We start from the raw sequence: 144,179 nt of genomic DNA on the forward strand, positions 1-144,179 counted from the left end.
ACTATTATGATAGGCTACCAGTGAAAAAAAAAAAAGATAAGTGGTGGAGCAAGCTCGTACGTGTGATCAATTATGGTGTTGGTATTTGAACTTGTGACAGATTTTTGTTAAGGATGTAAGGAAAATGGCTTTCTCACCGAGAAAATCGGACATCTTGAATAAATAATAAATGATAATAATACACAGAAGTACATTTTTCGAGAGAATATCGTGTTGGAATTTGAATTTGGTGCAATTTTCTAGTGGAGGTAGACCTATAATAATAAATGATAATGAATGATATTAAATGATAATGAATGATAATAAATGATATCAAATGATAATAAATGACAATGAATGACAGTGAATGTTAATAATTGATAATGAATTATAACAAACAAAAGTTAGGTTTTGCAGCCATTATCGTGTTGGAATTTGAATTTGGAGGGAATTTCTAGTGGAGGCAGGTCAATAATAATAAATAATAATCAATGATAATAATAAATGATGATAAATAATAATGAATGATAATAAATGACAATGAATGATAATCAATAATAATAATAAAGACAAGTAAGGTCTTTGCATGCATTATCCTGTTGGAATTCAAACTTCCCGCCATTTTTTTTCTTCTGGAGGCTTAGGTTAGTTGACGTAGCACAATTGGACTATTTTCCCGCCAAAATTCAAACTTACCCCCATTTTTTCTTGAGTATAGGTTAGTGGACGTAGCATAATTGGACTATTCTCCCACCAAAATCCGCCATCTTGAATGACGTCATGCGCTGTTGCCAAGTCTACATGCCGCCATATTGGTTGACGTCATCGCCGCAATCTTGAATAAATTTGGCAACAATGGAGAGTGGGATGACACCCCCCCTTGTCCCTCTACTTGTGGCGCTACAGACTCGATGAGAAGTTCTTATCTTTGATGTACTATGATCGATAGTTAAATATTATCCTTGACAAGGTTCATCTCTGCTATCACGTGAAATTCAGACGACGCCCACTTTCCACGGTATTTAGGCCGTTCTTCGACGTCCGACTCGTTAGTCGTAAGACTCAGCACAACCTGGATCACTTCCGAGGATGTCCAACGTGGCTTTGGACGAAACGTCAGGGACAGAAGAGTTCCATTGACCATGGCCATACAACTCGGAAGAATTCTCGGCAGCTGAAACATCCGGTCGTGAAATCCTTCATTGTATGATGGAAATGCGATCTTTAAACGGGCACGTTACGCTACCCAGTCCCCACACTTACGCCCCACTGGTAATGATTTTTAGCATGTTGTTCATTACACGTCCTCCTACCACTGTACAAAAAAACCGTACAAATATTAGCGACTATCTATTTTCTTACACTACTCGACCATTTTTACCCTTCATTGATTGGGGTATTTTTCACAACAAGTGCAGATCGTGGACACGTGAATAAGAATATGAAATTATGCTTTCAGAATCACAAATAGTTAAAAATTCTGATTTTATACGTGTCTCCGTCCTCCACCTGTACCAACAAGATATCGTACTGGAAGAAACAGTTACGTTAGCTGTTCCACACTTTGCAAATACTCAGTCAATAGTTCTAGATGAATACGCAAATATAATATCGTATTTTACGTTGGTGTGTGCTGAACATGTAGTCCATGTACCACTCGTTCCGGTTACAGATGGCACAGATGGACACTGTCCTTGTATTGACATATAGCCTCATATGTCACTGGGAAGTAACATGCATGCCACTCAGTGTTTGCAAAGGCCGATTTCTGATTACCGGATAGCAGATCTCTAACCTAGCCGCCAGAGGTCAACAGCAAAGCGGTGCGTTCCTGCGCTGCATTCAGACGGTGAACGCTTGGGGTTTGGAACCGCGGCCTCCTGCGGTCTGCACCGCTCCGCGTACCATTAGCGGCTCACGCTAAGACGATTAGTAGCCGCAGGGAGCGCGCTGCGACCCCCAGATTATCGACAGAATTTTGGATGTCAGCTTAACTCACGACCGACTGACAGCCGGTGAAGCGTGACGTTTCTGGTATGTCTCTCTGTTAACAGTGAGCGTGATCCAGCATAATGCCGCATGGGAAGGCACGCCAAGGATCAGATATGCTACCTGAGTTTAGAAGAAGCGTCTAAGGTGTGATATAAATACATTGGAAAAATATCAAATACGCAGTGGTCGCTTTGGAGCGCGATACGTAATGTACGACTCAGCCCCGCAACCCGACAGAAGAACTGTGTGTGTTGAAGAAAACGGTGTCGAGGGCTACGCCTTGACATTGACTGCAGTCTTTCAATGAAGCTCAGGTACCACAGGTTTATGAGCGAATACTACGAAGGGATCTGCGTGGGAAGGACATTTGGAGTCGCATTACCCGGCAAAAAGCCGTTGCAGTCGGCGTACTTAAAACTTCAGTGACCCAAAGTACACAGAAACTGGACGGTAATAAACGGGAGGCTTGTAGTCTGGACCGCTAAGCCACTATTTTTGCACTTTTCAAACGACGGAAGGCGTCGAGAGCACTGTGGGACTAATGACGCCTTTAACCAGTATACTGTGGAGTTTCTAGTTCACTTCGTACGTCTTTCTGCGACATTTTTGGTTTGTTTCCCGTTGGGGTTACTGTGCTCATGACCTAGGATCTCTGACACGTTCGTATCGATAGTTTGGTGAGGTAGAGGTAGTGCTTTGATTTCTCGCGTGTGGAGTTCCTTTGGCACGTCACGAGAGGATGTGGCTTCCGCAGCCCCAATATCAAGACCATTTGCAAGCACGGTACGAACAGAGAGACTTCAGCTGTCCATTGGACAGGCAGTCAGCTGGCTGCGAAGCACGTCAACATTGCCCAGGACAGTGACGTATGTCATTTAGGTAAATCAGCAGGTTCTCTCGTTTGGAGGTGGCAACGGGATAGGGAGTCACACTTAAAGTCGTCGGTTAATACATGGCATTATCAGAGCTGGTTTGGAGCATTGCATGCCTTATTGGGTGACGCTTTTCCTATGGTATACAACTATTTCTCTTCAGTCACCGGTTCTATCAGTTCCTGTAGGAGGTCGTCAGTAATTGTGGCATGCTCCAACCGAGGGGCAGCAACGACGATCTCTGGATCAGATCTCTTCTCTGCGTATAGGTGAGAATAGTGGGTAAAGTATGCAAGTTGGGTAGCTACCTACGTGCTGGAACAGTCTTCACTGTTGCCAAATTTATCAAAGGTGGGGACTCTTCTTGGATGGTCCTCCCACCTCCTCTCCCTGAGATGTAGATGTGGCAACGTCGCGATTATATTGATAGGCAAATTAATTAAATTAATTACTCAAATTAAATAAACTCCAAATAGCGGGAAATGAAAGAATCGTAGGAATTGCAAAAAGTGTTGGGAAATTCGAGAACGACGGGAATTTTAAATTTTGGAGCCCTAGTTCTTAAAACCATCACCATTGGACACCCTCTCTCCGTTACCCCACTTCTAAGACGTCGGCCTTTCCCCTGGAAATAGCTCAGCCTGTACCGAGCTGCAAGAGAGAGAGATTAGGTTAATTTACTTTATTTAGTTTGGATATAAAACTGAGATAAGTATCAGCCATAATTACTTAATTAATCATAAACATAGATCCTAATTTTGCGATTAATCATAAATATCGGCACTAATTACACATCTATACGCATAGCACCACACAAAGAGCACCTAATACTCCAATACAGCTCAAAAATCGAAAATGTCATATAACTGTTGTTATACGATGGAAAAAAATTCACTATACCACCCAAAATAAATAGTAACTCTTCACTGGACAATCCCTTATCATCCAAGTCAAAATAAATACCTCTGCTCTACTTGTGAATTGCCCACTAAAAGGCTGGAGCAGAAGGTATTGCCTTTCTTTTTGGCGGAAAATGTGTTCAGCTAACGAGATGTTAGGAATGGACAGAGAGGAGTTAAAAAAGCGTATTACCTGTTGGCATACAGCTGAGAATTGTGCCTGTAGCTTCCTACACGAGGAATGGAAGGAGGTGATAATGGACGAGCGTAAGAGGAATACTTTTCAGCGCCGTCCTGAGTGGCCGAGATGTTCTAGGCGACCGCTACGGTCGCGGTTCGAATCCTGCCTCGGGCATGGATGTGTGTGATGTCCTTAGGTTGGTTAGGTTTAAGTAGTTCTAAGTTCTAGGGAACTGATGACCTCAGACGTTAAGTCCCATAGTGCTCAGAGCCGAATACTTTTCAGCAAATAATACTGATGTAGCGGGATGGACTGAAAATGCGTTTCACAGCTCATAGAGTTTATTGCCTCTGCTGGAGCTGCTCATGTTTCTGAAATGTCCAGTCAATCCACAGTGCAAGAGACGACTTTACGCGTCCACCTGCACCCCTTTACATCGAGACCGCGTGTGTATCGCTGTTTGACGATGGAGCTGGCTGCAGATATCTCCCACTGCATTGTGAATACCCTACTAGATAAACACCCTGCAGCCCTGGTCCTAGAAATTCACATAAACGGAGCTCTCTTTATATCTCGACAGCTTTGTCATATTCCACTGACACTGAGAGGCCACCTTCGAATAGCTGCTGAGCAATTTGTACGCTGATATATGGTAAGAAGGGATAGGGCAACAAACTATTACTGGAGTGTAGGTAAGCCCACGCACACTACCGCAACTAATTGAAGATGCCTCACCGTTCTAATTACACACCGAAATTGTCGTGAAATAACCAGCACTCGCAAACAATGGGTCATAATGCTACACATGTACTGGCAATTGAAAAAAAATCATAGTAATAACACAACCACTGCAAAAACCGGGCCCAAAGGTTCTCACCTGGACAGAGTTGCAGCAGCTGCTCCTTGATATGCAGTCAGGGACGAACGAGCTTAGAACCTCCTAACCCGCCCCCACAACCTGTCCCCATCAGCCCCCTCTCCTCACCATAGAATAGGCCTGTTCTATCCCGTCGCTGTTGGTTCACTAAGATATCCTTTTGCTGGCAGTGATATACTGCCTCCGGTTTGCAGAAATCAGTCACAAATGGACAAAAGACTCAACAACCGAACGCTTCCTGGAGGCCAGTTAAGTATATCTCAATGGGAATAGCCCCCCTGGAACATTAGCGAAATATCTATCTGTCACAGATGAAGAACTGAACAGTCCACAGCGGTGTGCTTTCAAACATTCTGGATGTACCAGCCTTCGGGTAAACAACAACAGGATAATGTAGGAAAAACACTGAAATAATACATCTAGCATAAATGAGATACATCTACATCTACATCTACATGGATACTCTGCAAGTCACATTTAAATGTCTGGCAGAGGGTTCATTGAACCACCTTCACTATTCTCTATTATTCCAATCTCGTATAACGCGCGGAAAGAAAGAACACGGATGCTTATACTAGTCATCTTACTGTACACAGATCCACGCACTTTCCCTCAAGAAATTTGGAAAACTGTGCCTGTCACTGTATTTTGTTATAGCCCATCATCGCTCGCGTTTATTCCGCCTTTTCATGTAAACCGTCCGAGAGCTGTCTGGCAGGGGTTTCAGACGCTCCACTGTGCCGAATAAAATTTTCTTGTATGCGTCTGAGTATTTTTGTGTAGTGTGGAAAGGTGTAATATTCAGATCGTCTCATAGAATGTCTCCTTGTGGAACAGACACTTACGTGAAATGCTTGTTGACAACTCTCTAGGTATATCCAGGGATTTGTGTGTGTGAGTTCCTAAGGGACCAAACTGCTGAGGTCATCAGTCCCTAGACTTACACACTACTTAAGATAACTTATGGTAAGAACAACATACACACCCGTGCCCAAGGGAGACTCAAACCTCCGGCGACAGGGGCCGCGCAACTCATGACATAGCGCCTCCTACCACGCGGCCACTCCACGCGGCTGTGTACAGGGTGAGACAGCTAAGTCATAACACCCCTTGTATCTCCACAACCGCAATAGATAAAAATATGCCGTCTGGACAGTGAATTGCAGGGACAGGGGCTACTTTAATACATCATATTTCATGTTTGTGCAATTTTTTATTACAGAGATATGAGGCCATTTTGCCGGCCGCGATGGCCGTGCGGTTCTAGGCGCTCCAGTCCGGAGCCGCGCTGCTGCTACGGTCGCAGGTTCGAATCCTGCCTCGGGCATGAGTGTGTGTGATGTCCTTAGGTTAGTTAGGTTTAAGTAGTTCTAAGTTCTAAGGGACTGATGACCACAGCAGTTGAGTCCCATAGTGCTCAGAGCCATTTGAACCATTTTGAAGCCATCTTTGGTTTTCTTAAATGGAACCCTATGTTAAATTTTAGCGTAACATGATGGACTGAAAAGACGGTTTCAAATATGTGTATATCATAATATTTAGGCGAATAGTTTTTGAGATAGAGATATGATCTGGTATTTTATTTGTCCTTTGAAGCGGTGTTGTCCAATTCGACCTTTACTGTTGACCACTGAGGAAATTAACAGGGAAGGCGTTGTTTTCCCCTCTTCTCGATAACGCCGCTAGGTGACGCACGAGGCAGCTGGAGAGAAGGGTATAAATGTGCTGCTGGGGTAATGAGACATCGCATTTCCGTCGCAGTTTCTTGGAGCAGATACGTACACCAACGAAGAAACGTTATATATGTTTCTAGAGTATGGTGAAAGCAGAAAAAATGCTGTTAGAGCAATAAAGCGATATGGAGAACTGTGTCCTGATCGTCAGCGACCTACGGGCCAGCTTCTTGCACGTATTTGCAAGAAACTACTTGAATCGGGATCATGGAACGCCATACAGAGGACAAGGCAGGAAACTGCACCTGGCGAGGTACATGAAGAGGGCGTTCTAACGTTGGCGCATAATGACCTTACAGTTTCGTCTCGACGTGTCTCCTCGGAATGTGGTATAAGTCAGAGAAGTGTTCTACGCATAATGCGCCGGAATACATTTCACCCGTTTCACCTCTCATTACATCAAGCAGTTTCCGGTGTGAATTTCGAACGGCGCCAGGAATTTTGCCGGTTTGCTCTGCAGCGCCTACAAGGTGATCCAACGTTTTTTCAACTGGTGCTTTATACTGATGAAGCGATTTTCACCAACCACGGTAATGTGAATTTGCATAATATGCATTCCCGGTCAATAGAGAACCCTCACTGGCTTCGGCAAGTACAGCTTCAGCAACCGTGGAATGTTAACGTGTGGTGCGGAATCGCGTCGGAAATGTCATTGTGGGGCCGTACGTCAATCCTGGTATACTAAATGGCAGTAACTATGCACAATTCCTGGGAAACTTTCTGGCCATTTTGCTGGAGGAGGTACCACTAACTACGCGTCAGTGCATGTGGCTCCAACATGACGGCTGTCCTACTCACCCTCCCCGTGTGGCTACAGAGCTCTTAAATGAAGAGTTCCCAGATTGTTCGATAGGTCGACGTGCTGAAGTGAAGTGGCCAGCCCGGTCTCCTGGTTTGACCCCTCTTAATTTTTTTCTGTGAGGAGTAATCAAATATAAAGCGTATGCGCAAATACCAGCTACGACAGACGATATGAAGCAACATATCACCTAAGCGTGCGCTGACATCTCACGTGACACACTCGCAGCCATTCACAAATTATTCGAACGGCGATTGCAGATGTGCATTGCAGCAAATTCGAAGCATTTTGAACAGATGCTTCAGTAAAGTTTTGTATCATGTACAGTATGTATTTTGCACCTTTGTGTGTATTTGCTTCGTATTGTGATTAAAATATAAATATTTCCAAATAAAAATCGAATAAGAACGAAATAATTGTGACCAATAAGGGCGTCCTCATTTAAATTTGTATTTCTGTTATTGAAAACGTATTAACATCTTGTAGTATTTAATTTCTGCGCACAATATCGCAGTATGTATTACTACTGTTGGGTAAATGGGTGTGTTTGTGTAAGAACGGACGCGTGACGTTTACCATGTACTCTACACAACAGGATAGGTCGCACTGGACAACGGCCCTTCGAAGGAAGAACACGATACGAGGACATATCTGTGCCTGAAAAACTGTTCTCCTAAATATTATGATATACACATGTTTGAAACCGCCTTTTTAAGCACATCATGTTACGCTGAAGTTTAACATAGGATTCCACTGAAAAAACCAAAGATGGCCTCATATCTCTGTAATAAAAAATATCACAAACATGTAATGCAATGTATTCAAGTAGCCCCTGTCCCTGCAATTCACTGTCCAAACGGCCTATTTGTATCTTTTATGGTTGGGGAGATACAAGGGGTGATATGAGTTAGCTGCCTCGCCCTGTATACAGGTATGGTTGAAACATCCTCTGGAAAGAATACGTACACAAAACTATGGGGGATGTTTGTTTTGAAAGAGCAGCATTGACAGTGGATGAATAGATGGTGGAGAAATTTTGCACAAATCAGTTGCTCTTTGTGGGGGAACACACTGCATCTGTACCTGAAGTGTTGCCGTTCTTAAGAGCTCAGCTGCTGTAATGACAGCTCGTGAATAAACACGAACACCCACTTGCTGCATTAAGTATTACCATCGCGTATCCTCCAGGTGTGATTGTTGTGACTGCTACAACGAATATTGTACCGACAGACCTCTCCTGAGGCCGTGTAAAAGGTGAAGTCTTAAGATTTTAAATCGAATACAGTGCGAACAGCGGATATAGTACTAAAATCAAGGAAATCTCCGGCTAAATAAGTATAAGCTCACTATAGTTGTGTGAAATAATGTTTGCTGCAATGAATACTGAACCGAGACCATTGACTCTTGCGTTGAATAGACTAAGAAATAAGCTCTTAACACCATCAAACAAACCAATAAACACACATTCAGTTAGCAAGTGCCACATACTGTGGTGAGTAGAAAACGTCCCGAGTAAAGTAATGCTGGTAAGAGTAAACATTAACACGATAACCGAGACTGAATGAACACTATCGGATGGATCTGAGAAAAGTTGTAAGTCCGACTGAAGCAAAGAGCAACAAACTCTTCTGGGAAAATTTCCAGAATTTCATGTATTTTCGTGTGATTTGTCGCAGTGTCATACGATTTACAAGACTGTTCTCGATGTAAACCACATAACTGTATGCTGCTAATCGCCTGCACAGTATAATTCAGAAGGTAAAGAGCGGAAATTATATCTCAAGAGAGCCGGAACCTTAGTGATGTCGTTACGTATGATGTGCTGTAAACCACTGAACAATTAGAAACCTTTCTCATCTGCAAAGATCCTCATTTGAAACCTCGAAAACAGAGGTAACTGGAAATTCCGTTCGTATTTTTTAACGAATACCGATGTCAATGATACAACGGATTCAGGATTACCTTTACACTTTACAAAGACTAATAAGTTTTTAATACTCACAATCGTATGCGATTCTCATGTCTAGAGAACCAGCAAATGTCTCTTCCACTTGTGTCTCATCATCTCGATGCCAACAGCACTTCACAACAGATGTTCTCTTAACCAGATTAAGGCATGAAATGTGTAGACCGGCAGTACACCTCACAGTCCCCTGGAACTCTCAGAACTGGCATATCGAAGCCACAAAGAGAGAGAGAGAGAGAGAGAGAGAGAGAGAGAGAGAGACTTTTTCACGTCCAACTCTCTCGCGGATTGTAAAATTGTTGCTCTTTGGTTTATTTATTCTCTTTGTAACAACACATTTACGAAAAGAGTTACGTGAAATACTTTTAGCTATGCTGTGCTTTGCTTTTCTTTATCGTCATTACCTTTTAGCGGAATAAAATGTATATATGGAAGCCTTATTGTTCTGTATCTGGCCTACAATTTAAGGAATTACTTTGTTATGAACACTGATGTTACAGTTCGTGTGATCGTTCAAAAACACAAGTTCGCAGTGGATTTTATTTCTCGTTAAAATGCTATTTCATACCACGACTAGCCCAAGAACATGAGACTCTCATTAAAAAATACGTTGTCAATATAAAGTTTGCCAGATCAGAACGGAGCACAGCAAGATTCCTATCAGATTCTGAAGGTACATTAAATTATTTGCACTGTAAATTATATCCTATCGGCAGCCCGCGTCAATCTGCAACACATCATAAAATCTGCTGATCTTCACTGCCAGTCTGGGAGCTAAAAGAAATAATATTATTTTTACTATTATTTTCCCGCTTCCTTGCGGTATGCTCGACTATATTGTAAGTCGTTTAAATACGCCGCGGCAGCGGCTCTTCGTTCTCCACGCAGCTCAACACCACAGATAATATTTATATAACTGAAAAATGTCTCAACAGGATGGGATAATATGCAAGCAAGCTTAACAATAAATAATACAAGTTTTCATTTAAACACCTCTATTAAAACCTTTAAATATCTCAGTGATTACAGACCTTTGTGAATTCACACGTAATGGCGTACATTGCTTAGTCTCGACAAAAGAATGCTACATTGGCGTTCTCTACGACAACAACAGAAGATCTTACTCGCACAACTTCCAAATTAAGACGACAAAGACATTCATATTCAACACGTATTATATACTAGTTCCTTTTTTAATCTCTGTTTAACATTTATCTTCTGTGTCGGTTTTATTACTCGCCGACGCAGACGTTTTCAGAAATAAATAATAAAAAAATACATAATTTTATACAATGACACAATATGATACATCTAATTCTCTAATTACTACATAATATATTGTTTTTGTTTCTCTAGACGTTACAATGCCCCCTGGCAGCAATTGACTAACGTTGGAAATGTTCGGCAATATGCTGCCACTAACGTCTGTTTGGTTATTGTCTGTTACCTTGGTTGGATCATTCACTTTACACTTTTTAGTTCTTTTACACTGTAGGTTTAATTACACTTTTTATACTGTTCTTTCACTTTGCGAGGTGACCGTCAACCTAGTCCCAGGGTCATTACATTTATTTGGCTCCCCCATTCGGGCTACGTGCGATCAGAAAACCTGGGAAAACTGCGCCGGAGCCATGGTCATCTCGTCTGGTTTGTTTTAATACCCAGTTTGATCACAAAAAGTTCAGATTCTATCCAATGTTCACATATAACAAAGGCTATTTGTGAGAGCACGTTAAACCTTTAGTCTCTTTGTTACCCATATAATATTTGTGTTTTGGATTGTAATGAAAGTCACTTGTTACACATTTTTACAGTAGTATCATGAATCGTCCTTGCATTTACTCGCGACAATTGGTTTAAAATGTCCAGCATTCATGCGAGTATACTTCATTAACATGACGAAAACATATTATATCTATATATCACTGAACCAATGAATACTTTGAGTCCGTATTGAATAACTCAAGAAAAAACAAATGTTTGTCACCTCATTTCGTGTCCACTAAACCCTATTCATGTTAGTGCATTAAACACATCTTTGTAGTTCATTTGAATGACAACAATGTTGTACGGAGCTGGCGGCGCGAAGCAATTGTTGAGTAGCGTCGTCTGGAACGCCGCGTGCCGACGGCCGCTGGGTTCGACGACCGGCTCTCAGTAACAGCGACGTCGTGCTGACGTGGCGCCCAAGCAGTCGCGCACCGCGGCGAACCATTCGCCGATGTCGGCGAGTGGCAGTGGTTTACCGCGACCGGCTGGCTGGCGGCACGGCACTCGTCTCGGCTTCTCCACATGGCTCCCCGTTGTAGCGCATGAAACAAACATTCCACAACGGTGGACTGCCTTTAAGGACACAGATTACTAGCTGTGGAAGAAGATGCAACTTGTTAAAAGCGTTTATTGTTCAGTAAGCCGTCGCTTCACTGGTATGCACAGGATGGTTTGGCGTGATAACAGGTTTCTTGTGGCATTGTGACACTGGTATTCAAGGTTCGTCACACGCACATTGTACTACACATTTTCACTCACTCCACGGTTGGTACACTGCCAGAGCGTCTTTCAACACGTGAAAATGTTTCGTAACACACATACTAAATGTCCCCGTCGATCGATGTTCGTTTAACTCGACTCCGAACGAATCAATAACTACTGTTTTTATACACTGTCTATTGTTCGTTGAGCACTGCACTAGGACAGTCTGTCACTCAACACTAGACTTATCGACGTATATATTGGTGCAGATACAACAGTCATTTTCTGTCCCTGCTACACACAATATTCCGTCCTTTCCTCCATTGTTTATGCACACAGTTTACTTTTTAATACCTCTTAACTGTTCTTCTCATACTCACTCTCATCTACATGGCGTCTATTTGTTTTTACCTTATCACAACACACTTTTCATATTGTTACTAGGCGTATACAGCCCTTTTGTAAAAAATTTTTAATTTTCTTATCAGTGTAGCTTGCCTGGTTATCACCCATCTATCAAACAGATTTTACCATGTGCATGACAGCTTGACTTGGGCATATTGATCAATAAATACTTCATTTGGCACTAGCATTATTTTTAATAATTTTTCCTATATGACCACAGTGTAGGTTCCACATTGGTTGACTTAATTCGCGTATCGCGTAATGAATATTCAAGGGCGTGTACCAAGTACACAGGCTTCAATTGAAGCATTGTTATATACAAAGCGGATTTTCCACGGAACGGGCTTGTTTTTTGATTAGCTTATGCTCCAGTGTCGTTCTCATATCACTACTGGCAGCAAACATCACATAATTGTTGCATATTACAGAGTCCATGTTTGGCTAGTCAAGACTCTCTCTCTCAGGGTTCCTTATCCTAATACAATTGCAACAGTTACCTTACTATATTAGATTGCATCATTAATTGCACTTACATACTACACATAGAAAATGGTTCAAGAAATTAATCCTTTGTATAATGATTCGAGAAATTAATCCTCACTTTATCAACAAGAAGATTGTTCGTTGCTTAATGACCCTATAATTTTTAAATGGCTCTAATTGTCTGTAAACAAAATCTTTCCCGTGTAAGTTATTGCCTACTTTCTGAATCCACTTCCTCCAAGTTTCATTACACACAAATTTCTTTCTTAATACTAACATACTTATATTCTAAAACACAATTAAAATCTTCTTACAACTATTACTCTTTATATGTGATATGTCACTGAATAAATAACTTCACATCTTTACGTGGATACAATCGTTTGATCTTCCCCGTATGGGGATGTGCTAACAAATAGCTACATTCGTGTGGCACGCTTATTACTTCAAAAGGCCCTGAATATAGCAATTGCCACTTACTATTCTGTTTTAAGGTGGCTGAGGATTTAGCGTGGTTACGAATAAGTACTAGATCCCCTACATTATATTTCTGTTCGTTAGTTACACCTCGGTCGTACTTCCTTTTCCTCTTTGCCGCACAGCTGGTTAGTCTGTTCCATATCTTTTTCATCTTTTCCTCCCTTGTTTCTGCCTTGACTGGTAGTCTCGGCAATGGCATGAGCCATTCATTCGGTGTCTCACTAAATCCCTTCAATATCTCTACCGGTGGATAGCCTGTACTTGAATGGGGCGTTAAATTGTGTATTTCTACAAATTTCGGTATTAGCCCTGGCCATTTTGTATGTTGCTTCCCTATGTAGATTCTAAGGAACTTATTCAATTCTCTGAATATTCTTTCAACTAGACTGGCTTCGGGATGGAACCGGGATACCAGAATATGCTGTATATTTTGTTCCCGTAGGTAATTTTTCCAAGTTCGACCCGTGAAATAAGAAGCATTATCAGTCGTTATGGCTTCGGGTTTTCCCACTTGAGGCAAGTATTCTTGACTGATCCGCCTGACCATGGTTTTGGCAGTAGCTGATTTTATGCAATAAATTGCCAAGTATTTGGAAAAAATATCGTACATGGCCAGTATATATTTCATACCTCCTCTGGCCATGGGATAAGGACCGGCTACATCCACAGATACTATTTGAAGCGGCCTGAGTGGAACTATGGGATGTAGCTCAAACTTAGTGGATCTATTATAATGTTTTGCTTTTTGACATATCACGCAAGTTCTAACTGTTGCCTGAATCTGGTGTTTCATACGGGGAAAGTAGCAGTATCTCGCCAGGATCTCTGCACACTTTCCAATCCCTGCATGGCCCCATGCCAAGTGCGTGTGCCATATCATAACTTTTACCGACTGGTTAGGTATACATACTGCCCAGCAGTCTTCTTTCGTACTAAGTTTATGATACAAAATATGGTTCACTATTTTAAAACCTTGCTCACCTCTATTGTTAACACTATCTTCAATATTATTAATGATTTTTTTCCACATCGGATCTGCCCTTTGTAATTCGCACATGTTTTTACATATATATAAAGAATCCTTCATGTAAGTATTGTCACGCACTAACAGCACTTTATACTCCGCGGATTGCTCTAACATTTCTGCTAAATCCGGTAATCCTACCGGCAGTCGCGACAGAGCATCCGCTATTACGTTATCTTGGCCTTTTATGTACATAATCTTTATCCGGTATTCTTGTAAGACAAGCATCCATCTCCTCAGTCTGGTATGGAATAGTTTGCATGACATCAAAAAACTTAACGCCTGGTGGTCACTATACACTTTAATCTCCTTCCCTTGTAAATAATAATTAAACTTTTTCACAGCCCAGACTACTGCAAGTGCTTCCAGTTCGGTTGCCGAGTAGGCTCTCTCGCAGCTAGTTAAAGTCCTACTGGCGAAGCCGATAATCTTTATTGTTGTCGGGTCGTTTCCTTCCTCCCACTGAAATAAGCACGCTCCCAGGCCATAGGAACATGAATCCGTCGCAAGACAAAAATCTTTTGACAGATCTGGGTGCTGCAAAATATTTGCATTCAGTAGGGCGGTTTTAATCGCTTCAAAAGCTTGTTGACATTTGTCAGTCCAAACCCACTGCACAATTTTTCGTAGCAGATTTAGTAGCGACGCGTCATTTAACAACTGATTGGGCACGAACCTTCTGAAAAAAGACGTGAGCCCAAGAAACGCTTTCAATTGCCTCTTAGTGCGGGGGCTTGGAAATTCTCGGATCGCCTCTAGTTTTTTGTTGTCTGGGCGTATACCAAGTGGTGTAATAAGATGGCCTAAAAATTTAATTTTATTTCGTCCAAATTTTGACTTTTCTAGGTTTGCTGTCACACCTGCTTGCTTAAATCTCTCTAGTACTCTACGCAACAATTCCATATGTTCGTCCCAAGTAGCAGTAGCGATTACCAGATCATCAACATATACAGTGATTTTTTCTAATAAGTCTGGACCCAGTACCGTATCTAGTGCAGTAATAAACACTCCAGCACTCACATTCAATCCGAAGGTAAGTACCTTGAATTGGTAACTCCGCCCTCCGAATATGAAAGCTGTGTACTTCCTGGATTCCGGTGTAAGGGGAATTTGCCAATATGAACTTTTCAGATCGACCGATGTCAAGTACTGTGCTCCATGAAATCGTTGTATCTGCTCATCTAAATTCTCATGGCGAGTCCGGACAGGTATGATAATTTTGTTAATGTCCCTCGCATCTAACACTAGCCTGATTTTTCCATTGGCTTTCGCCACTGCTACAAGAGGACTACTGTATGGAGAGAAGGAGGGCTCAATGATATCCCACTCTAACATCTTCCGAATCTCTTTAGCTACTAATTCCCTCCTCGACCAAGGGATGGAGTAAGTTGCGCGACAGTATGTTTTGTGGGGCATCACCTCTATGTGATAGTGGTACCCTTTGACTATTCCTGGTCGGTCGGTAAATACCATAGTGTATTCCGATAGCAGCTGCGTCAACTGTTGCTTTTGTTTACCGCTTAAACCTTCAGATTCCTGCACTTTGGTTTGAAATGCCTCAACATTTGTTTCAAAATTTCGATCCTCTAAATTCGGGTAATAGAGGTCTGCTGCATGTGACAAATCATCAAGGTGTAGTACCCAAGGGTTCCAACCCTTGATATTGATTCGATTACAACACGGCACAAGTACCTCCTTCGATTTCATCATAGATAACTCAATCCTCCTACCCCTATTAACTATGCTTAATTTCCCCAAGGAGAGGTCGATCAATGCGTCCCTCTCACGGAGAAAATCTACTCCCAGAATGCAGGCCACCTTCAATCCTTTAACAACGAGGAACGAGCTCACTATGGCTTCGCCCTCCTTACAAATCTCTACCTGCACCTGGTATTTAACTAATTGGCTCTGTGCACTTATGGCTCCAGACACCTTACAATTATTAACCGGGAAAGTCGGAACGCTATGTCCTTTTCCCAGTGCCTTAAATAACTCCATACTCATTACACTTACTGAGGCACCTGTGTCGATGATTATATTCACTGCAACATCATTGATTTTCGCTTCGATAATAGCTTGCACATTTTCGTTATTATCTTTCTTACATTCGTGTGGTTCGTTCAGTAGATCTTTATCCATACTGACACCATCGTTGTATCGCAGCATACGTATCCCAGGTATATTATTATCACTCGTGTTGCTCTCACTCCATCCCTCGGCCATCGATGGAGAGCATATCGAGGCCGATTCTAGTTTGTTGGATTAGTTGCTTGCGAAGTACTTGGAAGGCTATTGTCCGCGACCTCCACTATATGTACACTCTGATTTGTCGGCCGCCACGGCTGCGCAATAGGCGCGTTTTGCGGCGGTGGTCTATTGTTGTCATACCGGTCATTACCCTGTCGCTCTGGGCTTCTTCGCTGATTTTGCTGCCAATTTCGATTACTATCACTATAATTGCTCTGCCATTGACCTCGCGCATTTTTCCAGCGGTTGGTCCCTGACATTCCAGATTCGTACCGGTCGTCAAATCGACGCCTTTTGTTATAAGTTGTTTGTCCATACCCGTTCTGGCCTCTACCATTACTACCATTTTGCGAATGTTCTTGCCGCTTGTTACCACCCCCACCATTTCCATGGTTGTGGTTTTGTGCACTACTATTTCTGTCATGTTTCCATCCTGACCCATTATTCCGCGAGTGATCATACGCTGATTTTGCGTCTTCCTGTATCAAGTCTATAGAATCTAGAACAGACAGGAAGTTTTCCATATCGCTTTCTGGTACGTGTATTAATTTCTCTTTGATATGAATGGGTAAATGTGATTTTAGTAGTCTTATTATGTCTCTTGGTGATATAGGCTCGTCCCAGTAGCGTGTTTTGTTTATATATTTTTCAAAATACCGTCTCAAATTCCCCAGACGAGGTGAGTACGGTTCGGGATTATATACTTCTTTTCTTAGCCGCTCTTGTATACAAGGCGACCAATATTTCGATAGAAATGCCGTTTCGAACTGTTCATATGTCATGCAGCTGTCTGCTACTTCTGTAGCCCACAACGCTGCGTCACCTTGAATGTACGACATTACGTATTGAATTTTCTGTGTTTCGTTCCACACACTGGGCAAGATATTTTTAAAGCTTTTTATGAATACTACTGGGTGTACTGATTTCCGTTCAGTAGTAAACGTTTGAAATTGTCTATTTTTGATTAAACTTTCTTCCACTAATATTTTTGAACTACATGGTTTTGCTCCTTGGACATATGCTGTGTGCTCCGAACCGAAGCTACAGCTCTTCGCATTATCGACTACGGATTCCCCATTGTTGTATCGCGTATAAGTTTGTGCGTTGCCAAAACCATGGGCTGTTGGCGACAGAGGTTCCTGTTCCAAATGTTTTCTGCTTTGTGCTAAACCCTTCTCCAGGTCGGATATCCGTTTGTTCATATTCACTTGCCACTGCGGAATATCCTCACTGAGTATTTGTTTGATGGTTTGCACGTCGTTCTGTACCTGACTATACACTGCGGTACTGAACGATTCGGAGCCTCTATTTGCTATGGCTGCTTGTACTTTGGAATTAATGTTCTTGTCAATCTCACACTCCTTCACTTCTAGCCATGAGTTGAATTCTGTTTCAATTTTAGTTGCTTGTTCGTTCCACTTCTGCTCTACAAGCTGCGTGGAATCTATTCCTAGCTTTTCTACTCGATTGGCTAATACACCTATTTCGTCTACCCTGTTAGTGTTTGCTACTTGCAGGTTGTTGACCTGTTCAGTCAGCTCCTGCACGGCCTTAGGTATCGACTCATAATTCTGTTTCATATCTGCAATCTCTTTTTTTCATGTTTTCTAACGATTGCACAAGTTGCTGGTCCCGCTCAGCGCCGGCGATCTCGCTCAGCTTGCTGGCGGTCTCGCTCGACTTGCTGTTGCGCAAATTCTGCCTGGTAATTCAGCACGCGCTCTAATATAGCCTGAAGCGAATACCCACCAGGCAGATTACCACTCTCTGGTTCCTGCTTTTCTGGTGGTGGTACAACTTCTTTCTCTACATCCCCTTGAGGACTAGTGGGCGGTGGCACCACTTCCTGTGCCCCTGCCCCCACATTCTCACATGTTATATCCTCAAAGAGAGTACTAGTACTACTTGAGGTACCCGGTTCCACATTTCCTGCACTAACTAATTGTTGTTCCTCAGTATCCATATTGCTCGGACGTTGACTACGCAACTTAACCATATTCATAAATTGCTTACTAAACCACAAAGTCTGACAGTTTTGCCCCTTGCACACAAAATACGTTAATTTATCTACACTAACTGCACACTAAAATTTACTATCTACCATCAACTTTGTCCTGTCACAAACACTAACATCAAACTACGCACAATATGCACACCACTAGCGAAATGAGATCACTTCACTTGAGCTCGACTTCTACAAACAAGACAACTACACTGTAGTCTTACCTTTAGTTTATCTTATCTCGGGGTTCGGCTGACCCCGGATTACGTAGTCGTTACAGCTTCTCAGTACTATCAGGGTCGTCTTCTCAGACTCGTTTGCAGTAGTACGGTTTGTCATGAAAGAGTATTTACACATTCATTAAAACACAGCATTGATCATGATATACATACATACATTTATCACTAAATACATATATATCTACACATACATAACAATCAACACTGAAAGAAAAATACATAAAATTTTATATTTGTGCCCACTGCAAATTCGGGCCCCGCGTTTTTGGGCGACAGTTTCACGTTTTTTATTATCGCATCTACGAAAAGAGTTACGAAATATCTGTTAATAATGCTGTGCTTTGCTTTTCTTTATCATCATTACCTTTTGCGGAATAAAATGTATATATGGAAGCCTTATTGTTCTGTATCTGGCCTACAATATAAGGAACGATTTTTCATAACTGCAACTCATGCTAAGAATCAATATATCTTCCCTACTTCATAGTGATTAAAAGTAGAAATTACTTTGTTATGAACACTGATGTTACAGTTCGTGTGATCGTTCAAAAACACAAGTTCGCAGTGGATTTTATTTCTCGTTAAAATGCTATTTCGTACCACGACTAGCCCAAGAACATGAGACTCTCATTAAAAAATACGTTGTCAATATAAAGTTTGCCAGATCAGAACGGAGCACAGCAAGATTCCTATCAGATTCTGAAGGTACATTAAATTATTTGCAGTGTAAATTATATCCTATCAGCAGCCCGCGTCAATCTGCAACACATCATAAAATCTGCTGATCTTCACTGCCAGTCTGGGAGCTAAAAGAAATAATATTATTTTTACTATTATTTTCCCGCTTCCTTGCGGTATGCTCGACTATATTGTAAGTCGTTTAAATACGCCGCGGCAGCGGCTCTTCGTTCTCCACGCAGCTCAGCACCACAGATAATATTTCTATAACTGAAAAATGTCTCAACAGGATGGGATAATATGCAAGCAAGCTTAACAATAAATAATACAAGTTTTCATTTAAACACCTCTATTAAAACCTTTAAATATCTCAGTGATTACAGACCTTTGTGAATTCACACGTAATGGCGTACATTGCTTAGTCTCGACAAAAGAATGCTACATTGGCGTTCTCTACGACAACAACAGGAGATCTTACTCGCACAACTTCCAAATTAAGACGACAAAGACATTCATATTCAACACGTATTATATACTAGTTCCTTTTTTAATCTCTGTTTAACATTTATCTTCTGTGTCGGTTTTATTACTCGCCGACGCAGACGTTTTCAGAAATAAATAATAAAAAAAAATACATAATTTTATACAATGACACAATATGATACATCTAATTCTCTAATTACTACATAATATATTGTTTTTGTTTCCCTAGACGTTACAACTTGTAACGATGTATCTGAAATAGGTACGAAGGTGGGTAGTCAAAAGGAAGACAACCCTCATTCCGAACCTATGTGATATTCGAAAGTGAGCATGTATCGAGATATCTCTTCATCACCACTGTATGTCTTGAAATATCAGTTTCGTACGTAAATCTATATGTTCCTTATGACTGCACATAATTTTCCGCGTAGTATCGTTCGTACCCCCAAGGGTGGACGTGTATCGAAATCTCTTCCTTCCTTACAACCACACATAGTCTGATCGCTTCTCACTGACATCAATTTCTTCAAGCGTCGGAACACCGACCACAGTATCTTTACACCTCAACACATACGCATTTCCGACAAGTTGCGTCTAAGGTCTAAGGCGCTGCAGTCATGGACTATGCGGCTGGTCCTGGCGGAGATTCGATTCCTTCCTCGGGCATGGGTGTCTGTGTTTGTCCTTAGGCTAATTTAGGTTAAGTAGTGTGTAAACTTAGGGATTGATGACCTTAGCAGTTAAGTCCCATAAGATTTCACACCCATTTGAACATTTGACAAGTTGCGTGATTATCATTTATAGGTGTTCAGCGTTGGAAATGCTATGGTCTGTAGACACTCACACCATCTGTGCGTCGTTTCGTGCAGTCTACCATAGCTTCCAGTATCAAAACCCTCCTGCCACATTGTCATTATCAATAGTTGTCGAGGAATGAAGGGCGTAATTACAATTAAAAAGTCATCTCGCCTTTTTTTATGTACGTTCTTGCCAAGGCGGGAAGAACGGACTCGCTTAATGCAGAAAGAGTAAATTAAAAGAGTCAAGCCAACTTCCATTAAAGCATCACCTCAGCCCCACAGACGTCTCACCCACACTAAATGTCTCCATTTCGCCGCTTCCACGAAATGTTTTAACATCTAGGTCTTTCAGCGAATCAGAATCGAGTACAGACAGCAGGTATTCTGCTTTTGGGATGCCGTAAACAGATGGACCGGTCTCCATATTTCACGATGACTATTGCGTCATCAGACATCGAAGCGAAAGATAGTGGCTATTCTCATATATTCTGTTCTTGCGACATCGCTGGAATGATCATCGGTTCAATGGATTGTGCATATGTTGGTGTCCAGTACTGATCTGCACCATGCTGTTGGAAACCTTCGGTGCACTTCCGCTACTCAGAGCGTCTACAACAGAGAGAGGAATGGAATGGAATGATTTTCACATAAGCAAACGAACATGTGGCTTTCTCCCTCATCCAGATTTTCATCGTATTTTTGTCCCTTTCTGCCTCATCCAGATTTTCATCGTATTTTTGTCACTTTTACGTATTTTCCATCACGTTTCCCTATTTTACTGTATTTACCTCAATTTTAGTTATTTTCCATCAATTTTCGACATTTTAACAGGTTTTTCCGTAATTTCAGAGCATTTTACCTAATTACAAGAGTTCACAACCACTGTTATAGACGAGTTCTCGTGTCAACAAAACGTCTCATCACTCCGATGTTATATTCCTTTCTCCTCATATGTAATTAATACGCATGGCATAAGAAGATAAGGAGACGTGGCTGCGTGGCATCCCTCCGGCATTGTCCGAGCGCCACCCCCCTCCCGACCCCCCAACATCGGTGGGCGGTAACCCGCAGCAGGCCCCTTCGACCGGCACCCGTGTCACATGAGGAGCGTGCTGAGAGATCACACCAAAGTGTACAAGGCCCTTTACCATTAATGGAAGTTAGCTACCAACTGTCATGAGGTACCCCTCCTCAGTTCTTATATCCCTCCAAGCGCTCTGAAATATACATCGGTATGTAGCGAAAATATCAACACATTGTGAAAATACGGTTTTCTTTTCGAACATTACGACACGGTCCTTCATTGGTTATACCAATACACTATAGTAAACGAAAATGTGCTCGGAAAATATGTTTAATTTCGAAACTTCCAGTGGGGTAAAAGGTTGGGAATGCGGCTAAAACTTTAACATTCTCAACGGTAGCGTGTAATTGGTTACCAAGTCCCGTCAAATGGCATAGTATTCATGTACACGAAATATATGCTGGTATTTAGCATATATAAAAGCACGCCCACACACACACACACATACATACACATGCACACACACACACACACACACACACACACACACACACACACTCACACACACACACACACACACATACATACACATGCACGAATGATGAAAATACTGTCTTTCCTGACCACTGAACCGTGTATAAAAGTGCGCTATAGTAAACGAAATTATGTGTCGGGAAGCACTGCGCTTCTCTATCTGTGCTATTTCATAACATCCAGCTGTGTGAAAGGTTGGAATGCCGGCTAACTTTATACTCCAAAACAATTGCGATTACTAACTACCCATAGCCCCCCCCCCCCCAGTACATCGTTAAATTCCTTGTTTGAATACACCGTTGAAATATCTACAACATCGTGTCATATGAAACGCTTCACACTGCTGTAAACTAATAAAGTTTCCACATTTTTTTTATTAGCAAACATCGTCTTTTCTGCTACTCCTCACACTCGATCTTACACCATGCGACGTCGAGCTTTCTGCGCACATTTCTAGGGAATGTGTCCTGTTGTCAGTAGGAAACGCAATCTTCCGGTATTCTGTGAACATGCATACCGATCCTTGTGCAAAAAAATATCTTCGATTTCCATTGTGAGAGCAACACTTTAGCAATCTACAAACAAAAAGTCCTGTCCTAAACACACGACGTCATCCAGAATAATTTCACAGCGCAAAGATATGCAGCGGTAATTGATCATAACACGTATTCCCCACTCTCCCTACACTAACTGCTACTGCTTCTGAATCACTCACCACAGTGAAGCGGAGAAAATGGCTTTTGTCGCGGATGCGTTATTTAATCACAGTGAAACGATTCTGGTGGGAGACTAGCGATCACTCTATTTCAGTTTCTTAATGTGGTGTAGGTAGCATCAGTCTTCTCGGAGACATCTATACTACGACAGCAGAAGTTGCTCCGAACCACCAAATGATTGTAAACAGCCAAATGATATGTCCTCCAAGACTGAAAAATGAGGAGCCCATCTCCGTAGGAAATGATTCAGACTCATCGGGTTCCCGTCTTAAATATTTTTTCAGTAAGAAACACCGCCTCTGTTTCGTCATATGAGATCAGTTGATCTTGTGACGTGTGGCTTTCCGTAATAATGTCCGTTTATAGGCTACATCGGTGTCTAAATAGAGAATGTATGGTGGTGTAAAACATATATATATATAATGGCCGTGCAGGTCTCAAATAGCGTTAGTTTTGCTGAATATATTTATAAAGCAATAGGGGATAGGAATTCTTTTTTTTTTTGTAAATAAGGCAATAGGGGATAGGGATTTTTTTTAAATAACAGCAACAACAACAAAGAGGTATGGTGACTAATACTTTTCTTGGTTTATTCAGTTCACACCAATACAATATAGTTCTTGAAGTACAGTATACCGTTTGAGGTACAATGCAGTTTTTGAGGTACAGTATAGTATTCCTGCGGTATTAAACGACTCTGCTATTCCAGTGCAGAAATACTTTTAACATACACGCTAGAACAGTAACACTGGTAGGAATTTTATTTTATAAATCTATGTTAAAAACTAATGTGGAAATACTTTCCTTACTACAACTAAATTCCACAACGCCAGTAGCATAACTTTTACAATAATTCTGATGGACTGTGCACACTTAGAATCTAATTTCAACAGTCCACAATAGCAAAGCATTTTACAATGACAATTCTGATGGACTGTTAGCTATATACACTTAAAAATATTCTGACTTGGATGGCTTAAGAGCTATTCTGTTTACAAGACGCACATGGTATATATATATATATATTAAGGTATATATATATATATATATATATATATATATATATATATATATATATATATATATATATAGGTTACACATAAGTTGCGTATGAAAGTATAAATCAGTATATAAATATTTTTTATGGTTATGCTTTTTTATATTTTTTATTTTGCTTATGTTTTATCTTTCTTTCACACTCTTGGTGTGTACATATAAGTACAAATTTTGTTCTTTTTCTTTTTTTATTCTTTATTTTCCACACATTCTCTCTATGTATGTATAAATGCGTGTATATAGTACACAAAAATGTTTACATCACACACACACACACACACACAAAATTACTTACACTATGATAAAAGGATCATACTACTACTCTGCAGACTCTCTCTCATTCTCTCTATCTCTCTCTCTCTCTCTCTCTCTCTCTCTCTCTCATTCACTCAAAGTCCCCAACCTCTTCTCTCGCTACAAGTGAGTAGTATGAGTAGGGGAGAATTTCAATCCCATCATCACAAATGACCCTTTTATTTTCATTAGGCGACAGACCGATTTTAGACTGCAGCACAGTGTACACCTCGTGTCCTCTCGATCGAATACTGGTCAGCCGTACCATATGCAGCGGTTGCGGTGCAGCACTGCGAACACCACTGCAAAGGCACCACAAATAGTTTTCGATAGATAGGACTCTTGATGTAATATGACGCACACCCTTGACCCACCTCTCGGTGCCACATTGCGATGTGCGATACGCCTATATTTTTGAGTGTAGACCTACAAACTCCACAATCGGCAATCCTTTTGCCTCGCCCTTCATAAGACCAATAACCTTCTTGTTCTGTGGAATAATGCCATAAGGATTATCAGCCGTGTATGAGGACGTGTCGAATTCATTACCATGGCACCTAATTTCTTCATATACACTCCTGGAAATGGAAAAAAGAGCACATTGACACCGGTGTGTCACACCCACCATACTTGCTCCGGACGCTGCGAGAGGGCTGTACAAGCAATGATCACACGCACGGCACAGCGGACACACCAGGAACCGCGGTGTTGGCCGTCGAATGGCGCTAGCTGCGCAGCATTTGTGTACCGCCGCCGTCAGTGTCAGCCAGTTTGCCGTGGCATACGGAGCTCCACCGCAGTCTTTTACACTGGTAGCATGCCGCGACAGCGTGGACGTGAACCGTATGTGCAGCTGACGGACTTTGAGCGAGGGCGTATAGTGGGCATGCGGGAGGCCGGGTGGACGTACCGCCGAATTGCTCAACACGTGGGGCGTGAGGTCTCCACAGTACATCGATGTTGTCGCCAGTGGTCGGCGGAAGGTGCACGTGCCCGTCGACCTGGGACCGGACCGCAGCGACGCACGGATGCACGCTAAGACCGTAGGATCCTACGCAGTGCCGTAGGGGACCGCACCGCCACTTCCCAGCAAATTAGGGACACTGTTGCTCCTGGGGTATCGGCGAGGACCATTCGCAACCGTCTCCATGAAGCTGGGCTACGGTCCCGCACACCGTTAGGCCGTCTTCCGCTCACGCCCCAACATCGTGCAGCCCGCCTCCAGTGGTGTCGCGACAGGCGTGAATGGAGGGACGAATGGAGACGTGTCGTCTTCAGCGATTAGAGTCGCTTCTGCCTTGGTGCAATGATGGTCGTATGCGTGTTTGGCGCCGTGCAGGTGAGTGCCACAATCAGGACTGCATACGACCGAGGCACACAGGGCCAACACCCGGCATCATGGTGTGGGGAGCGATCTCCTACACTGGCCGTACACCACTGGTGATCGTCGTGGGGACACTGAATAGTGCACGGTACATCCAAACCGTCATCGAACCCATCGTTCTACCATTCCTAGACCGGCAAGGGAACTTGCTGTTCCAACAGGACAACGCACGTCCGCATGTATCCCGTGCCACCCAACGTGCTCTAGAAGGTGTACGTCAACTACCCTGGCCAGCAAGATCTCCGGATCTGTCCCCCATTGAGCATGTTTGGGACTGGATGAAGCGTCGTCTCACGCGGCCTGCACGTCCAGCACGAACGCTGGTCCAACTGAGGCGCCAGGTGGAAATGGCATGGCAAGCCGTTCCACAGGACTACATCCAGCATCTCTACGATCGTCTCCATGGGAGAATAGCAGCCTGCATTGCTGCGAAATGTGGATATACACTGTACTAGTGCCGACATTGTGCACGCTCTGTAGCCTGTGTCTATGTGCCTGTGGTTCTGTCAGTGTGATCATGTGATGTATCTGACCCCAGGAATGTGTCAATAAAGTTTCCCCTTCCTGGGACAATGAATTCACGGTGTTCTTATTTCAATTTCCAGGAGTGTAGATCGCAGTTCTCCACCCAATCGGTGAAGCTATCTGCATCCATATAAAACAATTTAAGATCTGCAAAATGAGATTTCGCAAACTTGTAATGAAAGTGGTACATATGGAGTTTGGACAAGTCTAACATGCACATCCCCACATAAATAGGTTTCGTAAATTCTACCGCAGTCTTCAGCATCCCCACAGCAACAACGTTCTTATTGAATATGGTGACAACTTAAAATTCGGTCTGGCAATGCATTTTCTTACGGCATAAAGCCCATCCCATTCAGTTGTAATCAAAATTTCACGTCACTCCCTCAAATTCTCAATTTTAACCGAAAATTGAATTATTCATTAATTTATAAGAATCTTTCTCAATGTCACGTCACAGAAGCTCTCTGTCTCGAATTTAAATCAATATAGTCCCTCAGCAAGGGGGACTGCTTAAAGGACTTAGCCCGGGTGATTGTAACCAGCTCCATACCCAAGTTGAGACACTGCTGGAGATTACGATAATGGATTATGTATCTCCGCTTTTCCCCCAACGTTGTCATCAGTTTTGGCGGGGAGGCTCTTCACAGAACTAGTTTCTCTGGACACAGAGGCAAATCGGGGTGCACATCATGAAAACTAACAGAGTATGTGAGTTCTGCCTCCACCACAAACCCTACATCAGAATCAGCTGCCATACCCCCAATGATTTTTCCACCTAATCCCCAGCATTCGTCTTCGGGCACACATAGAAACTCACCAACTGGCATTGATGGCTGCATGGCGTGCCCGTATAAGTTATTTACGTCCAGGTACATTATGTAACTCAAATCAAGGGATGTGCTGAACCTGTCACCCATCTGCGGGTTATTTGTCTTCGTGTGCCTATGGACACATTGGCCAAGTCCCCCGTGGATCGCTCGCTCGAAGAAAAGAAGCACGTCAGCATTGGTCAATAAATCAATGCAGATCTTCGTTTTCTTCAGAATTGCGTCCCAAGACAACCCAGCTGCCAGGAAATAAAAGGCGGGATCCAGAGAATATGTGGTCATGCATAGGAAATTCTCGAAAACATCCGCAAGAAACTTATGTCTGTGTCCATGTAAGCCCATGTGTACATTAACGGCATGCTCATACTCTGTATCTGTTACATCTTCGCCTGTAAGGTTGTTGGAAACGCCATTATGTTGGGTAGCCTGGTTTTGTTGCGTTTCACCATGTTATACACATACTCATACGGGAAAACCTACTTTCTAGTCACAAGCTGAAACTTTTCCTCATCAGGAAATGCCGATCGAGAGATACGCATATCTCCTAAGGTAGAGTTTCAACGAGTTTCTGCAGAAAACGTAGTGTATCAAGGAAGCAGAGCGTAATTTTCGGAATCATTCGTTTGGAGAATGAAACGTATTTCTCGATGCTCTCAGCTAGGACATTGACCTGATCTTTCTTAAAACTGAAACCAGCCAAGTGCTCAACTATAAAGTGAGCGCCATACCCACTTAAATTGTGGAAGGAAACAGATATGTGTCTAGGTAGCTGGTACTTCAAATTGCACGCATTGTTAGTTACCCCACGGAACTTCCCCATAAGATTACAGTGATCCCTACGAGGAGTTTCCGGTTTGCTACCTAATGGCAGCCCACAAACATGACAATCAACCGCTTTCACATTATTAAACATATCTTGATTCACCTTTGATTTGGTCATGCGCATGTTGTTGCTGTAAAGCTTATCAACCTCCCATGAAAATTTTTCGATCTCAGTGAGCAGCCACATAGCAGGATTATCCCCTAGAAAAGATTTGTAGCGGTTAAGACTGGAATCATATGACGATACAATTTGGTACACTGCCACATATTATACGTGTTTTTCTGTAAAGGTGGTATGTGGGCTGTAGGGTCACCTTCATAACGTGTCACAGGAGCGAGGAGGCATTCAAAGTCGGCGTACACTACAAACAGGCATCGCTCCTAGTGGTGAGCATTCATAAACTTTATGAGTTTGTTTTCCTCAGTAGGTGTAACAACACGTACCGTGTCCTTGGAAGCACAGTCTACTAGATGCGACGCTAGTAAAGTGCCTGAGGAGAAATAATTGAGGAACCTTAAGCAAATATGTTTTGCACGACGATCAGATGATAGTTGTTTGGAAAGGAATCGGGACATGGCTTTCATTCAAACACAGTGATAATTATCACCTTCACAGAAGAACAGAATGTTTACATGCAGCTGACACTCACTGGGAAATTTTAAGAAATGGAGGGGGCGGACGACAATATTCTTGTCTTGCTCATCTGACTTGCATTTCTTTTCCATGCTATAAATATGAACTGATATGCTGGTATTCTGTGCCTCAAATTTAGGTATGTCCTGGATCTTGACGGGGAACTCTGTATCATCAAAGTTATAACACTTATGAATGTCAAATTATCTGCTGTTCTGAGTTGTGTGTTGTGGATGTTTTGTGTTATTTCTCTTGCAAGCCAGGATTGACCATGCAAAACAATCCTGATCCTTTTATTTTCGACATTAATGCATGCCTGCTTATTAGCTACATCTTTAGGGAGCTTGATATAGCTAGACCCTCCATATACCGGATCATAGACGGGTGTATGGATGTCCAGGTGTAATATACGGCGGAGTGCCTTAGCTGACCCTCTAACCTCCACCTCAGATAACCGGAGGAGTACAGCACTCATGGTGGATTTTCGAAACCACCCAGCGATTGACGTGCTCCACGTTATCACGTAATTCCCCTCCCTCCCCCCAAAGATAATGAAGAGTTGTCTCTTCAACAGCAGACTCAACTTTGGGTGGGTGCGATAATTCAAAGCAAGGCACCGCACGGCATTTAATAGCAGGATACGACGGATCACTGCCTACCTTGAGGAACTCCGTTTCCACGACAAGACGGCATCGCCATAGAAAACGAACAGGGTCGCAGTTCCCTCCTGGCGGGTTCCCGATCCTCATAAAAGAGATTCGCTCCTCAAAGGCATCTGCAATCACCAAGTACTCTAATTGTGATATGGTGTCACTGACCTGACGTCCTTTACTAAAAGGATGGTTGAGGGAACTGACACTAGCCATAGGATCTTCTCTATTACTAATACTATAACTATAACTAGTCGATGGAGTTGGTGAGTTAGACAGGGGTATGAGCTGTACGTCACGAAAATGTCGAGAATGTGATGGAGGAGGAGAAGGAGGAGGAGGAGGAGACGCTGGGAAATCGGGCCTCTGCGAACAGCCTGGTTGCTGCAGCCCTGACCTGGTAGCCTGAGGGAGAGAGGCCCATGGACACCAGAGCGGTGCTGTGGCGGAAGCGGAGGGGGCGGCGGCGATGGTGGCAGCGGGGGCGGCGGCGGCGGCCACTTTGCGCGCCGCGATAAACGGCGCTCTGCCAGCGAAGCACGCCGCACAGGACCTCGTTTGGATTTTATAGTCTTCGCCGCCCCCGGTACCCGAGCCACGGCATATTGTGGGAATTTTTCCCCTGACTCGACCGCTGTAGAATAATGAAAAAGAATTAATTGCAACGTTCTAGACATCGCCAGCTGTCGCTACTGCTGCAAGGAAAGAAAGGATACTGATTATTTGTAAGCGGAGTGAGTATATATTTTATCTGTTTCGCTCTGGCTCCGTGACATCTCCCTCATCTCCTCACGACACCGAAGATCTCTTTCCATCTCCTCCACCCCCTGTGGCATTTCACCTTCACCAGAATTGGGGAGGGCCCATCAACTCATTCTATCACCTACAAGATAATGATCTAATAATAACAAAACATACACACACAGAAACTATGGGGAAACAACATATACATAATATATACTTACAAGACATCCGCGATGGTTCCTGGATGTCTCCAGCATGTAACCCTTGGTGTCCCATTTCCTCGTGTCAGGAAAACATATACAATCACAAAGAATATGCACCATCTTACGTATACGATGCAGTTTAATTATGTATTCACAGTATTGTACGAGATTCCTAGTGAAGAGAGAAGAAGCACGTTTTATAGTTTTTGATCCTCGAAATAATCTGCAACAACACCAGCGACAACATATTATGTAAACGAAGAATTGTTTTAGAAAGAAACTACCTTTAAACGACATATGCTGCACGAATACGGAATAATTAGTGAGAAAGTAACATTAACGGGTTTGGTCTCTCTAAATCATCTACAACAACATCAGTCTCATTGGTTGCAACACATTGTGTATACAATGAAAGACATGTAAACTGCTTACGATGATAAAGCTGCTGCTGCTGCTGATGGCACGCTGTTGCTACTGCTGCAGTTGATGCCACTGCTGCTGCAGTCACTGTTGTTGCTGTTGCAGCTCAAACCACTGTTGTTGCTGTCACTGCAGTTCTTGTTGCCTCTCGGCTTCTTCAGTTTCCCACTGGATGTATGCTGAAACAATAAGACATGTATTCAATACGAAATTCTTAGTAAAATGAAAAGTTATCTTTTCTGATTTTGATCCCTCAAAATCATCTACAGACTTGCTGGTCATACCAATACTACAAATATGGCATATATACTTACAATGCTGCCGATGCTGTTGCTGTTCATATGATCCACGCTTTGGTGTTGGTGGATAAGCGCTGAAACAATAAGAAGGACAAATGTGTTCAACACTATGAAATTCTTAGTGGAAGAGAAAAGTTACAGTCACCCACTTGAGCCTATACATACCACATAATTCTACCAGGTAATTCTACGTCCTGCTCTAACCGTTTCTACCGTTTGCCGCCACTGGTACTACCGGCAGTTGCTGATGCTGCTACTGAACGCTTCATTTTTTTCACCAAAATCGGTAACAAGCACGCAAATCGACGCACACGAGCGAGAGCAAGACAGTCGACCTCCCACTACTGTGGATGACGACAGAATGAGGGCGATTGGGGTTGGAGTGGTCTTTATATACCTTCTGGCCCCGTCCACCTTTCCCTCCCCTCAGGGAGTCAATAGGAACGCAGCATTCCACCCCACCAGCAGGTGAACGCAGGTCTGGCACGATGGACGGGTCGGTGCCGGCCTGACCACGCTGGACATGTTTGTACCGGTTTTTGAGTATTTCCTGTATCCTACTGGTTGTGGAACTTTTGGTATTCGACAAAACCGAACGTAAGATTGAATGTAGGTAATGCTCACCACCCATCAGCTTCCTATGTATCTAGAAAGCCGCAATTGCTGGCTGGCAAACCGGAATATTTCTCTGAAACTGAAAATCGGGGGAAAGCAGGATACTTCTCTTAAGGTTAAAATGATTGGAAGAAATACTGCCTTTTGTTTGACAGCTTCGGGCGCCTAGAATTATTTCACAACTGATGTAGATTTTGTTACGTCTAACTTCACTCTTTTATGTGGCTTTGTAAATTGATAACAGTATTGTTCAGTGTCCGCTAGCACATGATGATGTTTAATGGTATGACATCACGTTGCTAATTTCGCTGCTGTCACTAATTTCCCCTGTTTGAATCTGAAACAGAGTAACTGTCCAATTATTTAAGTGCATTCAGAGTGAATGTTGATTTGTGCTTATGGCAGCTAAATGATCCTTAATATCTGCTATTCCCCCATCCGCATTCGGCTTCATAGTCACGCCTACCTCGTTTTATAAAGAAACATTGGTGTGAATGTTTTTTCTTGGAAGGAAAATTTCCTTTTACGCACTTTGAGTTCACTTGAAGCACAGAAACACGTTATTCACAAATTCACCGCTACACGACTCAGAAAAAAGAGAATCACTTTGCTGTAAAGCTTAGACTAAAGTGACATAACGGACACCGATGGCGACTCATCAGTGTGGCATCACGCATTCAAATCATTGTGCTTAAAGTGTGGCTCATACTTTCACATACTTCAACTGGCAAATAAAATATATAAAACGTAATAATGGCACAAGTTGAGTAGGGAACATGTAACAATCAAAACCGTTCACGTGGCGACGACTCTTTAACAGTTTCATATAAACATCCAAGAGCACATTACACGCATTTCTTTATTTTACCAACTCAAACACGCTGTAAGCAGTAACATTTTCTTTTGCCTTGAATTAGTAGTTCTCAAGGTTAATTGTCGTAACATATTAAGGAAGTAAGAGCTATGGAATATTTTTTCTACTGTGTGGCTACAGTTCTGTTGTTGAACAAGCAGAGTCGTGCAGTCACTATCCCCCTTTAATTGTAATAACTTAAGTATGACCATACTTTGCACACTACACTCACTACCGCTCCTCAAAACTACGACATTATTTTATTCATAGACATCCAGGACACACTTGATCTTGAATAAATGAATGACGATGGAATCATAGTGATTATTCAGTTCAAATGGCTCTGAGCACTATGGGACTTAACAGCTATGGTCATCAGTCCCCTAGAACTTAGAACTACTTAAACATAACTCACGTAAGGACATCACACAACACCCAGTCATCACCAGGCAAAGAAAATTCCTTACCCCGGCGGGAACGCTACCCCACGACCACGAGCTGCGGACGATTATTCAGTTACATAAAGCTAGTGCGCGGAAAGGGGCAAGCAAAAGTCTACTGCACGCTTGTAATAAAGCATTCTTTGCATTAAGGTCTATAGGAGGTATCTACATAACATGATATTCCTTTCTGAAAATTCAACTCCCACACACACGTTATAGGATGTAAACAGAGCTGTATCATTAAGTCGCCGATTCTAGCACATATAACAAACAAAATATCTATATGGCGCCCTAACACGCTCCTAACAAAAGCAACAGATCCGTCTCGCGATGATCCTCCTCGTGTTCCAAAGTTTTAAACAGGTACGGTGCTTAGCAACATGAACTTAAAATGCGCTCAGACTACAGCAGTTTTTCAGTTTCTCCACCCACATGTTCCGCCCGTCAAATTCAACTCCAAATGAATGTACTCTAGTATATTTAGCACTCACAATGATTTCTTAATCAGGAGAAAATTGTATGATCTGGGTGGTAGGAGCTATGCGTGGAACGCACTGACACAAACCCCGACTTGGCTGACCGAATATCTAGAAAACGCCACTGTGTGTTGGCTGGATTTACAAGTATCGAAAATAGCAAAAGGTTTCGTGGAAGTGGTGAAATCAATAAAACGAAGAGACGCTACAGCTTCTTAAAATTGTAATTTCATCCTTTATTCATCGAAATTTTGTAAAAGCGGGTGCCTCTTTTGCATTGCGAAAATGACACCCAGCTGATGAAAGTGTGGACGTATCATAATTTTTCTATACACCGATAACTGATAGTCAGAAATGTTATGCTGCTACTTGAACGTGAGGTACCATGGCTTATGTTCCGACATACGTTTGTGGGAAGTAATCAAACTACTAATCACGGAAAAACAAGAAGGAATGTTATGTCTAGTCATAATGGCAGGCTAGATTGGACATGATGAACTGTGATTTCAATGCACTGAAGAGTATATCCAAACATAACTGGTGATAGATTTATTCACAACATAGCAATGCAAGTGTTCAGCTGGACCTGCTCTAGAGTAGAAACAGGACGGGTAGTATGGCTATAACAATATGTCCCCTGATCGGACCCCTAAGCGTACCCTCGCATTTTCCTTGTTGTTCTGTCGATAGTGATGTTGATTCAGTACAACACCCCGCGTCAGATATGCCTTCCCAAGCGTTACGTCCGCGGGTGCGATATTCATTATCACACATGGTGCCGGACACCTGTCCTTCATAACAATTGTCTGAGAGGATCTTGGCAGGATGCAGCATCTTCCAGAAGCGCTGATTCCCAGACATGGTTTCCAAGGACTGAGGAGAATCGAGATATATAGCCGGTGTGAATGTAGGCATACCATAATTTTTTCGAGCGCTGTACAGATATAAAAGATAACTGCACTGTTTATGTAAAATGTGTATATATTGCAGTGTAACGTTACTATAGCTTATGTTGCGGCATGACCAGAGAGGGTGCGTATGTGTACTATCTTGAGGGAGGTATAGATTCAGCATATCGATAACCTTGCCTGTATGAGAGAGATTTTTATGGGAAAAATCATGTGCGCTATAGGTATTGAGATTAGTTTCGGAACCAAAGTCGTTAGAGGAGACATTACTTGTACATCGATCGGTGTCAGACTGCAGCTGCGATCGTAATGTTTAATTGAAGTTACACTTGTGAATATGTTCCTAGCTCCCAATATTCTTGTGAGTCTTGTAAGTATTTGATGATCAGTAGACAACTTTCTGTCTTGGCACTGGAGCCGCACTGCAGCTATGCGACACTGAATCAGCAACGGTGCCTACATGAACACGTATTTTGACAGGCATTTCTCAGGTGTTAAGTATGAAAGATATGCCGCCGCCTCATCCTAGAGGGACCTGAACTGACACCGGTCGCTTGTCAGCTGACGAATGTGTCATTACTTCACGGGGACCGCTGGTGCATCCCAACTCCTGGGGACATGTGCAGAGTTTGGTTTTATGCTGGTAGGTGGGGTCCCTTCAGAGGCATGAAGGTAACTTTGTTTTCTAAAATGGGATGCTATAATTTGATAGTCATTATCTGATAGCGGCTGTCGAGACAAATACAATGATGTCTAACAGTAAGGTCTTTGAAGGTCAGCAAGGTTACAAACGTGGCATGAACTTTCATTTACAGAAGGTGTTCAAAGTGATGACCATTGGTATCAAAGCTGTGCTGCCGTCTTCTTATCATGGATTGGGTGGTATTCCTTATCACTTTGGCACTTATCGAAGCACATGCTCTGACATTTCTGTAACGCATATCTTCAGGTGTTGTTGGAATGTCTTTATAAACAATGTCTTTTACGAATCCACTCAAGAAACAATGTAGAGGCATCAAGTTTGCTGAACGAGCTAGCCACAAAACATCTGCTCCATGTCCAATATGTCGATCTGGGAGTTGTCTCTGCAACTCATTTCCAGCCATCAGCGAAAAATTTGCCGGACACCAATTGTGCTGATACTACATTTGTTCCTTGTTCTGAAAGGTATTTCTTCCAGTAACAGACGTAACGTTTCTTGCAGGAATACGGTGTACTTCCTACCATTAAGATTTCCTACGATGAAATAGGGGCCTGTAATTCGGTCCTTCAGAATCCCACACCAATCATTCACCGACCATGGTTTTTGGTGTGCAACTTGCCACAGCCAACATGGATTTTCAGTTGCCCAATAATGCATGTTATGCAGATTGACATTTCCATGGTTCGTGAATGTAGCCTCATCAGTAAATAAAATCTAATTAATAAATGTGTCATCTCTCTGAATCTGAAGTTGAACCCATCGACAAAATTGAATGCGATGCGTTCAATCCGTACCAGTTAATTCTTGGTGGGGACTGATATGGCAAGGACAATATTTATGGAGATGCAGAACACGAACAACACTACTCTAGCTCATGCCAGATTCCCATGAGATCTGACATGAACTAGCAGAAGGATCGCGAACGACAGTGGCAAGAGTAAAAGTTTCAGTTTCCTCTTTAGTAACTTTCCTTTGCCGGATATGTTTCCGATGCGTTAAACATACAGTTGTTCTCAATTTATCATACACATATTTAAAGGTACGACGTGTAGGGTGAGTATAATGAGGATATCTTTCAGCTTATAAGTCTCTAGCTCTCACTGAATGTCGTTGGCATTCTCTGTAAATGAGAAGCATATCAACTTGTTCTTCGAAGGAATACATCATTAACATTAGCTTGATTCGACGATATTAGTCTTACGGTTCCTATTAGCGCTGTATTGCGAAACCGTCGAATGGTGTTTACATGTCAATGGCACGTTAGATGGATACGATGTATTCGGCGAATATTTACTTTTTGAACGATATACTCATACAAGAGAGAATTGCCAGAGCAGGTGCTTCGATAAGTGCCGAAGTGATAAGGAAGACCACTCAATCCATGATAAGAAGATATCAGCACTGCATTGATACCAATGGTCATCAATTCGAACATCTTCTGTAAACAGACGTTCATGCTATCTTTCTGAAAAATGGTTCAAATGGCTCTGGGCACTATGGGACTTAACTTCTGAGGACATCAGTCCCCCAGAACTTAGAACTACTTAAACCTAACTAACCTAAGGACATCACACACATCCATGCCCGAGGCAGGATTCAAACCTGCGACCGTAGCGGTCGCGCGGTTCCAGACTGTAGCGCCGAGAACCGTTCGGCCATCCCGGCCGGCACCTTTCTGAACATCGTTGACACATTATTGGATTCTTCTTGACAGCCGCTATCAGAAAATATATACCAAACAACAGCATCCCATTTAAAAAAACAAAGTTGACCTTCATATTACTAGCGCGACCCCACCTAACAACCAAAAGCCAACGTCTTATTGTGGCCCTCATTGTCCCACGCAACATGTGTCCACAAACGTTAGAGCTACTGTCATACATTCCGAGTTATTCTAGGTGGCAATAGTTAGTGGCTCACTATATAGACATGAAAAACGTTAAATTCATATTAGGAAATTAAACCTTTTAATTGGGAAGTAGGTCCGCCACTTAAAGTCTATTTAGAGTAAGGCTAAGTTCTAAAAAGAATTCTCTTCAAATTGAAGACACAAGCAGGGCTATTAACTTTTCATTAGCTTCAGTTCTAAATTCAGCAAATAACTTTAGTTTTTTACGTTGCCGATTAAAGCGTACTATGTCACTTTCATCATTTGGAACAGTTGTTGAATCATAGTAATCAGCATCCCCTCAGTCTGGCATTGTGGATACTGCATTGGTGCGGGTACTCTAGTCTTCAGTCCGAAGACCGATTTGATGCAGCTCTCCACAGTATCGTACCCTGAGGGGGTCTCTTTATCTCTTCATAACTAACCCAACCTACATCCACTTGAACCTTCTTAATGTAGTCAAGCTTTGGTCTCTCTCTACTATTTATACATCCCATAATTCCATCTGTTACCAAATTAACGATCCTCAAATACCTCAGGATACATCCTGTCAACCGATCCCTCCTTTTAGTCTATTTGTGCCATAAATTTTCATTTTGTCCACTTCGATCAAGCAACTCCTCTTTTATTATTCGACCTAATGTTCTGCATTCTTCTGTAACACGTAAGTACCACTGCTGTACAAGGTTACAATCCACTCAAACAGTTTCAGGAAATTCTTTCTTGCACTGAAATTTATATTCGATGTTATCAAATATTTCTCCATTTCATAATTGCTTTTGTTGCAAACTGTCGGTCTGAATGTTACATTCTCTTTAGTAGGACCTTCGTCAATTATTTTTCAAATCCAGTTGCAATACAGCGACTACTTTTAGGGTCTCATTTTCAAATGTAATTCCTTCAATACACCTGATTTAATTCGACTTCATTCCACTACTCTTGTTTTACTTTAGTCAAGTGTTATCAGGAGAAAGAAAATTGGCATTCTACGGATCGGAGCGTGGAATATCAGATCCCTTAATCGGGCAGGTAGGTTAGAAAATTTAAAAAGGGAAATGGATAGGTTAAAGTTAGATACAGTGGGAATTAGTGAAGTTCGGTGGCAGGAGTAACAAGACTTTTGGTTAGGTGATTACAGGGTTATAAATACAAAATCAAATAGGGGTAATGCAGGAGTAGGTTTAATAATGAATAAAAAAATAGGAGTGCGGGTTAGCTACTACAAACAGCATAGTGAACGAATTATTGTGGCCAAGATAGACACAAAGCCCATGCCTACTACAGTAGTACAAGTTTATATGCCAACTAGCTCTTCAGATGATGAAGAAATTGATGAAATGTATAACGAGATAAAAGAAATTATTCAGGTAGTTAAGGGAGACGAAAATTTAATATTCATGGGTGACTGAAATTCGTCAGTAGAAAAAGTGAGAGAAGGAAACATAGTAGGTGAATATGGATTGGGGGGAAGAAATGAAACAGGAAGCCGCCTTGTAGAATTTTGCACAGAGCATAACTTAATCATAGCTAACACTTGGTTCAAGAATCATAAAAGAAGGTTGTATACCTGGAAGAATCCTGGAGATATTAAAAGGTATCAGATAGCTTATATAATAATAAGACAGAGATTTAGGAACCAGGTTTTAAATTGTAAGACATTTCCAGGGGCAGATGTGGACTCTGACCACAAGCTATTGGTGATGAACTGCAGATTGAAACTGAAGAAACTGCAAAGAGGTGGGAATTTAATGAGATGGGACCTGGATAAACTGAAAGAACCAGAGGTGGTAGAGACTTTCAGGGAGAGCATAAGGGAGCAATTGACAGGAATGGGGGAAAGAAATACAGTAGAAGAAGAGGGATGAAATAGTGAAGGCAGCAGAGGATCAAGTAGGTAAAAAGACGAGGGCTAATAGAAATCCTTGGGTAACAGAAGAAATATTGAATTTAATTGATGAAAGGAGAAATTATAAAAATGCAGTAAATGAAGCAGGCAAAAAGGAATATAGACGTCTCAAAAATGAGATCGACAGGAAGTGCAAAATGCCTAAGCAGGGATGGCTAGAGGACAAATGTAAGGATGTAGAGGCTTGTCTCACTAGGGGTAAGATAGATACTGCCTACAGGAAAATTAAAGAGACCTTTGGAGAGAAGAGATCCACTTGTATGAATATCAAGAGCTCAGATGGCAACCCAGTTCTAAGCAAAGAAGGGAAGGCAGAAAGGTGGATATATAGAGGGTTTATATAAGGGCGATGTACTTGAGGACAATATTATGGAAATGGAAGAGGATGTAGATGAAGATGATATGGGAGATAAGATACTGCGTAAAGAGATTGACAGAGCACTGAAAGACCTGAGTCGTAACAAGGCCCCGGGAGTAGACAACATTCCATTAGAACTACTGATGGCCTTGGGAGAGCCCGTCATGAAAAAACTCTACCATCTGGTGAGCAAGATGTATGAGACAGGCGAAATACCCACAGACTTCAAGAAGAATATAATAATTCCCATCCCAAAGGAAGCAGGTGTTGACAGATGTGAAAATTACCGAACTATCAGTTTAATAAGTCACAGCTGCAAAATACTAACGCGAATTCTTTACAGACGAATGGAAAAACTGGTAGAAGCGGACCTCGGGGAAGATCAGTTTGGATTCCGTAGAAATGTTGGAACACGTGAGGCAATACTAACCTTACGACTTATCTTAGAAGAAAGATTAAGAAAAGGCAAACCTACGTTTCTAGCATTTGTAGACTTAGAGAAAGCTTTTGACAACGTTAACTGAAATACTCTCTTTCAAATTCTGAAGGTGGCAGGGGTAAAATACAGGGAGCGAAAGGCTATTTACGATTTGTACAGAAACCAGATGGCAGTTATAAGAGTCGAGGGGCATGAAAGGGAAGCAGTGGTTGGGAAAGGAGTGAGACAGCGTTGTAGCCTCTCCCCGATGTTATTCAATCTGTATATTGAGCAAGCAGTAAAGGAATCAAAAGAAAAATTCGGAGTAGGTATTAAAATTCATGGAGAAGAAGTAAAAACTTTGAGGTTCGCGGATGACATTGTAATTCTGTCAGAGACATCAAAGGACTTGGAAGAGCAGTTGAACGGAATGGACAGTGTCTTGAAAGGAGGATATAAGATGAACATCAACAAAAGCAAAACGAGGATAATGGAATGTAGTCAAATTAAATCGGGTGATGCTGAGGGGTTTAGATTAGGAAATGAGACACTTAAAGTAGTAAAGGAGTTTTGCTATTTAGGGAGCAAAATAACTGATGATGGTCGAAGTAGAGAGGATATAAAATGTAGACAGGCAATGGCAAAGAAATCGATTCTGAAGAAGAGAAATTTGTTAACATCGAGTATAGATTTAAGTGTCAGGAAGTCGTTTATGAAAGTATTTGTATGGAGTGTAGCCATGTATGGAAGTGAAGCATGGACGATAACCAGTTTGGACAAGAAGAGAATAGAAGCTTTCGAAATGTGGTGCTACAGAAGAATGCTGAAGATAAGGTGGGTAGATCACGTAACTAATGTGGAGGTATTGAATAGGATTGGGGAGAAGAGAAGTTTGTGGCACAACTTGAATAGAAGAAGGGATCGGTTGGTAGGACATGTTTTGAGGCATCAAGGGATCACAAATTTAGCATTGGAGGGCAGCGTGGAGGGTAAAAATCGTAAAGGGAGACCAAGAGATCAATACACTAAGCAGATTCAGAAGGATGTAGGTTGCAGTGGGTAGGGAGATGAAGAAGCTTGCACAGGATAGAGTTGCATGGAGAGCTGCATCAAACCAGTCTCAGGACTGAAGACCACAACAACAACAAAAAGATTTGTCTTATATTGCATATTCTCTTTCCCAAGACACTATCAATTCCATTCAAGTAATCTTCTAAGTTTTTTGTCGACTCTAGCGATATTATAATGTCTTCGGTAATCCTGAAACTTTTTACTTATTCTCCCTGGACTTAAAATTTCCATTCTAAGTTTAACCTTGTTTCCTTTATTATTTGCTCAGTATACCAACTGCTGGATAAAATCGGGAAGAGGCTGTGACCACTTCCCTCTCCCTTCTCAAATAATGCTTGCCTTTTAAGCCCTTCGATTTTTATAATTGCTATCTGTAGCTGTACAAGCTGCAGCTAACTTTTCGCTCTCTGTATTTCTCGTTTACAGAATTGCCGCTCTGGGTGTCACTGTGTTTGTCCATTGTGTTTCCAAGGGTGCCAAACATAACGGCCACGAGCTTACAGTAACGTAAACGTAAGCGAAATTAATGGAGTGTCTCTGTAATGACTAATTATGAAGGGTCATTAGCAGTATTGTTCTTCAAAATAATTTGCTCAGAACCATTCAGATTTCAGTCCCACAGCAAGGGCATCGCTGTTCCTTCTTAATTACAGTGTTTTCCCGTAAGAGCGCGCAACAATTTAACTCGGTATAGAAGATTCACCAATCAACAATTTGAGGTAGGGAACCTCTGGTCGGAGAAACCACTTAAGGAGAAAATAGGAATGAAATCACATTACTGTGTATTTATTTATTTGTATTCCTTACAATTAACTGCAAATACGGTTTACTGACGGTATGAACGTACCATCTGTACCGTATCTTACAAAATGTGCTAAACCTGACGGCCATCAACCTCAATGCAAGCATGACTTAGGCGAAAATAAATTCTGTCGCACTCTGACAAATATCTCCGGTGTGTCTTGAATCACATTACAGGCAGCTACAATTTTGGCCACTAATTCCATCTTCGTATTCTTTGGGGTCTCACACGCAAGTGGCGTTAGGTGCGGACATAGGAAATAATCAAGGAGGCTCAGATGACCTCATAGGCCATGGAATTATACCTCCTTTTCCAGTCTAGCAATCCGGAAATACAGCATTGAAATGTTTTTTGACATCGATACCTAAGTGAGGCGGTGCACCATCTAGTTGTATCCATATATTCCCACGAAAAGCCAAGGGAACGTTCTCCAACTCAGGTAGAACACCTTGAATTGGTAGAACTCCTTGCACGGACCTCAGGTACTGGCGGCCATTCAGACGGCCAGGTATAAGAAATGGCCCAGGGAGATTGTCGCCTACAATGCCGGGTCACATATTCACAGAAAAATGCACTTGATGGTGCGACTCTACTACAGCGTGAGGGCTTTAATCGCCTCACATATGGCTATTCCTACTGTTTGAAATACTTCCACTATCAAATGAGGCCTCGTTAGTAAACACAACGAGTTGGAGGAAATCTGATGGATCAATCCTTCGGTGAAGCAACCAATGACAAAATGCGGCCCTTGGTGCAAAGTCAGTCACAAGCATTGCATGCACTCGTTGTGGGTGCTATGGGTGTAACTGTTGTTCGTGGAGCACTCGTTACGTGCTGGTATGTGCAGCGTCCATTTCACACGCAATACGACGAGTTCTTGTCGTGGGGTCTGCCGCATGTCGTTCCAACATCTCCTCTCCAATATTGGGAGTGCGAGTTTTCCTCATGTTGCTAGGTAACTCGTCTCTTCATTGCAATGAACCTGTTCTCCGCATTCGTCTATCGAGAAAAACAAACATTCGTCGTGACAGATGATGCCGGTTAGGGAATCGTTCCCTGCAGAGCGTTTCAGCAGCGATAGCATTGTCACGACCACACACAAGGAGCATATCAATGAGTTCTGCGAAACTATACTGTTACTGCTCCATCGCTTTGAACTGTACGACTCTGAAAACCACTGAGTATATAATGGGTCTGTCATTGATTCATATACCACGTTCTATCATGGGGCAATGTAAAAACAATACAACAGAGCCACTTTGTGGACGAGTAAAGTAAAAACCTGCGTCATAACTTCCTAGTAATGATGCTTGTCCTCCCCGTTTCCTTGTAGGGAATAAAGAATGTACATGTAAATAAACAGCACAGTAAATAAGTAAGCAAAAAAATGGTTCAAATGCCTCTGAGCACTATGGGACTTAACGTCTATGGTCATCAGTCCCCTAGAACTTAGAACTACTTAAACCTAACTAACCTAAGGACATCACACAACACCCAGTCATCACGAGGCAGAGAAAATCCCTAAATATGTACGCATGTTAGTTGTAAATAAGCTGGAAAACGGTAATGCTAGAGAAAGCGGTAGACAAGGTTAATTCCGTATATCCTTAAGACGGTTTCTCCGACGCCAGGATGCCTATCTCAAACTGTTAAGTGGAGCATTCTCTATGTCCTGTTACATTTTTGCACGCTGTTACGGAAACATCCTGTAGATCGGCTGAAAACATTTGAGCCATTATTACAGCTAATCTGCGACTACCATCTGAGCGAGAATCCTTGCTTTTTTATTCCTTAAGAACGAACAGGTGACACCGTTTATACGATGACGATCAAGAGGTGCATGAATCAGGTATTACATAGTTATCACAACAGCCCTGGCGTGACAATTTTTTCGTCATACGAAGAAATGTGTGATGGATAAACTTGTAGTAGCACCTTGTGCAAATCCGGCCGCGGTGGTCTCGCGGTTCTAGGCGAGCAGTCCGGAACCACGCGACTGCTACGGTCGCAGGTTCGAATCCTGCCTCGGGCATGGATGTGTGTGATGTCCTTGGGTTAGTTAGGTTTAAGTAGTTCTACGTTCTAGGGGACTGATGACCACAGCTGTTATGTCCAATAGTGCTCAGAGCCATTTGAACCATTTGAACCTTGTCCAAACAAGCACTGTGTTTATGGTGCAAGCTGTAAGCTTGCATAAACTGTGAGTCGAGTAGATCGTGGTAAATTGTGGACACTGACGTCGGAATCCTTAGGAAGGAGAACAAAAGTTTCGGGGACAGACAAGTAGAATAGTGCTGCCATCCAATGAAACGTGGAAGCAGAAGCACTGTAAGCGGTTGATTAGATTTTGTGTTTGGATTTTCAGTGCTTCTCCAGATAAATAAAATTTCTTTCAACTGATCTCCACATTCTCGGCTCGTCCTATGAACGACCTGGTTGATACCACTAACATCTGATGTTAAATAATAATGAAAATGGTAACTACCGAAGAGCTGGAAGTGGAAAGGTGGCAGGACACAAGAAAATCATGTGACCCAGAAAAGTAAAACTGACTTTTTTAACAAGCTGCTCAAACTGTTGTAACGAACTTTTTTAACGTGTGAAATGTGAAAAACACTAATTAATGTAGTTATTTTTAACAGTCCCAGAGAACCATATATAAAGATTTAGCATTTTATACACTCCTGGAAATTGAAATAAGAACACCGTGAATTCATTGTCCCAGGAAGGGGAAACTTTATTGACACATTCCTGGGGTCAGATACATCACATGATCACACTGACAGAACCACAGGCACATAGACACAGGCAACAGAGCATGCACAATGTCGGCACTAGTACAGTGTATATCCACCTTTCGCAGCAATGCAGGCTGCTATTCTCCCATGGAGACGATCGTAGAGATACTGGATGTAGTCCTGTGAAACGGCTTGCCATGCCATTTCCACCTGGCGCCTCAGTTGGACCAGCGTTCGTGCTGGACGTGCAGACCGCGTGAGACGACGCTTCATCCAGTCCCAAACATGCTCAATGGGGGACAGATCCGGAGATCTTGCTGGCCAGGGTAGTTGACTTACACCTTCTAGAGCACGTTGGGTGGCACGGGATACATGCGGACGTGCATTGTCCTGTTGGAACAGAAAGTTCCCTTGCCGGTCTAGGAATGGTAGAACGATGGGTTCGATGACGGTTTGGATGTACCGTGCACTATTCAGTGTCCCCTCGACGATCACCAGTGGTGTACGGCCAGTGTAGGAGATCGCTCCCCACACCATGATGCTGGGTGTTGGCCCTGTGTGCCTCGGTCGTATGCAGTCCTGATTGTGGCGCTCACCTGCACGGCGCAAACACGCATACGACCATCATTGGCACCAAGGCAGAAGCGACTCTCATCGCTGAAGACGACACGTCTCCATTCGTCCCTCCATTCACGGCTGTCGCGACACCACTGGAGGCGGGCTGCACGATGTTGAGGCGTGAGCGGAAGACGGCCTAACGGTGTGCGGGACCGTAGCCCAGCTTCATGGAGACGGTTGCGAATGGTCCTCGCCGATACCCCAGGAGCCACAGTGTCCCTAATTTGCTGGGAAGTGGCGGTGCGGTCCCCTACGGCACTGCGTAGGATCCTACGGTCTTCGCGTGCATCCGTGCGTCGCTGCGGTCCGGTCCCAGGTCGACGGGCACGTGCACCTTCCGCCGACCACTGGCGACAACATCGATGTACTGTGGAGACCTCACTCCCCACGTGTTGAGCAATTCGGCGGTACGTCCACCCGGCCTCCCGCATGCCCACTATACGCCCTCGCTCAAAGTCCGTCAACTGCACATACGGTTCACGTCCACGCTGTCGCGGCATGATACCAGTGTTAAAGACTGCGATGGAGCTCCGTATGCCACGGCAAACTGGCTGACACTGACGGCGGCGGTGCACAAATGCTGCGCAGCTAGCGCCATTCGACGGCCAACACCGCGGTTCCTGGTGTGTCCGCTGTGCCGTGCGTGTGATCATTGCTTGTACAGCCCTCTCGCAGTGTCCGGAGCAAGTATGGTGGGTCTGACACACCGGTGTCAATGTGTTCTTTTTTCCATTTCCAGGAGTGTATTTGGTCAGTATTCGTCTGGGATTTACAATCGTGACATTGCATATACTTTGAGATCACTCAGGTGGTTCTGTCTCCAAATAAACTCAATAATGCATAGTATGAATTCGGATATGCAAATATGTCTAAAAAGCGCCAGTAACTACAGGTCACTAATTTCACTCTGTCCGCGAATTCCGTAGACACAAGTAGCAGACAAAGTCCAAGGCGTTTTCCACCGAATCCAAGCTATGTACTTTTCGGGCATTTAAGATGGTAGAACCGAAAATCACACAACCGCTTAAAGTCGTAGTCACCTTCGATAACTGCTCATAGCAACCATTTTCACACTGCTGACAGCAAGTGTCCTTGGGTGGCCTGCCTGCAGTTATCAGTGGAGAACGTCTGAGTGACAGCTCAGCGATAAAACACTATTAAGTCGGTATGCTGGAGAGTGTGCATTCCACCTGTCGTCATATGAAGGCAGGCACACTCCTGAGTGCTGATCCTGCTCCTGCTGCTGCTCCAAATTCCTGAAAAGTACAGCTCCACTACAGTGAAGATCATCGCATGATATCAGCAGACTTCTGATCCTCACAGCTATACATGTAAGTGCATCTCCAAGGTTGTTGTCACAACCCTTTATTTGCTTTACGGCTAACTGGAATGCTCAGATTCGAAACGCCGAGCATGCTTTCCTACCCGTCTTACAGAACCTAGTCGTTGACGCACTTAGAGCCTAACAATATGTTTCAAATTAGAAATGTCTATGCCGCTAAAAGAACTCAAATATTTTCACGCCCAAGAAAACAGTCAATGTTGCCAGATCATGTAGACCGTATTTAACTCTGCCAACAACAGAGTCTTTGATGAATACTCAACGGACCGACGACTTCTGTCGGTTTTTGTAACGGGACGTCAGTAACACCGGAATTTGAGTCATCAGACTAGAGAATAAATTGCCGCAGAAAACTGGGAGTGGCTAGCGTGGCTAGCATGGCTTCAGCAAATCAAATGTGACTGCTAGGTATGTTACCACAAAAGTTGCTCTCCCTTACAACCCCCATATTTGGTAATACTGCTGTCAGGGAATATAGTCTTTCTCATTGCTTTTTGGACGAGCTTCATGAATAACGACAACATCTTGCCAGTGTTACTGTCTGTCAACACTCTGTGAACACGATTCAACACGCTGTTGTTCTAACTTTTGTCAGAGAGGCGCGCAGAAATGATTTGATTGAGTGCATGTAACAGTTGTTACTAAGTTGTCTAGTGTTCTAATTTCTTTATACGGTTTACGTGAGAGAACTTGGAAAAAGTAACTGTATCTACAATCAATTTATAGAAAAATGTCCGCCATTCGTAACATGAGGGGTTATTTGTGGTTTATAAAGTAATCAGAAGGACAGACAAAAGGCAAAACGGACTCGTTGCTTTAGAACAACATAGTCAGTAAAAGTTGTCGAAAAATAACTACACGGCTAATAGACACTTTTGTTCGCAGTTAAAACGAAGACCAATAAAGTGAGTTTTTCTGGAGAAAGGATGTGTAAAGCCACTATCTTTCCTCCTGTGGACTCTTTGATTTCTGATTGGGACAGTTCATGTTTGGAACTAGGCATTCTGGCAGATAATACTGGTAAGGATCCGGATTACCAGCCTCAGGTTTCATTAGATAATTAGCTGACACTCATAGCAGAAATTGATTCTTAAGACGATGACGTAATAACGGACGAAGTAGTACAGTATCAACAATGTGACATAACTGGGGCATCAGGACCATCCACCAAGAATACAGCTGCCCCAGCAAATAAGTTTAAATGGGCGAAGCAAAAGCTTATGGCAGTAGATTCAGGTCTGTTTCATGAATTAAATGAATCGTGTAGTGAAATTCCTATACAGTATTCCAGAAACTAGTTGCTTCTCAGATAAAGAAACTGATTGTTGGTCAAACTTATATTCTGTGCAGCAGACATCGTCATCCTTCAATACAAATGTAACTGAAGTAGAGCATTTGATTGACACGCTAATTTACATAGGTATAATAAATTTGCCTGCATGCACAGATCACTAGGCTCAATCTACTAATATAGAAAAGGTCTCTTGTGTTATGAGTGAAAAGATTTCAGAAACTCCGCAAATACCTTCACTTCTAGAATTATGCCAGTTCTAGGGACCGGATAGTGAAAATTAGGCCTGTTGTGGATGCTCTACTAACCAAGTGTCGAAACCTTAATACAGCAAATGAATGTTCAATTGACGAAATTATGGATTCTTATAAAGGTATCAGATCTTCTAATCTACGTCAGTATATTCAGAACCGACTCCACACATAGGGCTTCAAGATTTTTGTACGAACAGGAGTGTTTGGAACTGTCTACGATTATATTCCATACATCGGTAAAGGTATGATTACAGACTTATGAGCAGATGAAAAGAAATTCTTAATTTGTGATCAATGTGTAATGCTGCTATGCAAGACAATATCTCAGCCGCTCAACTCAAGACATCATTTTGACACTGGAACTTTATTTTACTGAAGGATGAAATGAACATAGATTCTCTAATAACAGCACATTAGACTCGTATGAAAGGACGTTACTGAAGCGAGGTCGAGAAAGCTTGTGATTATAGGTTGGACGAAAATTTCTGGAGTCATCGTGGTTAGATGGGCTGGTAGCAAGGTAGTGAGTTTAGCAAGATCAATTGATTGAATAGAACCAGTGAAATTGTGAAACATTTCAATACTGTTCAAGAAGGAAAGCCATTTGCCATATCTAAATGCTGTCAATTCAAGCAATACACATATGATTGTTGTAGACTTCGCTGGAAGGCTTATCAAACTATACAGAGTATAACGCAAATCAAACAGCTTGTACTTGAGAATTTTGGCTGGGTGTTGGACCTGTGTGTCGTCGATGATTGGTTACTTTTTCGCCGTGAAATTTTTGACAAGAAAATTTCGTTGAAATCATTGCAAGCAGGCACTGTTAATGCTTTGATGGGTGCAAACAAAAAGGTACCAAGAACACCTACTGAAGAATCGCCACCTCCCAATATGAGAGCGAAGATTCCAGTACCTGTACAAGACATGATGGTCGATAGCCTTGCCCACTGGTCTGTTCATGAACCAAAGGGACGATGTCGTTATTGCCCAAGAGATCACTCAATTGTTACATTTTGTAAGTGCAATATGGTCCTGTCTTGTACTCCTGAAATAAATTGTTTCAAAGTTTTCCATACAAAATGTAAATGATATGAGAAATTATCCGTCACTGGTAATGTTCATTTTGAGTTGTTATGTATCTCAGGAGACTGATATTCTCATACCTGAGATTAAAAAGTTGGCTGTGGACAAATTTATCAAAAATGAATTGAAGTGAAACGCAAAGTAGATTACCTTCAAACTCCGCTATATCAATGTCATTATTCTGGCAATGTTGCTCCCATTTGAAATTAAAACTTTTACTGTCATTATTCTAAGTTTATATAACAAAGACAAACAAGATAATTTTTTTCTGTTCAACTTTTATGTGTGTCAAATAAAGCGTTCAGGAGGTGGCTATTTAGGTGAAGTTTGGAATGATCTTCGCAAAAAATTAACCGTTCTGATAAACCGCACAACTTCTTTACTATCATTGAGGAGGCGAAAATTTATACATGGTCGAGGTGCACTCGTTATTAGTTTTGACAAAATTGGCTGGAACTAGATGATCCTAAAAAACTAGTGGCATTGCGCCAAACTAACCTTGGTAGGTGCCATTGTTAATCCCACCTGCCTAAATGTGACACCTGCCTATAACGTTAAAGATTCTTGCCAAAAAATTTCGGTATAATAAAAGTATAACGGTGAGGTTATTATAAACTTCAGTACATCAAAATGCAATCTAGCAGACATGATAGGGCTGCTGCAGCTGTTGAGTGCCTGATAGACCATGTCGAGCCTGTAACCTTCGTCACTGCCTTGGGAAGCAAAAACACTGGTAACATATGTGGAGGGTTAGAAGGCCTAACGACCACTCTGCGAGCAATTTATCATTCATCTGCCTTAAGATGCGGTTTTTGGTAGCGATGATAGACAAGGCGAGTGATGCCCCAGAACCTGATTGGGTGAGCTACACCTAACATTTGTCTTTGTTGATTACACGCTAGTGTTGGGTCAAAACATACGGAAATCCTCTTAATAAACTGGGTAAATTTTGATCTTCACTTTCACCCTACTGTCAAACATCAAACTGGAAATCATTTCAATCAGTAGTAGTAACAAAAAGGAAATTGACCATGACTACATAACTGATACACTTGTTTAGATCAAATTGAAAGGCATACTTGTTTCTCGAGTAGTCTAAGACACAACCGATATTGTCTGTGAAGATGTTCTCCTATTCCCAGTACTAAGTCAGCAGACAATTGTCTTTTAACAAAGATACACTACTGGCCAATAAAATTGCTACACCACGAAAATGACGTGCTACAGGCGCGAAATTTAACCGACAGGAAGAAGATGCTGTGATACGCAAATGATTAGCTTTTCAAAGCATTCACACAAGGTTGGCGCCGGTGGCGACACCTCCAACGTGCTGAAATGAGGAAAGTTTCCCACCGATTTCTCATACACAAACAGCAGTTGCCGGCGTTTCCTTGTGAAACGTTGTTGTGATGCCTCGTGTAAGGAGGAGAAATGCGTACCATCATGTTTCCGACTTTGATAAAGGTCGGATTGTATCCCATCGCGATTGCGGTTTATCGTACCGCGACATTGCTGCTCGCGTTGGTCGAGATCCAATGACTGTTAGCAGAATATGGAATCGGTGGGTTCAGGAGGGTAATATGGAACACCGTGCTGGATCCCAACCGTATCCTATCAATAGCAGTCTAGATGACAGGCATCTTATCCGCATGGCTGTAAGGGATAGTGCAGCCTCGTGTCGATCCCTGAGTCAACAGAGGGGACGTTTGCAAGACAATAACCATCTGCACGAACAGTTTGACGACGTTTCCAGCAGCATGGCCTATCAGCTCAGAGACCATGGCTGCGGTTACCCTTGAAGCTGTATCACAGACAGGAGCGCCTGCGATGGTGTACTCAACGATGAAGCTGGGTGCACGAATGGCAAAACGTTATTTTTTCGGATGAATCCAGGTTCCGTTTACAGTATCATGATGGTCTAATCCGTGTTTGGCGACATCCCGGTGAGCGCACAATGGAAGTGTGTGGCGTATCACCCGGCGTGATGGTATGGGGTGCCATTGGTTACACGTCTCGGTCACCTCTTGTTCGCATTGACGGCAATTTGAACAGTGGACGCTACATTTCAGAGGTGTTACGACCCGTGGCTCTACCCTTCATTCGATCCCTGCGAAACCCTATATTTCAGCATGATAATGCACGACCGCATGTTGCAGGTCCTGTACGGGCCCTTCTGGATACAGAAAATCTTCGACTGCTGCCCCGGCCAGCACATTCTCGAGATCTCTCACCAACTGAAAACGTCTGGTCAATGGTGGCCGAGACACTGGCTCGTCACAATACGCCAGTCACTAGTCTTGATGAACTGTGGTACCGTGTTGAAGCTGCATGGGCAGCTGTACCTGTACACGCCATCCAGGCTCTGTTTCACTCAATACCCAGGCGTATCAAGGCTATTACTACGGCCAGAGGTGGTTGTTCTGGGTACTGATTTCTCAGGATCTATGCACCCAAATTGGGTGAAAATGTATTCACACGTCAGTTCTAGTATAATATATTTGTCCAATGAATACCCGTTTATCATCTGCATTTCGTCCTGGTGTAGAAATTTTAATCGTCAGTAGTGTAGTTATAGGTCATGAGAAATTTAAATTTTTAAATTATCTCGGATCTCCTGACTATGGAAAGCAAAAAATTTGTGGAAAATTTTCTTTTCTTACTATTCATGAGGAACCACACACAACGAAGCGAAGAAATATTGCTGCCGCAATCCAACAGTCCATTGACTGATGCATTGTAAAGGGCGACACAGGTAAAAGGTGGGGAGGACTCACTGATTCCACTTAACTGGTTACACATCTTGGGTGGCCACATGGTGCACAGAGTGGCCACTCTGATCGCATTCCCCAAGCCAGTTTTCTAAAACGACATATGTCATTCCTTTTTTCGTGTCAAACCTGACGATCACTTTTATTAGATCTAAACCGATTTCCGTGACCTTCCCCACGTTGCCCACTCTAATGATACTGAAGGTTCTCACCTATCCTCCTTCTCTGATCAGCAAAACTAATTGTCTACAGGGTCCACCAAATGTGGTGCACGCACAGATCGCCACCTCCCTGCAGGTTCGTCAGTCTGGAAGGACACAAGATCACTCAAATACTCAAAAACGGCTGGAATGTTGTGTGATGTGGTTCGTGTCTATGAGGATACTTGTTTTGGTACAATCGTGCTGCCTATCTACCATTCTCATCTGCTTGACCTTGCACAAACACTAACTCGGCTTGATACCGACATGAAAACCGGCCATTTTGTTCCTTACAGTACGCTGCGTCTGTCACACCTTCAACACACAAGGAACATACTACACGTTGTCAGACGAACAGTTATTATTCATCACCATCTACTATGCAAACGATCCGTTTCCGGACACATGAACATAGGACAAAGCCTCCATTTCCCATCAAGAATCCGTCCCTGCAGGTTGTCGGTTTTATTAATGTTCATTCTATATATATATCACAGGTTGCGACGTTGTCGCGAAAAAACAGTGCCCTGTATATGTAATAAGTTTCCCTTAATTTACGTCTATGGACATAAAATTTTATTTTTAACAAAAAATTTGTTACCATAGACGTAAATTAAAGGAAACTTATTACTGTATATATATTGCTATCATCTAAATTGGGAGGGGTGAAGTAGGCCTGATACTGGAAGACGAATACAATGACACTCTACAGCAATGAAAATGTAAGTCGAATGAAAATAGCCAATTCCTATCAAAAATGACTCTGAGCACTATGCGACTTAACTTCTGAGGTCATCAGTCGCCTAGAACATAGAACTAAGTAAACCGAACTAACCTAAGGACATCACACATATCCATGCCCGAGGCAGGATTCGAACCTGCGACCGTAGCGGTCGCTCCGCTCCAGACTGTAGCGCCTAGAACCACACAGCCACTCCGGCCAGCCAATTCCTATCAGTTGTAATGTAGTATCACAAACGGAATTCAAAATTAGGTCTACTTTTCATTTTACACTGCTTTATTACGGTGAGATAATTATATACGGATTTTATGTTAAGTTTAAAATCAAACAATATAATGGTTTGTCAAAGTCATAATAACTAGCAAAGGTGGATTATATTGTTGTTCCTCGTCTTACTTGTGCACAGTAATTTGGATATAAAGATTTTGCAATTTTAGTGATCTTTTTGTCTCCCTCCTCTTCAACTTCAGTGGCTTTATTAAAGCATGTAATAATTTTTGCACATTTGTTTCGAGATTAACTACCAGTTCTTCAGATTGACTGCTATTGAATTGAACAAAAATGCCGCGAGTTTGTGTTAAAAGTGCTGACACATTTTGTTGTGTGTGTGATGAAGTGACATTTGCTTCACAAAAACAACAAATAACTCCATTGACTAAAAAGCTTACAGTTCTTATTTTGGGTGCAAAGTAGGTGATCAGGATAAACTCTGGGCTCCACATGTGATCTGCAACACTTGTGCCAGCAACCTCAGAAATTGGATGCATGGGAAAGACCGTTCAGTGCCCTTTGCAGTGCCCATGATCTGGCCTGAGCCAACTAACGATGTCTGTGACTGCTACTTTTGTATGGTTCCTCCTTTCAGGAAGGGAATATCTAAGAAGAAGAAGCGGACAGTCATCTATCCAAACATTCCATCTGCCATATGTCCAGTTCTACATGGGGAAGGGCTGCTAATAGCTGTACCACCGATAGAGTAGAGATTACCTCTGATGGGGACTCTGAATGTCCTGAACCATGTACATCGCAAGATAAAGTGTTTCCTCCAAGTACATCATCAAATGACGATCCACAAGAATTGTCTCAAAATGAGTTAAGCGATCTCATTAGAGATTTTTAGCTCTCTAAAGCTGAGGCTGAGATTTTAGCAACAAGATTGCAGTAGCACAATTTTCAGGAGAGCAACGTAAATGTTTCACTCTACCGCAGAAGAGATCAACAATTCACTCCATTTTTTAACATGTAAGATAGTTTTGTGGCATGTGTAGACATAAATGGTCTAATGAAGGCCCTCAGAAATAATTACAGCCCTGATGAGTGGAGGCTCTTTCTTCATTCTTCAAAGTTGAGCTTAAAAGCAGTGATTTTACATATTGATAATGGGTTTCGTTACACTATTTGGGCATAGTGTGCATATGAAAGAGTCATACCGAAACACGGAAATATTTCTAGAAGCCATCTAGTATAATGACTCTCAATGGCACATTTGTGGTGAATTGAAAGTGGTTAGACTGCTATTAGGTGTGCAGTTAGGGTATACTAAATATTTCTGCTTTCTCTGTGAATTGAATAGCCGATCTCGTGCATTTCATTACAGTAAACATGAATGACCCACCAGAAAATTTAGTCAACAAAGTATAAAGAATGTTAAGTGTGAACCTCTAGTAGACAATAAGAAGATTCTGCTCCCACCCTTTCACATCAAGTTTGGTCTAATGAAAAACTTTGTAAAGGGAATGAACAAAGATGGTGACTCATTTAAGCACTTAAGGTAAAAATTCCCTTGCTTCAGTGACGCCAAAGTAAAGGAGGGCATCTTTGTAGGCCCACAGATTCGAGAGTTTCTTGGAGACCATACATTCAACGAAATCATGCACAGTTATGAGAAGCATGCATGGGAATGTTTTAGGACAGTCTGTTTACAGTTCTTAGCTAATAAAGGAGCAATAAATTACAAGGAGATTGTAGGCAATATGTTGTCATCTTATGAGAAACGCGGAAGCAGCATGTCATTGAAAATGCATTTCATACTTAGTCATCTTGAATTCTTCCCCAAAGATTTTGTTGCAGTAGGTAATGAACGTGGGGAGCGATTTCATCAAGATATTGCCACATTTGAGAAGAGGTATGCCGGAAAGTGCAGCCCTACTATTTTAGTAGATTACTGCTGGAGTGTCATAAGGGATGTTCGAGAGTATGAGTGTAAACGTCAGTACATGTGGACATTTAACATTTGTAATCCTTTATATTCATTTGTGACCATTTAATGTATATATTTTCTTTTGTGCTTTACGTATTTCTGGTACAAAGTAGACTTACAAAGTATTTTCATTAATGTAGTGTTATCTTCATTTCTTCTTAGGATTTTACTTTTGCACTTCCCGAATGGCACTGAAACTTATCAATGCATAACACATAACATAACTCAAGTAGTTATTCATTTAAAATTTGTTATGCTGAATCTAGGAATATGAATGTATATTTAGTTAGTGAGTTATTTATACAAAAATGTAGATTACTTTTTTTAAAACAACTCGAGCTAAATATTTATGGATATGATGATTTTGTATCATTTTATATTGAAATAAACATAACTAACTCAAAATCATCCAATTTGCACACTTTCGCTTCAAATTTGTTGTTCGGTGTAATTGAAGTATCGATATTGTTAAACAGTTAAGAGATGAGGAATTAGAATATATAGCCAGCAGAAGAGAAACGAGTGGTTCAGATATAATCAGATTATATAATACCTGTCATTGGCAAATGACAAAGTAGTTTATACAGATTGCAATACGAAAAAAAGTATTACTCTGTTATGAGGCCACAAAACAGTATATTACTCTCGTGCTTGTGGGCCAAGGAGAGAATGGATGAGGCAGGACAAATTGAAGAACTTCATCTCTAATAAGCTAGAACACAAGGTTCGTATATCCACATCTACATATACTCCACAAAACACTGTATGGAGTGTGGCATGGGGGTAGCTTGTACGACCACTACTGGTCATTTCCTTTCCTGTTCCATTCACAGATAGAGGGAGGGAAAAGCGACTGTTTGTATGGTGTCGTATGACCCACAATATCTTCTTTGTGTTACTTACACAAAAGTATGTTGGTGACAGTGGAAATTAAGCCGTCAGATTCAAATGCCTGTTTCCTAAGCTTCCTCTATAGATCGGGAAAACAATTGCATGGATGGTCATATTGAAAGGGTGCCGGTTGGCGAGGCGAAAATGTTTTGGAAAGACTTGACTCCATTATCAAGTTCTTAAATATAATACATCTGCTATAATGTTAAAGAAATCGTGTCTTTCCGAAACAAGTTGTGTTTTAAACTAAATACAGCACACATCTAGACAACAGCTGCGTCATATTCTCCATATCGATGGAGTTCTTTCGTTAAAGTGTTCTTTAGAGGCGAGAAACTTCTTCCGGATACTTCGCCTTTCCCTTAATATGAATGTCTCCTTGTTCCTTTGCTTCATAAAAATCTTTTGCCCTCATTAATCTCATAATAAGGTAAGAGAATTATAGAAAATTAACTGATGAAAGGTCCATATTTAATTATAGATTACCTAAGGGAAGGTGGTATACGTAAATTTCTTTCGGTATATTAGTGCTGTAGGTCCGAGTGTTTGTTCATAAGAAACCACACGGCGCATTTCTCTTTACTTCTATATCTTACTTCGCATGGTTCAAATGGCTCTAAACACTATGGGACTTAACATCTGAGGTCATCAGTCCCGTAGACTTAGAACTACTTAAACCTAAGTAACCTAAGGACAGCATACACATCCATGCCTGAGGCAGGATTCGAACCTGCAACTCTACCAGCCGCGTGGTATCTTATTTCCCTTCCACAAATTTCTTGAGGTAGTTTCGATTACTGTACCTGCCTCTGACATTTTACTCGCAGTCATTTCTCACTCTAATTTCTGCATTCATGTTGCTCTATTCAGTACTGCTGTCGTAAATACATATTCCATAAGTCCAACAGAATGAATATTGAACTCAGGATCACTTCCTACCCACCTTGGTACCGAGAAAATCGCGAAACGAGAGAAGAAAGTCTCGTAAATTGTCATTGAGCGCAGACTTGTAGCGTTCAAAGATGCAGCATCCCACATTCGTCTGTCAACGATGTGGAATGCCAGACGACGCGGATGCGTCGCGTAGGTTGATAGGCGCTGCCCATTTAGAATGTGTGTGTTCAGCCTGAAATTTCCAGCTGGGTCAAGCTGCGTGTCACGCTAAGTCAGCATCTGTCTGAACAGCATCGCTTGGAGGGCATGCCACCGCGGTGGTTTCATATTTTGTTTAAGTGGCTCCTGTTCCGAGCAGCACGGTAGCTCCCTTCATTTCATACCTCCCCGTTTATGAGAAGAATCCCAGCGAAATGAAAAGAATACAAATGCTTGCATTACTTTTAACTTATCGTCATTAAGAAAGAATTAAAAGACAATGAATTCACCAATTTTGTGATGGTTGTGTAAGAGGATGTTGTTTTGCATACGTTTATGCCATTATACACGTATTCCTGGAAAAGCATGACGCCTAGACCAGAATACAAAATGTCTGTCATCATGCCGAAATATTCTGAAAATTAGAATTGGAGAGAATCAGTTTTTCGTGTAGCGCCGATTTCAATGACTGAAATTCCCTTTCCGCAATGTCATCTCAGACCCATGGAGTTTTGTTTCTGATAAGGTGGTTGAGCCGAGGACTGCTCTGTGTAATGATGTGGAGAAATCAGTTACAGAAATTACCGCGTCCAAGAAACCCTTTTTCAGTGAGCCTGTTTGGATGAGGGCTGCTCTGTGTGAGTGATCACAGTCTTGTAGAACTTTTTGAAAGAAATTTCCGCCCTCTGAATATAAACTACTGTTCATTTATTTCACACAATCATGAATTCGATTTTTGTAGCGATTCTCAAGTGCGTTTTCAAATGTCGTAATATATTTGAGTAGTCTACATGTCATCGTAGAAAAAACATATTTCAGCTCTTAACAGACGATATATTGCAGCATTTCAATATGCACTTAAGAATAGCGACAAAAGCCGTTATTATGATTATGTGAAATAAATGAACAACAATTTAGAGCCAGATGTCGGTAATATCTTTAAAAAAATATAGCGTCCAATTGTCACAGACCAGCTCACCTTGTCAGAGCTCCACCCATAATAGCATGTTCGCGTATTTACAGAGCGTTCGCTGTGGGTGGAACTACTTCTTCCTTGACGAATGTGACATTACTGGGTAGGAATTTACTCTCTTATGCCGAGTAATTGGAACCTCCTTCGTTCTCACTAGACAATGAAATTCAGCTTCATGAAAATCATATTATAGTGTGAAGGAATTCGCACACCTCGATCTTCCGCAACTGTTTCTGTTAATTATCACTGTCTTGCGCACACACCCCTCCCATTAAATGCGTGGTAGTTGAACAAGAAGCAATATTAGTGGTTTCTCATTACGTAAGAACACAGCTAGGAATTTATCAGGACTCTTTCAACGGACGTTGGCTATCAGATGTCGTTCAGGAGGCCCGTCCGTAGACTGTCTGTTTTGACTCATCAGGCGGTAACTGTACTGAGTTTATAGGTGAACAGTTTTTGCAACTTTCATTCTCGCGTATAACCATGCTCCACAGAAGAGTACGCTCATCTGTTAAATAGCTGCAGGCACTTAAATGGGGTCGCATAGTAGACCAGTGGGAAGCTAGATAGATGCATCGACAGATTACTGTACCTGTCGGTCACAATGTGTCAGTGGTTTGCGCTGCTTTCAATAGACAATGTAAAATTTCTATACCTGTAAACCAGGATCTGGTTGTCCGCATAGTAACGTGCATGTCAAGATCGACAAAGTGTTCGAGCAGCGGTAGGCGACCATACATCATGCTGCAGTGTCATCAGGGACCAGTGGGAACCGTCTGCTTAAAACAGGGTTAAATTTACTTGCGCCTCTGGCGAGACTACCACTGACACGACGATACTGCCTAGCAGGGCTACACTGGTATGGTGAAAGAGTTGACACGATATTAGAATGCCTCTCTGTTGTCTTCAGAGATATGAATGAGTTCTGCCTGTATGAAAATGATGGACAGACATACGTATAGCGTGGATCTGGTGAGCTGCCTATTCCAGAGCACATTCGCTCACGACGCACATGTCCCAATGTCCAATCTCAGGCTTCATGGTATGGCACCCATCACATACAGCTCGGGATCAGATTTGGTGCTTCTGCAGTGTAAAGGAACCTGTGACCGCTACGTTACACAGGCACTAGCTGTTACCCCCAGCTACTGCGTTTCTTCGACAGGACGGTGGTTTGCTTATTGAGCGGGGCAGCGCAAGTTCGTATACATGATGAGACGTATCTTAGTGGTGTAGAGCCACTGCCATGGCCAGCAATATCTTCAGATCCCTCGTCAATTGTACATGTATGGGACATGAAGTAGGAACATACTCGTTCTCCAGGGCCTGTAAGAACCACTGTCGGAGTTCAAGAAAAAGCACAAGATGCTTGGGACATTTTATTGCAGGACGCTAATGGGTACTTTCATGTTATTTTGCATACATTAATACATTCCCGCGTTGCTGCCAGAACAGGGTTGTGTGGGTCGGCCGGAGGGGGGGGGAGGGGAGTTTACACTGTGTATTGATGCGACAGTCTCAAAACAATTTCTCCTTGAAAGTGTTGTCTCAGTTTGTGTCTACCATCTACCGAATCTCCTAGCAGTAATAAACAGTGCATGATGTGACCCTCGCCAGTTTTAAAGCGAAAATTCTCTAGGCACACACACTGTGCCGATATTCCTGTTTTACAAAGCAATTTTCAGTGCCTGACCCACCACACAGGGATAAGAGACAATGCATGGTTAGTGAGATTAATGGTAGGAAACTGTTAACCTGTAGTCATCGTAGACACGGTATTCTACATCATAGAATAAAACTGTTCCCTGTCCACCTCAGTGAATGTCATGTTCACATTCTCTATATCTTGGTGCTCTCTATTTCTATTACAACTGGAAATTTCCTGTCAGGTGATAGGCAAACACGCGTTCAAGCCACTCGCGGTTAGGTTATTCAAAGTAGCGGTGGCAGTTCCTCGTGTGGTGCAACAGAGGAGTGAACCCCCAAAGAAATATTCGCATCCGAGAGAATTTTACGGTGCATAATGGTTTTAAATTTAAAATCATCCGTTTTTCTGCCTTTATGTAAGTAAATGTTTGGTAAAATGTATGAACCTCTTCGTCAACGTGTAAGCTGATGCTTGAAGCAGGCAACCTGAACTCATGTTCAGGGTTTGTGGCGTAAGCAAAATCCGGCTATGCTGTCACGAGGATCGCGTTCCAGCGGTTGAGCTCGAAGGCGAGAGGTAGAGCAAAGATCGGGTGGCAGGACCTTTCTCCTATCCTAGACATTGGAGCAACGCTCCGCCGTGAATTCACCTACTTTCTAGCTGCTGAACATCGCCGAAGCGCGGTTCCTCTTCCTCCCCAGTCCTTCCGCATTGGGATACATACATAACAGATTCTGATTGTAATTGGTATCTACGCCATTCTATGACTTGTGATATCTGTTGTCTCGTTGTTGATACACGCGAGTAATCATATTTCTGAAACTGAAATATCAATAGGCGTCTAGTCAACAACGACAGGCACGAGTTTTCTCTTGTTTCTTGAAATTAAGTCACGAGCAATGTGACCAGCTTTTACTGTTTGTTCACAAGGGAAGGTTCGCTGTACAGCTGTGAGTTTGAAAGTGTCTGTACTCATATTTTCATTGTTTACAATAAAGCTTCTGTTGTCATTCGCAACTTAGGCTATTTTTCTTACTGAAAATCTACAATAAGAAGTCGGTATGTGTGGTATACCAATGCAGCAGTTTGCAAGCTTCCAACTTTCAACTACAGTCAAGACCTTTAATGAAAATGGAAATGGTAATGTGAACCAAAACACTAGGACGAGTTGTGTTCTAAATAACAATAGATTTATTCATTCTTAAGAACACAAGACAACACAAAAATGGCTAAAAGAACGTCACACAAATATTTTTATCTGGACAAACGTCTCCAATAATATCCGGTCTATGGTGAACAAAGCTGGGTACCAGCACACGACACTAACCACAACATTAATCGCTGTACCTGACTTCATACATGTGAATCCGTGGTAGCGTCCATAAAGTAAGCTACAGTCTAGCATCTATACTCTACTATTCCATATTGAAAAATGTGGTTCCAAAGAACAGGGTGCTGAGAAGCTTACATTAGAGCCCCTCGCCGCAGCAGCAAATACTTAAATACTTTACACTTCTGCAGGTCAGGGCAGCACACCACGATGATGAGCGGGATTAGCGGAGTGATGTAAGGAGCTGCAGTCATGGACTGTGCGGCTGGTTCCGGCGGAGGTTCGAGCCCCCCTCGGGCATGGGTGTGTGTGTTTGTCCTTAGAATGATTTAGGTTAAGTAGTGTGTAAGCTTAGGGACTGATGACCTTAGCAATTAAGTCCCATAAAATTTCACACACATTTTATATAAAACAAGAAACAAAACAAAAAACACCATGATGCGCTCGGTGACTGGAGTCATGGACGGCAGAAATCTATTATTAATCGTGCGCACCCGAATAACCGCAATTACTAGGTCTCGCTTTCGGCTATTTCGGAACGCAGGTACTTCCCTATGAGCCTCTGAAACCCTGGTGGATTCCAGTGTACAGGTGGACCCGTTTGATGGTCTGCAAACCAATTTTACTCCGTGCCAAGACTATGCATGATGGAATATGCCAAATATTTAGGCAGCCAACTCAATACAAGTAATTACACCCACGCATCACTCATTGTGTGCTTGATGCTAGAAGCAGCGCCTCTGACGTTTCAGATGGTGACCGGCACAGGCTCTAACTAGCACTCTGGCCAAGGACACAAGTCTCACAGTTTAGGTAAAGACCTGCAGTTCTTTAGTAGCGAAGCGCCAGTACTAAAGTGTGTTCTTCTCTTTCTCTCAGGTTTCCTCACCAGCTCGGTAGCATAGCACATTTACATCTTAGGCGAGTTCCACTTTAGCAAACGCCAGTCACGAGCTGGAGCGCAGCATTCGAATCAGGGAGACCACTCCTTGCTCTGCATACACAGATTCGACCAACCAACAACATAAAAAATTTTAATCGGCACCCTCTTCCTTTGAACACAGGTATAGCTTAGGGCTATTCCTTCACTAGAGCACACAAGCAAGAGCGTTTTCTACTGCCAATCATTTTAGCATATGAATGAAGTCAGATCGTATCCAGTATATCAAACAAGTAATTAACATCATCTTCCCTAAGAATTTTACTCTTCATAACACCGTATCAGAAGTGAGAGTGCCCTGCCCTCTTTCAAGTTTAAGGAAAGTGATTTGTTTGCACTGTCTCTTGAAGACAAGATCCGTATCAAGTAATTAAGGAGACTGAAGCAAGTTAGTCAAGAAATCGAAAGATTAAAAGTGAAGAAAGTAACAGGATTTTAAGTCCAGACATTTATGAGAAAGTGTGTGATACGTGAGAGGCTATCGCAAAAAAATTGTACTGGTTTCTGAGTTTTTAGTTTGCAAAAGGAAATGAAGTGTACGAAACGGTTTAGATGCGGAAAGGCGTAACGATCTCGAACATTTATCACAGGAGACAGGGGTACGTTAATGGTTCAAACCATGTACTACTGCTCAGCTACAGCACAATGGGATACTCGACAACAACTGGATAGTGCTTATATTCAGTCAGTTGAAAGATACAATGATCAGACTGGCAAGTATCGTTACATACTCTCTATAACTGTGTCCTGTAGTAAAGTTTCTGGTATTTCTTAGCTATCGCTTCATGCACATAACTAATATAGTTACTTATTATCCTACACTACCCCCTCAAATTACATGTTTATCCGTGAATGTAATGTAAAAAATGTGTGAAATAAAATAGCCCTGCCATTAACAACCGGCATCAGGGAGTTACGTGTGAGTTAATTCCCTGAGTTGTGAGAATGCTCAGTTGCAACTTAGTCATGATTTGTACTTGAAGTGTAATCCTGGGAAAAGTAGAACAACTGGGTATGAGTACAAGAAAAACCAGCCAAAGTTTCTAATTTCACTTTTTTTATTTACTCGCTGACTGGTTTCTTACTGGAACTTATTTTCAAATCATCGTAACAGACAAATAAAAATTTTATTTCCGAAAACGCAAAAACCAAGTCAAAAACGTATACTTATTATGAAGTGGAAATGAACCGTCACAGCGCACAACATATTTATTATAAAAACAACGCTCACTAAAAATATGCAGCTTTACAGGTACAGTCATTAGAAGTTAACTCCTACTCATTAAGGTGAATTTGACATTGGTAAAATGCGAACGACTTGACTCGAAATTGCGCCCTCGTTCATACGACGAGAACACGAGATGGATGATACTGATTGGCATCTAAGATCAGAAAGCCAGTTTATTTGACTGGCACTGACAGTAAAGGGCTTTGAGATGAAACAAATGGAATTTAAGACATTTACTGACAAAGATTCCCTGTCTGCCAAACTGAGTAATGAAAACCTCGTAACTCCATTTTGTTAAATGTTGCGGGTGCAGAAAGAATGGTTCCTTAAAAAATAATACAAAACGATACAGAAAATTTCTACATGTGTAACTGTATATTGGAAGCCTATTTATTCACAGATTAGAGATATCCATGCACTTTCCAGTGTTTCTTTGATTATGGAGTTACTGGTCACAGGTGTTACAGGTTTTCACAGGCAGATGGTGATACGAGGTTTTCATCGCCTACCATTGATTATATCACCGAATTCAGTGGTGTGAAGTGCAAATCTGCAGCAGCGGTCTGTTCACTGCTGTTGACAATCGCGCAGACGACATCCGTTGCGTAGCAGAAAATTCTGAGAACGCGGAGGAATTCCGCAAACTTCATTTCCCCAAACTCCTAAGGTTGGAGCTACCTCGGTACAACACCGGACATGTATCAAGAATTCTGTTTCCTCATAAGCCAGAAACAAAGACTTGACTCAAGTGTGCGGACTTAAACAAGCTCTTCGTAATGCTTCAGTCTCCACAAAAATGCGCAGGTTCGTTTCTCTGTGCCTAGTGATGAAATCAGTAGTTTATAATAGCCAAGTGCCTATCGACATTTCGCCATTTCACCTATGAAACGCAATCTACCGCTGTGTGTCGGTCGACACCCCACCACAGTCTTTCACGTCCCACTGCCGAATTTATAGCAAATCTCGTCTCGTTAGGTTGAACTCTTCTTGTAGCCAACCACGTTGCTCGTTACAAATGGAATGCATCCCACTCTCCGACTCACGAAGCCTTCAGCTCATACACCGTCCGGTAGAAACTTCTAGAACAACACGTGCAGATACCTTTTAGTAACATTTGGCAGCAATACGCAGGCAATTCTACCATGAGAGCTTCTGCGACCATTAGCCTCCATCTCTGACAGGCGTCCTCCAGTGCATTCCACCATGCAAAAAGGCTGGCGGTGGTGTTTGTAAGACTGTATTTTAAATATGTTTCACCATCGTCTCGTCCCTGTGTCCTCAGCGATGGCAGGTCCGTAGTAAAATGCCCCCTTCCCAGTGGCCTCATCACGGGGCACCGCTCCTAGGCTATAAAAGCACAAAGTGCTTCTTTCAGGGTCATAAAACTGCCCCGTCTTGAGCTCTCGTCCTTTGTGGATCATAGAGGGCCTAAGTTTGTCCTGCTCTCAGAGCCAGCGCGAAATTATACTAAAAGCATGCACCTCTGCCGAAATGTTTGTACATGCCTACACAGTATCGACCAATAAATGGTTTTTATACCTTTTCCAGTCATCAGACATTTGATTGATTTGATTCAGATCGTGAGGAGTTCCTGTCTTTGTCTACCTGCTCACCTCAGGATAAAATTTGCGACCAACATTCCCAATTATTTGCTGGATGTATTTTCATATCCAGACACGAGTGCCTAAGTGCTCAGCTCGGCTGGCACATTTTCCCCACAATCTCAGTGTGAGGAGGGGAAGAGGGGAAATCTCTGAATGCGCCGCATTTAAATGGCATGGCAGTCGCACCGCATACGACTTTGTTTTATATTTAACATATCCTAAAAACATAGCTCACAAAAAGACAAATTTTCAAAATTATTTTATGTGCTCAAGAAATAATACAGTTTTTATTTGGTACAAACTGTACTCATACCGACAGACAGAAAATATCACAGAGTTTTGTACTCAAGTTGACATTTAATCTTGACTTACTAAGTATCATGATCGAAAAAAGGTCTTTCACACATATGTCGATCGAAATATTGTAGCACTTTTGCAACCCCATTATGGAGACTAAGAAAAGCAGTATAGACATTCCTGAACAGTTTTAACGTAGAAACATTTGTCATTAAGTCTAGAATTACCCTGCAGGTCAGTCAGTTACATTTCGACGCGCACAGGTGCACTTGCAAACGGTCTCGGAAACAGTTTGGAAACAGAGACGCCCGGGATGGCCGAGCGGTTCTAGGCGCTTCGGTCTGGAACGGGGCGACCGCTACGGTCGCAAGTTCGAATCCTGTCTCGGGCGTGGATGTTTGTGATGTCCTTAGGTTAGTTAGGTTTAAGTAGCTCTAAGTTCTAGTGGACTGATGACCTCAGATGTTAAGTGCCGTAGTGCTCAGAGCCATTAGAACCATTTTTTGAAAACAAAACCTTTATGAAACCTACCTTGTAATTTCTTCAAGGCCACAATGAATTCTTCAAATATCTTTTTTTCTTTAACGCTAATGAGGTTAGGGTAATTGACTATCTTTGTCAGAATGTGTGTCGCCAGTACAAAGCGATTTTCTTTTTAAATTCCTCCCCATCAAATCAGAAGTAAGTTACCTTGCAGGGTCTTACTGTGGGCACAGTGCACTCAAGTCCACTTAAAGTGCAATGTCAGCAATCGATTCTGAATGTTCTAGTTTTGGTTCGTGCACTCATTTTTCCTTCGCAAATTCAGCAACAGCGAGTTTTCAATCGAAAAATCGTTCCAGCTTGTTCCTTGACCTAATCAACGTACTTCACAGTAATATAAGTAGACTCCACACTCTTCGTGCGGTTCCATCGAAGACAAATGGCAATTAATAATGTGTGCGACTTCAGAGTCTACTATTCTTACCACCAGTTTCTTCACATGCTCCATGGCTGCAAATTTGGCACAAAGGTCCCCTCTGTAGATGGACGTAATTTGTTACTCTTTCATTGTCAATTAAATCTTTAAATTCTATCAGCATGGTATTGCAATATCGTTTCGTACCATGTATGCGATACTAGAGAAATGAGAAATCTCATCCCTCTTTTCTGTCATTCCCGTTCATTTTACAGGAATGTGACGGGAGATCACTGGACTGCCTCTTTTTGCTCAAAAAGCCACTGGACCTGCGAACGTTCTAAATTCCAGGACCAAATAGCACAGGGTAAACCGGTTGTAACCTCTCCGCACGAAATATTGTTAAATAAAAATGCAAAATGGAACCATGCGTAAACTCCCCACACAAAAATTAAGGGATGAAAATTGACCATAAACCCACAATAATATTAATTAAATAATGAACCATGAACCAAATGTAACCTCTCAACAGAAATAATAATATCTGGTAAATTTTATAAGGACAGCAGCGCTGACCTTCGGCCCTGTATTCTGAATAAAAAAAAAAGCAAAAATTCTTACCTCAATTAAAACTGCAATTATATCTGCTCTTAATTATACATTCTTCGACACAGCTTCGTGCAATGCTGGCCTATATATTGTGTTTGGATTCTTGGAAGCAATGATAATGCATTGAAAAAATTCTTTAAACTGAAATGAACACTTTTCTTTAAAAGAGCTGGCCTATATATATATATATATATATATATATATATATATATATATATATATATATATATATATATATATATATATATATTTTTTTTTTTTTTTTTTTTTGATTCTTGAAAGGAGTGACGATCCACTGGAAATGTTCTTTAAATTGAAATGAATGTTTTTCTTTAAAAGAGTTACTTTATAAAAAAATTATTATTGGGGCAATTTTTTTTGAACAAATGAATTACAATTAACATACATTATTAAATATGCACAATGCTGCTTCTTTACCTTCTACAACAATACTCATCGTCCAGAGCCCTGACCAGAGTCGCGAGCAGAGCACACAGCCGACGCATGCCGACTCCCGCTCACTACATCCGTCCACTCGCTACTAAAGCCGACCGACTACTACTGCAGACTGACTACAACTGTTGACTCGCGCAGACTAGCGACAAGCAACAACTAACAATAAACTACTCTCTGGTCAGAGATTCTGTCATGCTTCGCCCATCGCCAGCGAAGCATACTCCTTACACGGTGACACCACGCTTCTGCCAAACTCAGTTTTGCCGCCCGAAACAAGGCGCACCGCAAAGGTAAATGAAATGTCGCGCTGTTCCCGGTACTTCCGAATAGTACCGAACAATGCCGACTGACAGGCTTAGGCCTGCGCATGCTGCAAGCATGAAATGTGGCTCGCCATGGCCTACCTTGCTATAATACGATGGCTGTTATTCTGTGATTTCTTAACAATGGGCCTACAATTCTGTCGCTTCTTCTTGCTGGTGTTTTCCTTCCACTGAGGATTCTGCGGAGAGCATTCTCAGTGCATACTTTATCAGTCCATCTAATTTTCAAAATTAATCTGTAGCGTCACATCTAAAATACATAGATGTTCTTCTGTTCCCGTTTTCCCACAGTCCATGTGTCATTTGAATACAATGCTGTGCTCCAGATGTACATTCTCAGAAATCTCTTCCTCACGGGTCTTTTTTTAATATCAGAAGACTTCTCTTGGCCAGGAATGTTCTCTGTGCCAGTGCTAGTCTGCTTGTTATTTCCTTCTTGCTCTGTCCGTCACGGGTTATCTTGCTGCCCCATTAACAGAATTCCTTAATCTCATCTGCTTCGTGATCACTAATTATGATATTCAGTTCTTTCGATTTGCTCTCAGTTCATACACTGTACTCAGTTGACTGTTCTTTCCGTTCAGCAGGTCCTGCAATGCTTCTTCACGTTATCAGCCAATCTAGCTATTGACATTCTTTCACCCTGAATTTTAATTACACTTGGAGCATTCCTTTTATTTGCGGTATTCATTCATCAATGTATAGATTGAACAGTAGGGGGAAAGACTACATCCCTGTCTAACACCCTTTTTAATCCTAGAACCTCTTTCTTGGTCTTCCACTCTCCATGTCCACTCTTAACTCTTGTCCAAATTGTATATTACCCATCATTCCCTAAGCATACCCTATTTTTCTCAGAATTTCGAACGTCTTGCTCCCTTTTACATTTTTGAATGCTTTATTTGGGTCGAAAAATACTACGAACTCTGGTGAGAGTAGTCACGACTCCATAGAGTACCGCACCACAATGGATAAGTCGCGCTCGAAGCACTCGTAGCGAAGCAGCTGTATGCGTTGTCAGTACGAACTATACCGAGTTCCGCCAAGGGCCGCAGCAGATACCCATGGGTATCACGTGGGTGGACAGCGATTGCTCAATGTCTCGTTAAATACCGGAGCACTGACTATGGCGGAAAGCTCTTCTCTCTGTGCCGAGTAGTGTACAGTCTCTAGCTACTGTCGAGTTTACAAGCTGCAGCGTTCGCCCGTCGTCTCCAGAATTAGGCTCCATAAGCACCGTAGGCCAGCTCTGGACTCTACTCAGAGGCGCAGGCAGAACTGACATATGACAGAGGACTTGGAATAATTTCAAACATCTAATTATGCCGGACATTTCACAAGAAGAAGCATAATTCACGTTAAGTATTTCTTTACATTTAATAAGTATAATTTTATTGCTAATTGTTCGGTTCCTTTCTGGTCGAAGATAGCCTATGCCGCTCTCCCATCAAGTGGCCCAGTCGGCAATATCTGTTTGATACACCGTTTCCTCTACAGTGACAAGCACATAGCGGACAAATATGTAATGCTTGTGAGTAATAATTTACTATGCATGTGGAAAATATTCTGTTTGCGAAGGGCAGACAGCAGAACTTAATTTAACAGTATTTATTATTTATCACATTTGTTTGTGTGGTTCAGTATTTACCACGATACCTAACGGGAACGTCAATTGACATGAATTACTTTTCTCTTAGTTATAACAGATAACGCAGTTCACAGCTACTCTTCAAACATTGCTCCTTAGTTAACAGAGACAAAGCAATAAAATTATTGTGCCACCTTTTAGTAGCTATGAAGACAAGTCAGAGGAATGGATAATCTACCTTCAGCAACTACACCGGCCGGCATGGAGCGGTTCTAGGCGCTACAGTCTGGAACAGCGCGACCGCTACGGGCGCAGGTTCGAATCCTTCCTCGGGCATGGATTGTGTGATGTCCTTAGGTTAGTTAGGTTTAAGTAGTTCTAAGTTCTAGGGGACTGATGACCTCAGATGTTAAGTCCCTTAGTGCTCAGAGCCATTCGAACCATTCAGCAACTACAGTAGCACTTTGCAGTCTACATTATCAAAGGTGAGGATCGTCGATCATCCTTGTTAAGCTGGGTTGGCAACGACACATTCAGTCTTCTTGTCTGAACCTATCAAGTGCACTCATGAGCAGATTATTACATCTCTGAAGGACTACTATGACAGAAAAATTCACGTTGCTGTCGCTCGATTGAGATTATTTCGATGTACTACCATACCTACAAGGAACGGCTTACTGACCTACCAGCTTTTAGTATAAATTTCAAGTGTGACTGTTCATGTGGAAAGTCATTTGTTCATGAAATGCTCCTTGACCTAATTTCTCAGGATGCTCCTGATGAAAGAATCCTTTCTAAAATATTGCAGCACCGGAATACAACCCTGTCAGATGATGTGCAAATTCTCGAATCAGAGTTGTGGTTGCCGCGCGGGATTAGCCTAGTGGTCCCAGGCGCTGCAGTCATGGACTGTCAGGCTGGTCCCGGCTGAGGTTCGAGTCCTCGCTCGGGCATGGCTGCGTGTGTTTGTCCTTAGGATAATTTAGGTTAAGTAGTGGGTAAGCTTAGGGTCTGATGACCTTAGCAGTTAAGTCCCATAAGATTTCACACACATTCGAACATTTTTTGAGGGTTGTGGTTCAGCAAACACTGACATGCCACGTTCTGTAAACGTTGCTGTAGAGAAAGTGCAGCGGCAAACAGCTGGCAGCAAGCGTGGCCAGTCACGCTCCTGCGGTCAGACACAGGCACAGCGTTCTCGTAAACAAGAGACGCACTCACACAACCACAAACAGTCTTTACGTGCATCTGCCGGGAATGTATTAAAATGATTCCCACAATGCTTTGTCCGCCACAAACGTAAACTTTATCCTCAAAAAAAAAAAAAAAAGACGTTGTATGTTGTTTTCTGTAACAAACCTAGTCAAGAAAAGCAAGTCAGCTTGTAAAAGTTACGTTCGCAAAAGCCAAAGCGCATAGACAGCAAGCAGAAAGCGTGGATATAAATGTTATTAATGCCATCAAATTGTCAAGTCGAAGCAGACGACGTAAATCTACACCTGCATTTGCTATTGATAATACAGCAAAACCTGTCCAGAGCCGACCAACGATTATCAGAAGTTCAAATAAATGATTCATTTCTCTGTAGATTGGTCAGCACGATGTGAAGTGTCAACTGGACACAGTTGCAGCTCTTACATTACTTGATCAAAATACTTACAAACTGCTTGGCGGCTCGCCATTGCTCCCTTCAAATACATGTCTGATGACTTGCGATGGTGCTAAACTTCACACTTTGGGAATATGTGTCTTAAATGCTACTTATAAGAACAGCACAAAATCAATGCCATTTACTGTTCTTCATGCAGCTTCGAGTCGAAACATGTTTGGTTTGGATGCTTTTGACCTCTCTCCCCTGAAAATACAGGAAAATATGTTGCACCTGGGTTCTCATATATCTTTTACTGATGTTAATATCTTACTTGATGAATTCTGAATTTTATATGATGGATCTCAGGGGTGCGCAAAAGATTATGCTGCGCATAATACTCTTCGCCCCGACTGGCGTGTTGTAGCCTATTACGGCAAGTCAGTGGCGTCACCTCTCGCCGTAATAACCAAACCTGATGCAGACATTAGAATTTTTGACGATATCAAATCTACTGTAAACGCCCAGACCATAGTTTACATTTTTCCTCCGCCTTGCCTTGAAGATCTCATTGGTGAACTTCAATCTGGCACGTAAGTCTCCAGAACTGGTCTAAATGATGCCCATCTCCAGATATCACTGGATAAAGAGGCCCAACAGTTCATCGTAATCAGTATCCCACTGGCCTCTCTTGTTTTCAACGATTACTGTTCGGCGCACTTCTGCTCCTGCATCATTTCAAAAGTACTTAGAAAAACTACTGTGTAATGTTCCACGTTGTACCATGTATCTGGATAATATTTTAGTTTGGGGAACATCGCCTTAGTAACACTTGAACAATCTCAGAAATGATTTTACTGTTTTAGCTTTAGCTGGTGATAAATGTAGTCGTGACAAGTGTGTATCGTTTGCTCCTGAGTTGTAATATTCGGTCCATGTGATTGACAAAGCAGGGATTCATCCAGCGCTAAAGCATTTGGACTCTATTCGACGGATACCGACGCCAAATGGTGTGTCTTATCTACAGAATGTTTTGGGAAAGTTGTCTAATTATATTAAATTCATCCCCAACGGTGCTCAAATCGCCGTTTCGCTTTATCTTCTTCAGCGGAAGCATGTGTCTTTTCAATGGACAAGAGAATGATAATCTGCTTTTCAAAAACTTACGGTTGCACTTCTCAGTGACCCTTGCCTCACACCTTCCGATCCGGTGAAGCCACTTCTCCTGGCAACGGTACGCTTTTAATGTCGTCACAGCGGTGTTGTCACACAGACTAGGCTCCTCGAAGCAACTCGTGACGTTCGCATCCTAGTTGTTTACTGTGTCCCAACTTAATGACATTCAGATAGAGAAAGAAGCTCTGGCAATCATCTTTGGCGTCTCTAAATTCCACCAGTACATCTATGAGAGACGGTTTACTTTAATGACTGACCACGTACCACTGACTTCCTTGTTTCACATATACCATATCGAACAGCTCATAAATTTCAACTCTGGGCACTGAGTTTTTTCCAATTTTAATCATGATATTTTCAACAGGTCTAGCAACAGGCATGCTAACGCCGACACACTTACACATCTGCTAGTGAGTGAAGACCCAGTTTCTGATTCATTGGAAGATTCTTGTTTTCAACTGGATCAGTCCGAACTTGTAACACTGCTATCATTCCCGATCAATTCGCGGATTATTGATTCAGCCACCGCACGCAATCCGCAATTGAAACGGCTTTCCCAATTTATTAAATACTTATGGTCGACAAACACACTGGAGATCACGAATCCTGTAGTTCGTAGTTTGTTTCCGCAACGTCAGGCATTGTAAGTACAGCAATGTGTTATTCTGGTTCACTCACGAAACGTACATACTTAGGTCCTATTTCCTCGTGAGTGTCAAGCTTATGTTTTAGGCCAACTCCGCATGGGACATGGGTGCATGGTTAAGACCAAACAGCTGGCTCGTCGACATTGTACTTGTTTTGGTCATGATAAGCAGATTGAACGCATCATTGCGCACTGTCACGTTTGTTCTGAGAATTCTGCTGAATCTTGGCTACAGTATTTCAGTTGGACTCGTCCCACTGTTAATGGGAACGTATTCACACTGACTTTTTTAGGACATTCTGGAATACGAGATGGGTGATTAAAGAGGACGCATACAGCAGATTTCCATTCTGCGTAGCCAGGCAATCGAAAACATCCACGAGCAGCAGTAGTGCATTGGAAACTGTTTTCTGTTTAGAGAGATTACAAAAAGTGATTGCTTCCGACAGTTGAACTCAATTTGTTTCTGAAGTATTTAGGCAGTTTTTTCTTTCCTCAGTGGAATCAAGCACTTAACTACGGCGCCTTTTTCACCGCAAAACAATTGGGAAACCTAATGCTTCGTAAGAACGTTTAACACACAGGTGACGAAGCTCCGCCGAGAACATTGCAGAGATAATGCTCTTCCCTTGTTCCTCAGCTCTTATCGCTTTCTGCCTTCTAACGGCAAGTGTCCAGCAGAGCTTCTACTTTCCTCATGGTAGTACTTTGAGCTTATTGCATCTCCGAAGTGCACCACCTCCTCAGCAGTTTCCCACAAAGTTCACAGTGTCTGATTAGCTACACTTCCGCGTATGCAATCAGTGACATGCCTGGAATCAGGAACCTGTGGCCGCCGTTCATGATCGGGCTCAAAATGCAGTCACGTCGGTTTCTGGTAACATATGTCGTCAGCACCAGAACCGATTGAGAGCCCGCTGTAATAATGATTACGGTGATTCTGCTACGAGATTTCCTTCCGCAGATTGCAGCAGATCGTCACTCCGGGCTTCAACAGACGGCTCAGTCTGCCTCCGGGCCGCAGGGCCTCCGTCTGGCTTCATGGCGTCTCTTCCGGCCTGCACCATCCCCAGGTTGCAGCGGTCTCCGCACACCTTCGAGCAGCCTTCGCCAGCTACACCATGTTCTTCGCTACTGGCCCACATGGATGTGGACCAGTCGTCGCCGGACGACCCGGTTCCCATTGACCTGGACGCACTGACGTCATCTCCGTCGCCGACTAACCTCAAGCACCAGCAGGGACATCTCGCCTCCTGGCGTCCCAGAAGACCTGCCCTGGGCGTTCACCCCGGCGACGGTTTCCTGGCAGATATTTTATCGCGCTCGCAAGACAAACGTCGGCCAGTGGGCTGGTGGGCGCCGTTTTCCACAGGTCCGACCCCAATCTCCTCCTCTACGCCCGGCAGTAGTGATCCTCCTTCCGCCCCACCGCTCCCCACTCCCCCCAACGCTCTGCACATAGTTCTCCGATTACGGTGCGTCTATTCGGGAGGGAGGGATTTAGCGACGATACGACGGCACCACAATCGATAAACCGCCCTAGGAACATTCGTAGTGCAGCAGCTGTACGGGTTGGTCGGTTGGCAGTACGAACTATACCGAGGTCCGCCAACGGCCACAGCTGCCAACCCATGAGCATCCCGTTTGTGGATAGCGATTGGTTGATGCCTCGTTAAATATTGGAGCACTGAATTGCAGCGGACAGTTCTCTTCGGTGCGCTGCCTCCAGTTACCATTGAGCCTACAAGTTGCAGTGTTAGTCCGTCGTCTCCAAGACTTAAGCTCCGTAAGTCAGTTGTGGAGTCTGCGTAGGCATCAGTCAGAGGCACAGTGAGAGGACTTCAATGATTTAGAGGACTTTTAATAATTTCAAACGTCTAACTGTCTGGGCATTTCACAAGAAGTATCATTTATCTTCTGTATTTCTTCATATTTAAATAATATCATTGTATCACAAGTTGTTAGGGATTCTTCTTATGGAAAATGAGCTACGCCGTCCTCCTGCACTCCCAATGTCGTCTTATTTTACTTCAGTCTTACTTCTATTACTAGTCCCAACATCAAAACTGCCTCTCTAGCGACTTTACCTTTCCTAAAACAGAACTGATCTTCATATAAGACATCCTCAATTTTCTTCTTCTTCTTCTTGTCAGCAACTTGGATGCGTCAGCTGTGAAGCTGACTATGCGACAGTTCTCGCCCTTGTATGCTCTTTTAACGTTCGGAATTGTGTGGATTACGTCATTCCGAAAGTCAGATAGTATATCGACAGACTCGTACATTCTACACATAAAAGTGAACATTCGTTTTGTTGCCACTTTCGTAATGATTTTATAATTTCTGATGGTGTGTAGTTATGGGATAAAGTAGCAATGGCGCATTTTGTTTGTTGCACATATTTAGGGGACGAGAATACATTCAGGGGTAAATTACCACTCTCCGTCTTCTTGACTTATTGCTGTACTAATTGGTTTATGACAACCTTCATATTAATTTATGACTTCTCAGGATATTCTGTCCTGAGAAATCACTACTACTCCCCCTGCGCTTCTTCTCTACTACCTCGCCAGGAAAACTGCAATTTCTTGACACCATTCTCAGTTCAGTGCAGAGCCACTTTTGCCCCTATAGGAAGTCACCCATGCCTCCCCTCCATCCACTTCCCCTCTCCTCCACCACTTGTAAATTGATGGGGAATAGCCTCAGTCTGTGCAGAACTGTTATCCTGCTGTTAGATTCTCTCCACCCACACTGTCGACCCACACCCTAACTTTTCACCGCCCCTCGCCACCACATTCTCCAATCCTGTGTATTAGAATGCTCACCTCAAAGTCTGAAGCCGTAATGTCGCAGCCCAAAGTACAGTACAAGCACGAGAGTGTGCTAGAAACTATCCTACAGGCTCCCCCATGTGCCTTCACACCCTACCACCCCACACCAGCAATTTCCGCCATACCCCCACACCGTTTTCCAATTTATCGTGTGTACGTCTGCTTCTAAGTCTGATGAGTGACTTCTCTAGTCCACAATGCCGCCAGCAGAGGCTGCTGTACCCACCCTACCCACCTCCTAACTACGACATCTCCCGCCATAACATTCTGCCACCCATACGCTGCCTCAACTTTCCCGATTGCGTGTATGTATGCATCTTCACCTTGTTGTTTGAGGGTTGAATGATCTAATCCATGATTCCTCGACCAAAGGGTGCTTCAAACTGTCCTACACTGGCCACCACCTGCCCCCACTTTCTGACATTCCCCCCGCCCACACTTGTATGTTGGTGGGAAGAAGGCTGGAGTGGAAGGTACAGTCCTTATTTTTGACAGGAAATGTTTTCAATTGGCTAGATGTTGGTGTTGGACAGAAAGAAGTTTAATAAGAGTATTACCTGTAAGCATACAGCTTAGGACAGTGTCCATAACCATCTAAATGGGCTCTAGAAGGAGGTGATAATGAATGAAAGTAGATCGAATATTTTTCAGCGAATAATGGTGATGGAACTCGATGGACTGAGGAAGCTATTAGCAGCTAAAAGAGACTAGAGCCTGTGCTGGAGCTGTTAGTAGTTTTTTAAATGGCCACTCAGTCCACAGTGCAAGTGATGACTGTTTCCAAATCCACTACCCCAGACTGAATGAAACACAGGTACCGGTCTTCGTGTATGGGCCTCAACTGAGAACGATTTTGCTCCCCTTTCTGATCGCATCTGTGATTGTTCACCATGATGTGCGCTCTAGTTCACAATACCACTTCAAATAAACTGTCCTAGAGCCGTTTCTAGAAGAATGGCATCCTACCGATCCCAGGAGCTTGTGCAGAGACACGTTTTAAGAAGAGTTCGGACAGCAAACTATCACTGAAGGAAGGCCAGTACACGCTAACAAAACTGATAGAAAATGCTTCGCTGCTCTAATTACACATCTAATCCTTCGTAAAAAACAACACCACTCGTAAACAACAGGTGATAATGCAGCAAACGCACTCAGAATCATTCTAATAAAGCAACAAGTTATCTCACGAGCAGTGATTGGCAGCTGCTGCAGGTGTACAGACATAGACTAGCCAGCTTTAACCAGTCATACCTTCCCTCTTACATCCACTCCTCCACCCTCTCCTCCACCCGTATACATGGATACCAGTTTCCCAGGCCTGTTCTTGCCTGTTGCCGATGCACAATGAGATCCATCTGCTGGCAGTGATACACTGTTTCCGTTTGTAGACATCAGTCATCCATGACAAAAGGACAGTACACTTGCCGCAAGTCGTTAAACGTATTTCTCAGAAAGACTGCGCCCCTCCCCTCTCCAACCCCTCCCACTGCCCTGGAACACTAACGAAATAGTTAACTATTCTACACAGGTGAAGAACTTAACGGTCAACAGCAGAGTCCTTTCAAAATTTCTGGGTGTGCTGACAAAATTTGAAAGTCATCCTTAACTAAGTATGATCAGTATCATGTAGGAAAAACATCGAAATGATGCGTCCTGCGTAAATGAGGTACTTAGTTGTCGCCCAGGGAGCTGAAGCACTCCTTCTGCCAGCAACAGGTGGAGAGCAGTGGCCGCATCAGCTAGTTTACGCCACTGCTTGCGGTTATGACCCATTATCATCCGCATTTATTCTAATTCGGCAAGTAAACTGTCCGAAGGTTGTGTGGTAGAGGTTTCAGGTGCTCCACTGTACCGAATAGCAGTTTTGTGTATGTGTGTGTGTGTTATCAAATACTATGCAAGGATGAAATTTCTGCAGTGCAGGCGGTGGAGGAATAGACGGTGGAGAAATTTTTCACAGATCACTTTCTCCTTGTGTAGTAGCGGTGCATGCCTGCTTATTGTGCTGCCGTTTATAGCAGATCAGCTGCTGTAATCTCAGCTAATGTGTATTTAAATAAACATGACTGAAAGAAGACAAAGACTCATTTACAGCAAAAAGTACACTACTGGCCATTAAAATTGCTACACCACGAAGATGACGTGCTACAGACGCGAAATTTAACCGACAGGAAGAAGATGCTGTGATATGCAAATGATTAGCTTTTCCAAGCATTCACATGAGGTTGGCGCCGGTGGCGACACCTACAACATGCTGACATGAGGAAAGTTACCAACAGATTTCAAATAGACAACAGCAGTTGACCGGCGTTGCCTGGTGAAACGTCGTTGTGATGCCTGGGTTAAGGAGGAGAAATGCGTACCATCACGTTTCCGGCTTTGATAAAGGTTGGACTCTAGCCTATCGCGATTGCGGTTTATCGTATCGCGACATTGCTGCTCGCGTTGGTCGAGATCTAATGACTGTTAGCAGAATATGGAGTCGGTGGGTTCAGGAAGGTGTATGGAACGCCGTGCTGGATCCCAACGGCCTCGTATCAGTAGCAGTCGAGATGGCAGGCATCTTACCCGCATGGTTGTAACGGATCGTGCAGCCAGGTCTCTATCCCAGAGTCAACAGATGAGGACGTTTGCAAGAGGACAACCATCTGCACGAACGGTTCGACGACGTTTGCAGCAGCATGGACTATCAGCTCGGAGACCGTGGCTGCGGTTACCCTTGACGCTGCATCACAGATAGGAGCACCTGCGATTGTGTACTCAACGACGAACCTGGGTGCACGAATGGCAAAACGTCATTTTTTCGGATGAATCCAGGTTCTGTTTACAGCATCGTGATGGTCGCATCCGTGTTTGGAGACATTGCGGTGAACGAAAATTGGAAGCTCGCATTCGTCATCGCCATACTGGCGTATCACCCGACGTGACGGTATGAGGTGCCATTGGTTACACGTCTCGGTCACCTTTTGTTCGCATTGACGGCACTTTGAACAGTGGACGTTACATTTCAGATGTGTTACGATCCGTGGCTCTACCCTTCATTCGATCCATGCGAAACCCCATATTTCGGAAGGATAAATCACGACCGCATGTTGCAGGTCCTGTACGGGCCTTTCTGGATACAGAAAATGTTCGACTGCTGCCCTGGCCAGCACATTCCCCAGATCTCTCTCCAACTGATAAACGTCTGGTCAATGGTGGTCGAGCAACTGGCTCGTCACAATATGCCAGTCACTACTCTTGATGAACTGTGGTATCATGTTGAAGCTGCGTGGGCAGCTGTACCTGTACACGCCATCCAAGCTCTGTTTGACTCAGTGCCCAGGCGTATCAAGGCCGTTATTGCGGCCAGGGTTTGTTGTTCTGGGTACTGATTTCTCAGGACCTAGGCACCCAAATTGCATGAAAATAAAGTCACATGTCAGTTCTGGTAGAATATATTTGTCCAATGAATACCAGTTTATCATCTGCATTTCTTCTTGGTGTAGCAATGTTAATGGCCAGTAGTGTATTACCATTGTGTATGCTCCAGATGTGAATCTTATGCTTCCTACAACGAATGTTGTACCGACAAACCTCCTCTCTCATCGTGTAAATGGTGCAGCCTTACGATATGAAAACGAATACGCTGATAGCAACAGTGCAGATAGCACATATACTACTAAAATCAATGGAATATTCTACAGGTAAGTGTAATTTACATTTTCGGTATGGAATTATGCTTGATACAATGAGTATTGCCCCGATAACATTGAATCTTTCGTTGAATACAGTCAGCTAGCCAAGTTCCTCAAACTATGGGGAGTAGAAGACTTCACCAATAACATAATACTGGTAGAATCAAACAACAGAAAGATAATAAATAATGGGCGAATAGTCCGGGATGGACTTACGTATTTTTGTTGTAGGCGCACCAGTGTAACTTAGGAGGAGAGAAATATAATATTTGTTTAAGCGAACAAGTATTTAAAAATACACAATAGCAACGACTGTGTTATGCTACGAGTGCATGCCGCCCTTGGTTCTATAAGAAGTCAAAACACTGTAGTAACATTACACAAATGTCGGGAAAAGACCCTTCCGCCAGAACAGTGCTCATGTCTTCACCCCGGTGTATGGATGAAGGGTAGGCAGCCGGTCTTACCTCCTCTACTTCCTCCCGCTTCTCCCACCCGCCCCCCCCCCCCCCCCTATTTAGGGATACTAGTTTTCCAGGCCTGTTCTACCCTGTCGCTGATGCTAAACAGGTGTTCCGTCCATTGCAGGTGCTCTGCTTTGGTCGGTGTTGGGTTGACAATGGTGTACCGTTTCCAGTCTGCAGCTGGGCTCTCCTGTAGGCTGTGGTTCTGCTTTCCTGGGCCTTTTCTATACTCTCGCTGATAGTACACAAAACGATGCGCCTGCTAGCGATGTTCTGCTTCGGTTAGTTGCAGGTTGAAAACAATGTACTTTTTCAGGTCTTCATAAATCCAAATTTCACGCCCTACTTCGCTATTAATAACGAATTCTATTCTAGTTGTACCCTTTTCTGCTGCTGTTGATTCTAATCTGTACCCTCCGACCGGAAATCCTTTTCTTCTTCTCATTTCACTTCACTAAATAACATCATATCTAAACTAACATCAGGAAATTCTCTTTTAGGAATTTTTAGCTTTTCTGTCACGTACAAACTTCTGACAGTCCATGTAAGACCCGAGAAACTATATCCTTTCGTTGATTATTCAACTTTTTCTCATACTTACCCACACTTCGGCAGACCATACCCGGAAATCCGAATGGGGCTAGCCGAAAATCTTTTGCTGATGGAGAGATCATCATGATACTTTTCAGTTAAGGGCCAGATGTCTTGTGGATACATATTATGTGTTCTTAACGCATTGGTTTCTATAGCCTTATGCATTCTCATGCCGTCGATCATTCCTGATTGTTTCATCTTTTGATCAGTTTCCCACCCAAAGGACAAGAGAGTCCCTTGTACTACTGTCCGCTCCTTCGCCCTCTTCGAAAGGCCGTTGGAAGAACGATGGTAACTTGTTAAACCGGAAGTCTTCGTCCGCCATTGCTGATAAACTTTATTCAAAATTTAAGAGGTGGTGGGATTCTAACCCGGGACCAAGGATGTTTTCATTAATAACCAAAAGCCCATCTAATGATGTGATCTCATACCAGGTAAATGAAATATGCATTGAGCAATTAATTCATATATGGTGGCAAAATCTTGCCACTGAAAAATAAAAATCAGTAACATTCCGTTGTCTCCTAGATTTTGAGTTTGATGCTGCACTTAGCGACCACCTTTCGAAGCCTACTTTTTTCAAAGGTAGATGTAAACATAGTCAAAATAATTTGCTTTCCTGTATGTTGGAGGTTCACCGTGACTGGGTAGAAAAGAAAATAGCCACAACCGTTCTCGTGTTATCACACATAAGACAATGATATTTTAACAATTTCGCGGTTTGTCATAGTTGTCAGGTATGTTTCCTCTAAATGTAAAACTGTAGAAAAGTTTTAGATTCCCCTCAGCTCCTGTGAACATGATCCAAGGCCGGTACCAGAATGGCTGAGAGGAACTTCGGTGAATGTTGTGGATAACCCACGTAAAGCTGTTCCACAGAGCTACGACTAAGCAGATTTTAAGAGTGGTCGACGTTCAGGTTTACAGACTGCTCCGAACGAACAATTTAAACTAGACTGTTTTTTACATTTTTATGCACATACGTTGAACCTGAATTTAACCGAAGCACCGAGTCAGAATATGGATATTAGAAATTATTTTGCAGATCTCTTAAGTTTTGCCGTCGTTCTTCACAGCTAACAGCGGATGCTAACTGACATACGTGAACAGGTAAGTCCCTCATGAGCCAACATGAAACAGAACTTTAAACCCAGAACTGTCCAAGCTGTGTAGAACTTGTAGAACACCCGCAGAAAACCACTACTATTACTCATGCAACAAAACTCCGTCTGAAATTAACGCACCCGGTATTTAAATCTCGATTATCTATATTTAATCATACAGTGTCGCACGTTGCTATAATGTTCAGCTGCACAATTCCAAAAATGTGTAATTGACCGACTGAGTGTACAACAATAGGTAGAACATTTCAGAAATATATCTAAGATAGCGTCATTAATTTGATTTCCACGGGCAGAGAACTGCTGCATTCTGCGAATAAACAGAAGCTTGGAAACGAATTCTAATAACTGATGTTGCGGAAGAAGTGTGAGATAAAATTACCTCTCAGGGTCGCTGATAGCCTTGATTCTACAGGGTATCTCGTCGCTGCAAATTTATTTAACTCCGAAAAGTGCGTTTAGTGTGCAAATCAATTTCTGCAAACGTTGCTGTAGAGGTCTCGCAAAATGTATCACTTCCTTGAAAGCAATAAGCTGAGAACAGAACTCCAGATACTACGTAAGAGAAATAATTTGAAAACACTCACAGGTGCTGTTCTACTCCACCAGTTCCTGTTCGAAAGCAATTTGCGGAAGCCTCTGAAGCTTTTCTGCAAAGCACTGTGAGTCAAGAGCGGCTAATAGCTGTAACAGCGCTCTCCATCGAGAAAGACCTCGTACAGAGCACCGCAGATTTCTATGATCGCTCCATTGATATATACTCGGCTCTTAATGAGTGGAGGAAGGACTTTTTAGATGAACATTCACCGTGAAGTAGCGTACTTCCATACAGCAATTATTGTTTTGTTTTCGTGTTATTTATTTGAAACATTGTAGACCACAATTCTTCAAACCCGCTAGGAAAAATTCCACGAACCGCCACTGCACAATAGCAAATGCAGAGCCCACGCTTTAAGCAACAATCAAACTGGTAAGAGGACTACGATGAGAGGAAAGTTAATGATTTACTGTGGATCCCAGAACAAAAACATCTGCTACCTACTTTTTTGAAGTGTACAGCCCCGAGATGGGAGAACTACCTGTTCGTGTGATAAAGCGGTGTACCAATTTACTCTTAGACACACGTTTCCACTATTTTAGCTGTTATAACATGTTCCATGTGAGTAGTCGACACTATATCCAGCAGCTCCCCAATGGACGACGGAAGAGAGTTTCTAAGCAACTGCACATGAATGTTAAAAAATACCCAACTTCGGTTTCCGTGATTTGAAATGTCCACCACTTGTGCCGTGATGGCAAATGATTGTTTCTATGCCAGCTGGCGTGGCCGAGCGGTTCTAGGCACTTCAGTCAGGAACCGCGCGACCGTTACGGTCGCACGTTCGAATCCTGCCTCGGGCATGGATGTGTGTGATGTCCTTAGGTGAGTTAGGTTTAAGTAGTTCTAAGTTCTAGGGAACTGATGACCTCAGATGTTAAGTCCCATGTTGCTCAGAGCCTTTTGAAACATTTGATGGCTTCAGTTGGTTTTAAAGATACATTTACATGAACTGCATCCCCTATCTCACGCTGCAGGACACTGAGTGCTACTCACAAGATAATGAGAAGTGATAGCGAACAGAATTTCGTTTAAGCCAAACGTCTCTGGCTTGAAATTCTAATCACCCATGCTATTTGCTCCGCAACAGGTTAAACAGCTCACTTAAATATAAGCTTGCAGCACACGCTCTTGGTACACATGGTAGACGTTGCTTGTTCGTAACGGATCCAATCAGAAAGCTTCCAAATAAGTAGCTAGCTGATTCACTAGATTATCAGCTTTGGTTCAAAAACAAAGATTCACAATACATTCCGACGTGTGAGGACGCACTAACTATACTACGACATCATAATATCCGAAAACCTCCTTATTCGATTTTTCTGAACAGGCTCTGATACCTTGCTGGACAGAAATAGATTTTTAACATGCTGCAGTGGGGTGAAGTGAACTGTGGGTCACAAGGAACGTCGAAACGTACAAAGCGAAGCAGAAGGACGTTATGTTGATGAGTAGTTGAAGATAGGCACTATTATCTAAGAGAGGACAAAAAACTCCGGTATCTCGCGACCGTGATACCAGATAAACATGGTGCTGTTTGTGCCGATTTTTATATTTTTCCTTGAAACATTATATAAATTACCAAAAACTAGTTAATTATTCAGAAGTAATTCTGGAATAACAGAAATACGAAGTACAGGCTCTCCCGCACACACGTAGTTTTAGGTGTGTGAAGGCCAATATAACAACTTATATACATATATATATATATATATATATATATATATATATATATACCAATACGTTACCTATGCGAAGAAATGCCCTTGTCAGACACATGAACAGCATAGAACTATCAGTCTGGGTACATCTTGAAACTGCAACATAAACAACTTGATATCAGGTCGCTTACGGCGTTGGGAACAGAGGGAAACGGACACCTTGATACTGTGTTCTCCACTACGAGCAACTGGTTACGAGAAGATTTGTAATCATTTAATTAATAATAATAAGTACACTCAATGATTCCTGAAATGGTGAAATGAAGTGCACAAAATGCAAAAGCCAGAGCCCAAGAGCACAATACTAATATACATAAACGAGGCAGTCCTGCAGATCATCTACATCTACATCTACATCCATACTCCGCAAGCTACCTGACGGTGTGTGGCAGAGGGTACCTTGAGTACCTCTTTCGGATCTCCCGTCTATTCCAGTCTTGTTTTGTTCGTGGAAAGAAGGATTGTCCGTATGCCTCTGTGTAAGCTCTAATCTCTCTGGTTTTGTCCTCATGGTCTCTTCGCGAAATAAAAGTAGGAGGGAGCAATATACTGCTTGACTCCTCGGTTGAGGTATGTTATCGAAACTTCAACAAAAGCCCGTATGGAGCTACTAAGCGTCTCTCCTGGAGAGTCTTCGACTGGAGTTTATCTATCATCTCCGTAACGCTTTCGCGATTACTAAATAATCCTGTAACGAAGCGCGCTGCTCTCCGTTGGATCTTCTCTGTCTCTTCTATCAACCCTATCTGGTACGGGCCACACACTGCTGAGCAGTATTCAAGCAGTGGGCGTACAAGCGTACTGTAACCTACTTCCTTTGTTTTCGAATTGCATTTCCTTAGGATTCTTCCAATGAATTTCAGTCTGGCATCTGCTTTACCGACGATCAACTTTATATGATCAATCAATTTTAAATCACTCCTAATGCCTACTCCCAGATAATTTATGGAATTAACTGCTTCCAGTTGCTCACCTGCTATATTGTAGCTAAATGATAAGGGACCTTTCTTTCTGTGTATTCGCAGCACGTTGCACTTCTCTACATTGAGATTCAATTGCCATTCCCTGCACCATGCGTCAATTCGCTGCAGATCCTCCTGCATTTCAGTACAATTTTACATTGTTACAACCTCTCGATATACCACAGCATCATCCGCAAAAGCCTCAGTGAACTTCCGATGTCGTCCACAAGGTCATTAATGTATATTGTGAATAGCAACGGTCCTACGACACTCCCCTGCGGCACACCTGAAATCACTCTTACTTCGGAAGACTTCTCTCCATTGAGAGTGACATGCTGCGTTTTGTTATCTAGGAACTCTTCAATCCGATCACACAATTGGGCTGATAGTCCATATGCTCTTGCTTTATTCATTAAACAACTGTGGGGAACTGTATCAAACGCCTTGCGGAAGTCAAGATACACGGCATCTACCTGGGAACCCGTGTCTCTGGCCCTCTCAATCTCGTGGACGAATAGCGCGAGCTGGATTTCACACGATCTTTTTCGAAACCCATGCTGATTCCTACAGAGTAGATTTCTAGTCTTCAGAAAAGTCATTATACTCTAACATAATACTTGTTCCAAAATTGTACAAGTGATAGACGTTAAAGATATAGTTCTATAGTTCTGCACATCTGTTCGACGTCCCTTCTTGAAAACGGGGATGATATGTGCCCTTTTCCAATCCTTTGGAACGCTACGCTCGTCTGGAGACCTACAGTACACCGCTGCAAGAAGGGGGGCAAGTTCCTTCGCGTACTCTGTGTAAAATCGAACTGGTATCCCATCAGGTCCGGCGGCCTTTCCTCTTTTGAGCGATTTTGTTTCTCTATCCCTCTGTCGTCTCTATCCATATCTACCATTTTGTCATCTGTGCGACAATCTAGAGAAGGAACTACAGTGCAGTCTTCCTCTGTGAAACAGCTTTGGAAAAAGACATTTAGTATGAGTAATACCCAGCAAACGTAAGCGTAATCAGAACAATGCAGGACAGGAAAGTTCATAGAAGGTAATCGGTAGAAGGGTGAATCTGTCTCATTATCACAGGATGGCCAGCTCATGCCTCTGTGATAGCCCTGCAAAGTGATTTGTGAGATGGCCTGCGATCCTGCCTACTGTGCAGGAATAACTACAGAGAGGCCATCTTAGACTTTACGATTTTGAACAATATACAGGCGTCTGGATGCTCTCTTGGCAATGCATCCTGGCCTCGGCTCATCTTCGTTACATACTATGGTTCACAACACCCCAACTTTCGAAAATGGTCTCATCACTGCTCATTTCCTGCGTAACCCACACATCCCCTTCTTCTTTGAGTTAGAGCGTTTGAATTATTTTTGATGAGTCCGGTATGCCACTGTGAGGTAACGGGCGAGTCATCGCGCCCTGAAAATATCCTAACAAGGGAACCTCCCAATCGCAACCCCCTCAGATTTAGCTATAAGTTGGCACAGTGGATAGGCCTTGCAAAAATGAACACAGATCAATCGAGAAAACAGGAAGAAGTTGTGTGAAACTATGAAAAAAATAAGCGAAATATACAAACTGAGTAGTCCATGCAGAAGATATGTAACATCAATGGGCAAATGAGCGCAGAAACTCCGTGGTCTTGTAGTTAGCGTGTTCAGCTGTGGAACCAGAGGTCCTTGGTTCATGTCTTCCCTCAAGCGAAAATTTTAATTTTTTATATGATCAATTTCGCTCTCCAAAATTCCAAGACATGTTCAGATTTGGTAGGACATATGCAGGATTTGACGGTCTACACACGGAAAAATTTGAAAACGTGAAAAACACATGTTTTGGCAGAGCACAGGGAAAACGGCGCGACTGTGAAACTGTTGCATTCATTTATTGAAGTTTATGTGACAAACTCTTATGTTTTCATTACTTTTTTGGGAGTGATTATCACATCCGCAAGAAAACCTAAATCGGGCAAGCTAGAAGAATCTTTTTACCCATTCGCCAAGTTTGGTGGGTCGACAACATTTTCCTGTCATGTGAAGCACGTGCCGTCACCAGTGTCGTATAGAATATATCAGACGCGTTTTCCTGTGGAGGAATCGGTTGACCTATGACCTTGCGATCAAACGTTTTCGGTTCCCATTGGAGAGGCACGTCCTTTCGTCAACTAATCGCACGGTTTTGCGGTGCGGTCGCAAAACATACACTACACTTATTACAGTGTACAGAGACGTCAAAGAACGAAAAAACAGATCATAACTTTGCGAAATTAAAGAAGTAAACTTTTCACTCGAGGAAAGACTTGAACCATGGACCTCTCGTACCGCAGCTGATCACGCTAACCACGGGACCACGGCGCTCCTGAACCCTCGCTCTCCTTGATGTTGCATATCTTGCGCATGGACTACTCAGTTTGTATATTTTGCTTATTTTTTTCATAGTTCCACACAACTTCTTCCTGTTTTCTCGATTGATCTGTGTTCAGTTTTTCAAGGCCTATCCACTGTGCCAACGTACAACAAAATCTGAGGGGGGGGTGCGATGGGGAGGTTCCCTTGTAAGTTCGGAGGGAGCAGTGGTCGAACGGGCCGCTTGGTGGGCGCGACCCGCGCGGCAGGCCACACCACTAGGTGCCAGACGGTGGCCGAAGCAATAGGGGTCCAGCCGCGTCGCTGGGAATTCCACGGTGACGCTGCGTTGATGAAGGAGACACGCCGGGAGTGCCAAAGATCGCGGACATTGTGAAACCTTAATGACAGACATTTCGCAGTTCGTATGGAAATTATTAGTAGCCAGATGAATCTTGATACCTCAAAGAGAAACATGTATACTAATTTTATTTGCACGACGATTCTGATGGTGTAATCAGTTTTTCAATATATGTATTAGTTTAAAGTTTAGTATCTGACGATAAATTATACATGTAACACCCAGCAATGAATTTCCAACATCTAAACGGTTCATCCGATTTCGTCGGTCTACGCGACTTAAGAAAGATATTAGTGTAAACCTAAATTGGTGTAAATTACAGGCATGTAACTTGAACAGTACATGAGTTATTGGAGGTCAAAGTGGCCCATTCCGCTCGATCGCGTCAGGCCATAAGTGCTCCACATTTACGCGAAAAAATGGTAGCAGCATGCTGATAAATATATTTATTCATCTATGTCTTTGTTATTCCGATATATACTATTCATGAAGAATTTGGTTAATTATTTACCGTGTTTTAGAAAGCACAGAGACAATAGCCTCCTGGCTTACGTTTCGCTTCTTTTCTTTTGATGTACCAGGTGATCAAAAAGTCAGTATACACTTGAAAACTTAATAAACCATGGAATAATGTAGATAGAGAGGTAAAAATTGACACACATGCTTGGAATGACATGGGGTTTTATTACAACCAAAATAAAAAGAAAAGTATTGCTAGACGCATGAAAGATCTCTTGCACGCGTCGTTTGGTGGTGATCGTGTGCTCAGCCGCCACTTTCGTCATGCTTGACCTCACAGGTCCCCAGACAGACCGTGCGATTATTGGCTTTGGGGTTACCTGAAGTCGCAAGTGTATTGTGATCGACCGACATCTCTAGGGATGCTGAAAGACCACATCCGACGCCAATGCCTCACCATAACTCCGGACATGCTTTACAGTGCTGTTCACAACATTATGCCTCGACTACAGCTATTGTTGAGGAATGATGGTGGACATATTAAGCATTTCCTGTAAAGAACATCATCTTTGCTTTGTCTTACTTTGCTATGCCAGTTATTGATATTCTGATCAGATGAAGGGCCATCTGTCGGACATTTTTGAACTGTTGTATTTTTTTGGTTCTTATAAAACCCCATGTCATTCCAAGCATGTGTGTCAATTTGTACCTTTCTATCTACATTATTCCGTGATTTATTCAGTTTATAAATTTATACTGACTTTTTCATCACCCGGTATGTTTATTTAATTGTTTACGTATTTATTAATGAGTGTTAGAGCATGTATATGGTCCAGCCGTAGGAATATTTATTTATTTTCAAGTATTTAACTGTAAATCCAGTATTTCGTATGTGATAAATATGTGTGTGGGCAAGTGGGCTTGAGGACATAGCGCGAGCACTCTAGCCAATCACAGCACTCGTGAATGGGGAGACTGGCTGGAAGCGAGTTCGGGAGAGAGGACACGGTGGAGTGCTGGAGCGTACGGCACTGGACACGGGAGGGAGTGCTGGACGCGGACAGTACAGCGCGACGGACGCACAGTCGGCGGGAAAGACTTGGAGTAGAGTAGTTTGCGCGTGGTCGCGGCAGATAGAAATATTTCGTAGTGCTGACTTGGGCACTTGTGAGATTTCCGTGGTTTATACAGTGAACAGGTAGTACGCCCTTGGAAGTGAATATCTCGCGAGCTATTTTGTTGTTCAAATGGTTCAAATAGCCCTGAGCACTATGGGACTTAACTGCTGAGGTCATCAGTCACCTAGAACTTAGAACTACTTAAACCTAACTAACTTAAGGACAGCACACACATCCATTCCCGAGGCAGGATTCGAACCTGCGACCGTAGCGGTCGCACGGTTCCAGACTGTAGCGCCTAGAACCGCTCGGCCACTTGGGCAGGCTTTTGTTGTTCAAAACTGATTACGTGTAGTAGGAATTTACTGTTTCCCTGTTATTTAACTTATATTTTATTTAATTGCTGGACCATCGACACCAATAAGTGTTTAGCAGACATATACCGCATTCTCAAAAGTACTTCTACTATCTTACTCATCATTTAACGTCGTTAAGATAGTACCTGGAGATTTTATTTAATTGCAATCTTTCATTTATAAATTCATATGTTACATTCATAATTTGCAATTGCCGAATGATAGAAACCTTCGATCATTCGATTCATGTGTGTACTCTTATCAGCCGGCCGTGGTTTCCGAGCGGTTCTAGGCGCTACAGTCTGGAACCGCGCGACCGCTACGGTCGCAGGTTCGAATCCTGCCTTGGGCATGGCTGTGTGTGATGTCCTTAGGTTAGTTAGGTTTAAGTAGTTCTAAGTTCTAGGGGACTGATGACCTCAGAAGTTAAGTCCCACAGTGCTCAGAGCCATTTTTTTGTACTCTTATCGTATACTGTAGGCTCAGCAGTATTTGGCCTGTTCAAAAATGGTTCAAATGGCCCTGACCACTATGCAACTTAACTTCTGAGGTCATCAGTCGCCTAGAACTTAGAACTAATTAAACCTAACTAACCTAAGACATCACACACATCCATGCCCGAGGCAGGATTCGAACCTGAGAACGTAGCGTTCGCTCGGCTCCAGACTGTAGCACCTTGAACCGCACGGCCTCTCCCGCCGGCATTTGGCCTGTAATGGAGCAACTACGTATCCCAGTCCCTAGACAACGAAACCAGCCAAAACTTTTAATTTTGATTTTATCCCTACTGGATGAGAGGTCGTGGTTGTGAACGTCTATGTTAAAAAATATATCGGCTCAACCACTTGTTTATAGTGTAAAACACTAAGATTGACGCGTTTCGGAAGTCAAGCTTCCATCATCAGACCTATTAATACTCGTTAAATGGGAAAAGCACCAAACACAATAAAATTGATAGTAATATTAAAACATCGTTGCTACTTCTCTTGTTGCAGCTGTGTCTTCTAAGGTGTATCTCCACATAGTCGTGAAAATAAAAAAAAAACTCTAAAATCGTGTCGCCTATGGTGTTCAACATCCAACCACATGGCTCTCTCCTCTATCGTCGCAAACCACCTGTGCGTGTTCGTTGATACCACACACCACGTAGCAAAACACAACACTGAAACGCGAGTGAGCTCACGCGTAAGTAAACAAGGAAGTCACAGAGATGTCTATACAAACAGATAACGTATACATGTTCCAAGAACCTCATGATATGATGGTATCCTGCCAATTGCTAAAAACGTAGTTACTAAAAGAAACCACTGAAATGTTTAAAAAAGTTATTTGTATCACCAGTTAACTGTTCATTCAGTGTGTTCTGATTATCCACGCAATGTATCATAATTTCCAGCTGTTCTAGTGGATCCAGGTTTTTGCTTTTGTCCTGTCTATTTAAAATAACGAGACCCTGATCTATTCCCAACATAGGGTATCCCGTTTCCCAAATATGCGTGGCTACAGCTGACTTTTCGTAATTATTAAGCCGGAAAGCATCGCTACATTCTATGTAAGTACTTTAAAGGACCTACCAGTTTTGCCTACATAGCTTGCCTTGTACGTGTTACACTGAATTTTATAGACACCAGCTCTCTCATATTTATCGCTTTCCTGCTGTAAATTATTTCTTAGTTTAAACCGCAGCGTATTATTGGTCTGAAAAGCGGTATCAACTTTAAAAGGTTTGAAAATGTTACCCACTATTTGCGAAATATCACCGAAGTATGGTATTGTGACTCTCGTAATATTATTTGCGGTATTCTTCCTTGCATTCGCGCGCTGTTTCTGTCGTATTCTTTTATTGACAACGTTTTGGTGATATCCGTTAGCTCTGGCTAGTTGTTTCACGATGTTCAGCTCAGTCATTCTGTCTTCTTCATTCATAGGGACTCTAAAGGCTCTATCTATCAAGGATCTAAAAGCAGAAAGTTTTATCGTGCTTGGTGCATGTTCCATTTTAGCGAGTTTCAACATGTTCTTTTACTTTCTATTATTCTGTTGATGGAAGCTTGACTTCCGAGACGCGTCAATCTTAGTGTTTTACACTATAAACAAGTGGTTGAACCGATATATTTTTTAACAAAACTTTTAATACCTCATCTCTGAGTCGGACTGTGCGTAGTCGTTTTGGAAATCCCGCACCACTCTGCCAGAAGGAATTAGAGGTGTTACAACAGCAAACAGTGCACAGAAAATTAGTCCACAGCTCGTTTTGTTCGAAAGTACTTGCAGCATGCGATCTATAAGTTACCAATTTTCGTGGCTATGAAACAAATGGAAATACAAATAGATATTTCTAACAGCTGTATAGTTTCCGAGAGTAGCGAACGGCAGAAAACTTACTCCTGAATGGTAAGAAGGAGTATATCTGTGAAATATGGAAAGAAAGACACTGACACTCTCAGAAGTAAAAAATGTGGTGCTGTAGGGGAGCAGAGGAGAGGGGTGGGTTTCATGAGTTGTGTCCAATTAGCTCAGCCTGTAATACCACTGACTGCCCAAGCGGAAATTCTTGGGGGAAATTCCTGGCCCAATTCCGTGTGTAGCCTACAATTTGAATTTTCCAGGAGGTTTCAAAATGTGCAGTCCTGAAGCATCGACTTCATACCGACCAGCGCAGTGCTGCACTGCGAAGCAGCATCAAGAAGGCGCTGACCTGCGCGCCAATGGGAAGATGGACAGCGCCACACCTCCAGGAAGACAGAGCTCAGCATCCCTTGTCAAAGCTGACTTAATCAGCCGACCATCGCTTGTCGGTCGCAGACTTCGAGTGCATCACTACTGAATATTAAGAAGAGATTACGTATGCTGAGTTCTGTGAGTAGTAATAGACTGTCAATGTAATAGCATGTAGGAGGCACAGGAAGCAAAGAATGTCAATAATTATTTCTTCACTTAATAGAAATAAAGTTTTATATTATTTAGAAAGGGGTGGTGCAGATGATGCCGTATTCCTTCCACCGCCTATCGCAACTTCTCTCCTTCCTTGTTTGTGTAGGTGATGATTACCACAGTAGCCGACACAAGACAAAACAATCTATAACCTCATGTATAATGAAACATTAATTCTGGAAATGAATATATGTATAAAACAGTTTAGATACTTAGATTTATTTTTGTTTGATTCTTATAGTTCTTTCTGTTACTTTTTGTCTATTTTAGTCATCGTTTTGACCAACAAGTATCACGAAACAGCAACCCTGCCTCTTATTTCTTGCCTGTTCCCTATTTTTCCAGTACTCATTCACTTTCTTCTCATCTCACTTTCTTTCTTCTGTCCATGCTGTTCAGATTTTTTTCCTTCTGCCTTAAAACCATTCCCACTTTAACAATTTATTCTTCAAAAGACTTCTCTTCGCCATTTGCCGTTTGTTGATGTTTCTTCCTCCTATCTCTTCTCTTATTTCTGTATTCCACGCGGCAGCCAATTTCTTTAACCACAAATACAGGAATATTTTATTTTTTAATCTTCTTTCTGTCATTCAGTAGAGGCGTCCAAAGAAGAATAAGCGTCACTTTGCGATTAATTCTGATATTTTCTGTATATTTTCGTAGGTTTCGTTGCTTCTCATTTTACAGTCATCTGTATTTAAAATTGCACCCATTATCTTTCTAGTAAACCACCTTTGAGTTTCACCTGTTCTGTCCAGCATATAGGGCATTGTTAAGCATTCACATGTTGGAGTTAACGTTACTTTATTTTATTATACAGTTTCTGAAAAGTATTTAAGTTTACTAGCTTGTTCTAATTAATCTATTTGTATTTCAATGAATTCTGATGCTGAATTTTATGTCTCTTATGAAGTTTGTTTTTTAAGCTGAAATTTGGTGAGCAGTTTTATTGACTAAGATTTAAGTGAGTAACTGATATTGTCAGATTTTTGAAAGCATTGCCCAACCCTGGTAGTTTAACTCTATTAATTCCATTTCATTTCCCAGCCAGAATTACTGCTTCCGTTTCGTGACTTACAGTTCCAAATTCCAGATTCTCTCATTATATAACACAATTAAACAGTAAAAATAATAAGCTATTCCCTTGTCTAACAACATTTTTATTTCAAGTGGAACGACGTGGAAGTCAAGGCCCTGTTGTAGGAGGTAGAGTGGAGGAAGACCAAGGTACATCAGCAACAATTGTAGATTCATAAAATGCATTTAAAAATACTTACTGGAATACGCGATACGATTTTCTTAAGTTATCTTGGGTAAGAATAGTTAGCGGAAGATTATCTACATCTTTCACTGAAGCTGTAAGACTCAGAGGTCAAGAAACATGGATGTTAGCTGAGAAGGGAGTCAGGCGGTTTCGTAGACTATCCTCCTATCTTACCAACGACACCTAGAGCAGATAGGAAAGTAGAAATTTGGTGCATGATTGTAGTTCAGAGAGAGGAAATGTCAAACACTTACGGCTTGCCAATGCCGACATACTCTTACAGAGGTGACAAAGGAAATGGCCAAATGGTTAGTTGCATAACTATGAGACTTTTCCAGCGAACATCAACAAAGTTAAATCAAACATAGTGGAGCGTAGTCGAATTAAATCAGTGACATAAAAGGATTTTGACTATGGAACGACATACTAAAAGCAGTGGATGAGTTCTACTGTTTAGGCAGGAAATAACTGATACCCGAAGCAGTGAGGAGCTTAAATGCAGACTGGCAATAGAAACAAAACTGTCATTTAAATACCAATTTATGTGGTAAGATCGATATGTAAAACCAGTTACAGGATTATTAGTTTTAGCAATATGTATTGCCATTCTCTGACATATGAAAGGAAAATATCTGGAGGTTACAGGCTTACAGGCAAAAAATAAATATAGTAGGGCTTACACAATAGCTCAATGACAAAACTTACATACCCATAAAACTGGGCAGTGGTAGGTACATTACACTATGCTTACATTACTCTGTTACTTGAGGATTATACATTACGCTGTGGGATAACAATTCTCGTAAAATTCTACTCATACCGACGGACGCAATCCAAAGTCAGCATAATCAGGAGAATACGTCATATATGTAAAAAATTTTGAATAAAAACGTAGCATAAGAGAGTCAAGGCATTAAAGTGACATCGCAGATGTTCTCTCATAAAGTATGTGAAACTCTGAGTACGCATGACACTAAAAATACAGTTACATGCCACATGTAGGCGCTTCGCTGTATAGAGACGCGTTGGCTGCGATGGAGTAACTGACGACTCGGTTTGGAGTATGCCGGAAGCTAGTGCTGAGAGATACAACCAGGTGGCAGTGTGCACTGCCGGACCTCAGTTGCTGCTAATCGAGGTCCACATGCTGTGGCACAAGCTGTGCCGTGTACGTCACACCACTTGACACTGTACATCTTACGGCTACCAGCAGCCGTCTTCGGCCGGGACCAAGTAACTGCTTAAGACGAGTTAAATAATTCTTTAACGCGCATTTAAATGAATGGAAGCTCTCGATAGCACACGAAGTACCTTTTCAATTAAATTTTGATACCCCGTGGGCCGAGCGTTCGCGAAGTGTGGCGGGGAAGCCGACTGAGTGTGACGTCACAAGTCCCTTGCGGGGCCCGTGTTTCTTGTAGGCCCACAAAGAATATAATAAGGTCACACTTTTGTCTAACATTGGAATTAACAGAAGAGATGTGACCTCATAATAGTACACACCAAGTAATCACAATGGCAAAGGTTGGACAAATGGTATTTAAAAAAAAAATTGTATGCTGTAATTTGTCCTACACCATTAGATAAGAATTGTACAATTTGTGATGTAACGACGACATGGTATATTACATACGTTAACAAGTACGTGCCATACAACATATCTAGCAGAATTAGTTTTAGGGGAGAGCTACACAGTTGACATTTATAAAACTATGAAACAGGATTTGACGTTGTTTGTCGAGTTTCGCTACAAGCGGAGGGTGACAATTTTTATTTAAATATTTTTACTTGTTAGAGATATTCATTATCGTATTTTGACTCTTGATTATATTTGTCCATAGGAGCAGAATTTTATGAGAACTGTCGCTTTACAGCCGCGTCGAGTGGCTGCGTGGTTTGAGGCGCCACGTCAAGCAATGCCGGAGGTTCGAGTCCTCCCTCGGGGATGGGTTTCTGTGTTGTTCTAAGAATATGTTATATTGCTAGAGAAGGCCGAAATGCACGCTATAAGGTCACGCAGGATGGCGTGAGGTCTGAAACAGGATACGTAATGAATGCTATAAAGAAAAGTACGTAGCTTCTGGAATACTTAACTTTAATCCATCATTTGTATACATCGTTCTTGATAAGACATGCTTCATACGATATCAATTGCTATGGCGCCTTGCTAGGTCGTAGCCATTGACTTAGCTGAAGGCTATTCTAACTATCTTCTCTCCAAATAAACGAGGCTTCGTCAGTGTTGCATCGCTAGCTAAGTCGTCCGTACAACTGGGGCGAGTGCTAGTAAGTCTCTCGAGACCTGCCGAGTGGTGGCGCTCGGTCTGCGATCACTGACAGTGGCGACACGCGGGTCCGAAATGTACTAATGGACCGCGGCCGATTTAAAGCTACCACCTTGCAAGTGTGGTGTCTGGCGGTGACACCACAGAATAAGTTAGTTTAAGTTGTGTGTAAGTCTGTGGACCGATGACCTCAGCAGTCTGGCACCTTAGGAATTCACACACATCTGAACATTTCTTTTATAGCATGTTTATCGTCCTCATGAGAGAAAGTGGTGTAAACATCGCACGGTATAGCTAACACTGCACGGTTTATCGGTGTGTAATCTTTGTCTCTGAGCTGCTGTGGATGCTATACTCTAACTTATTGTACGTGTTAGGAATGTCGCCCTACATGGCAGCGGAAAATGAACGATAAGCCATTCACACGAGACGAGAATAGAAGCTTTTAGAAAGGTGGTCTTACAAAAGAAACCAGGGTTAGAGTTCAAGTAGCCTGATGAAGAGATACAGAATCAGGGAGGGAAGAGAGGAACTCCATGACACAAATTGTCTAAGCGAAGTTAAACGTATATTTGACGTTACACTGAGATGTCACTGAACATTTAATTAGATGATGGAATGAAGTGTGGTTGGGAGGAAAGGACTCTTCTGGGAGACCAAGCCTGACTTTCGTAAGAGGTTCATATGGTTGTAGGTCTGCATTTGTTATGCAGGTATGAGAATCCTTTGACAGAATAGGTAACATGGCGATCTCAAAATGACAACATTTGTAACTACTACTTACCACAAATTATATATCTCTAATAAATTGTATTGCAATGGACCATTATTAATCACATACGTAAGTGCCTGTATTCTGGTAAAGTAGTTGTGTCAGTTAAAATATTGTGTGAACTTGTGATATGAAGAGTAAAAAATATATTTACGTCAAGAGTGGTAACTGTTTTTGTCCAGCAGATAGAAAATCCCATGAATTGTCGTTATCATATGAAGTGTTCTTCTTATTGGCATTTCTGTGACACCATTTCTGCCTACATCTTATTCTGTCCCAGGACCACTGCTTCTTAGTCCGGTTTCTTCCGTTTTACACTTCTACCAGTACTTTTATTCTTCTCCTTCCTTTCATTCTTCTCTCCTTGAACTTTGTCTGTCCTTGAAAGCTGTTACCAGAACCCCATTTCGTTGCAATATATGCCACTCCCAATCTGCTTTCCTTTTAGTAACCAGGTTTAGGACAGTTCATTGTTCCTGTATCAGTTAAAGTGTTTCAGTGTTCTTCGTTCTATTGAACTCATTATATTTTTACTTATCTACTCCTAACCCACGTCTCGAATGCTTCAGTTCAGTCTATCACTCTTTTCGATATCCCCCTTTCACAGCCATACAGAAAAGTGTTGACCCTGATGCATTCATCCACCCTCTTTCTTCAACTCTAACCCCTGCTGCCTGTATAAGGAGCTTTTCTTTTCCTATAAAACTTGCTTTTTATTCCATTTCTTGATCTTATGTCCTTCTCCCTCGGCCAGTTGCCTAAATCTCCTTCTTTCTCTACTTCAAGCGTGTTCAGTTTCAAATCTTTGATATACACATTAAACAGAGTTGGGGAAAGAGAATAAACCTGTATTAGTCCGCTTCCGAATTCAAAGTAGTCCGTCATACAATTTCTTAACTTCGTGGTTCCTTTCTGTCTTGAGCACAACTTCTTAATTACTTTCGTATCCTTCCATTTCATTTTCTTCAGTTTTGGAGTTTCTATCACCTTATACAATTTCAGCAGACAACAAACGCTGAGTAATATTGAGATCTGCTGTCTGTGGCGGCCAGGAGAGGTGGGACTATTCATCCCCCGTTCTCACAAAACCGGTCCTGAACGACGCGAGCTGTGTGAACAGGGGCCCTATCTTGGAACGCGTCATCACCACTGGGGAACAAACATTACATCGAGGGTTGGACCTGATCGGCTACAATGTGAGCCTAACCTTTTGTAGTAATGGTACCTTGGAAAGTAGCCATGGGACTTATGGTCTACCACGTAACGGCTACTGAGAACATTACCCCACGCTATGTTTCACTCTTGGGACGTAAACTCAACCGGAACTTGATAACAGTGTGAAACAAGACTCATCCGACCAAACGACTTACTTCCACTGCTCCATAGGACAGGTTTTATTCCTTCGGCATAACGTTTTCCTGTTACAGGTATTTGAAATTCTGATGAGTTGTTTTGGAAATCCATCTCCCCTGCAGTTCCCAGCTTATGGAGATTCCTTGGTGTTATTACAGTGTTGAAAGCGTTTGCGAGTACGTCACTCAGTTCTGATGTGACTTTTTTCCGTTTACCTCTTATATTTTCTCACAATTTTCTTTAATAGCCCTCGTTACCACCACTCAGTTGTGTCTGACTGGATGATTTTTCCCCTCTTTCCCTATATGCAGTATAAATCTTCGATATGGTGCTTGTCGTAACACCAAATAAGTCGTCTAACCTATTTACGTAAGCACCCACCATATAAGCACCGTCAATTTACCCATTTTAGAATAGATTGAGCTCAGTTTAATACACTCTCAACTACACAGGACACTCTTCTCATCACGATTGAAATTTGCAACTTATGAAGACATTAGACAAATGCCATGCGTGGCCAAGTACGACAGTGTGACCTACAGGCTTGGCTACCATCTGAATTTATGTTGAACCGTGTTTTTCTCGTGATGTTTCAATTTTTTCGCCCACCCCCTGTAATACTTCCAGATGCTTATTTCATCTTTATCTTATTTTTTTCCCCTTTTACTGTATCTTACCATTTTCAACCTCACTTTCTCATTAGCTATAGTTTGTTGCCCAGTTATTCGCTTTTCTCTCCATGTCTTTTATATCACGATATTCGTTTAATAACCTCTGCTGCTTTGCTTTCCTCTCTCCCTTCTGAACTGGTTGTTGTGCGTTGTCTGTTAGTCTCATTTCCTTAATTTTTTTATTTCTCCTTTCTTGAGATTTCTATATCATTTTTGTTGCTATGATGGTTTCGTTTACTTGGAAGTATGCTATTTCTTCTTCATCTTGTCTCGTTTTACCACTGTTAAGTCTCGTCAATCTTTTCTGTACTTATTCGTTATTCGTTTCTTCCTTATTATATTTTTGGCCTGTTTTGTCTCCCAGTGTTTTCATTACTACTTCTCTCACTTTTTTTCTAAATGTCATATCTTCATATTCTTTGCTACCTCACTTTATGCGCACTTGCTTCTTTAGTAATATCTGATCGCTATTAATGGCAGTTGCTGGCAGTCGGTGAGAGTTTATTACTTCATTTCAGTGTCTTTCATCCACCAAAATATAATACATTTAATATCTAGTCTATCTCCAATTGATGTCTGTTAATAGTGCGGTCTTTTGTCGTTTCATACCATCTATTATCGAGAAACCTGCACCACTTTTCCTGACAAAATTGATGTAACATCTCTCGTCACTCATTTCGTCTTCCCAATCCATATTTTCCCACAGTTCTCCCTTCACCACCTGCTGTAAAGGCATTCCAACTCCCATTAAAATCCTGCAACAATCTTCCCCCAGCAGACCTTCAATGCGTCCGTACAGTTGCTCTAATACTTTTTTTTTCATAAAACGATGTTAACAAGCATCCTTGGATCGTCAACAGTTCATTCTGAATTTTTCTGAGTCTACGAGCAATGTGTCCCTCTTCCCAATATATTACTCTTTCTACTCGATCAGTTTCATCTTCTCCTACCATTATGTCAACCCCATTGCTACCTTTTTCTCTCACTTGAGTAACAGATTGTGACATCTGCACTTCTTACCTTATTATGTTCATCGGTACTTCACTTAGGCTTATCACAACCATTTTATTCATCTTAATTTCTCCCTTTAGGTTTTCCAAACTTGCTGGTTGCAGCGAAGTCTGAACATTCCAAGTCCCAACACACAGTGCTTTGGTTCTTCGCGTTGTTCTCCTCTTTCTGCTGCCCTGGAGGTCTGGTTGGGAAGCCGTCCCCGAAATTTATAACAACAGGAGACAGTAGCACGAATCATTTTGGAAGAGATATCCATTGGATACTTAATCCAGCGGAACTGAACTGTCTTATAGTTAAACGACTTTATATTCAGTGTTAACGTGGTGAACATAACAGATAAGGAGTTATAGTTTCTTTATTCAATCTATTAAACCGGTCAGACTGAAATGAGGGGTACTATAAATATTAATTCACACAGCAGCTAAATTACACTTACTAGAATAGTGCTTCTTTATTTGTTCTACGTTAAGTTCTTGTGACGAAGAATTGTTGAAATGGAATTTATTCAACTTGGCAACTAGTTTTCATGTAACAAAAAACTGAGAGAAAAGTCATACCATTATTGTAGCATCTGTAGTTGTATGTAAGATCGGATTCTCTGGAACTCGTGCTTTTGAGTTATGACGAGATGTTCATTTCTTATTTTTCATCTCAGATTGTTTCCGGTTGTTACAGGTTACCAGACAGATGTTTACATTACACAAAAGAATAGTAATGAAAGATAAAAGTATTGAAGCTTTTGTTGTAAGTTAAATGTTGAGTGCAAGGTAGTGATCTACGCCTGTGTTTAGGCGTTTACAATTACACGAGCAATAGCTCCAGCGCTTGCTGACAGCAAATACCCTAAACAGTGGCGACATTAGATGCAACAATGCTGAAACATAGACGGTGTGCAAGTGCAATTGTATCCTTAACTGTGCAGGTATTATAGACTAGATGTACTTTTCCACTTCGTTTGATGTGTATGTACATTCCTCTCTAGTTAACACATTTCATATATGTAAGTTGCTACATAAACAGGAGGGAGAATACTATCTCCATCCATCCCTCCCTTGTTATTGCATTTTGATGTAACAGTTAACCCTTAAGTTCTCATTAACATTAATTATGAGTTGTATTGTAGAGAAAGTGCTATGTAAAGTGACTGAGAAGGGAATTAAGTTTTATAAAAAAATATTCTCTGACGGTTTAAGGAAGCTAAGAAATAATTTAAAGTAAACTGAAGGAGATTGCATGTCTTAGGTTAAGTTAAGCGTTTACTCCGGCAGCAGTAATGTCTCAGTGAGGTGAACAAAATACCTATATTTTTTGTTCCTTGCGTTTCTTATTATTATTGGTGTTGATCACTATTCCCATGTATGTAAGCCAGAACTGAAAACCTCAAATTGACTGAAGATGGGTATACTTTCACTTCTGAGAGTTAGGATTCGATTACGAAGCTTATATTTCGAGTTACGGGTTTTAACAGGAAAGTAAAATTCCCAATTTGTCAGGAGATCATTGTACTCAACAACATTCTGAACGTCTTGGCCACATTGTGCACGAGTACCTAAGAGAGTTTTATTAAGGTCGCGTCAGACTGTTGTGACTGCTGACAATTGACTGTCACACGGAAAAGAATAACAATGATAACTATACTTGTGTGAACCGTTTGTGTGCGTCCGTCAGTTTGCGCAGCGCTCGAACTCTTTTTTGCGCAATTTAATATCGTTTTTGTGTGCTTTTGCTTCCAAGTGGATGTGGAATGCAATTAACTTTAGCCACTTCATGCAGAAAAACAAAATATATGCAGTTGCAATAGCGGGATAGTCGATCGCCAACAATACTACAATTTTTTGTTTAAGAGTTTTGTATCTTGAATTTACCACGGTGATTGTTACGCCATTTCATCTTCCGCCAGCGGGAACTGCAACAAAATTTAGAACTCACGGAGTTATATTGTTTCTGAGTTTATATTTGACGTCTTAAGTTCAGGCGACAGTAAGCCTGTTTCACGGACTTTGTGCGCCGTTCATGCAGGTGAATGATTTCCTACCAACATAATGTGACCTCACACATTTCTTTGTGCAATTATATAGGATATAATGCATTTTGGTGGCACTGTGTTACCAGATTTTTCATAGGTTGTAGTAGACGTGTAGATTTAGATTTTGTCAGGATGATTAACTGAGAAGAGGTAATGATTCGAAGCCCCTGTAGTTTCAGTGATCTGGCTTAATCAGAGAATTTTAAATACAAATTATAACTGTATGGGACTGGCTTAGTCTTACCCATTGTCGGAAGCGTTAGATAGCAAGAAGTTTTGGCCTGTAGAGAGCGAAAGTTCTTCCCAAATGATCACTTAGGGGGCTGTTGTTTGTTGTGTCTGCCAGGTAGCGTTGTTGCGAAAATGGGAAAGAGTTCTCGAAAGTTGCTCCTGCAGCGACTGTTAATTTAAATGATAATGTATCTGCGTAATAAATACGCTGCAGTAATTAATTAAAAGTTGCCAATAACAAATTGTAGTTAAGAAACGACTGATGATTTCTTCCATTTTCTTGTAACATTCCATTCGATGTTGGCTAATACTATAAGAACATATCTTACAGGCGCCTGATATTGCAAAGGGGTATTTCTGTTTAAAGACAGTGAGAAAACAGTTCAAACGTAGTTCTTACTTTTGCAAGAATTTCATGGATTACTCACCTGTTGTTCCTTGAAACCCCTGATGGCCTGAGTCACGCAAGGCTCCATAGAGTACAGCCATTTACTTTTCGCTATAACACATAAACTAATATTTATCTAGGGTTGAAACGTCCTTTACATTTAGAGTTCATTACTCCTTTTAAAACCATGGGTCATTTGTGAAGTGAAAATAATGAGCATAAGACTACGTTTCGTTGCTTTTGCATATGTCATTTACGAAATATAAATACATTATACCCACGATAACTATCACAGAATTCGTTCACCGTTAAATAAATATTTCTCTCAAGGCAATCAATGTACATCCTTCTGGTTTTATATGGTTTAATTTCGAGATCCACTAATAGATCGCTAATTCATAGAACTCCCACCAACTCACTGTGGTTTGAAGTTCACTTTTATTGATATAATAGTTCTACAATTTCCTAGTTTCATTGTTGTTGCCTACTAAATACTTATGTCATTTTTTGCGAAATATTATAAAACTGAATACTGCTTCATTGCTTTGTTTGATTTTTTTCACAATTTATTCGTAGCATTTTTAATGTTTTATAACTGTGTTCATAAAATTTGTCGAAATCCATAAATGAGTGCTTAGCTCTATAAGGAGTCAACAATTTATTCACTTTGTTATAACAATTATCATTTGATAGCGCAAAAGATAAGGAGCTAAGTTTCACGTTACGTCAATCCATTTTCTTGCTCGTTGAACAATCTTAGCATGGAAAACTCTTTTGTTGCCCTCTGTTTCAAATCGACTCAAATATTTACTTACGATAATGCAGTTTAACACTGTGATTTTGTCAGCACTTACAGTGCTAACGACTCTATATGACATAAGTCAAGGAGGTGAAAGGTAGGAGTTTATGGTCTGTGATCAGCGCGTTCTTAGTACTTTCATAAGGACAGTTGCTGATTGTATTATCTGTTCACAGATTGTGCAAAATATCGTTTTACGTTCTAAATTTAAAAAAAAGAATGAAACATATTGCTTTAAAATTTTTATGTTTGAACGACATTGTGGTGTAGGAAATACCCGCTACTACTTAGAATTGCAATATTTTCTTAATTTTGTGGGTTTCTTCAAGGTAAGAGCTATTGATTAATTTTCTTTTTGAGTATTACCGAATAACACTCCTCACAATTTTTTAAAGACAAGCTGTTGTTGCAACTCATCTCCATATCCTACACGAAATGTGATGTCACTTTCAAAACGGAAACAGTGGCCGTAAATGTATCTATACAGAGAAGTGTATTGAACAGCGTTTCTCATTTTTGTGTTACATTAACGAATATTACCACATGCTGTGTACCTGCAATCTGTTTGATTTGCAATGGTTAAACTAACAGACTGTTAATTTTATATAGAGAATGCCCATTAGATCTATTATGTATTCCATTGTTTTCATTACTGCACATGGCATCACTTGCAACACTGTTTCGTTTTAAAATTCATAACATTAAAATTACAGTTGGGTTCAGTCTCGGGAATTAAATATAGATAAATTAACTCGGAAAATAACCTCGCAACTGAGCACGATAGTGGCGATTAATTTTCCAAACAATAATTACGCAAGCCTACTGGTGTGAATTGTCACGTAATAATTAATTTCATTTACAAGTAAAATATTTACATTGTGAGCTGAAATGGTACCAGTTAACATTTTATTGCTGTTTTGTCACAGAGAATCAGCAGTTAATTTACATTTCCATTTTGCTGTAAAATACCAGCAACATAGCGACTGTTTGTTCACTCTCTACAAGTTTCAGGTGAGATTTCGTACAGTGTCAGGTTGGTTTCATTGTAAAGTGGACGCCTGGCATTGACATTTCGGCTTACATAACATGAGCCGGTAGCCACACACCCCGAACATCGTTCTTTTCCTCTCACAGGACAGGACGCCTCCGCCAGACACTTGGCATTAGAATATTGTTCTCAGTCATCTGTGTTCTGTTGACAACTTTCTCATGTAAACTGTAGTCTTGTAAGTTCTAAAACAAGCTACTTTTTGTTGCTATAAAAGATCCCACGTCTCCCGAAATACGTAATGCACTCCGTCATTACTCAGATGAATGAGCCCTATGATTTTCAGTATTTTATTTCAGCACAATACCTACATTATGCCTTTCCGGATACCGATTTGTCCCTTACCTTTACAGCTCTCCATTGCCAACGTAGTCTGCTAATAAAGTTATTATTTAATGATCTTCATGCCATAATTAATATTGGAATGACCCACCTCTTGCATAGGTATACTCGAGATTTAGTGTAACATGTAGCTGCTGCTGAAACATTGTAATAGAAGTGATGAAATTCAGGCCAAAGCTTACTGGCTAGTCAGCGCAGAAACAACCGACAATGAAATGTCTCGAGACCTGTAAAACTAAATTCATCATGCATGAAGACTTTGTACGAGGGTTGGAACTTTAACTTGATGGAAATCCACCGTTCTTCAGAACTGAAAAGGATGGCGAAGGCAGTACAGGCGAACAGTCTCTGACGAAACTGGAGGTTAATAATATCAAAATGTTCACTTTTAACTAGGACAGCATATGAGGTGTACTTCCATCCTCCATATCGCACTGTTTTCACAGCTGAAAACGTGTTATACACAATTCTGGTGACTACTTTGAAGATCAGTAAAACTTTGAAACACGTATCTATTTTGTACGAGCTGTAAACAAATAGTTTCCACTTTTAATGTTCCAATCCTGGTATAACTCTATAGGTAATAGCAAGCAATGCTGTTACATATGATTTTACAGCTCGTACAAAATAGATACGTGTTCCAAAGTTTTCTGAGCTTCAAAGTAGTCACCAGCATTGTGTATAACCCGTTGCCAGCGATGTGGAAGTCGTAGGTTACTCTTAGCAGCGCCAGTTGTGTTGACAATTCGAGCGGCGCGGTCTATTGCCCCATGAATTTGCAGCAGTTCTGAAGCGAATGCTTCAGTTTAGAAACCGTGTTGAACTCAACAGGATTTAGGGCAGGGGAGTGCAGTAGGTGGTATAGCACTTAGCTGCCCCATCACTCAAACGAATGAGTAACAACTTTACGTACTTCAGCATTGTCCTGCAAAATGATGGTCACGTGATGCAGAAAGTGTCATCACTTCCGTCTCTAAGCTGGTAGAAAGTTGTGTTCCAAAAATGAACAGCATAGAGACAGAAGTGACGACACTTCCTGCAGGACCTCACCGTCATTTTGCAGGACAATGCTCAAGCACGCACAGTACAAGTTTTTACTGATTTGTTTCACTGATGGGGCTGCTAAGTGCTATACCACCTACTGCACTCCCCTGACTTAAGCCCTAGTTAGTTCAACGCGATTTCTAATCTGAATGAAACACTTCACGGCATTCGCTTCAGAATGGCTACAAATTAATCTGGCAATAGACAGCGCCGCTCGAACTGACACCACAAGTGGCACTGCTAGGAATATGATACGACTTCCACATAGCTGAAAACGTGTTATACACAATTCTGGTGACTACTTTGAAGATCAGTAAAACTTTGAAACACGTATCTATTTGTACGAGCTGTAAATAAATAGTTTTCACTTTTAATGTTCCAATCCTGATATAACTCTATAAGTAATAGCAAGCAATGCTGTTACATATGATTGCTATTAGTTATTGAGTTATACAAACTCTTCAAGCGTATATATATGCATGAAGAGTTTGTATAACTCAATAATACATATAACGAAAATGAATATTCTTAATAAATTCTACGTTTTATTGCCATAAATGAAGTAGTGTATATCACATAGAAACATATTTTAAAGGAGATCACTGATGTCCTTGACTCTTAGCATTACTTCTTTTACTAAGTCCAAGATTACAATTTCATCCTATTGGTCATATTCTAAAACACCTGTGATACAAACAGTTATTTGGTAACATCGTGTACTATACTTGTGTGTGTGTGTGTGTGTGTGTGTGTGTGTGTGTGTGTGTGTGTGTGTGTATGTGTGTGTGTGTGTGTGCACGAGAGAAAGAAACAGAGAGAGTGACAGAGACAGAGAAAATTGCTACTGATCATAATGACAGAACGAAGTCTAACTTGCTCATTTCGCTTGCTGAAACGATCATGACGAGTTAAATTTCAAATCGGCGATCGCTTAAACATTTTTTAATGTGTCAAACTGTGCAACAGAGTAACCAAGCTAGTGCTTCTGTGGAGAGTGTTATGATACAGTGTGGCGATACTAAGTCGGATTTTTACGACCTTAAGAAGATCCACAATAAAACTTCGGATATTGTGACAAAAGAAGATGGAATACCCGGAAAACTAGAACGGACAGTTGAACCAAAACTGATCACCACAGATAGTATCGCGTACACTTGGCGCAAATAACTCCGTCGGAGTTACTATAAGAGATACTAAACTGTAGGCTGCAGTGGGAAGATACGCAGATAAATTAACCTAGACAGATTCAAGGATAGTGCTGGATCGCTCTGCACATTCATTAAGTGGCCCAAAATCTAACTAGAAACAGAGAGCGAAAAGATCAAGTGTTAGGCCAACAATTAAATACCTCCATAGAAGAGCAACTTTGTCTCTGCGTTAACCCTACAACGAAAAGAAATTGGCTTGTTTTGGAAGTCCATCCCCTGCAATACGAACCCTGGTAGGAAACGCAGTTCACACTAGAAAGTAAACCGAGGAAGGACGAATCACTGGTATTTTGTGTGCTAATGCTGGTGCTTAAAATCGTTTAAAAGCATTCATAACTGGGAAAGAAGTAAAACCTACACAATTAAAAATATTGTACAGAATCTCTCAGTCATCTGTAAACCTAAAGAAAAGGTTTAATTTGTTACGAAGTTTTTCTCTCATTGGTTCAAGAGCATCCTCATCTCAGAATTCCTAAAATCCCTAACTGAAAGGTAAAAATGGAAAACTGAAGATATGACTGTGTTACTTCTTTTAGACAATGCTGCTGCTCACTCCCTTGATCTGTCTAATGATGTTGGATCGCTTGAGTGTATATTACTCCACCTAAAAACTACTTCCCTGATCCAGTCTATGGATCAATGACTGATTCGTACTCTGAAACGCCTTAATAGTCCCAAAAAACTTGATGGAAATCCACCATTCTTCAGAACTGAAAAGAATGGCGAAGGCAGTACAGGCGAACAGTCTCTGATGAAACTGGAGGTTAATAATATCAAAAGGTTCACTTTTAACTACGACAGCATATGAAGTGTACTTCCATCCTCCATATCGCAGTGATAGTCTTGTTGCATTCAACGGAAATTTGTCTTGAACGAATGGACGTTTGCTATATCGAATGTGTCCGCTAGCTAGCAGCACCACTTGATCGGGGTTTGAGAGTGTATAGCCTAGTTTCCACGACGACACCTGCTTGCGCCACACGTTGTGTGCTAGGAGTTGCACGCAAGTAGTTTTGTATGTGTCACGGTGCCACCAGTGTATACTTCAGTTTCGACGTTTTGTGAGTGCCTTAGTCGCGTGTAATATGAAAGTTTTGGCTGTTCCGTGTGGAACAGGAGAGCGCACGGAGATGTGGAGCGTGGGTGCTTCGGCAAATGTTAAATTCCAGTTGGTGAAATAAACGCCCTCCCCCCCTCATTTTTGCAAGAAACAATAAATGAATAATTAACTAAGTAAGACTCCCCAAGATCCAAATGTATGATGAGGGCATATAGCACGCTTTAGAACAGCTCTCTACTCCCCCTTACAGAAGAGAATGAAACGCAAAAAAAAAAAAAAAAAAAAAGAATTTTTCTGAAGGCCTCTGTATGTTATTTTAATTATCTGTGTTACCGTTTGTGAATGGGAAGCATTGCTGTGACGTTTTAAATAAATTAATATTGAATAAAGAATTCTACTAACCTGAATTATGAATCCATTCCTCATACTAGTGTCAAAAATCATGGGACACGCCGAAAATGTGTAGTTTTGCCAACGACTTGCTCAAACTGGAGCCGCTCATGCACAGTGGCCGGTAGCGGAGTTGCTTGTACTCAGTGTCGTGGAAACAAGGGTTAACGAGCGGCCGCGAGGGGACTGGCGGACGAAAAATGGAATGGCTCCAAGCACTATGGGACTTAACATCTCAGGTCGTCAGTCCCCTAGACTTAGAACTACTTAAACCTAACTAACCTAAGGACATCACATACATCCATGCCCGAGGCAGGATTCGAACCAGCGACCGTAGCAGCAGCGCGATTCCGGACTGAAGCGCCTATAACCACTCGGCCACAACGGCCGGCTTACTGGCGGACGGCTTGAATGCTTCGTCAAGGAGAACAATGACTCTGGGCACAAGTTACCGATTTTCAAATGGCTGTCAGTCACCTACGCCTATGAGATATGCCTACCAATCACTTACAGGACTATTAACTCGCAGAACATGCCGATTCATTGTTCTGTACCACTGACCTACTACAGAGGCCCTCCCATCACCTACAGATATCCCCTTTCTTAACAAACTCTCTTCAAACTGTCCAATGACATTCCAGTTATATGACGCCGGTAGACACCGGAGAACCGAAATACATAATATGTAAGGAAAAACATTCACCAGTGTCCAGGACTTAGCCATCCTGAAGAGACTGCTGCAAGGTCAGTCGAAACGTTGGCACCTCTTTACTTCACCGTTTTGCAATGATTCGGTCTCATACCAAAAATTATTTTATTCGGAAGGACACTGCTCATGGAAACCAACAAACTTATTAGATCAGTGTTTGATCTGTTGATCGTAAGGGAACTTTATTTATTGATATTAATCTGAATTGTGAAAAGTATTACCTTACACTAATAGTGATGCAGTTAGAAATGGGAAATGATTGTGCTCAGAAAAGTGTCAATCAGAAATAACATCGCACCTTAAGGGGCCAATTACGTGAATAAGTGTAAACAGAAAACTATTTTTAATTTTTTTCCTTGAAGTTTCCCTACAGATTTCTGAACAAAATAGGTTTACGTCGACGAAATTGTATCGAAGAATAATTCAAAACTATAGGAATTTAAAACTGTCTTCACACATGACTTCGCCACAAGTCACACAGATAGCTTTGTCACAAACAGAATTTTGCTGTCACTTGTTCGTTTTTTATAACTTTCTAGTATCTAATGTCTTATCGACACATGTTTATTAGAGAACCAGATACGTGGTAGGACACAAAACACAAATGAGAATTTTAACAAATTTAAATGGGAACGAATATTCAAAACTGTTCTGGTGGGACTAAATACTTTGAAAATATGTGTACTGGATGCTCGGCAACGTTTCACTGATGGTGCAATGTTAAGGTTTAAGGCTAAGGCACTGACCGTTGAAGACCCTTCAATGCAGTGTTTGAAGCAACCAAAGAAAGAAGAATAAGAAGAAAAGTCTGAAAAAGAAAAGGGATGGAGAACAACACCAGAAACAAGATCTGGGATCCGGGAGGCATTAGTATTATGCAGGGTACGTAGAGAGACAAGCTTTAACTTTAATTTCTAGGAAATGTACCTATGCTGTACATAAATATTTAACTTGATTTATTTCAATTGTAAAACAAAATACAATTCAGAAAAATTTGTGAGATCAAAAACTGTAGTTCATACATCAAATTGTTCTCAAAGGATCTGTTAATAGATGGTAAGCATTAAGATGGGCTTCAAACTCTTATACTTTCAGCTACAATATATATAAAACCAACAAATATATCAATATCTCACGTTGTATTCACGAACCAGGCCCTTAAGTCCTTATCAACGGCTGTATGAAAATATATCGATGGCATTGTCAGGTAGTAGTGCCCCATTGCCTGCTGTGGGCTGCATCATTGCAGATCTAGATGACAACAGCAAATATAAATTTACAGTACAATACACACTTTCAGTTTGTTCAGTGTAACATTCGAATATGTACTGTACCCCTTACTTTGTTTGGTCTTCTAGTTCATTATTGTGACATCATTACGTCAATTTCTTTTAAATGAAGTGTACTGAATGATAATAGATACAAAGGCATAGAGAAATTAGAAAAGGAAGGAAAACATGTATACTGACCCAGTCTTTGAAGGAAAGGAAAGCAGTAGAAGTGTGGGAATAGAAAGAAGTCATGGTACTATGGTTCATAACCAGGAGGAAGTGTTGGGATGGTGGCAAGAATATGTGGAGTGCCTATGTGAGGTTGATCATAAACCGAAGGGTATTGAATTATAAGAGGAGATGGAGGTTATAAAAAAGGATAAGGGATGCTGCGTCTTGGAGGGAGAAATAGAAAGGGCATTATGAGAGATGAAGAATCATAATGGAAGTAGATTTGATGGATTACCAGGAGAATTGTTTAAGAGCCTTGGGAGAAGAGGTGTGAAGGGTTAACATATCTGTGTAATAAGATATACGGAAAAGCTGAATGACCAGATGACTTTCTCTCAGAAGTAATATATCAATTGAGAAGAAAAGAGATACCAAGCAATGTGAGGATTATCGAACTGTCAGACTGACATCTCAATCAGCCAAAGCTGTATTAAGGGTGATAAATAGAAGAATTCAAGGAACAATGAGAAATTTTTTTTTAGATATCTCGGAAGCATTACTACGGGCGACTTGAGATGTAATAAGGAAGTGAAAACATGTATAGCAATCGCTAAGGGGGTATTTAATAAGAAGAGGAGGCTTGTATGTGGGTGCATGGATAGGATCCAAAGGAAGGGAGCTGAGACACAGACAATGGGGAAAGAAGAATAATGAAGAATAAAAGCAATTGACATGTGGATTTGGAGGATGGTGAAAGGTATAAAACTGGTAGACAAATTAGAAAGTTCTATGCAGAGAAGTGTAGGGAACAGAGAGAAATTTCAGTGGTGATCAGGAAGAGGAAACAAAATTGGACATTGGATGAGAAGACATTGTATTCTGACGGATGTTATGCAAGCAACAGTGACTGGCAGAAGAAGAATGGCCCACTGAAGATACCAGATGTTGTACAATATAAGGATAAGAAACAATTACAAGTAAAAGAAGAGAGTAGTAAATGACATGACTGCATGGGGAGCTACATGTGAAGGTCAGCCCTAGGGCAGAACACATTATGATGGTGATACGGTACAGTACAGGGTTATTACAAATGATTGAAGCGATTCCACAGCTCTACAATAACTTTATTATTTGAGATATTTTCATAATGCTTTGCACACACATACAAAACCTCAAAAAGTTTTTTAGGCATTCACAAATGTTCGATATGTGCCCCTTTAGTGATTCGGTAGACATCAAGCCGATAATCAAGTTCCTCCCACACTCGGCTCAGCATGTCCCCATCAATGAGTTCGAAAGCATCGTTGAAGCGAGCTCGCAGTTCTGGCACGTTTCTTGGTAGAGGAGGTTTAAACACTGAATCTTTCACATAACCACACAGAAAGAAATCGCATGGAGTTAAGTCGGGAAAGCGTGGAGGCCACGACATGAATTGCTGATCATGATCTCCACCACGACCGACCCATCGGTTTTCCAATCTCCTGTTTAAGAAATGCCGAACATCATGATGGAAGTGCAGTGGAGCACCATCCTGTTGAAAGATTAAGTCGATGCTGTCGGTCTCCAGTTGTGGCATGAGCCAATTTTCCAGCATGTCCAGATACACGTGTCCTGTAACGTTTTTTTCGCAGAAGAAAAAGGGGCCGTAAACTCTAAACCGTGAGATTGCGCAAAAAATGTTAACTTTTGGTGAATTGCGAATTTGCTGCACGAATGCGTGAGGATTCTCTACCGCCCAGATTCGCACATTGTGTCTCTTCACTTCACCATTAAGAAAAAATGTTGCTTCATCACTGAAAACAAGTTTCGCACTGAACGCATCCTCTTCCATGAGCTGTTGCAACCGCGCCGAAAATTCAAAGCGTTAGACTTTGTCATCGGGTGTCAGGGCTTGTAGCAATTGTAAACGGTAAGGGTTCTGCTTTAGCCTTTTCCGTAAAATTTTCCAAACCGTAGGCTGCGGTACGTTTAGCTCCCTGCTTGCTTTATTCGTCGACTTCCGCGGGCTACGCGTGGAACTTGCCCGCACGCGTTCAACCGTTTCTTCGCTCACTGCAGACCGACCCGTTGATTTCCACTTACAGAGGCATCCAGAAGCTTTAAACTGCACATACCACCGCCGAACGGAGTTAGCAGTTGGTGGATCTTTGTTGAACTTCGTTCTGAAGTGTCGTTGCACTGTTATGACTGACTGATGTGAGTGCATTTCAAGCACGACATACGCTTTCTCGGCTCCTGTCGCCATTTTGTCTCACTGCGCTCTCGAGCGGTCTGGCGACAGAAACCTGAAGTGCGGCTTCAGCCGAACAAAACTTTATGAGTTTTTCTACGTGTCTGTAGTGTGTCGTGACCATATGTCAATGAATAGAGCTACAGTGAATTTATGAAATCGCTTCAATCATTTGTAATAGCCCAGTATTTAATAGTATCACACTTTATACTATTGTTAATGTTTTTGTTTACCCAGTAAATGTAGTGTGTGCTGTATTCCTATCTGTAACTTCAGATGACTGCATATAAGCAGTCATCTGAAGTTATATATATATATATATATATATATATATATATATATATATATATATATATATATATGTGTGTGTGTGTGTGTGTGTGTAGAGCGCTAGTAGCAGGGAACAATTCTTAAGAGTATTAGGAGAATAATTGGTCGTATTATAGACATATGGCTGAAAATACCTTCCGAAGGAGGTGCACCCACTTGAAGATGGAGATGAAGTTCGTTCACATTAATCCTGGTTTCAGCACCAGACAATTTGCATGCCATCTTGGGGAAAACAAGACGACCGTGTGGAACATTCCTCACGACAGCTGGCACAATCTGTATCACGTACCGGCCTTATTGGCTAAGGACTTCCCTCCTCAGTGACGGTTTTGTCTCTGGATCGTCGTGCAGACCTCCACAGTGCTGGTATTTCTGTCTTTCACCCTATTCACACATGAGTCGACAGTTTTGTGGACAGTATCGTTAACCTTGACAACACCCACATGTGAGAATCAGGGGATCCCCATCCATAATGTGGTAGCCATTCATCAGCACCAGTTCAGCCTTAACCTGTGGGCGGGGATTACTGGTCTTTAACAGCCGCTCCCGGGCGAGGTATATCTGAACCTCCTGTGGATGACTCTCCTGGTGGAAGGCCTTTGGTGTAGCTTCTATATTTTGGTTTTCCAGTCCATTAACCTCTTTAGACAAGGAGCGCCACTGGTCTAGGGATTGCGTTTTTGATTCATAACCGAAACGTTATTGATCCCACATTCTAAACCGGCCACTGCTTAAATTTTGGTTAATATTCAGCACTGGCGTCCGAAGACTTTCGGCATAAGAAGTCACCCTCACTCTGCCAATGGTCTTGTCAAAGAAGGCGGAAGAGCTGTCGGAGTTTCACGGCACTCTCAGGCCTTTCGGGTAGGAAACTGCCCTAAAGCACGAAGATTTAGAAACTATCAACGGAGTGAGGATGCAGAAGGCAATGGAACCATTGCATTAAAGACACATAACGTGTATCCACAGGACATGTGGCCTGTAATTGATGATTTCTCCATTGGCAAAAGATTGTGGAATAGTTCAACATTCGGATCGCTGGGAGGGGACAGCCAAGGGGGAGTTGACCGTGAGGAATAGACTGGATAATCGATGAAAGGATAACGTACTATGAGTCGAGGTGTGGAACGTCAGAAGCTACAACGTGGTAGGAAAGCTAGAAAATCTAGAAAGGGAAATACAAAAGCTCAATCTAGATACATTAGGCGTCAGTGAAGTGAAATGGAAAGAAGGCTAGCATTTCTGGTCAGATGAATACGGGGTAATATGAACAGCAGCAGAAAATGGTATGACGAAAGCAGGATTCGTTATGAATAGGAAGTTAGGGCAGAGAGTGTGATACTGTGAACAGCTCAGTGATTGGATTGTTCCTATCAGAATCGACAACAAACCAATACCGACAAAAATAGTCCAGGTATACATGTCGACGTCGCCAGCTAAAGATGAAGAGTTACCGAAAGTATATGAGGTTATTGAAAGGGTAATACAATACGCAATTGGAACTGGAAATCTAATGGTCGTGGGGGACTGGAATAAAGTTATAGGGGAAGGAGTAGAAGAAAATGTTACAGGAGAATACCAGCCAGGGACAAGCAGTGATAGAGGAGAAAGGCTAACTGAGTTCTGTAATAAATTGCAGCCGGCAGTAGCGAAAACTCTGTTAAAGAATCACAAAAGGGGGAAGTAGACTTGGAAAAAGCCGGGTGGTACAGGAAGATATCAGTTAGATTACGTAAGGGCCAGACAGAAATTCCCAACTCAGATACTGCATCGTAAGGCGTACCTAGGAGCAGACATAGACTCAGATCATAGTGTAGTAGTGATGAAGAGAAGGCTGAAGTTTAAGAGACTAGTCAGGAAGAACTAATACGCAAAGAAGTGGGATACGGAAGTACTAAGGAATGACGAGATATGCTTAAAGTCCTCTAAGGCTGTAGATACAACAAAAAAGGATAATCCAGTAGGCAGTACAGTTGAAGACGAATGGACATCTCTAAAAAGGTATTTCACAGACGCTGGAAAGAAAAACACAGGTTCAAAGAAGAAAACTGCAAATAAACCATGGGTAACAGAAGAAATACTTCATACGATCGGTGGAAGAAGAAAGTACAAAAAGGTAAAGGAAAATTCAGGAATACAAGTCGCTGAGGAATGAAGTAAATAGGAAGTGCAGGGAAGCTTAGACGAAATGACAGCATGAAGAACGTGATGAAAACGAAATTGAAATGGTAGCTGGAAGGACTGTCTCAGCACACAGGAAAGTAAAAATAATCTTCGGTGAAATTAAAAGCCAGGGTGGTAACATTAAGAATGCAACTGGAATTCCACTGTTAAATGCAGAGGAGAGAGCAAATAGGTCGAAAGAGTACATTGAAGGCCTTTACCAGGGGGAAGATTTCTCTAATGTGATAGAATTATCGCACAATCAGCTTCACAGCTCATGCATCCAAGTTGAAGAATAATATACAGAAGAATGGAAAAGAAAATTGAGGATTGTTAGATGAAGATCACTTTTGTTTTAGGAAATGTAAAGGCACGAGAGAGGAAATCATGACGTTGCGGTTGATAATGGAAGCAAGGCTATAGAAAAATCAAGACATGTTCATAGCATTTGTGGACCTGAAAAAAGCTTTCGGCACTATAAAATGGCGCAAGATATTCGAAATTCTGAGGAAAAGAGGGGTAAGCTGTAATATATAATAATATACAATATGTACAACAACTGAGAGTGAATAATAACGCGGATTAAAATGTGTGTAAGACAGGGACGTAGTCTTTCGGTCCTACTTTTCAAGCTGTGCATCGAAGAAGAAAAGATGGAAATAAAAGAAAGGTTCTCGAGTGGAATTAAAATTCAAGGTAAAAGGGTATCAGTGATACGATTCGCTGATGACATAGCTAACCTGAGTGAAAATGAATGCTCTGCTGAATGGGATAGACAGTCTAATGAGTAAAGAATATGGATTGAGTGTAAATCGAAGAAAAAAAAAGTAATGAGAAGTGGCAGAAAGGAGAACAGCGAGAAACTTAACATTAGGACTGATGGTTACGAAGCAGATGAAGTTAAGGAAGTCTGCTGTCTGTGGAGCAAAATAATCAATGGCGGACGGAGTTAGGAGGTCATAAAAATCAGACTAGCTGTGGCGAAAAGGGCATTACTGGCCAGGAAAAGTCTATTAGTATCAAACATAGGCCTAAATTTGGGGAAGAAATTTCTGAGAATATATGTTTGGAGCACAGCATCATGTGGTAGAGAAACATGGACTGTGGGGAAAATGAAACAGAAGAGAATCGAAGAATTTGAGATGTGGTGCTACAGGCGAATGTTGAAAATCGGGTGGACTGGTAAGGTAAGGAATGAGGAGGGATTGCGCATAATCGGAGTGGAAAGGAATATGTGGAAAACACTGACAAGTAGAAGGAATCGGATGATAGGAGCTGTTAAGACATCAGGGGCTGTCTTCAATGGTATTAGAGGGAGCAGCAGATGGCAAAAACTGTAGAGGAAGACAGAGATTGGAATGCATCCGGCAGACAATTAAGGACGTAGGTTGTAAGTGCTACTCAGAGATGAAAATGTTCGCTCTGGAAAGAAATTCGTGGCGGGCAGTCTGTGGAAATAATACACCGGTACAGGCAGAAAATTACCCTAAGTCTGGTTTGTTTTCATATGACATTTTCTATATGATATCTACATATACATCTATATACATACTCCGCAAGCCTCCGTAAGATGTGTGGTAGAGGGTACCATGTACCATTACTAATCATTTCCTCTCCTGTTTGATTCGGAAATAAAACGAGGGAAAAAGGGTATCTATCTATCTTCCTACTAGCTCAATTTTTTTTTTTTTAATTTTATCTTCATGGTCCATTCGCTAAATGCACGTTGGTGTCCTTAGAATGGTTCTGCAGTCAACGTCATATGCCTGTTCTCTAAATTTTCTCAATAGTGCCCCTCGGTAAGAACACCGCCTCCCTGCATTGACTCCAATTTGAATTCCGAAGCATCATCGTAAAACGGGCGTCGTTCGAACCTATTCGTAACAAATTTAGCTAAGCTCCACTCAATTGCTTCGATGACTTCCTTCAATACGACCTGGCGCGGATCATAAAAACTCTAGCATGACTCTACGATGGATCGCACTGGTGTTCTATATGAGGTCTCCTATACAGGTGAACCATTCTTTCCTAATATTCTCCCATTGTATCTAAGACAACCACTCGCCTTTCCTAACACAATTCTTACGTGGTCATTCCGTTTCATATTGCGTTGCAACGATACATCTAGACGTTTAATCGATATGACAGTGTCAAGTAGCACAATACAAATCTGTACTAGAACATCATGAGTTGGTTTTTACTCATCTGCATTAGCTTATGCTTTTCTACATTTAGAGCTGGCTGGCATACATGAAACCAAGTAAAAATTTTGGCTAAGTCATCTATTATCCTCCAACAGGCACTCAACGACGACATCTTCCCATTTACCACAGCATTATCAGCAAACAGCCACAGACTGCTGCTTACCAAGTCCGCCAGACCATTTATGTATACAGATAACAAGAGTGGTTCTATCACACTTGTCAAGGTTCCTCTGGAGATACCCTTTTCTTTGACGAACAATAGCCGTAGAGAACTTCATACCACATATCTGGGAATTCATTCCTTGTGCTTGTAGCTTCGCAGTGTGGCACCATGTCAAATGCCAGACAGAAATCTAGGAATATGGAATGACGACATTATCTCCTAATAATCTCATTGATCTCTTCATGCAGTTAGTTCTCACTGGCAGGATTGCCCTACATATTAAACAAGCTAATGAGGTATTCCATATCTCCACAGATTTTCATAATTAGAGCCTTCCTTTTCATCCTTCATTGTTGTGGGCTACTTGACGGGACGTTTATTGTGACCTAGAAAACTTCTGAGCATATTAAGCAAATGAAGACGGTATAATGTGAGGAAGCACTAGAATAAAAGAGAGTGGAGAATAGACAATAAGCAGAATGGAGGAGATGTACTGTGCAAGAATGAGTTGTATGAAAGTAGGAAATGAAAGGACAGAACGGTTCCAGGAAAGAAATGATTTGAAATGAAGTTCCTCATTAGTAGGACGGAAGCAACAAGGAGAGACTGCATGAGGACTGAAAAGGTAAGGGAAATAGTGAAGGAGTAACCCTTGCAGAGCAGGAGCGAAAGATCATAGCTAAGACAGTGTGGACATTTAAGGAGAATCGAAAACGAGAGGGCTCTCAAGATGATACATGAAAAGGAGATGCAAAGGAAATGACAACGAGCTGACCAAGTGACAGGTAGCCGAAAGATGTGGAGGTCTATGTTGAGGCGAAAGGCGAGGACTGGACAGAGGTGAACATAGAAAGATGCTGGGAAAACAGGTCTATATGGCGAGGCATATGTTCCAAACAGACCCAACGTCGGGCTGGAAACTGTTCAAGATGATGATGATAGTGTGAGGAGAATGTTTCGGTTATCATTTGCACCTGATGATCCATCCATTTCAATATTTCGGACATATCAGTCCAATGTATAATGTGTACACGACGTGTACGGAACACCATTCGCTGAGCAAACACGTGCCAGTAGGTATCCACTGACTTTGGTTCATTCCGTTCCACTCACTCTCGCGTTCCTTCAACCGCGGAACGCCAGCGGCCGCGGCTGGTAATAACGTTGGCGGAGCCCTGATCCCGCCGTGCGCCAATTACCATGGCCCGTTTCGTTGCGTGATTTATTGTGTTACGAGGCAGCTGCGCCGAGCGATAACTCATTCCGCGCCGCCGGATTACCGCTTCTCTGCCAGGCGGCAGCCATGTCAGGTCTGGACCGTCGCGGGCCGCGTCGGGCAGCCAGGGCGCGTAACCCTGGAAAACCCATCCCCTCCAGTCGCTCATCCCTTTATTTCCGAACAAGTGAGGCATCAATGTATGTTGTTTCTCTGCAGCGGCACGCATCATCAATGAGGTCAACTTGTTGCTGTAGTACTCTGTTTTTTGATTGGTATGATGCATGTCTCCACATCACTTTATTCCGTGCCAGTTTCCTCTGCTGCTAATAACTTATATGTCATACACACATCTGAACCAGCTTTGTGCATTGACCCCTTTCGTCTCCCTCCACAATTTTTACCTCTAACACAACTCGAACACCAAATTAACAATTCCTTCACTTCTCCGGATGAGTCCTGAGAACCAATCCCTCCTCTAAGTTAAACTGCTCCACAAGTTTCTTTATTCTCCTCAGTAGTTCTACCATTTAATGATGAGCACTGCTATGTAGCATAACATTTCAAAATATTCTGTTATCATCTTTTGTAAACTGCTTAATGAACACATTTCACTTCTATACAACCACACACTTCAGACCAATACCTTCAGAAAAGGTCTCCTATCTTCAGACAACTAAATATCTCAATAACGACTCGTCGTACGTAAAAAATGTTTCCGATGAAAAGTTAATATTAGTAAAGGGGACATCTGTCTGTGCTTACTGGCCACGTCCTAACCATCCCACCTGCGTGCGAGGGGTCAACGTTGTATTATCAAATGGGAACTATTCACTATATTGCATATTTTGAACATGCGCCAAAATATACCTATACTTTACACAAACCATGGCTTTCCATTGGTAAAGGATGGCACTGTAATCGACAGTTAGCAAACGTGCTTGCTTATGCAATCAGCAACGGACGTCTTTGTTTCAACATTTCATTTACATGGTAAATGTGAACCTTTGTGCTCTAATGGTTGCTATTTTGCCGGCCACTGTGGCAGAGAAGTTCTTGACGCTTCAGTCTGGAACAGCGCTGCTCCTACGGTCGCAGGTTCGAATCCGGCCTCGGACATCGATGTGTGTGATGGCTTTAGGTTTGTTAGGTTTAAGTAGTTCTAAGTTTAGGGGACTGATGACCTCATATGTTAAGTCGCATACTGCTCAGAGCCATTTGAACCATTTGGTTACTCTTCACGTTCGAAATTTTCTTTATTGTCGCAAATGTGACTGTACAGCAAAATATGGTCAGCCGTTTCAGTGCCTGGTTAGGAACTGCGATAAGCGTGGTCCAGAAGCAACGAAGAGGATGTGACAATTTTCAGTTCCTATCGACGTGTTTGATATCGGTGAGTCCCCTAGCCTCTCAGTACTCAATCTCAGTGTGTCCATTCGGGTGCTTCCTGCAGCCTCGCCAACAATTAGAAAGATTACGGTCTTCTCTACAACTTATACAACATTTATAATGCCAGCTGTGAACACTCCGGCGCTTGTGTAGGGTGTGCTGCGTAGTGGGGCGCTGGGTGATGGGGTCAGCGTGTGACTGTTAACACGATATGTGTGTATCCATTGCAGGTGCGCCTGTCACTGTTAGTTCGTGGACATTTTCCCGTGATACGATAGTTGTGATTTATATTCTGCCGGTAGCTGCGTATCGGCCAGTTCTTGAGTTACGGCGGTTTTATGGAAACACACATCGAAATCATTCATTCTGATGGCGAGGTTCGAGAGCGTCCAACGAAATCAAGCAGTAGATGGTTTGGGGACCACAATAAACCCCGTAGGGATCAGAAAACAATGTTAATGTACGTACAAGTAACTTATATGGCAGAATTGTCAACTTCTAGCCGTATACAATAAAATTTGCAACATCAATCTAAACTAAAAACGTAAATGTGAACCATTATAACAAAAACGTTTACATTTACATTTAAATGAAATGAAGAGTAAAATGCCTTAATTCTTAATCAGAAAAGCAGGCACACCTGATATTTGACGATTACAGTACCGTGTACCACGAACGGAAAACAGTGGTTTGAAAAAGCCATACGTATTTTTGCCCTATAATCCGAATATGCAGTAATAACTTCGGAATCCTATTTTAAAATGCTAATTTGACCCCTTCCATGCAGGATGGATATTCAGGAGGTGGCCAGTTGTAGCACAGACACATATCTCAGACACATATCCCCTTTACTAATATTAACTTTTAACTAGAACATACTACTTGTATCATGCTTAGTTTTCGAGGTATTTAGTTGTCTAAAATGAATGTATATTAAATTTTAACACTTTCATTTTCTTCCGGAAACGCTTCTCCTGCTATAGCCAGTCTGCATTTTACTTTCTCCGTACTCTAGCCGCCACTGGTTATCTTGCCGCGCAACTACTAAAATCTCATCTACTACTCCTCATTTCCTTACCTAAATCCTTCCGCAACGCCATGTTTAATCCAACTACAATTCATTACCTCTGCTTTGCTTTTGTTCTTTATCACCCTACAAGATATTATGAAGACACTGCCTATTCAGTTTAACACCTCTTCGAAAACCTTTGCAGTCTCTGACAGAATTACATTGTCGTCGGCAAACCTAAGAGTTTTTTTTATCCTTCATGAAATTTAAGTCCTAGTCCAGATTTTCCACGGTTTCCTTTACTGAGTGCTCAGTATACAATGATGTGACAAAAGTTATGCGATAGTTTCTAATATCGTGTCGAACCTCCTTTTAACCCAGCGTAGTACAGCATCTCGACTTAGTTGGATACTAAAAGTCGTTGGAAGTCCCCTGCAGAAATATTTTGCCATGCTGCCGCTATAGCCGTCTATAATTGCGATGGTGTTGGTGGTGCAGGATTTTGTACACGAATTGACCTCTCGGTTACATACAATAAATGTCCGACGAAATTCATATCAGGCCATCTGAATGGCCAAATCATTTGCTCTAATCGACGAGAATGTTCTTCAAGCCAATCGCGAACAACCGTGGCTCGGTTACATGGCGCACTTTCATATATAACAATTCAATTATTGTTTGACAGTATGAACACGAATGGCTGCAAATGGTCTCCAGGTAGCCTAACATAGCCACGACCTAGTTCATTCAATATAAAGACAGCCCACAACATTATGGAGCTACCCCCACCTTGCAGAGCACCTTGTAGACGATTTGGGTTCACGGCTCCGTGGGGTATGTGCCACTCTCGAAAGTTACCATCAGCTCGTACCAACTGAAATCGGGACTCAAGTTCCCAGGATATGGTTTTCCAATAGTCTAGGGTCCAAACGATATGGTCACGAGCCCAGGAGAGGAGCTGCAGGCAATGTAGTGCTGTTAGCAGAAGCACTCGAGTCAGTCGCCTGCTGACATAGCCCATTGACGACAATTTCGCAGGACTGTTCTAACGGACACGTGTCCAACATTGATTTCTGCGGTTACTTCAAGCACTCTTGCTTGTCTGTTAGCGTTGGTAACTCCACTCTACACGAAGACCACTGCTTTCGGTCGTTCAGTGAAGGAAATCGGCCACTACGTTGTTCATGGTAAGAGGAACTGCCAGAAATTTGTTATTCTCGTCACATTCTTAACATCGTTGGTATCGGAAATTTGAGTCCCCCAGCGATTTCCAAAATGGAATGTCCCATGCGTCTATCTCCAACTATCATTCCGCGTTATGAGTCTGCTAATTCGCGTCGTATGGCCATAATAAAGCCGGGAAACTTTTGCATCAATCACTTAAGTACAAATACAAGCTCCACCGATGCAATGCTCTTTTTTACTTGAATAGGAGATACTACCACCATATACATATGTGAATATCGCTGTCCTATGACTTTGTCACCTTAGTGTACTGGAATATACTGAATAATATCGTCGTTCGGCTACAATCCTGCTTTGCTCTCTTCTCGGTCACCGTTTTCCTTTAGTATCCGTCAACTCTTCTAACTGCAGTCTGGTTTTTGTACAAGCTGTAAACTACCTTTCACTCCATGTATTTAATCACGGCTATCCACAGAATTTCCAAAAGTGTAGTCCAGTGAACATTGGGAAAAGGTGCTCTACATGTACAGGCACCAGAAACGTAGTTTTGCCTTCCTTTAACTTCTCTTGTAGGACAAAGCGTATCGTCAGTGTTGCGTCTAGTGTACTTACATTTCTCCAGAACCAAATCTGATCATCCCCGAGGGCGCCCTCAAACAGTTTTTTCGCTTTTCTGTAAATAAATACAGGTACAGGTACAGGCTCTGAGCACTATGGGACTCAAACGCTGAGGTCATAAGTCCCCTAGAACTTAGAACTACTTAAACTAACTAACCTAAGGACAACACACACATCCGTGGCCGAGGCAGGATTCGAACCTGCGACCGTAGCGGTCGCGCGGTTCCAGACTGTTGCGCCTAGAACCGCTCGGCCACCAGCGGCCGGCTGTAAATAAATCTTGTCAGTATTTTGTTAACAGTCGTAGTAAGCTGACAGGTCGGTAATATTCACGCTTTTCAGCAACTGTTTTCTTTCGATTTATTGCATTATTACTGAAATCTTAGGGTCTTTCACTTGTCTTGCACACCAGATGAAATAGTGTTCTCATGGCTCGCTCTCCCGAAGATATCAGTAGTCCCGTGGGAATGACGTCTACGCAACTTACTTTGTTTCTATGCAGGTTATTCAGGCTCTGTCAAATTCTCCTCGCTTTAGCATATCTTATAGCTCATCTTCAATTACTACCCATTCTATAACGTTGCCTTCAAGTTCGTATGAGCGCACAAAATGCGAGAAGTAATAATTCGCAAAACATGTAACCAGAGCTTTTACCGAGTGCTTAGGTGCCATACTCTCTTGATTCTATCTACATTTTGTATTCCTGTGGGGACGTACACATTTTATCATGAGGGGCTGTTGTACTGGCTGTCAACTGTTATGCGTGAACGTTGAAATTCACAGTATATCGTTAAGTTAGGTGTTACAAGCATCTCACGGCATAAATAGACATGCCTGTACATTCCAAAATAAGTCACTGACTCGCCTTGACAGTTGTACAAGATGTTATGGAGAAACATTACCTGCCAGAAAGTAGATGGAACATTGTAGTTGCTAGGGCAGTTTACCAGAAACTCTCCTCCTACTAATGTCCCCACTGTGTCCACGGCACTGGCTTTATCTGGACTGAGACTGCAGACAGTGTCGGAGAATGCAGTTGGATCTTAACTGATCATAAAAGAATCCAAAGTACTGATCCGATATTTTCAATCCCAGTTACTTGTCCCAGGGCAGCGAGACACTGGAAGTCAGATCAGGGCAGGATTCTGTTGGTAGAAATGGACTGCTACTGTACGTGACTTGGATATTCATGCTTAGGCGTACTGTTGACGTAGTCGAAATTTCACAAATCTTGTATTATTTTATTTATGGCTTTGGCGTTTGTCAAATTAGCAGAAGAACAGTCACATAGACGTGTGCTCACAATGATCAACGATCTCCATCCACATGCTAGATAATCCACATCGCGTTTGCAAGAAATAGATATAATACAGGAATACTTTGGAAATAACAAAGGAACAGAGTCCTTTCACCAGACTATTGCTTTAAAATAGTCCTTTATTATTCACTACTAACTACATTCCAGCTTTTCTTGTTCTCAGGGGTATCACAGATGTGAATGCTCCATTCTGGTAAGGTGTATAAAGCAAAAGTAACAATTCATCCACAGCTGTGCATAGCCTAACGTCAGTGGGATTCTTGTTCTATAGTACTGACTCTCACGATGTAAAATCATCCGTTACGTGTCAGGAGATTTCTAAATATAAGGTATTCCTTGGTACGCAGCTGGACAACCTAAGACAACTTCAGAAAAATACCTCATGTATATCAATTCAGGAACCTAGAGGTCAAATAAAACTTAAGAAGAAGAAAATATAGAGTTTGTGGACTTCAAAAATATTTAAGAATATTTAATAATATAAAACAAGAAACTTGTTATTTTTCATTATGTGCATCGAGCTCCCTAACAATTAAGAGCAGGGAACTAATGCATAGCAAAGAAAAGGAAAATAGAATAAGAATCTACGGAAAATGTATGGCCCTAGATCGAGTTTGAATAAAGAGGAACATATCAGGATGGCGAGAATGACACTGTTAATTCCTGTAAACGATGATTGAAATTTTACAGCCTCGCTCTCAGAGTGAATGATGACAGGCGGACTGAAAGAAAGTGAACGACAATTGGAAAGTCGAAAATAAAAATAAACTTCACTAAATGGGCACTGAAGTTGACGTGCAACAGCACAGATTCACATTCAGAAAACTTACCGGGAGCCATCAGTTTAGAGACTAACCAGGACAGAAGGACTGAAGGGAAACCTCAGCGAGAGGATGCTGAATTTTAACCAGCAAAAACTAAAATAAACTCATGTGCTCAGTAAGTTCATTCACGCTACTTATTGGGAATAATCATTATAAAATGCAGACAATATTACCTTAATTTTCAAACACACATTTTTCAACTATTTTGGATGTTGCTACGATCAAGAATCACAAGGGACCAAGATTCGCGTAACGAGAGAGTTTTGTATCTTAGGCTCCTTATAAGGGTGGTATACAGAGTATAACAGACGATACTTAGCGGTAATTTCCGCCAGGTAAACATAACTTACTTTTTTCAGTGTCCACAGTTTCTGAATTATGAAACTCGGGAGTTTAATCTGACAGTAGACGCAGCTATTTATTCCACTTCCCTCTTTCTAAGGAAGACTGATAATTCCACAAACAAAGTATTTACTTTCTGCTTAGATAAAGCCTCACGTTTTCGCGACAGACTCTGTAACAAAGCTGCTATAATGTACGAGCTGCTGGTATAGCTTAGCACACGGGCGGTGGTTTAGAAGATGAGCCGGATCCAAAACGAAAGTGAGCACCTGCTTCACAAAGTTTTGGCGGTTACGACAGCCAGCCCGAACGTGGTTTACATGCACTTCATTTCGCGTGTGCTGGTGCTCAACCTCTGCCTTAAAAACACGAAACGTGAGCAGTTAGTGCTAGTTTATCACATACAGTGTGTTGCAAGTAGGGAGCAGGTGCTGACCCATAGTTGGCATACGGTAGCTCCCGCGGCAGCTGCCCTTTGACAGCTCTGCGCAGCGTTACTGGCCTGAATAGTAGTTAAGACACCATTAAGCTTACATTTAGTTTCGGCAGGTGCTAAAAGTAACGTCCATCTACAGCAGGAGATGCCTGGCATCTTCTGAACTCTTTGTCAAACATTTGTCGTACTTCGGATTCGAAATCCCAGAACTTACAATTTTAATAATCACTCATCCAACACACGTGAATCGTTTGCGTATTCCATATCTTGTAACATACCACAAAAAGTATTTAGGAACATTCCCAACATGTACGACATTTTGCGTACGTTTTTCCGAAGTACGATGCAATATCATATTTATCGACCCATATCAAGAAAGCGACTTTCAATTAAAATGTCACTGCTGTACAGAAGTATACATAGGCCCTAATGGTTGTACGAATACAGCTTTTAGGAACGTGGTTGGCGACATATACAAGTGTGGGTGTGTCTGGGTAACGTGCTCAGATAACCTAATGGTATGGCGACCATTGACAAAAAGCAGGAACGTCGGTTTCAAGTCCCCGTCCAGCAAAAGTTATCATTGTCGTCATTCCGGTGAAGAGCTGATGGTTAGCCCACATTTGCAAGTACAAATAAATTTCATGCATTTGCAATATGTATTCCTGTTTTGCATGAAATAACATCAGATCTTTTCATGTGGTGTTATTTCCAGTAAGTTGACTGGAGTATTACCCTCACATATCTACCTGAAATCACGATAATCTGGTAAAAGATATATGTAGTAACACAAGCTGCAGTAAATGCACACTACACTCCTGATTTTAAACCCTACAGAGGCTTTCTGTGGTATCATCCACAGATTGTGGTGCAGAACCAATGTCTGCCATGCACAGCGATACCAAAGACATAAACGACTTCTCGGTTCAATTCGCAACGGCTAATGGGAGAGGCTGAAAAAACACACCCTGTCTCTCAGCTCAGTAGCGCCCTCACACAGAGGTCAACATAGAACCGAGGGTGGAAGTGCTCTGCCCAGTTCGAAACCGCAGATGAAGCATTCAACATCATCGAGTTGGACTTAAGGGCTATTCAAGTAACGGATGGAAATCTTCTTTTGTAAATGCTGAACATCGTATTTCAAGAGAACAGTTTGTTAACTAGTGCCTCAAGTGATGCTTTAATTGTTAATGACAGTTGTCAAATATCATACACTCACGTGACAAAAGATTGTACCACGTTAAGTAAAACTTTTTGTCATTCATTTAATAAACTGAACGAATATCTTGTACGTTGTAGTTACCATGAGGAACTCCCAGAACAAATAAAGAACCCCCAGTTATGACCAGAGGATTGCAATTTCGTTAGATCATAACAACTTTCGATGTATCAGACGACAATTTTCAAAATTCCAACATCGTTTACTCCGTGTATAGCAGTGATCCTATAAATAGAGTCATGCCTTGATAGAAAAGAGAATCCCAATACAACTATTGCAGAGTATCTAAATTACCACGAAGAAAAGACTACTTATGAATTGTTTCTTCGAACTTTATCTGTCATGTTTACAACAAGACATGATTCATGTCATTGTTATAGTTGGGGCATATTCAGTAGTGTTGATGACCAATATGATTAGTATATGAGAATTGACCATTGTGTTAACGCTTACTGACGCAGCTTCTTCGGCAAAAGATATCACTAATCTACTTTTTACGGCTCTGTTATTCATCTCGCATTATGGAGAAAAGGGAAGTTACTATTCAGTTAAAAGTGGAGTTGCTTTCAGTACCCCTGTAGGGGGCGCCCCAGTGAAGGCGAGGATTCAAAATCTTACTACTGACAGTCAGCTCTTGGCATGTAGACGTGCTACTGTCACATACTGATTACAGTTCTTACGTGATAAAAAAGTGTTCAAAGGTTTTGTTAGGTAAACTGAGCCAAAAAAGTTTTATGTGAATATATCACATTTGCTCAAGTAGGAACATTAGCCTCTGCCGGACGATGTACAATAATTTACTGAATCCTCTCGGTCAGTGTTGCACGTCTTATACCGTGTACCGACGACAGAATTAGTCGTCTATTTGAAAACAGCCTTCCGCTGGCCATCTTAAAGTGTAGTGAACAACAGAGCCGTGAAATGCAGATCAGTGAAGAGTTTTTCAGAGATTAGCTTGAGGCGATACGTACTAGAAAATAGTCAAAGGACACGAGACATGAAGTTCACTGAAGATGACCAAAGCAATTAGACTGAAAATATAGTAAATTTACACAAAGAAAGCTGTAACTGGTGGTATTTGGATCCTTAGTGGTTTTTGTTTTTCACTAACATTAGGCCGTGGTCTTAGGCATGTTTCTAAAATATTTCGTCTCCCAGTGCTAGACAAGTCATCAGATGCTTTTCCTTTGATTGTAGCTGCTATGAGAGCAGTTATAGACTCTAATATCTCCAGTATTAAAAAAGGAACTGTTAGGCATTGAAGTATGTCTTGGACCACGGCCGTATGATAACGAAATAAAGTCGCCAACCAAAGAAAATATGTAGTTTAGAAAGGGGAGTAATAGTTCTTATCTATGTGTTGTTCGACGAGGGATGCAAGCTTTGCCTTCGGAGTTGAGCGAGAACTAGTACCCCCGTAGCCATAACGCCTTCACCGCATGACGGAGTAGTAGGTAGGGGGTATCATTACCAATTTCGAAATATATAATCTCATTAGAGATGCGCTGCCCGAGACAAAAACAAAAGACATTTCATCACGGTACTACAAGTAAGGTGCGTGGATAGAGTGAACTGGACATGAAGTACGAACGTTTTGTGTGAAACTCTAACAAGTGAATTCTGTCTCAGGCGATTTGATATAGTCTGCTGCATTTTACAAGTGAAGGAAATTACAAATAAAACTTTTTAAAGAGATTTTCCAAAAAGAGTTTTCTATAAAAGGCGTCACGTTAGTCCGTGAAGAATACCGGAGATGTTTTGTTCATTTAACCACCTTGTCCGTGCATGTCGCACACACATTGAAATGTGAACCACTGCTTTTGTGGAAAGCATCATAACACATAAGCCATCGCAGTAAGTCTTTGCTAAATATAAGCTGTTTACAATGTCTTTTGGCCCTACCGGGTTCATCTAGCCTCCATTTAAATTTTTCTGTTATTCATTATTTCGCTCATATTCCTCAGCCAAGGTACGCCTGAAACTGTACGTTTAGCCACTCGTTTCTCGTATTGGTTTATTCTTTAATAGAACCTAGTGATGAAGGCTAGAATATTCTAAGGACTTGGAATTTTAATTCATGCCCCACTGACACAAATTTTCACTCACACGCGTACTGAAGCCTGCAGGCGGCAGGCAGTATAATTTCACCGAGTGCTTTGATGTTTCGAACTCCATTAGCCTGCTGTCACTGCAGCAGCTCGAGGGCCTTATTAATTGAGTGTGCCTTTTCGCGGTTGTCAGTAAACAGTGACAATATACGAGGTGTGTGAGAAAGGTAATGATACTGACAACACCGCGGGCTGTCTGGCAACAGTCTGTTGCTCTACTTGTGCAGACTGGTTATGTTCATTCCTTTTAGAATCTTAGTCCGAGTTTCAGCTCCGTACAGTCATAGCGTGATTTTTAAGAGCTCCACCAGAGATGCCATGTTTTTGTTGTTTGTTACGAAAATTGAACAGTGGAATTTGGAGAATGCGAGTGTGTAACCTTTGAAAAATTGGAATAGGCACAAAGGGAATATGCCTTATTAAGAGCACAACTTTTTCTCTGACAAAAATCATTTTTGGAAGGCCGAGAACACGTTGAAGATGAACCTCACCCAGGGAGACCTTCAACTTGAAAAACTGACGAAAAAGATATTTAATAATAAGGGTTGTAGGTGCGCTGTTAAACAGTTTCACCGTACATAAAATTTTGTACATCCGAAAGGTTTGTGCCAAAATGGCATCGAAAAAATCGCAAGTGAGCAGAAGGACAATCGAGGAAACGTGTTAGTCGATCTACCTGAGAGGACTGCTAATGACCACGAACGGTTCAGTCGTGTGGTCACAGGCGAAGAATCTTAAATTTCTGAGTGCGATCCTTAGAAAAAGTGGCAGAACTAGGAGAGGCACAATGAGGCATTTCCTCGACCTAAAAAAGCCCGGATGACCAAGTCAGAGACGAAAACCATGCTGAGTTGCTTTTTAGACATTACGTTTGTCGTGCACACGAAATTCGATCCTCCAGGACAAACTTTCAATCGAGGGTTGTATAATGATCTGGCTGAGAGACTCAGGAAAAGGGTGAATCGAGAGAGATCGGACATTGTAGACAAGTACGATATTGCAGTGCCTGAGCTGCATGCATGAATGTGCGAAATAATATTGCATCGTTCTTCTGAACAACACAGGCAGCGCAATATCTTATTTATTCGCCGATACCAGGGCAGCGACTTTCGATTAAAATGTCTTCTCTTGTATCATGCCTACTAGTCGAATATTGGGTGCCAAGTAAACCTGCTTTCTCGGATTGCTGGACAACAATTCAAGCAAATCGAATTTATGGATTTTATTTACAGAAATTAAGTGACAGTACTTAACTCTGAGAATTTACAATGATGTGTCGCAAGCAAAAGACGACATGCAATATGAGCAATCTCTTCAGAATATACAATTTCTAATACATGTGAAGTAATACAGTTACTAAGCCTCTGCTATACAAGTGCCTATTCTTGATACCGCTGCAGAAGTGGTAGAAATGGCTAGTCTTCAACTAGGCTGTGGCCAGTCGGATGCAGCGTTTATGTTCTCTTCGCGTATAGTGCGCTGCCATCGCGTTGTCGTCCTCGAGAGGGGTCGGTCCTCGAGGAATCGGTTGACGTCTTCTTCACAGTCTTCTCGGCTCCAACGTTCCCGACCGGCGTGGCGGCGCTTGGCATTACGCCGGAACATCTGCTCTGTACTGAATATATGTAATGTATTTGGATGAACGATCCCAGGTTGTTGACACATTGCTGATGACCTATGGAAGTTTGGGTCTGGCTGTGGAGCATGTTAAAGTAGCTTAATGACAAGGTGACTGCTCGCAATAACCGGAAAATCCATTTCTACTACTTCCATTATACAGATATGAATAAATTCCACGGATTGCAGGCAAGTGGATGCTGCATCATCACAACGCACCATGTCACACGACCACTTCCAACACAGAATTTTTGACCTCAAAAGGCATTTCTGTTGTTCCACAACGCCGCTATTCACCTGAATCATTGTGACTTTTTTCTTTTCCCAAACCTGAGAAATGTCTTAAAAGGACTCAGTTTGGGCTGTGGAGAACATTGAAAAGAATGTGACCGACATGTTAAACGTCCTGTCAGCTGATGCCTTTCACTGCTGCTACCAAGACTGGGAACAACGACTCCGTCAGTGTGTAGTGCCAAAGGGAAGTACATTGAAGGGCAAAATATTGTTGTTTGGAAAAAATGGAAGCTTTTGTAGACAAAAATCAGTGTCATTACTTTTCTCACACGCCTCATGTACAAGAAACACATACTGCAAACATCAGTGCATATCTCAGGCAGTTCGCCATATGCCTTCGTACAGTTCAGGCCGTTCGCCATATGCCTTCCTACAGTATTATCACCATCGTTTCTTGAAAAGTTATCATACTTAAAAGATTGGTCTAAGAACTCTATGAAGAATCTAAAATTATCGCTAAGTACAAATGAGGAGTTTCTGAGCAAAATCGGTGAAGACAGGAACGTATGGAAAACAGTGATATAATGATGGGGCAGGTAGATAGGACACGTCTTTAAGACGCCAGGAAATAACCTCCATGATACTAGAGGTGGCTGCGGATGTTAAAAACGGTAGAAGAAGACAGGGACTGGAATAAATTCAGCAAAAACTTACGGACGTAGGATACAATGCTACCCTGACATGATAAGGTAAGCGCAGGAAGTGAATTCGTGGTGGGCCGAGTCACGTCAGTTACAAGTCTGATTACAGGAAAAAAGTTTGTTCAGTTAGCCCTCTGTATGTTCTAAGCAGTACTTAAACATGTACATAACTGCTAGGAAAATTGAAACTATTTTTACAGTGTTGAGAGGCTAATATCGGTAGCACCAATGGGGTCACGGCTATGACAAGTCATCGATCGTATACGAATGAATATAATGTTTAATGATTCACAGCAAATGATTTCAGTGGTTAGCTGTGCGTTAACTAGAATGACTCGGATATCTGCGGTCAGGTGATAATTCCGCTGAAATAGCCCTTGAAAGAGAGCAGTCAGATTACGGCTTCCCTGCGGTCATGTCTTTCTTTGTAAACCATTCCTTAAATTTTCAAACGGCAAAAAGGACATTTCGTCATTTGCTCAGTGAGCATACTGTAACAAAATATCAAGCTACTGACGAGCAAAAAGTAATGTCCCAGAACATTTCATTTTTCTCTTTTGTTGTTTGACAGTTATTTGAGGACTAAGTGCGGTGAGCTGTTTATTGAGGAAGTGGACTATGCTTCTGGAGACCCTGGGTTTAAATCCCAGTCTGGCCTCCGAAATTTAGGTACAGCATGAATTCCACAAACATTAACAGCGCATACTGGAAATGTTCCTCTGAAAGAGACGTGGTCGGCTTCGATCCTTATTGGAGGCTACTGCTACATGTTTAATACATTTTTGCAAAACGCAGAAGATTAAACAAGAAAAGTATTCGTCAACAAAAATTGGAATTTAAGAAAGTTTGGAGACTGTATTGATAAAAAAATTGAGAAAAATTAAAATTGTGGTTACAATGGTTTACGACGTCTGCACCGTCTCCCCCTACTTTGATACAACGCTCACAAAGTTCATTCAACCATGTGAAATTTTCAGAAGAGTCCTTCGGGATCGTGAATTGCAGTACCATTAATGTCGGCTATGCCTTCAAAGTGTTGACCTTACATATGAATTCCTGCACTTTGTCGTTTTGCGATTGGTCCCAACTGACAACACCAAGTCTCGTCACCCATGATAATTTCTTCCAGAAATGTCCACGCGCCGCAGTATGTGTTCTGAAGTTACGTTTGACAGTACGACCTTGGCGCACACTTTGTTTTCCTCCAAAACATTCTGAAAAATGTCTTGAACATTTCATTTAGAGATATAGTGCAACATATTGTATTATCCTTCCAGTATCATGATATACTTTCTGTAACTCTTCATCTTCTGCACACGACGTTGGCACGTATACCTGTGCTATCTTTGTCGGTGTTGGTTTGCTGTCAGTTCTGACAAGAACTGTTCACAGTGACACTCTCTCTGCCCTACCTTCTATTCATAGCGAATCCTACTTTAATTATACCACTTTCTGCTGCTGTTGATATTACCCTATACTCATGTGACCATAAATCCTTGTATTCCTTTCATTTCACTTCACTGGTCCTTATTATATCTAGATTTAGTCTTTACATTTCCCATTTCAGATTTTCTAGCTTCTCTACCACGTTAAAGCTTCTGACATTCCTCACTGCGGTACGTAGACCGTTATCCTTTCGTTGGTTATTCAGTCTTTTTCTCCTGGTCGCCTCCCACTTGGCAGTCACCTCTCACAAATTCGAAACGGGGACTGCTTTGGAACCTTTTGCCAATGGAGAGATCATCATGACACTTGTTCAATTACAGGTCACAAGCCTTATGGATACACGTTACGTGTCTTTAAAGCAGTGGTTCCCATTGCCTTTTGCATCGTCAAGCCGCTGATCATCACTGATTCTTCCGCCATAAGGGCAGTTGCCGACCCCAAGGTCAAGAGAGTGCCCTGTAGCTCTGTCTGCACCTCCACCCTTTCTGACAAGGCCGTTGGCAGAATGAGGGAGAGATCTTATGGCTGAAGTCTGTGGTCGCCAATGCTGATTATTAATCAAAGTTTAAGGGGTGGCGGGTTTCGAATCCCGAACCGTGGACGTTTTGGTTATTAATCGAGGACGCTGCCACACCACAGGTGCCCGTTGCTGTTCACTACTACATTACAACATCAAAATTATGAACTAAATTACCGTACTGTCAAGGCTTTCCTTACATCTCTGTACGCTTCAGTAAGAGTGATCGAGTCAACGAGTAGAAAGCAATAACAACAAAACCGTTGTACGACTCGTCATGCTCGCAGAACTACAGTGGCAGCTAAGATGTAAATACTGAACTGAATTAAGAGCAGCACTTTGCCTTCCAAGGTACGGAAGCACCAACATTACATCATACTCGCCACATTTTTTATGTATAAAAGACTGCAAACGCTGACACACGCAAGAACTAGCGAATAGTCAGCTTAACAGCTAATGCATCTAAGTTGTGGACAAAAATAATTTACAGTTTTACGCAAAGGAAAAATGAGGTTCAGTTAGACAACAACTTAAGTTACGTCATACACACAAGAGATTCTAGCGATGGGTGTACACTTTCATAGGAAACGTCGACTTATAACATAAAATGGTGATAGACGTTTGTATTAAAAAAAAAAGTACGTATACACTGCGGGAAAAGACGGGTACAGAATAAACAAGAACCTGAAAGTAACAGGAAGAATGGAAGTCTGAGAGCGAAATGCTCAGTTCAGAAAGGTGGAAAGGGAGGGTTGCATTTCCATCTCCTACACATCCTGCAAGTGTAGGAAGCAATCCCAGAAACAAAGTAGAGCTTTAGTAGTGGGATTGTGAATTCAGGATGCAAATATGTAAATGACAACATTTGCTGAAGACATTAACCCTCAATGAAGGTAGGGAAGAATTACAAGCCAATTGGATAGAGTGAAAAGTAACGGGCGCAAAATATAAATTGACAGTTTACTAATGAAAGCCTAAGTTATAGAGCAGCGGCAAAAATAATTATAGCAGTAAAAGTACCAAACTTGAACCATATAATAGAAATATTAAACAAATACTGCTACGTAGGAAATAACAATCCGTGAGATACGGAACAAGGAGGATATAAGGTGTAGAAAAGTACAGGCTATGGACATACATAGCTAATAGTCTGCTGACATGAAACATAGGGTTCAGTTCGAGGAAGAAATTTCTACAAATATGTGTCTAGAGTAAAATATTGTAAGGATGTGAAAAACGGAAAATCCAAAAATAAACAAAATAGAGGTTTTTGAATGTGCCTCATAACAATCAAGCCGAAAATTAAAAGAACTGATGAAATGAGGAGCAAGGAAGAGGAAAAAAAAAATATGAAATGACCAGAGGGGATGGTAGGTCATGTGCTACAACAGAATACCGCTGTCATTGTATTAGAGGAAACTGCAATGGACACAAATTGTAAAGGAAAACAGGGATTGGAATGGGACAAACACAGGAAGTTGAGCGTTCAGTAGTACTTAACACCGTCTACATATCTTCTAACTAGTGACCGTGTTTTTAATTAACAGTGTAAACACAACTGATGTGATCTCTTCCTTTACAGAGAATTCTAGAAATAGTAGTCTAACGAAAGAGTATTCTTATGATTGTGGGCGCGTATGAATCCTCAGCAGTCTGCTATTAAGCTCTACCTCTAAACCAAAACAGTTTATATCTACAGCAATAAGAGATAGAAAACTTTTCGTTCTTACGTTGTCTTATATGTTGTGCGTAGTTGAAATTATGATTAATTTCAGAGACTGGCATATTACTTTGTCGGAATGCACAGGCAGCATTAATGGAATACGTAGCACAAGCTACACACATATTAGTTCAAATGACGTAGATGACCACGGTTTGCGAAACGTTGTTTTTCCCGTAAGAATATACGCAATTGTCTGTTCATTTAGGCTTCCTGTCACCAATTAATAATTAATCCTAACCGATAAAGTTAAACAAACCATATCATGTCCTATGCCTGTAGACAACATTTTTTTTCTTTTTTCCTTGTTCTGGCACAATGTGCTGTAATCTATTTCTATACTAAGGTATTTACCTACCAATATTGCTCCAAGGTAGAGGTAAATTATGTATAGTAACTATGTTCCATCGCAATTTTTATTTAGGTTTGTCACTAATCACGTCGTGGAAATAATGTCTTGAGCCGTCGGTTGGAGAAGGAATCTGTGTTACAACCATATATGAAATATTCGCTCATGTTCGGTGCAAGTACTAATTAGCATGGCCAGACGGGATGTTCCACTTACGTTAAGTTATGCTTTTTATTACCTAGTACGTTTCGCATGAGTTGTGATAGATATTCATTCTATCACGTTATGCTAGTAAGAGCAAAACATCATACGCTGCGCTCTTTTTCAGGGGTCGTACAATCAGCAATAGGCGTTACTCTATTTGAAGTACAAATGTTTGTAACATCGTAGTTGTCATAATTGACAGCTTAAACCCTCAGTTTCAAATGTTAGACACTATGATGCACATCGTATTACGATGTGTTACGCTGTGTTGAGTACATGTTACAGCAGTACATATTTTGCACAATCGTATCATTTATACTGTGTATAGATCATGTTTTTAGGTGAGTGTTTTGTTTTCTATTTGTTACCGTTATGAACTGTACACTGCTAGCAGAGTGACTTGATGTGGATTCGATTTCCATACATACGCAGTGCAGAGCATTACTTGCCAGCTCCATGATCGTGCTTTCCTCTAACTTTCGATCAAAATTTCCTCGACCGAGACAACTGTTACCTTGGATACACGTTTTGACGAATTGTTGCAAGATGATTTTTTTATATGTATTTCTATACGAGTTACTGTATGCAGTTCTCTGCACATTCCTTTTATGATTATCATTTATGTACAAATAACTGCACTCTTCCAGGCTTTCTTTTCTTATTCTTTCTCTTATGAAGGTCAACTTAAAAGCTGCACTTCCCATCGAAACTAATATCCAGTAAAGGTTGAAAGGTCCCTGTGGCATTCCTTTCATGTTAATTTCTTAAATCTGTTGTCATTTACGGCATACATTCCACTTCTAAATTCACTGTGGTGTTTCTGACTATCTAGGAGGAGACTCAGCAGTGGAACGTGTTACTTTTACACATAAACAAGAACGATCTGTCACACTACTACACTTTAAAACACAGTTTATATGTAATTCATGTCACACAGTCTCATATGGAAACTACATCCACTTTCTTTTTTATAGGGTATATGATGAGATACTGTCATCCCCCTTCCCTTCTGTGTGAAACGATGAATAAGGAAATGTATTTCTAGTTGCATGCTTAATGGTAGCAGACAAGCCTGCCTGCTAGAGAACAGTAGGACCAACTTCAGAACAGGTAGCTATGCTTCCTAAAAGCAAAGAGGTTTCCATTCTTGGTATGGTCCTGTCTGTTCCTTGTCACGTTGGTATAGGAAGCTGCCTCTCTGGTCACTTCCGACTGTATCCGTGAGGCACCCTCGGTAGGGGCCCAGGCCAGTCTGCCCGTGGCGAGCGACTGAAGTGGTAAGATCTCTGGCTAAGCACGTCTCTGCTATGTCCATAGGACAACGGATTTCTTAAGTTCAGCCTAACTGAAAATATAATCACCTTTGTTTTACGTTTAGATCTAAAACATCTTATGTTATCTTAAATTGCAATGCAGTGTAATTCGAGTGTGAAGTTCAGAATATCTTCCAGTAGTTGCTTTGCCACTACTTTGTGAGCAAATTGGAACCATGTGTTGATGATCCGTAACTCTAAGATCATCAGTGTTAAATGTGAATGTGTGTGAGATTATAATGTCTCGTCTTGACAATATTTTTCAATATAGAAACTTTTCGTTATGTTCAACCCTCATTGGGTGTACTTTGTGAGATCAGTACCATGTGCTTATATAATTGTTTGACCCATCAGGTTAATAGTATGACGACAGTAACCAGTTTGAGGTTTTTCTTTTGTAAATTGCGTTTCGATGTAATTTATTTTAACTGTGGAAATTATTGGGGAGCTACACTCTTTGTGTAAACCAATTTGACCACGTAAAGCATGAGGTGTAATCATCAAAGTAGCCCTCAGCCATTCTTTTCAAGAAGATTTCACAGAGAGTTAGTGTGAATTTAGTATACTAGTGTGTGGTAATTTCATGACAGACAGGATTGAGCTATGACCGTAACTTCTTTGGGTCAAAATTGAATCGGTTGGTTGTGGTTAATTTCCTCTTGTATATGTTTCAACGATCTTAGTGTGTTATTTTATGAATGCAGTGTTGTATGCATTCTCCCAATCTTGGCTCCATATTTGATGTGTTCCGTCAGATCACAAACTCACATATTCACAATCCTAAATAAGGCACCAGTTTAGTTATGAATCAAGTTTAATATGCTGAAACTTTAACGGAACAATGATACAAGGTTAAAATAAATGTCCAAATACACACTGATTTCTTTGTTTTTGTTTAAATTCTCTTCCTATATATATATCACTGCTTGTCGTAACATGACTTAAAAGATTATCATTAATGTTAGTCCGGTTGGCAATTTGGTAAACTAGACTGTATACCTGGTGAAACAGTTGCTCAGTAATGCAAGGATAAGTTCCCCAGATAGCTCACAGCTTTTAACCCGCTTTTATTATCTTGAAAATCAGCACCGCTTTCAGAACAACTTAATGCATCAACTTTACAAGGCCTATTCACTAAATGCTGTTTATGGTGGTAAGATGAAATTCTAGACATGTGTTGGAACTACGAAGCAGGTTAAAAAAAGAAATAAAAAGTGTAATTTCTAATCATCAATTATCGATAAACTTAAGTGACGTTCGTTCGTACTTGCCCTTAATTCGGATTTTCAGTACGCAAGCAGCAGCATAGATGCGGCTGTATTATGGCTACCTCAGTACTGTTTATTTGCTCTGAGGTTTACTGATGAAAGCAAGCTTCCCCATTCGAGTCCCTGCCCCGTACACAGTTTTCATATGTTCCATTATCGGAAAATTGTCCTCTGTCTAACACTTCGCAACAACAGTTGCAGCACACGAGATAAGCTGCCAGAAAATATCATCCTCACCTTCAATACAATATGGGAAAAAATTGCGTGATGAAATAAATAAGCACAACGGGAAGACTGTCAAAATGCTCAACTCGGGCAAGCAGTGGCAGATATAACAAAAGCAGCTGCAGCTGCCAGATGCTCGACGGATGACGTAGCTGCCGAATCGATTCCCACTGCCGGCGGACCGCGCCGTGTTCGCCCATATGGTGCACCGCTTGCGGCCCCCAACGTCAGTCCGTCTCTGTGCGGTTCCGCACTCTGGTCTGTCGCGCATTGGCGTGGGGCGGCGCGGGCTGCCCCTGGTGTACACGCAACCGTCCACTCCGTGCTAACCCGCGGGCGGCCTAAGTCCCAGGCGAACGAGGGCCCTCCAAACGAGAGGCGGTGAGTGTGCGGTCGCGGATTTCCGGTGAAAGCGGAAAATCTACGGCCGCCGGCTCACAGCAGGGCGGCAACGGGCGGATTTACAGCCGAGCTCGCTAACCGTGAGGGATATAAAATTCCGTAATAGTTTCGCCAGTTCATTAAGTCGGATGAAATTATCCCTCTGGGGGCAATTATCTAGGCTCTCCCTCAGACCGATGGGCTCAGTTGCACCAACTTCGTAGGAGCACAACACGTGACGAAGGGCATATTGTGCGAATGGCAGTGAGGTATCGCTCTGTTACATCACGAACCATATCACAACGATTTGCGCAACGGCAGTGCGGTTCTAGGCGCTACGGTCTGGAACCGAGCGACCGCTACGGTCGCAGGTTCGAATCCTGCCTCGGGCCTGGATGTGTATGATGTCCTTAGGTTAGTTAGGTTTAATTAGTTCTAAATTCAAGGCGACTGATGACCTCAGAAGTTTGGTCGCATAGTGCTCAGAGCCATTTGATTTGCGCAACAGTCTCCGCGCTTACCATTCGCCGTCGTTTTGAAGCAAAGTGGACTGTTCGCAAGGTATCCATTCCTGAACGATTTTTTTTTTAAGAATGCACCGCCATCTGACCCCATACTATTGAATTTTTCTTTTGTATAATCTAGATAGCTTAATCATAGCCAACACTTAGTTCAAAATTCATGAAAGAAGGTTGTACACATGGAAGAAGCCTGAAGATTTTCGAAAGTTTCAGATGGATTATGTAATGGTAAGACAGAAATTTAGGAACCAGGCAATAATTTGGTCTCTGACTACAATCTATTGGTTATGAACTGTAGATTAAAACTGAAGAAACTGTAGAAAGGGGGGAATTTAAGGAGATGGGTCCAGAATAAACTGGCAGAACCAGAGGTTGTAGAGAATTTCTGGGAAAGCATTAGGAAACGATTGACAAGAGTGGGGGAAAGAAATACAGTAGAAGAAGAATGGGTAGTTTTGAGAGAGGAAATAGTGAAGGCAGCAGAGGATCAAGTTTGTAAAAAGACGACGGCTAGTAGAAATCCTTGTGTAACAGAAGAGATACTGGATTTAATTGATGATAGGAGAAAATGCAAAAATGCAGTAAATGAAGCAGGCAAAACGGAATACTAAAGTCTCAAAAATGAGATCGACAGGAAGTGCAAAATGACTAAGCAGGGATGGCTAGAGGGCAAATGTAAGGATGTAGAGGCGTATATCACTAGGGGTTAGATAGATAATGCCTACAGGAAAATTGAAGAGACCCATGGAGAAAACAGAACCACTTGCATGAATATCAAGAGCTCAGATGGAAACCCAGTTCTAAGCAAAGAAGGGAAAGCAGAAAGGTGGAAGGAATATAATATGGAACTATACAAGGGCTATGTAATTGAGCACAATATTATGGAAATGGAAGAGGATGTAGATGTAGATGAAATGGGAGATATGATACTGGTTGGAGAGTTTGAAAGAGCACTGAAAGACATAAGCCGAAACAAGGCCCTGGGAGTAGACAACATTCCATTAAAACTACTTATAGCCTTGGGAGAGCCAGCCCTGTCAAAATTCTACCATCTGGTGAGCAAGATGTGTGAGACAGGCGAAATCCCCTCAGACTTCAAGAAGAATATATTAATTCCAATCCCAAAGATAGCAGATGTTGACAGATATGAATATTACCGAACAATCAGTTTAATAAGCCACGGCTACAAAATACTAACACGAATTCTTTACAGACGATTGGAAAAACTGGTAGAAGCCGACCTCGGGGAAGAACGGTTTGGATTCCGTAGACATATTGGAACACGCGAGATAATACTGACCATACGACTTATCTTAGAAGAAAGATTAAGGAAAGGCGAACCAACGTTTCTAGCATTTGTAGACCTAGAGAAAGATTTTGACAATGTCGACTGGAATGCTCTCTTTCAAATTCTGAAGGTGGCAGGGCTAAAATACAGGGAGCGAAAGGCTATTAACAATTTGTACAGAAACCAGATGGCAGGTATAAGAGACGAGGGGCATGAAAGGGAAGCAGTGGTTGGGAAGGGAGTGAGATAGGGATGCAGCGTCTCTCCGATGTTATTCCATCTGTATATTGAGCAAGCAGTGAAGGAAACAGAAGAAAAATTCGGAGTGGGTATTAAAATTTATGCAGAAGAAATAAAAACTTTTAAGTTCGCCGATGACATTGTAATTCTGTCAATGACAGCAAAGGACGTGGAAGAGCAGTTGAACGGAATGGACAGTGTCTTGAAAGGAGGATATAAGATGAACATCAATAAAAGGATAACGAGGATAATGGAATGTAGTCAAATTAAGTCGGGTGATGCTGAGGGAATTAGATTAGGAAATGAGACAATTAAAGTAGTAAAGGAGTTTTGCTATTTGGGGAGCAAAATAACTGATGATGGTCGAAGTAGAGAGGATATAAAATGTGGACTGGCATTGGCAAGGAAAGCGTTTCAGAAGAAGAGAAATTTGTTAACATCGAGTATAAATTTAAGTGTCAGGAAGTTGTTTCTGAAAGTATTTGTATGGAGTGTAGCCATGTATGGAAGTAAAACGTGGACGAAAAATAGTTAAGACAAGAAGAGAACATAAGCTTTCGAAATGTGGTGCTACAGAAGAATGCTGAAGATTAGATGGGTAGATCAGACCACTAATGAGGAGGTACTGAATAGAATTGGGGAGAAGAGAAATTTGTGGCACAACTAGACTAGGAGAAGGGATCTCTTGGTAGGACATATTCTGAGGCATCAAGGGATCGCCAATTTAGTATTGGAGGGCAGAGCGTAAAAATCGTACAGGGTGACCAAGAGATGAATACACTAAACAGATTCAGAAGGAGAGCAGCATCAGACTAGTCTTTGGATTGAAGACCACAACAACAAAAGTCTATATTTCGGCTTTCACCCCATTATCGAGTAAAACGTTCTTGGGCCATTGACACCCTTTAGCCGTCTATTGTACAGGATGACAAATACACAATTCTGTACATTTGCTTAACGTTGTCACCCTGCACAGTGCACAGAAACATGATGATAATGATCACAGATCACTGTACTCGATAATGGCGTGAAAGCCGAAGTCTAGATTGTACAGAAGAAAAATACAGTAATGCACAGTCGAATGCCGGTGTATCCTTGAATGATTGTAGCTCAGGCCCGTCTAAAACCTTTTGGAATTACGTTGTTTCCACCGACGAATCCCGAATCTACGTGCCCACCACGGCGGTAGGAATAGTATCTGGAGACACCGCGGTGACAGACTGTTGAACTGTTGTTTTTTGCATCGGCATAGTGGTCCTGTACCGGCTATTATGTTTGGGCGCGGTACAGGATTCCACTCCCGCATTCCCGCTCAGGCAGCGGAGGTGAGCGCTTCACTGCACGTTAAGCGCTCGCTTGCTACTCACACCGCCGCTCCATAGCATGCTTGGTCGACGCGGAAAGGGAGGCAAAGCTTTCGCCCTGGTCCAATTGCAGGACCTCGTCCTCCGCGCATCAGAATATGGGGGACGCAAGAAGACGACGGAGCGAAAGGAGCAGTGTTACCGCTACCGAAAACTTGGCCACGTTGACAAGTATTGTCGGAATCCAGTGGCGTGCCTTCGGTGTGCGTAAGCACACGATTCGCGCCACTGTACGAAGAAGGATGCCACACACTGCTGCGCCAACTGTGGCGGCGCTCACGCAGCGAATTACCGAGGCTGCAGTTATATTAAGAGCCGGAGTCGCTGTGAGAAGACAAGACAGTGGCGCAAGACCATCAAGAAGGCGGACACAACCGCGGCCGCTGCATCGTCGCCATCCCCCGCCTCCCGCGGATCCGGGGTGGTCGATGACGCTGCTGTTCCTCCGGATGTAGTGAGCGAGGCATGTGCCAGGGTCCGCGCCGCCGACGACGAAGAAATTGCTGCCCTCAAAGCCGCAATGGCGGAAGAGAGGGCAACACTCCAAGCCGAACTAGCCGAGGCTCGTCCACTGGTGCATAGTCTCACATGCCAGTCAGCCCCGCCCAGCACAGAAGGCGCCAATACGCAGACTGTCGCCTCGCTGGAGCCTGTAGTAATACAGGAACCCACTGGGGTTGTAACACAAGACGCAGCCGTACAGACAACCGTCGCGGTGAAGAACAAGGTAACTCAGGTCATTATGAAGGAAGGTCCTTGCCCCTCTCGAAGACGCTGCTGCAGAAGGTAGTGTCCATCAACTTGGACACTCTCAGGACCTACAACGTCCGGACTCCACTCACTCCTGTCGAGTGGGAAGTTCTCGTTACCTCGATAGAGCAAAGGGCAAAGGCTGAGGACCACCAAAGATGCCGAAGTCGCCAACTGGGAGGATGTGACAGTTCCCGAAGTGTCACAAGTAGACACATACAAGAAGAAGATGAAGGACACGAAGAAACAACCAGACGCCAGGAAGACCTAGAAGACTCTCCTCCTTACCGCACCGGACACGCACCATCATCATCATCATCATCATCATCTTCAACCACTCACCCTGTCAGTCGCTGACTATCAGTCCCAGGCGTCAACAGGGCCAGTCAAGTTAAGGCCCCGAGCTGACGCATCGCTGTTACTCATGTAGCACCCGTCCCTGACCGGCAATCATCAGTACCTGCTACGCGCACCTATCCCAGTTATTCCCAAACATCCCAGCATACCTCAACCCACCCTATGTGTGGTAAATGTATAATGACAACAGACTCCTCCTTACCTTCCTCAAGAAGAAGAATTCAAGTGCGGAGAGAGACGCACTGCTCCAGTACCCATTGCCAGTACAATAAGCAGCCGGTGTTGTATCTCTGAAGTGTTTGAGCCTGTTGTTCTCCCATACTTTCGGAGCTTGCTGACAGCCACGTTGCGGCAGAATAATGCGCGACCACACGTGGCACGCAATTTTCAAGTTTTGATGTTGCGTTTTTCGGCCTGCAGTGTTGAAAACTACTTTTTTGTTTAACACTTTCTTGCTCTCTTATCAACTAATATCCTGCACAGTCGTTTGTTTTCAGATTGTTATGTAATCTGAGACACACTTTTTTGTATAGCTCAACAAAAGCTACTAGAAGCAGTGATGAAAAGTCCAGCACAGAATATGTACGTATTCAAGAAATAAGACGTGACAGCATTTGTTTTCAATGCACATATCGACTCATAAATAATTATACAAACAGTAAATTAATTCCAGACCCTGTTTCGCGTCCCTCTCAGTTCACTCATAAAAGACTGCTTGCGAAATAAGAGCGATAAGTTCGGTAAAGTTCTTTCAAGAAATAGGAAGTTTGTAACTAGAAATGGCTGTTAAAAAGAGTTGTTTTTGTACAATACAGCTTTTACGCACGGAAAGAACATTAGCACAGAAGCAATTGTTTAGTTGCAGTTGTCTTGTGAATCCTGCATAACAGTTTTGTATATATCAAGAAAGACAGGTGGAAGTTGTGAGACACCTCTTAAGAGTTGCTACGTATATCTAAAGAATTGCTCACACAGAAAATTTTCGTAGGATTTTACGGCACAGTTTTAGTTGTCTTTGGTCATGTATACTGAACGTGTTTTTCTATATGCACTTTCCATCATAGCACTGACAATTGATCAGTCTCTTTCGACGTACATTTTTCTTTCACCAGCAAGTTTCTAGAAGATTAAAATATGTTGTCGACTGGGATTCAAACCTTGGACGATTGCCTTTCTCTTTGACTCTCTATAACAAGTCCTCTACCGATTGAGCTATCGAACCACGTATTATGTTTTGCTTCACAGATTCATTTCACACTGTAGCTTACCTTGTGCGTTCCACTCTGCCCCGCAGTAAAAATTAATGTGTGTAATAGTTTCACAAGTTGGGATACTTTTCGTAAAGATTAATATAAGACTATAGCTTAAATTTCACTAAATTTTGTTTTATCCATAGGCTGATGGTGGTAAAATATACGTTTATCGCCTTAACATGTGATCAAATTGAAACATATGAGCTTCAGAAGGAAAGGATTCCACTTTCAGGCAAAAGGGCATCATAAGAATCAAAATACCCAAACGAACCGAGGTACAAATTGTTTCATCAATAAAAATAAGAATAAAGATGTTGTAAAACTACCAGTCTATGTTTTCTTCCTATATTTGCCTTTGCAGTCGGCTCG

The sequence above is a fragment of the Schistocerca piceifrons genome, chromosome 6 (assembly GCF_021461385.2).
Source record: "Schistocerca piceifrons isolate TAMUIC-IGC-003096 chromosome 6, iqSchPice1.1, whole genome shotgun sequence".
NCBI classification, from domain to species: Eukaryota; Metazoa; Arthropoda; class Insecta; order Orthoptera; family Acrididae; genus Schistocerca; species Schistocerca piceifrons.